The 144,179-nt window shown below is 37.7% G+C and overlaps 3 protein-coding genes and 1 pseudogene across 3 annotated transcripts; 2 read left to right on the forward strand and 2 right to left on the reverse strand.

Moving 5' to 3' along the window:
* Positions 1 to 10,863: 10,863 nt before the first annotated feature.
* Positions 10,864 to 21,189, reverse strand: LOC149818894 (Na-translocating NADH-quinone reductase subunit A). Its single transcript, XM_089985214.1, has 3 exons — positions 20,977 to 21,189; positions 11,662 to 11,762; positions 10,864 to 11,332 (listed from the first exon to the last, which is right to left on the reverse strand). The coding sequence occupies exons 1-3, from the start codon at positions 21,026 to 21,028 to the stop codon at positions 11,057 to 11,059; spliced, it is 429 nt and encodes a 142-aa protein (XP_089841340.1). The 5' UTR covers positions 21,029 to 21,189; the 3' UTR covers positions 10,864 to 11,056.
* A 25,189-nt stretch (positions 21,190 to 46,378) lies between these two features.
* On the forward strand, positions 46,379 to 57,282 carry LOC149818895 (heavy metal-associated isoprenylated plant protein 8-like; annotated as a pseudogene).
* A 4,637-nt stretch (positions 57,283 to 61,919) lies between these two features.
* On the reverse strand, positions 61,920 to 103,744 carry LOC149818896 (isopentenyl-diphosphate delta-isomerase). Its single transcript, XM_089985292.1, has 6 exons — positions 103,326 to 103,744; positions 102,157 to 102,481; positions 66,626 to 66,710; positions 63,056 to 63,142; positions 62,751 to 62,981; positions 61,920 to 62,357 (listed from the first exon to the last, which is right to left on the reverse strand). Exons 1-6 carry the CDS (start codon positions 103,487 to 103,489, stop codon positions 62,281 to 62,283), a joined length of 969 nt encoding a protein of 322 aa, XP_089841418.1. The 5' UTR covers positions 103,490 to 103,744; the 3' UTR covers positions 61,920 to 62,280.
* A 27,798-nt stretch (positions 103,745 to 131,542) lies between these two features.
* LOC149818897 (uncharacterized) lies at positions 131,543 to 142,613 on the forward strand. The gene is made up of 6 exons (XM_089986471.1): positions 131,543 to 132,235; positions 139,131 to 139,222; positions 139,302 to 139,421; positions 139,495 to 140,307; positions 140,806 to 141,022; positions 141,575 to 142,613. The coding sequence occupies exons 1-6, from the start codon at positions 131,944 to 131,946 to the stop codon at positions 142,192 to 142,194; spliced, it is 2,154 nt and encodes a 717-aa protein (XP_089842597.1). The 5' UTR covers positions 131,543 to 131,943; the 3' UTR covers positions 142,195 to 142,613.
* The last annotated feature ends 1,566 nt before the right edge of the window (positions 142,614 to 144,179 follow it).

A 144,179-nucleotide genomic window follows, 5' to 3' on the forward strand; every position in this document is an offset into this window, starting at 1 on the left:
TAAGGCAATAAAAAAACTTTCATATATGCTAATATCATGCTCATATGTATTCTAAAGTTGTCATAGTGACGAAAGAATGTTTTTATGTGTTTTAAGGTTGTCAAATCACTTTCATATTTATTCAATCATGCATATATGTGTTATAAGGTAGTTAAAAAATCTTATAGTGATGAAATCATGCTTATATGTGTTCAATCATGCATATACTAACTTAAAATCTAACAACATTCTGAAAAAAATCTGCTCTGACAGGCTTTTCGGCCATGAATGGTCCCTTCTAAGAATTAGAATTGGATGCTTATCATGGGGGTGGTCCTTTCTAAGGAGCCGTCATTGGTGGTTATTCCAACCAAATCTCTGAGTGCCAATACAAACTTTTTCCTTCCCTTGAAAGGTGGGATACCTTTTTGGAAACCAATCTCATCATTAATTGTTTCTGGTGGCCTATCATACCATCCTTTTTGAGAGGTGTGAGGGTCCAACCCTTGCCTATTACACTACCAATAGCAACCCCCCTCACCCAAGCGTTGCCTCTCCATTTTAACGGTGTGTTGCTTCTTTCTTCTCACGGTGGATCTAAAACAAAATCTAATTCATCTCACTCAGACCCGAAACACTTGTTGGATTTTGAGTCAAAAGCTGAGCTGCCCATCCCCCGCCCAAGAACGACTCTATGCCCTTTATTTCCCTTCTATAATGAGCTTCGCCTGGACCCCGGACTGCCCCAATCCTTTGACATTGGACTTGCTCACAAACCTGTTCCTACCACTAACCCGCAACGACCCACCACTCTGGACTTGATTCAGTAGGCATATCTGGGTTCGATGGCAGATCTTTCTAGTAGCCGTGTCACCGGCATCTCAGCCCGAAATGTTTACCAGACACTGGTGGAAGCTGCTACACCTACACCTACTGTTTCGATTGTGGTGGGCGCAGATTCGAAACCAAGGACAACCCTTATCTTCGATCTCTGGATCGTTCTTTGCCCTCTTGGTTCTGGCAACTTTAATCGGGAAGTCTTATGCTAATAGTCGAGGTTTGAACGCAGACCGAATCCTCTCTCCATCCAACCCTGTCTCACCTACAACAGACCAGGACCCGAATCCTCATTTTTTGGACCCTTTGCATCCTGCAATGGACCTAGACACAACCTAAACAGACCCGGAGTTGCCTCAAGCTGACCCATTTTCACCCTACCTGTGTCATGGTTTACCCACTCCAGATCTGGTCCCGGTCAGTCCGGCACCTCAATAGGACCCATCCCTCGCCCTCTTGGTTCCTGACCCGGCTAACCCAGATGAACCTGATATGATCGATAACCCAACTTTATCCTTCTACATTTTCCACCCAGACCCATTTGTTCCAGACCTGCTTTCTACTGAGATCCACTCGAGCTTTGCACCTGACCCACACCCACCTGTCCCTGTCCAGGATCTGAGCCTGTCCATGCCCTGACCTATCATGCGGTCTTGTATTGCTCCTTGTCATGATACCGACCAACCGTGGCCCTCCCCTCCATCCGAACCTCGCTCTAAACGGTGGCTCTGGATCCTGCCTTCCTTTGTTGCACCGGTATGCTCGGCTGTGCAAGGGATCCCACCCTGATGCTTGCTCGACGGACAGTGGTGGCAACATTGCTGCTTCAGAACTGAACTCACCATCGCACCTTGCCAAGTCCATCTCATTTGATTTTCCTCCTCAGAGAGCAGCAAGCTACTGTGCTACCTCAATTGCACGCCAGACTCTTGTTGCCTTCGACGATGAGTGCACCCTGAGGGAGGTGCTCAATGCAATTATGTTGAAATTGAGCTCCAAAGTCTGTGAGGAGTTGGTAATGACGATGACAGCAAAGCGCGATTCGATTCACTCGAACGAAGATATGGTATGAAGTATATCTCCACCTCAGCCCCTTGCTTCATTAATGGGTTGTCATTATTGTTATCATGCAAACTCCTTTTTGGAATGTATGTGGCCGTGAAAAGCAAGCTTTCTTGTCTAAGTAAGATCTGTCAATTGAAGTCAATTCAAGTGACAAAGATGAATAGGCAATTCATGGATGGTATTTGGAGAGATTGTGAATTTACATTCAAACCAACTAGAGGGCAATTAGGGAGAATTTTATTAGCTTGGAAAATGAGAAATTGTGCTATGGTGTATGGTGTGAGGAAGTTCTCCATATCTCTCCTAATGGATGACTCAGTGGAGAGCCAATTTTACTCACCACAGTTTATGGGTTGTGCACGGGCACACTCAAAAGGAATTTTTGGAGTATGCTCAAGCAAATTCATGACGTGGAAATACCGTTCATTATGGACAAATGGTGCATTGGTGGTGATTTTAATTTCATCTGGAAGATGTCGAACTCTAATACCAAGCAGCGGTATACTACTACTATGTGCAATTTTGCATAATTTTTAGAGGATTCTTGTCTCGCGGATGCAAGGGGTAAAGTTCACTTGGTCCAATAAAAGAACACCTACTACTATGAGAAAACTGGATTATTTTCTCATCCCTTTTACCTATGTTGCAGCGCCATCATGACATGGGTGCTTTGGCCAACCCAATTGTTATTTCAGACCACTCAATGATTTGGTTAACTTGGGGCTCAAGGTTACCTCGTACCTCAAGATCTTTTTAGTATGAAACTTTGGTGGCTTCGACAGCAAAATATCATGGACTCAATTCAGGCTTGGTGGGTCAAGGGACCTTCTTTGGAGTGGTAGCTCAAAGTCGGGATATGTGAGGTTAAAGCTAATTGATTGGAACAAGGATCCCTACCCAGCAAAATTTAAGGCCATCAAGGAATGGGAATCTCATCTATCATTGTTACAACAAAAAGAAGTTGATGGGGCTGGTGACAGTGCCTCCATTATCAAATTGAAAAAGGAAAAGCTAATTGATGACATATGCGAGTGGCAGACACGAGAGTGTATTAGATGGAGGCAACCGGCTAAGGCTCATTGGCTCAAGTCGGAGGAGGGCAACACAAAAAAATTTCATATGTATGCATCAAACAGAAGGAGGGTCAATTATATCCCATCAATTCTCATTGGAGGAACCTCCTTTCGAGTTTGAGGTCTGTACATTCTTCCCCGTGCATCCTCTTATTTTAAAGAATGGTTCTCATATGTGGTTGATGCCTTGACATGTCGGGAATGAAATTTTCAAAGTTAAATGATGTTGGTCTTAATGGCATCACTGGACATTTCTTGTTGCAAGAAATAAAATATGAAGCATGGAGTTTGCCTGATTGCAAAACCCCAAGCCTAGATGGATTCCATACTGATTTCTTTAAGGAATCGTCACTTTTTTTAAGGGGGGATCTTCTTCAAATCATGATAGAATTTTATCTTCATGTAAAATTCCCCCAGTCATTGGGTAAATCACTCCTTATTCTTATTCCTAAAGACCCATGAGCGGATTCGATGGAGTAGTTTAGACCTATTTGATTGGTGGGTTTGGGTTTCAAAATCATTTCTAAAGTGCTTGCTACAGGGCTCAAGAGTGCGGTGGATTTCCTTATTTTGGATGCTCAAAGTGATTTCATTCTCGAAAGAAGGTTGCATAATTACTTACGAGGCTTTGCACTCCATCAAATTCTCAAATAAGAAATCTTTTATCTTCAAAATTAATTTGGAAAAGGCTTTTGCTTTCTTAGATTGGCGATTTCTTTTAAATTGTATAGACCTATCGGGGCTACATGAAAAATGGCACTCATGGATTTAAGGCTTGCTTAATGTTGCTTCCATTGCGGTATCCATCAATGGGAAAAGTGGCGATCTCTTCAAACCAAAGAGGGGGTTGCAGCAAGGGGACCCACTATTCCTGTTACTTTTCACTTTGGCTTTGGAGGCTCTTTTGGTTATGATCTCTTCGGCGAAGACGAGTGGTATACTCAAAAGTTGCAAGGTTTCATAAAGTATGTCCATTTCTCATGTTCTCTTTACGGGTGACCTTTTGGTGTTTGGGGAAGCTTCGGAACATAAATTTTGGGTTCTTTGAATTATCCTACAAAGTTTTATTTATATTTCTGGTTTGCATATGAATGGGGCTAAAAGCCAAATATTGGTCTTGAATGACTCATCCGGCGAATTAGAAAACTTAGTTGCCCCTATCTTTGAATGTGATGTGGGTTCATTGCCCATGAAATATCTTGGTCTTCCTCTTCACCTTGGTGTTTCTAGAGAGCTCCATTGGTCGCAACTCAAAAATAGGGTCACCAAAAAATCCAAAATTATGCCACCCACTTGCTCTCTATGGTCGGACACATTGCCTTGATCCGATTTAATCTCACACCAATGCTCTTACATTACATGCAGAATTTTAAGATTCCAAGCAAGGTGGACAAACGATTCACTAGGTCATTTCAAAGGTTCATTTGGTCCGGCAAATCGGAGGGCACCTTTAATTCGTTCATAAGTTAGAAATTAATCTCTAAACCAACTCATTTTGGCGGCTTAGGGATTCATTGCTTGCGCAAGTTCAATGTTGCTCTTTTTAGCAAAATGGCTCTGGACAATTTGTACAAAAGTGGGTAAGCTTGCAATCATCTTTATTGAATAATATGTTCTTCAAGGCTGTCCTTCTAATTGGTTTGTATGTCAAGCTTTGAAAAAAGGTTTCGATATTTGGAAAGGATGGATGACGGTTGTACAAAGTTTTTTGTCAAGGATTTCAAGTGAAGATCGGTAACGTGAATGCCACTCTCTTAATTTTGTCAAGACTATATATTGAGATCGCATCTCGGTAGGCTTAGAGATGCATATCCTTGCCTTTATGTGCCGCCTGTAGAAGGAAGTATGCTATGATTGCAGAGGTTTGGTCTCCGTCACAAGCTTCATAGGATATCAGTCTTCATAGAAACCCATCGAACACGGTATTCGCTCAATGGACAACCCTTACCACTCTAGTTATTCTTTGAATATTGACAATTGGATGATGCAGCACTCTATGGATGCTCTCTAGTGAAGGAATCTTCAACCCTCGATCATTATACATCTTCTTACTAGGTCCAGCTGCACCTTGTCTCCCTCGAAAGGCTTTATGGAGGAATGGTCTACCTTTTCGCGCCTCTGTCATGGGCGTGGCTGATCCTTCTTGGCAGGGTTAACACTGACTCAAGGCTCAAGTTGCATGGTGTACATTTTGCTATCATGTGTACTCTTTGTAGATAATCAGAGGAATCTGTTTTCTTTAGAGATTTGTTGTGGCTTGCATGGGAGGACCTTAACCTGTCTTGGGATCACTTCAGCTTCCTTCCTTAGAGATGTTGTTGTTGCTCCTCAACAACTTGATGGTCGTGGCAGCAAATGGAAGTTCGTTTGAAGGGTGTGGGTATACTCCGCTTGGAACCTCATTTGGCATGAAAGGAACCATCGACGGTTTCGTCACCTGCAGAGCTAGGCAAAAGTGGCCAGGAATGGCCATTGGCTGGATTGGGAATAGAAGTGCCATGCTCTGATCTTCCGTGCTGCCCTCCACCGATATAGAGCTGCCCCCCTTTATGTTCTGTTCTCCTGTCACTCTGTTGTAGCTTGGCTGTTAGCTGTTGTGCTTTAGAGTATTCCTCATCACTCCTGATAATTGCGGATTCTAATACAATAAAATTTTACTTAAAAAAAAAAACTTGCGGTCGTACACACTTGATTTACAGATATTTAAGCTCCAAAAGCAAAATCCAGCATTTGGATCATGCTTAACATGTTTTCTTTTTTGTACCCATGTGTTAAAGTTGATTTAAGCCAGATGTTTCATACCATTTTTTAAACCATTCTTATATTCATGAATTTCAAGGGTTGATTTTTCTCCATACCAAAAATAGAATCTTATGGTGCATTAGATATGATACGACCTTTTGATATAGCAAATTTAACATTTGGTGGCTAGATATTGTGTACTACCGGATGATAACATGGTACAGAACCACTATATATAAAAACATTTGGTAACAGCCACATGAGGTACAAATGCTGCTTTTTTCAAATTTTTTCTTCTTTTCTTTTTTGTTGTTTTCAATGAAACTATCCTCACATGTGTGATTTACATATTTTTCTCAGTGAGAATCAGCTCTTGAACAGTTTGATTACCACGTGTAGGGAGGTTTTTACAAGGCTTCAAAAATCAATGGCCTACAATGTGTGATACTTTCCGGGGTCTCACTATTTTGAACATGTTGATTCCATCCATGATATTGGATTGGATTAAAACAACCTGCACCATAGAGATCTACATGCTTGATTTTATAAGAATTGACTCTTGCATCGTCCGATTCCAAAACATAGATTTATAAGGTTTAAAAATGGACGGTCTAAAATTTTCATAAATATTTAAGGCTTAAAATTCATTATCCAAGTGTCATTTTTTAGCAAATAGACCATGGCGAACACATTTGCAAAGTTAGATTTATGAAAAACAACTTGAAAACACCTATTCAATCGTGATAGGTTGGCCGCAGGCCAGAAAAGTGGAAGTATATATATATTAGCGATGCAAACATGGTAAATGAAATATACTAAATGGGTTTTTTAGTATTTCTACAGTTGTTTTCACGATTTTGTCTCCATAGATGTATTTAGCATGATCAATTTACTAGAAAACAACACTCAGATCACGTGTTTTCAATGACACAAATAATATTTGGAGCCTCAAAAATTTACAAAGATCTTGGGCCAATGATTTTTCAAACCTTATAAAAACCAAATCATGTGTTGGAATTGAATACTCCAAAGAGCTGATCCCTATAAAATCAGTAGGTAAATCACATTTGTATTGTCAGAATTAAAAAATAAAAAACTTAAAAACTTATTTAGCATGTTTCTTGTTATCATATTTCTTTTCACAGAGAGAGAGAGAGAGTAATGTGTTCCTTCTGCCCACTTTCTCGTTCTGCCTTGTTTTGCCCCCTCAAAAAACAACATTTTTTTGTATTTTTTCTCATCTAACACCATAGATATGATATATAGGTTTTGTTTAGTGGGAACCAGCTTTTGGATCACCGGAATCTGACCTGTATATAGGTTTTTGTGGTGATCCAAAATCAATGGCTATGAAGGTATCAGTTTTTTCTGGCTCATAAAAATATGTTTTTTTGTCAAAAAAACATGATCCAAGAGTCGATTTCTACTAAATTGAGCATGGTAAACATATCTAACAGTTCAGATCTATCATGAAACACTTCAAAACTATAGGGGAGAACGGGCCTAATATGTTCAGTTCTCAGATATATACATATATATATATATATATATAGAGAGAGAGAGAGAGATCAAGTTTTTCATTAGCCTTTTTTTTCTTAAATTTGACCGTATAAAGAGACCAGCTCTTGAATCATCTAATTGTGATGAATAAAAAAAGTTAAGGCTTGAAATTCGATGGCTCAGGATTTTTGTAAATATTCAATCATCAAAAAATCATATTTTTTGTCAAAAAAAGCTTGATGCAACAGTCTGTTTCTAGCAAATGGATCCTGCCAAATGCATCTTGTGGTCAGATTTTGCCAAAAAAGTATATCTATATCCAATTACCATGTAATAACTGAGTGGATATCTTTTGTAGCCGGTAGGGTCTGCCTAACCCCAGCTTGCTAATGTGTGTGTGGTTAAAGTTTGCTACAATCATTTGCATGTACAAACTACTCAGCAATTTTTTTTTGTAGTTTGTTTTTTTTCTTTTTAAAATTGGCCATATGAATGTGATCTACATCTTTTTTTAGTGGGAACCAGCTTTTGAATCACTGGAATCTAATCTATGTACATGTCTTTTTCACTGATGCAAACTATACAAGCACTGATTTTTTCCAACTCAAAAACATGTTTTTTGTCCAAAAAACATGAATCGATTCTCATTAAAAAAATTATGTTGAACACATCAGAGAGAGAGAGAGAGATGAATGATTTATCATTATTTTTGAGTTTTTCTAGAAATATGGTTTACATATATTTCTTAATAGAAAGCAAGTTGTAAATCATGTGATCATGACTTGCATGAAGTTATTTTAGGATCTTCAAGATCAATAGCCCACAATGTATCAAAAATTTATGACTCAAAAAATCATATTTTTAAATATAGAAAAATGATTCAAGGTATGATTCTTATCAAACAAACTATATGTTGAACACATCAGAGAGAGAGAGAGAGATGAATGATTTATCATTATTTTTGAGTTTTTCTAGAAATATGGTTTACATACATTTCTTAATAGAAAGCAAGTTGTAAATCATGTGATCATGACTTGCATGAAGTTATTTTAAGATCTTCAAGATCAATAGCCCACAATGTATCAAAATTTTATGACTCAAAAAATCATATTTTTAAATATAGAAAAATGATTCAAGGTATGATTCTTATCAAACAAACTATATTGAATACATCTATGAGGTTTAGAGTTGCGAATGGGTCAAACCTGAGTCAGACCTAGACAAAATCGCTACTAGATTTTTTGTCATATTTATCTTCCTAACTAGCTTGCATATCTAAAGAGGTCTGACTCAGAAGATGCAGCTTATAATCATAATTTCTGTGATGTGGACACAGGTGCATCCAAAGCACCTTGTCATATATATATATATATATATATATATATAGTCACCAGAATATGAGAACTAATGTGTGAACTGTGATTTTCATGGATTTTTTGTTCTTTTCTCTTGAATTTAACCAAATGGATGTGATCTACATACTCGGTTTTATAAGAACCCGCTCTTGAATCATCTGATTTTAATATATAAACGAGATTTTTTTAGGCTTTAAAATCAATGGCTCATAATCTTCATAAATATTCATGCATTCCAAATCGCATTTTTTATTGAAAACACATGATCCAATGGTTAACTACTAGCAAATTCACCATGCCAAGCACAATTACATTGTTGGATTTGCAAAAAAGGTGTTGGAAATGCCCATATTTGTAGTTCTCATATTCTAGTTCTCATATTCTAGTGACTATATATGTGTGTAACAGTGGATGAGGAAGGGGTCGTCGTGTGCCGCATGTATTAAAAAAGTCCCTGCACGTGCATCCGATGTAACTAAGTTGTTGGACATTACTATATCTCTCTCTAGGGGGGAGGACCCTCCAACTAAAAGAAGGGCCAAATCTATAACCAATAATGATAACACAGCATTACTTCTCTAACAATTGAGTTTCTTATTGATCCAACTTTACATATTGGATTTTTTTTCATTTATTTAGTAAGCTACATATTTTAGATTACTATTTTTGAGATTTAGATGTGTTTTTTATTGTGCTAAATATTAATGGCCCACGGTACTTTGCATTGTGAGCCATTGATTTTTTACAATTTGAAAAACATGTCTAAATGTTGTAAAATCTTTTGAGTAAAACATATTTCTTAAACAAGTATATAAAATTTGATAGATAAAACACTCAAACATTGAAGAAAGCACTCTGATCATCATTAATTGTAGATTTTTTACCATCCTTTGGTTGGACGGTTCCTCTCCCCTCCGTGTGTGTGTAATGAAAGTACATAGTTATTGATCTAAAAAACATTGGTTATAGATGTGTTCAACACGGTTTGTTTGTTAAAGATCTAATGATAGGTCATATTTTTTCAATGTAAAAGTATTTTTTTTAAGTGTAAAATTTTAACACAATGTAAGAAACTGAATTTTCAAGCCCTTAAAAGACCTGCTTAAAAATTGACTATAGACTTGGTGGGCTCCGTAAGGGCTTGGGTGTGGATGACCCCACCCAGAGTTTAGCTCGCAGGGAGGCAGGCCCATCAAGTGACCCAGTTTTGGTGAGGGTTCTTTGTCATCAAAAAAGAAAAAGACTAGTGACATCACACACACATCCTTTGAGCTGTTCACCTAGCGGGTACTCTCTCTCTCTCTCTCTCTCTCTCTCTCTCTCTCTCTCTCTCTCTCTCTCTCTCTCTCTCTCTCTCTCTCAAACCTACATGTGATGAGCATTCTTATGAAAAAACTTTAAAATACACTTTTAACTAAAAGCCACGTTTGTTTTTCGTTTTTTAATGTCGCTTCCTACTTGGTTCCATTGCTTCTTGCTCTTTTCCTCTTCTGATTCATTAACGCTTCATACTTCATTAATCAAGGCATATTTTAAATGCTCACTTCCCACACCCACTTGTTGTTCTGATAACTATGGACAAGGCTGCTAGAATTATCCCCCCTTGGAACAGAATTGTCAAAAATGTTCACTGCTCCTCCATCAATCCAAAAGCCACCTAGATCAGGGGGGGGCCAACACCAGACACACAAATCGTTCACAAACCAAGTTAGTGGTAACGTGTTTTACTGTTTTCTATATTCAACAACCCAACTACTTGTTTTGAGCCCATGCTGAAATTTCAATTTTTGCTTCAGCGCTGTACCGAGTAATAAAAGCTACATGTCAAAGGAACTGCACTGAAGTTCAAGTTATGATGCATGCATGCCTGGGTTCCTCTGTGTGTGTGTGTGTGTGTGTGTGTTTACCCATTGTTCATTGCTAAACTTCTTTAATATTTAACTATAGGTTGCACTGGCAGTGATCGTCCTAAACAAACTTTGTTGTCTGGATGAAACCCAAAACCAAGTTTTTTTCAAGTTTTTGAGTAGGTTTACGGCATTTTCCAGGTTTTACTCAAAAACCTGAGTTGGGGTGGTGTTCGAATGACGTAGCAACCAAATTTTGGAAAAACCAAGTGAAAGGTAGCATCTAATCAACATATGGCTGGACAATGATCGAGAGGTGGGCCGTGACTCGGCAAAATTTAAACCAGTGGATCAATGTCAAACAGCTGCATTTTCTATAAATTACCTCCATGGTTTCAGATATGCTCAACGAAAATGAAAAAGATACCATGTGAGGATCTGTTGGGGATCTGATGTAGCATACCATTTAGAAACAGAACTAGGGAAATGACAGTGCTAAGATTTTCAGCAGATTCGTTCAAATACATATATCCCAGTTAGGTAGCTGCTCTCACAAGCAAACTGAATATATTAAAGTTAATAAAGAGAAGTCCCAGTTTAACTTCAATAACTTAGTAATGCCACCACAAGTCAGATTGAAACCTTACTGCACCCACTTCTAGTGTGACCTCTCAAACTGAGATTCGTGGCAATGTGGGTCAAGCCAATCACGGGGTGAAACCTTCGGCATTGTTATACTTACCTTGCTGCCCACAAGCTCTCGCAGGTTTTCGACTTTATTTTCCCGTCCGACACCTGAGAACTTCTTGTCTGCCTCCTTCAGTTTATACTTCAGTCGCTGTTTCCGTCCAGTAGCATTCAACTCTTGCTGCTTGGCATGAGGACGGGCCCCGTGGGGTCCCAAGTAGATCTTTTCCTCTTCCTTCACTGTCTCCTGAAAATGGTAGATCAAAATCCATTTACATCCTTTAGCAAAGTACTAAAAGACAAATCAATGATCTATTACATAAGACCAGAATTCCTCATAAGTTGAGCAGTGAACACTTGGGTGTATGCATTTAGAAAGTAGGTGAACTTTAAGCTTTTAAAGAAAAAAAAAGAACTTTATGGACAATCATAAAGACTCAGGATCGTTTGATCTGACCTAACACCTAAATCTTAACAGCATATCATTTGAGCCTCCAAAATTTCCAAAGAGATCTAGCCTATCACACTATAGTCCCGCTTGTAGCAGATGTTATCAGCCCAGAGAAATATTCTCACCTTGGACGATGAATGCTGCAGGTTACTTAATGCTGGCACATCCAGCTTTACAACATCTGCCTGTCCCCCTGTCAAGCTTGGGATCACGAATCCATCAGCATCTGAAAAGCACAGTGCACTATTTCAAAACACATAATCTTGAACCCTTAATGTTTGAACTTCAGAGATAATTTGCAAATAAAGATCCAGAATATCATACTTAACATGTCAAAATAACAAAAAAAGGATCACCGTGTACATAAATAGTTCTCACAAGTAGGCTAGTAAACGAACCAAGCATCTATTGGCTCGGCAAGGCTTGGCTCAGCTCACACACACACACACACACACAAGTTAATCATCTGAAAAACAATATTACAAGCACCATAGGATGCTTTATATCCTACCAGCAATCAAGCTGAGATGAATAGCTCATTCATTAACAAAATCCCTATCCACGCATTCAGATATTTTTCAAAGATTGTGGGTATTAAAGATAAACATCAGCAAGGTACATGGGATGGTCTAATCACATAGGATGCCTAGTCCCAGGTACTTTTAGTTAAGAAGTAAGCACATACACTATTTTGGCTTAACTAGTATCTGGAGTGATTCATCAGATGAACAGGCCAGGCTGCAATCTAAGCTTGTTTACAAGGACCATAATTATGGATGCATGTATACCATGAGCTATGTAACATAGGTGCTTCTGTACCCTTACCCATGAATCATCCGTGTTAACACTGTTGGGTGTGGGAGCGGCACACCCAATACGGTTGGTTACCGGTCAACAACTGTTGGATGCACTCAACCCCGCACCTGACCATTTTGGTATAATTTTTTAATTTGTCAACTTTGACTGTAAATTTGAAAAACAAACTTAAAAACCTAAAGAAACTTGAGTGTGTGCATGTGTGTATAGAATACAAATTTGCTACAGTCGTTAGCACATGCAATCTAATAGAACACACCACTTCTTTCACAAACTTTCCATTGTGTTTGTAAATTTAGCCTTACAAATGTGATCTGTATAGTTTCTTTTAGTAGAAAACAGGTTTTAAATCGTTTTTTTGCAAAACGTAAGTTGGTTTTTCAAGGGCTTTAGAAATCAATGGCCCACAATGTACCAAAATATCATGACTCAAAATCTTATTTTTAAATCGAAAAAATGATGCATAGTACAATTCCTAGCAAACAAACTATGCTAAACACGATTTAGTGGATATAACTTGCACATGTGATTTTCCAACTAGATTGTATACAAAGTAGTAGTAGCAATATATATATATAGAGAGAGAGAGAGAGGATAGCATTTGCTACGCATGTGAGTAAGAAACCCCCTTAGTTGGAACCAAGGTTGCCAGACTAGAAATCGAAAGCGAGAAGAGAGGCATTTGAAAATTTATAGGAAGCAAGAAGCGAGGTATCAATTTGAAAGGGAAACAAGAATAAAAAAGGAAGCAATATGAGAACTGAATAGTAATCGATCAAGAAGCAAATAAAAATGACTTCTTATTTTTCATGATTCCTTAGTGTAAGAACTAAATTTTTGTTAAAATCTAACAATGATAGTTACCAATTTAGAGAAAGAAAGCACACGGAAAGTGAGTGAAAGCATGAGAGGAAGCACATGCAAAAAATGAAAAGAAACGTGAAAAAACATATAAGAAGCATGTAGGGAAGCATAAGAGAAGCGCGAGAGAATCGAAATTCTCATAAAGTTTCGGAAGCAATGAGTATCACGCTTCCGAAGCCAGTTGCTAAGTGCGCTTCCCACCTGCCTAAGAAGCTTCCGGTAACTATGGTTGGAACTCATATGGGAAGGTTGTTTTCACCAAATTTAACCTTATGGATGTGTTCAGCATCAGAGTTACCGGAAGTTTCTTAGATAGGTGAGAAGCTCGCTTCCTGAAAACTCGCTACGGAAGCACGATACTCTTTACTTCCGAAACTTGATGAGAACCTCAATCCCCCCCACACTTCATTTGTTCTTCTTATATGTTCTCTTACTCAACTTTTCATGTTTTTTATGTGTTTTCTCTCACTCTTCTTACTAACTTCCATGTACTTTCTCTAAATTGGTAGAAATCATTTTTAGATTTTGTTAAAAATGAAATTCTTACACTAAAAATCATTAAATTTAATATTAGTCATTTTTATTTTAGTTTTTATTTGTGTTTCATTTTGATTCTCATTCAATTCTTATATTTCTTTTTGTTATTCCTCGCTTCCCGCTTCTTATACATTTTAAAATGCATCGCTTTTCGCTTTTGCTTCCCATATCGTTTCTCGCATCCTAGTCTAGCAACCTTGTTCAGCATGGTCAATATAGTAGGAATCAACACTTGGATTATGGTTTTTAGACCTACAAATATTTTTTTTGAGGTTTGAAACTTTGGTAAATTGCAGGCTGTAAAATTTTTAACCCTAATAAAATCTTACATATATGTCAGAAAAACATGATCCAAAGATCAGTTTCTACTAAACTTAAGGGTCCGATGTGCAACAAAACTGAAAAAATAAAAATATTACAATTTTTACCCACGAGGGTAGCAAACAAACTATGCTAAACACATCGATGAGTTCAGATTGAGTGGATATAACTTGCACCTATGATTTTCCAACTAGATTGTATACACAGTAGTAGTAGCAAGAGCTATGATTTGAAAACTTCATCACTACTGTGAGACAATCTTAGAGAGTCTTCACCAAGAACAGTGGGCTTAAAGGGGGGTTTTTTTATTTATAACCGAAGAAACCATGCCTGACACAAAGAACTAGACGCGCTGGCTTGTGCCAGCAGCGTAAAACTCCAAGGCAAGGAACCCCGCCCCGGGGACTATGCTGAGCGTTGGCTTGAGCAGAAGGGAGACACCCATGGGAATCAAACCTTGACCACTCATCTAATGGCCAAGGCCCCACCCCACTACGCCAACACCGCTTGGTGTGTGCTTAAAAGGGTCTTTGACTAAGTCATCAAAAAGGATCCTTTAATAAGCTTATAAGCACTGGTTTTCAAACAAATAAGCATCTAAGTACTATACTTGATGGAAAAAAACTACCCATGGTAATTAAGGGTGGCAAAATCTGACATGACCCGCCAACCCGCTTCTTAGCCGGGTTCGGGTTTGGCTTAAACGGGTTCGTGTCGTAAACGGGTCAACCCGCCTAACCCGTTTATTAAACGGGTCGGGTTCGTGTTAGGGATATGCCAACCCGGCTGACCCGTTTAATAAACGGGTTAGGCAGGTGGGTCAACCCGTTTACCCAAACCTGACCCGCCAACCCGTTTACCTGACCCCGACCCGCCCACCAACCCGTTTACACGTTTACCCAAACCCGCCTGCCAACCCGTTTACACATTTAGCCGCCAACCCGCCCACTAACCCGCTAACCCGTTTACCCGACCCGACCCGTTTATTAAACGGGTCGGGTTCATGTTGAGGTATGCTGACCCGCCAACCCGTCGACCCACCAACCCGACCCGATTGCCACCCCTGATGGTAATACATAGCTCCAGAAAACAAAGCAGAATTGCCTGGAGATCAGCAGCATACACAGCCAGATAATTGCAGTACATGAATAGTCAAATAACATTCTAAGAAACTGCAATCTCCAATTTGCAGCATGCTGTTCTAGAGCAAGCTCTAGTTTACAAGTGGATGGTCTACTTGTCTGTGCAACACATCTTTGTTTCATGCATTTGCAAGTGAAAACTACAGTTGAAAACAAGCAAGAATGGAAGGTGAAAAATCATCACTGCCAAGTACATTCAAACGCAAGAGTAAGTCATCAACAACCTATTGGGCAAGTATCCTATATCAATCCCCAAAAATCCAAACCAAGTCTTTCCAGTTCTATTAAAATCGAATCCACAGCATGATCTAAACAATTTTTAGTAGCACAAATCCAGAATATTTATGTGCATATGATTGTGTTTTAATAATGTATGAGGAAGTAAAAATGGTCCAACCGTGCCTCAAACATTCATAACTCACTCAAACCAGCAGGCTGTGGTGAAATATCTGCAAAGCAAGTAGCTTATTAAGACTGGCCATGTGAATGTTTACCTGATTATGTATATCATCTGTCCGTACACCCAGGCCTGTCCATGTTGGTTGATGACCCAAGATAATCACGCCATTCAAAAAAATACTTTGAAATGGTTCCATCACCAACTCTTAATGCATACTAGCAAAGGCCTTTCTCAACTTCCCTCCTATAGCATCTTATTATACTAGATCATAGGATTTGAGTCCGAAATTCGTTCTTAGATCCATCCACTCAAACTCTAGAACCAAGACATACTACGAAACTTCACTCTCACAGTCTCACTGACCCATGTAAGATACGCATCAATTAACTTGCTTTCTTCCTTTTTTTTCTATTTTCAATTTCCAGCAAGACTACCAACATCATGGGAAGCATTATCGAGTCTTAAATCCATGGGGCCATACAAAATGTCAGCCAAGACCTGTCATCTATTATAGTTATGATGCTTTCCATTAATCTATTATTTTCCACTCAGACACTTTTGAAAACACAAGTTTCAATGGTCATCTACAACTTTCTTATCATTCCATGGTAGACTTTGATATTTTTTAGCTAGCAAGAACTGAGCGGCTAAACTTTCCCTATTCCTGTAACTCCTTTTCATTTATAAGGCTGAGTTACCATTGGAGAGGTTCATTTGATATCTAAAAACTGCTCAGCGACAGTTGACAAGCAAGTGGTGTTGAGGTGAACCACAAAATGTTTGGCTAATGCTGGATCTAAATGTCGGTCAGGTAAGCGTCTTGTAGTAAGAGGAATCATTATAAAGTTATAAACCATGTAGATCATCCCCGTGGAGGTGCTAAAGGGAGGGCCTCTATTGGTAGGAAAAAACCGCAATTCCTTGGGGTTATCCTGTGCTTGGAAGGAGTAATCAAATATGCAACAATTGATTGGTTATCCAGCCCCAATCGAACTGGTCAGTTGCCAACAATGACTAACTGATAAACTTTATCAACTTCTTGCGCTTTCCATAGAACAAGCAAAACATTTGCATAATATCAACCTTTATGCATCCTCCTTTTCCATCGTCCACCTAGTAGGACTGATCCAAAGTACTATTATTATGTGGCACCCTTCCATGCATTTCAACTTTTGTTTCCTAAATTCAAACTCAAGGATGCACTGCATGGGCATCTGCATATAATATTCCATCATTAACTTGATCAAATGTCACCTTAATCCATTACCCGTTTAATCTGTGACAACTCAAAATTTCATGGGGTTGAAAAGCAAGCCCATAAGGCACTAGTAAGATCTTTCTAAAAATTGAGACCGATGACTACTCCAATGATCTTAGTAGTAACAGGATGACAGGGTCTAGTAAAAGGTACTTTCATCGTTGAAATTACAATTGCATTCTACTACGTCTTTGCAGTTTGTAATAACTTTGTAATGTCTCACAGAAGTGAGAAGGAGAAAACAATTGGTAATATTTGCACTTGTGTCTAGGTACTAGGCTGGATGTTCTTATCTTTTAAGAGAACAATGCTTATTAAAGTTCAAATAATTGTATTGCTTCATTCCAACAGTGCTAAAAGTGTCAAGATAAACAGAACAAGAACACATTTAAAGCAATGACCACCTACTAAGAGCTCAATTAAGAAAAAAAGAGATTTATTAACCAGTAGCTCCATTTCTAGCAGATAGATGGGATGATAATAATGTCATATGCATACCAAGAGTGACAGATACTTTGAATCATTGGTATTAAGTCAATAGTCATATATACCAATGTCATATTTTGAAAATATCATGATAATATCAGCAAATTTGAGGTCAGCCCACAATAAATCGTGATATTTTCAATATATAACAAATACTCAAAATGTGGTGATATATCGCAATATCACGATATTTTTGGGGAAAAAAACTCATTATTTTATATTTTAAGCTTACATTTATATTTGTTTGTTCCTTTTATATTTTAAAACCTTTTAAAACTTGTTTTTTTATATTTATGCAAGGAAAATAATGCAAGGCTATTATTTTGTTATATTTTTTATTATTGTTTATATTTTTCAATTTGTTAAAATCTCAAGATTTTCGTGAGGAAAAACAACTTTTGAAAATATCTTCAAGAAAATACCTTGAATGCTATGGATGACTGTGATCTATACTTTCAATGAAATGAGCACATTTTAAATGTTTACTGACTTTTTAGGTATGAATTATCATTATGCTTTGCAAACTGTAATCTTGTAATCACTTTACACATTCCAAGTTTGAGAAGCTTGTATGTTAAACAAAAAAAAGGACCACTAGTAAATAACAAATTATGCATGTAAACTATCAACATTACAAACTTTAGTATATAGATATGCTTCTATCATAAAGAACACATTTTCTTGAAGTTAGATGATCTAGGCACATGACCTACACCCATGTCTGAAGGTTCTGGTCCTAATATAGTTATGGTCATACATGATGTTCAAGTAATGTGATACTAAATCTCTCAATAACTTCAGCCCATTTAAGGGATTTGGAACATAGCAATACACAATAATTTACATGATAACATGTGATTTGAAATCATTCAATAACTATAGGACAGAAAACTTTGCTGTTGAGACCCTTACAAACACAACCTCGCACTTGTCTGGGAGGCAACTAACATAAGGAATATTGTTGCACCAGTATGCATGTATGATATTTTAGGACCTTCAGAAATGTCCAGTGTCTACAGTTGATTAAGATCACTTTTCCCATTGAAGATTAAGTTAGCTGAAACTAGATAAAACTTTATGCGCAATGGAGGGTTCCAAAAATTTTCGCTCAGCACGAAGTTTCTAGGTTGACTAGTGAGTCTGCCAATGGAGACTTGCTGAGCAACCATGTCTGTATATATAAGACTATCCCACATCGGTTATCAGTTCCCCTAAACACAGGCGGAAGCATACTAGACAATTTATTTAGTAATTTTATCTAATACCATGTTTAATGTTATCAACATTTTGATGCTAGTGGATGATTGATTTTGTTTTCACATTCAAACAGCATTATCATGAAACTATAATAAATAAACCAAACACGAAAAGAATGAGAAAGGAAATTTTGTTACTAAGGCACAGATTCGTTTACATGCAGATGCATTTGCTCTGTCAATCACATCAACATTATTCCCCTCACTGAGCCATACAAACGCTCTCAGTTGTCTTTTTTTGGAATTCAATATTTTCCAAACAAAAAAAAAACAGTGTATTATATTGAATCTATGTCACATGGGTCCGAGTACGGGTGCGGGTACGGAGGGTACGACATGGCAATTTCAAAAAATCAAGTATGGGGACACGGCTATATATATGTGTATATATATATATATATAGAGAGAGAGAGAGAGAAAGTGAGTTTGGGTCTGGGTCTGGATTATATAAGGATCCACTATATTAGGATCCATATATAACATATCTTATAAAAGGGGGAAGGGCCCTTCCCCTTTTTTGCTCTCTCTCTCTTTCTCGACCTTTCCCCTCTCTCTCGGATTGTTGCAGGAAGAAGAAGATGATGATGAGTCTCTCTCTCTCTCTCTCTCTCTCTCTCTCTCTCTCTCTCTCTCTCTCTCTCTCTCTCTCTCTCTCTCTCTCTCTCTCTCAGGTCAGCACCCCAAAAAAACAAAAAAAAAAATAGTGTTTCGGTCGGGTTGGGATTGGACCTAACCCGGTGCAGGATTGAACCTGACCCGGCGCGTACCCACACCACGTCCGGTAACCGTACCTGTGTCCTGCCGTGTCAACACAGGTACGGCAGGTGCAATGCAGTGTCGGTGTGACATAGTATCCAATTAAACTGCAAAAATAAATGACCATAGAAGTTCCACATAAACTTGAAACAGTGCATATTAAACGCCACAAACTATATATGTATGACATTCTAAAGGAACCCAAAGTGCATATTTGGCTTGTCTACTTGAAAACTTATTCCATGGAATCCAAGTATTCTTTTATTTCATGGCATCCACATTCCACAATAACCATGAATGGTCACTCTCAATTTTCTCAACTTTCATATGCTACAGATGTTCCATCTACTAAAACTAAAAGAAGAAAAGAAAAACACAATTTGAAGCAATGAGCTTATGGTTATTCAAATTAAACACCAAAATCTAAGTCAAAAACCAACAATGTCCAGCGTATATATCATTGCAAAAATGAATACGAACTCCAAATTGATATCTAAACAATTAGTCATTCTCAAACAACTCGTCAACCAGGGTCCTAGAGAACAACTTCAAAAAGAAACATTAAATGTTAAAAATCCTAAAGAACATATATAACTATGCATTATTTGTCAATGTGATAGATCTCCAAACTCAAAATTCCCCCATATAAATGCACATTTCATTTGAAGCAACCCTTAATCTCTAAACGCTCTTCAAGAACATCACATCCTTAAGCCAAAACTTTCACAACTTATAACACTTGCATGCAAAATTATAAGCAATCATTGAAGGCCCAAAACCCATCAATCCCATGCATGTATTGTTTCAAAAGGACACAAAATTGAAAACCAGCATCAAAGAATCGTTCCATTCACCATATCACTCCTATACAGTCATAAAGCTTCAATTGTAAAATTTAACCTTAGCCACAATCTCAGAGCACAAAGCATTCTAAAAGTGTATTCAAAAGTCTATCCGCTTCCATATTTTACTTTTGCATTTCTAAATCCTTCCAAACAAACTTCCAAATTCAACAAGGAAAAAGACTGAATCCAGAAACTGCTCTTTTAAAATAAAGTTGTTCTAAAATAAACAGAAAACCGTAAATTTTCAAATCATACCAACATTCATTTGTTCTAATTTCTAAACCCCAAAACACCACAGCATGAAAAGCGCTCGGTACTAAATCTCATAAACACCCAAAACCAAGCACACCAACAAAGGGAAAAATGCACATTCCCGATATAAGTGAACCTCAAAGCAAGACCATGATAAAAAGTAGAACCCCAAAACCCTAATTATCAAGAACCCCCACCAATACCCTTTCATCCAATATCTAAAATCCATCGATACAATCAATCGCATAAAAACCACAACAAACAGGAAACCACCGATCCCATTCACACCCGTTCCATCAAAAAAACAAAAAGGTCGCAAATGGAACCCTAACCATTAAAATCCTACAACCCCAAAGCCAAACCATCCGAAAAAGGAAAAAAGAGAAGAAAGAAAAAAATACCCAGAAAAAGGCTAACATTCACTCACATTCCTGGAACGAAACTAATCCAGGGAGAGATTCCATCAACAATAAAACCTAGAGAGAAAAAAATATGGTGGTAAGTTACCCCATTCGTCGTCATCGATGGGAGAAGATGGACGGACCCGAGATGGCTCCATGTGGGGGAGATGCAGATGCTCATGGATTTCCGCGGAGACGGGGCTTGTGCCCGGCACGTACGAGTCACACGTGTGATCCTTCCCCCACTCCGTTTCTCTGGTTTAGGGTTGAGAGAGAGAGAGAGAGAGAGGCTGTCTGAAATGCAGGAATCACGAAAGAGGGAGCGAGGCGGAGGGTTATGCCTTTTATTATTATGATAACAAAGGAAGCAATTTACAAAAAGACATCTCACTTATGAACCTACGGTTCAACCCCTTACCTATGGGTACGGTATGCGGGTAGGGATGCACACGAGCCGAGCTTGGCACGCCCAAGCAAATATGTGGATTCGGCTCGAGCTCGGCCCAAGCCTAAACCACTGGTCCCAGGTCAGTGTTTGAAGGATGCACAGGGGCTGGGCTTGACATGTACAAGATGCACATGCACGTCCTGAGACTGAACCAAGCCCAGCTTAACCGGGCTGAGCTCGAGTCAGTGTTTTACACTGAGCACAATGGATCAAGCTGATTTGATTCGGTCCAGGCACAAAGAGATAATACCCACCAGTGCTTCGTTGAGCCACCACTACGTTTCTTTTACTTCTTCCTTTTCTCTTTGTTCTTCATCTTCATCCTCCACCCCAAGCCAGAAACTTTTAATCCACCTTACCCAACAAGAAAGGAGAAGAGAGAGAGAAAAGGAAAAAGTGGAAGAGAGAAGGTAGCTTAACCAAGCCTTATCAGGTCCATCGAGCCCTATCGAACTCAGTAGACTGAACAATCTTGGCTCGTTTGCTCAATTCAAGCTAGTACACGCTCCGCTTATTTATGGTCCGAGTCAAGCTCGGGCCGACTCAGCTCATTGTGCATCCTGAGGTGTGGGTTTTGGAACAGTTGCCATGTGAGTGTCAGACACGACATTTTTAAAAGAGTGTGTGTTATGGATCGACTTGGATTTGTTCCCCATTCTTTTTCTATTTTAATCGATCAAATCCATTTAGTTATAGATTGACCTGGACTTGTTGCTTTAGTTTTGATTGTTTGAGATCAGATCTATCTTGGATCAAACTGTATTTGCTTTGGTTTGTATTGGATCAGATGCACACTGGACCCAATCTGCCCCTGGACGATTAAGGGAGGCTTAGCCCTATAATAAAGGTATCTTGGATGTTGTTGTAAAACTCTCCTCTCTGAGATCATGTGATGCGGAGTCGACGACGAAGCCGATCCACAATCCGAGATCCCAATAGATCTTCACGTGCGGAAGCTTAATGTTTTAACAATTGAGTCTGAATAAAGCTCAAACGATATGTGATTAGAGGTAGGCGCACTCTGTTTCGACAGTTGGTGCAAACATAAAAAAGATGTGCAACAAGCACACCTTTCTAATGAATCTAAGAACACAAAAATGGAATCTGTGTTGTCCAACTTATGAACAATTCACTGGACCAAACAGATTGGTCGTTGGTTGTCCAACCGATATACAATCGATCGACTTTGAAAGTATTTTTAAACCCTCTAACGATGGAGTTTGGGAAAACTTTAAACAGGTAAGTTATGCAAAAATTTGTTATCTTTCCAAAAAAACCAAAAATTGTAATTTTTGGATTAATATACTAAAAGTTATGTTCAAAATATGTTATATATTTTTTGTTCCAAACAATACGAGATGATGAGCAGGAATTTAAGCACACAGAAAGCACATAACTTTTGAGACAACAAACGTTTGATTCATCAAATCCTTCAAACTTTAAAGTTGTTAATCTAGATATTATCTTTTCAGACTATCAAACATATCAACAAACAAAGAAGTATTGAGAAAACTATGACTCAAATACTAAACTCTGTCAGGAATTACTTTTATCAACATAGAAACTAGGTCATAGTTAACAGGATAAACTTGCCACAATTTTTAGACACCTCACAAGACAAATTTTGTCAAAATGCTCACATAAAAGATGTAGGGTCAGACCTTAGCTTTCCAACAAGCTAAAGTTCACAATTTTTTGTTAAGCCGTTTGGGACAACAGAGCAAATTACCAAAAACTGCCACAGAACTTGTCCACACGAATCCGACTAAACAACAATAATTGAATCTCATAAATAAAAATCTCAGACTTAGCAAGAGGAACTTCAACAAGTAACTTAACAAGTGAAGAATTTCAATTTCAATACAAACACCACATCAACAGCTTGCTAAACAAATCAAACATAGTTCTGAACAACAAGTTTCCAGCAAAATATCGACAAATAGTCATACAATAGCAGAAATGCTAGAAGCAAGTTTGCAGAAAAATGTATCTGTTTGTAGCCAACAAAAACCCAATCTTCAGCAGCAACACAGGTTGTCCATAGTCAGCTTGAGTGTGAAATTGATGACTCCAATGTTCAAGCAAACACTCAAACAGCAGTACACTTCAGCCTATACTCACACACAATAGCACCAAAACACAAGGCCTTCTTCCTTGTTGAACCAGCAGCCACCACGTCTAGTACATTCTCATTCTTTCCCAAAAATTTTATTTCTCAAAACCAAAAGCAACCTCGCCCATGGTTGACCTCCCCTCTTGGGTTCTTAAACCCTAAAGAAGTTCATCATAATGGAGGGGAGACCTACCCAAGGTTGCCGCCCCCCAGGCCAATGAAATGACTTATTTTGAAATAACCATTAAGCATACTTCAACGGCCATAAGACTTTCAAAGTCAAGGCTGAGATTTCAAATGAGGTCTATAGCTATCTTCCAAAAGTGGCGCCACATAGGGTCTAAAGTGGTTTGGATCTTGGGCAAGATCCAAACAACTCTATGAACTGGACCCAGATCAAAATGCATTAAAATTTCATTAAGGCAAAAAAAGAAAACTACCATGCAACCTTGTACACCCTCTAGTGCCAAAAAAAAGATCCTATAAGACACTAAAACTATCCAAATCCATAGAATCTGAATCCTAAAAAAATAATAAAAATAAAAATAATAAAAATAAAATAAAAATAAAAAGAAAATTCTAATACAATTCCAAGCTTGCCAAAATGGAATCAAAACATCAAAATAAAAATATCGATGGACACGGGTTACTCTGAGGATCTAATTGGACCAAAAAAGTCTTGAATGGGATTGGATCGTCTCGGGTAACATTGTCCTAATCTGGTATAGAGAGTTGGATTAGGATCCGACTTGTCTTCAATGCTCTGATCATCTGGATGCTCTGCATCATCCCCTCCTAGGTCGAAAGGCTTTGTACTTGGAGCCTTGTCCTTCGTATGTGAAGCTCCATAATCCTTACAAAAAACCAAAATAAAATCAACGCAGAATTTATCCCTATGAATAAGAAATGAATTATGTAATGCAGACAACTTCATGTAAGAATGAAAATAATAATCTATACAATGCAAATCAACATTCCTTGCAAAATGTAATTCAAAAAAATTTGATTGCAGCACAAAATTTTCAAGAACATGATACTTAATAAATTTTCCTTGCATCAGAGCTCTAATGATTGCAACAAAATTCGGATCAGCAGCAGACAAAAATTGTCTATGTATCATGCTATTTAAAATATCAAATTTTGTACAAAGATTTTGGCAATCACAAGACAATTCACTTTTAAAACAAGCAACACAGTATAACAATAGTGCAAACTTACTATCAGAATTTATCAATGATACAAAAGCAAGATTATCAACAAAACCCTGATTGTCCCAAAAAAAAATTGGGGTTTTCATATTTGCCATTTTTAATGTATTCGACTCACATTCAAGACAAAAATGAGTCTCAGAATTTTTGAACAACTCAACAAGAGAAATTTCATTTTGAACTTCTAAATTTTTAATTCCTAAAAGCTCTTTGTGTAACGCCCCAACTTTTTATAGTAAAAATTTTAGAGTAAATTTTTTTTTTTTTTTGAAATAGCGGAAGTGCGAAAAACACAAGTCGGGTGCATTACAGGGTAAAACAGAGAGTACTAAACATACCATTCATTAATTGAAACATTAATGTCATGAATTACATCCCATAACATAAATGTAAATCTACTAATCAGAGTTCAAACAATAAATACTGAATAAATGAGATCTCTTGGCTTTCCAAAATGACACCCCGATGCTCCAATTAGTTGCTACCTGAAAGACATTTAAAGCAGAAGGGTCAGACTCCCTTGTCTGCGTAAGAAGCATTATATTTATATGTGGTGCTTAGTGACCTGTGTACAAATATGTGCAAGTACTGCAAATATAACTAGCATGGAAGTTTATAATATTCTAAGAATATGATTATGCTTTCTAATTCATTATACAATGCAAAGGATGACTGAACTAGATATATATTTAACCACATTAGTACTAGCTGTAGATTCCACAAGTTTTACTAAAGTCAACTCAACAGAATATAATTCTTCAGAGATAAGTTTCTGGTCAACTTAAATTATTTAATGCTTATCTTACTCTTACCCTGTGGGTACGCACAGGCATAGACCTCGTAGCAGACCGAGACCATACGAGGGTCTATTATTTAATAACACGTGTGACTAGCCGTACGGATATCCAAAGGGGACGGTCAGTGACCGAGAGAGAACTCCTCAGTGGCTAGAATAAAAATTAGGATGCACCATGTACTTCTGCATAAGACTTGGATCTACCACCTAGGACATTCTGGTAGTCCTGGTCCCCTAACTTCGTGGACTGGGGACCGGGTGAGACGCCTAGCTCTCACAAGAACAAGAATGTCCACGAAGCTTGTACCACCTACCATCTCCAAGGTAGACCATGGGTCCAGTAACATACACCATCTTTCAGGTGTACCCAGAGCCCTGGGAAACCAGTAACATATACCATCTTTCAGGTATACCCAGAATCCCACATATTTAATTTATATATGTATAAATTTTCATTCTTGTTTGTTTGGATCCAGTAACATACATCTTATTTCAGATGTACCCAGAACCATGGGAAACCAGTAACATATACCATCTTTCAGGTATACCCAGGATCCCATATTTAATGTGTATTTATTCTTATATGCAAGTCTTTGCACCACAGGGGACTTTCAAAACCCCAATTCATACTCAGGATGGTCTTAGTATATGCACATTACCCATCGAATGCCTCAAAGGCACCAACCACAATTTCTCATAATTCTGGTTCAACTTTGTGTCGAGTACTTAAACATTCGGCATTTTCAGTTTTGTTTATGAGCTCGAGTGTACGTTCCGTACACCCACTGGATATGCCGCAACATGGCATTATCCAACTTTATCATGTGTGTTTTATGTATTGGACATAATCCTAAAGTCCATATGTGAATCACATATTTAGTTTACCATCGAAACTATTTTTTTCATAGATATTTCAGTTGCATTTCACCTAAAAAGTCTTTAGAAAACTTTTCTAAAAGAACCCTTCATGAAAATCATTTTAGAAAAACTCTTTACTCAATTTTTCATGTTTATTAGTCGACCAATAAGCTCACCGGTTGACCAACCTTTTTGGCTTCAAATCTTCTAAGAAAAATGTTATTTTTTTGTAAAATTAGTCGACCGAAGAATTTATCAGTCGACCGGACAGAATGTCTGTTTTCTGGAAAAGTTTAGCAGCAGTCGACTGAAGGGTTTATCAGTCGACTGATCATAAAATTAGTCGACCGAAAGTTTTATCAGTCGACCGGACAGAATGTCTGTTTTCTGGAAAAATTTAGCATCAATCGACTGAAGGGTTTATCAGTCGACTTAACAGAATATCAATTTTCTGAAAATTTTAGCATTAGTCGACTGAAAGGTTTTATTAGTCGACTGATCAGAATATCTGTTTTCTGGAAAAATTTTAGCATCAGTCGACTGATCAGAATGTCTATTTTCTGGAAAAAATTTAGCATCAGTCGACTGAGGGTTTTATCAGTCGACTGATCAGAATGCCTGTTTTCTGGAAAAATTTTAGCATCAGTCGACTGAAGGTTTCATCAGTCGACTGAACAGAATGTCTATTTTCTGGAAAAATTTTAGCATCAGTCGACTGAACAGAATGTCTGTTTTCTGGAAATTTTTTCAGCAGTCGACTGAAGGTTTTTATCAGTCGACTGAACATATTATCAGTCGACTAACTATTGTCTCAGTCGACTAATTTTGTCATTTTTCTGTAACTTTTAAAAAGGGCGTTTCTTTTTTATTTTTCAAACATTTTGATCATTCTAAATAGACTGTTTTGCCACCCCTTTCATCCTCAATGTATGGAATCTTTCAACTATAAATATGAGTGCATTCCACACTCAAAAACATCGAATCCAATCGAATTACCCAATAGGAATGATATATCTTTATTTTACCATGATGTGAAATAACAATCACATATACATAACTTCAGACTTGATTAAAACCATTCAATCTACAAAGTAGAAAAGGTGTATTGAACAAGAAAATACAACCAAACAATAATTTCATGAATAATAATCCAAGATACTTAAGGTTCCATGCCATTTGCCTACTTTATTTTTTTGTTTCGATCTTGAATCTGTCATGGCTAACACCCACACCAAAAATATATGCATTTTCCTACATAGATTCGAACTGTAGGTTTTGATATGAGTACTACATATTACCAGGCACACACATAGGAACAAAATGCCCTTACAAAGAACACCACAGTGCCCCAATGTTGGCCAAGGGTGAGAACCATTGGCTGAACCACTACATATTGACCTATTGGCGAGTAGGTGTTTCAACTCATGCCACCTGGGTCTCAAGGCCCTAAATATACCTACATATAGGTGGTGCTTGTCGCGTAAACTCCATGTTATTGCAACATAGATGTGCAACAAGGCATCAAGCACTTACATATAAATAGCAATGCTCTTTACCTCTTGTTGGAGCGTCAAGCGAATGAAGCAACGCTTCTTCCTTCGTTGGAGTAGCACACTACGTTTGCCAATGGAAGTCCAGTCGTGCAGCAATAGAAAACTCCACCACCAACTATGGAGGTCTGATCACCCAAGAGAGGGAGAGAGAGAGAGAGAAGGAGAGATATAGAAAATCGTGTTTCACGATTTCTAAAAGAAAAACTTTTTGATTTGTCTCCTCTTTCTTAAGTGGAGTTTCAAAACTCAACCCTAAAAAAATCTCCTCCAAATCCCACGATTTTTTTTGGGATAGCATCTCTTCCGATTTTGCCCTTTACTCCATGTGTCATTTTTTTCAACTTCCACTCTCTTTTTTCCTTATTGTGGTACCCCTCATCCCCCGATGCATGGGATTCCCCTCTATTTTTGGTAAGGTGAGAGGAGTTGCTCACGTTTTTGGTGGAGAAAGACCAAAAAGGTAGGGTTTAATTTGAGCCCACGTTTTTACCTTTTTCACCAAGGTAGAAAACATCACTTTCTTGTGACAAAAAAAAATTGTGCACAGGGGGTTTTGAATTGAGGTTGCAATTCTACAACCCTGTGCGTCCTACCATAACTCCACTTCACCACTTATTGTTTACTTTTGCGAAAATATTCTTTTTATGTCATATTGGGACGTTTTTCCTTGTTGATGGATTTCTTCCATTTTCAAGTGGTTTTTTCACTCGTTGGTTTTAAACTTGCACTCGCTTACTTTAAATGTGCTTCGGATCTCACGCTATCATCCTGAAACCATCGGGTTTCCTTACTTGGACTCGTGAACCGGGTCGGATCATCGGATCTCGCCAAGATCCGGATCCAAAACCACTTGTGAGAGTTTGTTATCGGTTTCGTTCTACAAACCACAAGTCATAAAAATTGTACTGTCTAACTTAAAATCTTACTATTTCACATAACGGATCCCTTTTATTCATTTAGAATTTCATAAATTTCACGGGTTTTACACTTTGTCACACATCTCGATTGAGTTTTCAGTACTAGAATCGGACCTTTCAATTCTCACATCTTTCACGAAGATGAGTTTTGCATCTTCAGAAAATACTTCTTCTTCGAACATGTTTTTTAAAATAGGCTCATTCAGGAGTTTCATTGCGAGAATATCATACGTAGGATCACTCACGTTCATAGATTTCTCATGTGTCTCTAACTCAAAGATGAAAGGTTTTAATAGACTCTTCTATTTCTACATCTTCGATATCATCAAAGATCGTATCCATGCGAGGTTCGAGGTTCGAGGTTCGGGTTCACAGACTTGACTTCTTTAAAGAGATCCTCCTAATCTACCTCATCGAATATGGGATTTCCAATGATTTCACAAAAGGGATCCTCTAGGGGGTCTTTCGTGAAGATACCCAATGCAAGGTCCACCACTTCACATTGGGGTTTCTCTTCTGGTTCTTCAAAAGTTTTAATCTAAAGATCATAGATAGGATCAAACTCTAGATCAAATCTTAAATCTTCTTCTTTCTGAGGCCCCTCGATGAATAGAGCTTTGCCACGACATGCAGTGGACTTATAACCAGGTTTTCCACAAGTATAGCACTAGATGGGGACATTAAAACTAATGAGTCTCGCTTGGGATCCTATCAGTGCATTCTGACTCGCAACCCTAGGTTGGGTAGTAGCATTGAGGTGACAGTAGGGTGGGATAGTCTTAGCATTAGGAACCATGGGGGACCACATCGCTTTAGAGTAGCTATGGGGTAGGAACTCTGCTTTAAGCTTTTGTTTCATGTGAACCCATTGGACAATAGGATCCTTACCCTGACGAAAATGATATTGTTTGAGCCGTTTTCACCAAGAGACAACTTGATCCTTCAACCTAAGACCAACTAACCCTACCTTCTTGTGTACAGAAATATCCAGAGACTTTAGACTGATTTTGACTTTCTACAGCCATTCTAAAAAGTCGTTAGAGTCAGATGTCACCTTAAATTATGGGATTTCAAATTTGTTTCCTATTTTCCAGTTAGATTCCCCAAGCTTATCATGTGCTCTACTCGATCGTGTTTGCATAGAAATATCATGTTCATTAATGGGACCGAACTGGTTAGCTCTTTCTCTATTCCTAGTGAATTCTTCCATTCTCTAACTTAGGTCCTCTAATTTCCTATTACTTTCTTAGACTTATCGCTGCAAGTCATGGTTTTCAGATCTAAGATCTCGACTTTCATTTTCTGGGTTACATTCATTCCGACCTCTACCTCCCATTCGCCTAGACATGGCGAAAACTACTAAAAAAAATCTAAAGATAGCTAAAAAAAAACTCTGGAACCATATTGAATTGAGAAACCCGACAACCTCACTCTGATACTAAAATGATGCGGAGTCGGCGATGAAGCCGATCCACAATCTGAGATCCCAATGGATCTCCATGTGCGAAAGCTTAATATTTTAACAGTTGAGTCCAAATAGAGCTTAAATGATCTACGATTAGAGGTAAGGGCACTCTATTTCGATAGTTGGTTCAAACACAAAAAAGATGCACAACAAGCGCACCTTTTGAACGAATCTAAGAACATAAAAATCGGATTTGTGTTGTTCAACTTATGAATAGTTCTCTGGACCAGACAGACTGGTCGCTGGTTGTTTAATCGATATACAGTCGGTCAACTTTAGAATGGTTTTTGGACCTTTTGACAATAGAGTTTGGGAAAAATTCAAATAGGTACGTTATGAAAAAATTTATTATCTTTCCAACAAACCAAGATTTATAATTTTTGGATTAATATACTGAAAGTTATGTTCAAAATACGTTGATGTATTTTCTGTTCCAAACTATATGAGATGATAAGCAAGAATTTAGGCATGCAGAAAACGCGTAACTTTTGAGACAACAAACATTCAATTCATTAAATCCTCAAAACTTAAAATTTGTTAATCCAGATATTATCTTTTCATAACATCAAACAGATCAACAAACAAAGAAGTATTGAGAAAACTATGACTTGAATACTAAACTCTATTATGAATTACTTTTATCAACACAGAAACCAGTTAACACGATAAACTTGCCAGTACTTTTAGATGCCTCACAAAGCAGATTTAGTCAAAATGCTCAACATGAAAGATATAGGGCCGGACGTTAAATTTTCAACAAACTAAAGTTCATAATTTTGTGTTCAGTCATTTGGGAGAACAAAGCAAATTACCAAACACTTCAAGAGAGCTTGTCCACACAAATCTGACTAAACAACAATAACTGAATCTCAGAAACGAAAATCTCAGACTTAGCAAGAGGAACTTTAATAAGTAACTTAACAAGTGAAGAATTTCAATTTCAACACAAACACCACATCAACGGCTTGTTAAACAAATCAAACACAATTCTAAATAGCAAGTTTCTAGCATAATATCGATAAGCAGTCATACAATAGCAGAAATGCTAGAAGCAAGTTTACAGAAAAATGTATCTATTTGCAGCCAACAAAAACCCTATCTTCAGTAGCAACATAGGTTGTCCACAGTCAGCTTGAGCAGCGAAAATCGATGACCCCAACGTTCAGGGAAAACACTCAAACAACTCTAAGCTTCAGCCTATGCTCACGCACAGCAACACCAAAACAACACTAAGTTTCCTTGTCGAACCAGCAGCCACAACGTCTAGTACATTCTCATTCTTTTCCAAAAATTTTCTTTCTGAAAACCAAAAGCAACCTCTCCCCTAGTTGACCTCCCCTCTTGGGTTCTTAAACCCTAAAGAAGCTCATCATAACGGAGGGGAGGCCTTCCCAAGGTTGACACCCCCCAAGGCCAATGAAATGGCTTATTTTGAATTAGCCATTAATTATACTTCAACAACCATAAGACTTTTAAAGTCAAGGCTGAGATTTCAAATGAGGTCTATAGTTGTCCTTCAAAAAGTGGCACCACATAGGGTCTAAAGTGGTTTGGATCTTGAGCAAGATCCAAACAACTCTATGAACTGGACCCAGATAAAAATGCATAAGAATTTCATTAAATCAAAAAAAGAAAACTACCCTAGAATCTTGTACACCCTCTAGTGCCACAAAAAAGATCCTACATAACACTAGAACTATATGGATCCGTAGAATCTGACACCAAAAAAAATAAAAATAAAAATAAAAATAAAAAATAAAAATAAAAATAAGAAGAAATGTCTAATATGATTTCTAGCTTGCCAAAATGGAATCAAAACATCAAAATATCGATGGACATGGGTTACTCCGAAGATCCAATTGGACCAGAAAAGTCCTGAATGGGATTGGATCATCTTAGGTAACGTTGTCCTGATCGGGTCTGAAGAGTTGGATTAGGATCCAACTTGTCTTCATTGCTCTGATCATCTGGATGCTCTACATCATCATGTTTTCTCATTTCTTCTATTTTCATATTTTTTTAGGGTACAATCATCGAGATTGAGGATCTTCTTTGGATTGAACCCACCACCTCTTATCATCAAAAACATGTTTCTCCCTTCGATCGTGGCATCTGTGATTTTTTAGGATTCATGAGTGTAAAACCTGAGATTTTGATGATTAAAATAAAAAAATGATGAATTATTCGTACAATTATGACTATAATTGTGAATTCTTGATTTCAAATAATTATGAACTTTCATCTCAAGCAATGAAGAATATTTCAAGAATAATTGAAAAGGCTAAAGTATGAAAACTAAATGAGTTAGAGCGGTTTTAGATCTTAGACTTTGGTTATGGATCTAAAATAAACATTTGGATCCAATATAGATCTGAGGTGTTATTTGAATTGGATCTGATTTTAAACATTAATTGGATCCAATGGTTATAGATTAGACCCTCATAAGGGACATCCTATGTGGATCCCATTTGGATCCAAGAGTCCATATGAATTAAAATATTATCTAGTTTTAATTCAAATAAAGAAATAAATAAAAGCGATAATTAAAATTTTTAATTAGAACATTTAATTAAATTACTAATTAAGAGATTAAAGAGGGCGGAACATCTCACACCTCTTGAATAAATAATATTAAGTAGAATTGTTAAGGGTTAGTTGTTGAATAGTCAAACCTGATAATCCAAATTAAATAAATTCTATGAAAAATCAAATAACTAGAGAGGAAGGAGTCTAGAAGATACCATTTTTTCTATAAAGGACCCCTTTCCCCCCTCCACACAATTTTGGAGGGGAGAGTTTTTTCTCAACTAGGTTAGAGATTGTGGAGAGGGTTATATATACCCCCTCTCACACGCCCCTCTTATTTTTTTTTAGAAACTCTCTCTCTCTCTCTCTCTCTCTCTCTCTCTCTCTCTCTCTCTCTCTCTCTCTCTCTCTCTCTCTCTCTCTCTCTCTCTTCTTCTTCTTCTTCTTCTTTTCCCTTTTATTTTTCTTCTTCCTCTCCTCCTAAAAATGTGTAGGAGGGCTGGAGTATTGTGTGTAGCCATTAAACTTGCACAAACTTCGGTGGTTGTAGTGGTGTAGAGATCAGATTACCCAATTTCTTCTTTGTATTAAGGATCTATTAATTTTTCATGTAATATTTATGTAGTATATGTTTTTTATGTACATTAAGCATGCATATATGAATTATATTTATTTTCAGTAGTATATTTACATGTCTGGATTTGTTATACATATTTTTCTTTATGAAGAAAGTGTTATTTGGAGTTGAAGAAGGTGAATCATGAGTTTTTTATAAAAATAATTTTGAAAAGCATGTCTAAATAGGGTTTCTTTGTTGGTTCATGTTAGATTCAGTAATAATTTGATTATTGTTGGTGATATTAATAAGTTAACCCATATTGTATCTGATTAAATCTAAAATATTGAGATTTCAATGATTTTATGGTCTCAAGAAGATTTTTAACAAAAACATTTTTTGAGAAACCTAAGTTTGAGATGTCTGATAAATTATTCCTGACCAGTTTCAGAAATAAATCAATATCTCATCGAATATCAGTTTAAAAATCTAAATAAAAATACTAGGTTAATTAACCCATCTAGGCCTTGATTTTTACTTGAATTGGATTTGTATTGAGGAAGAAACATTCATTTTAACATCGCTCCAATTTTTAGCTTTGGTTACAGGACTATTTTGACCTAACTCTGACGAAAGGGATAAACGCCTAAGTAAAATCACTCAAAATATTTTATAACAGTTTTGGGTGAAGTCTAACATTAAATAAGAGATTGTGTAAAAAGGGTTTTATCAAAAACATTTTATATAAATTTTAAAAAAATCTTATAGTTTATATATTCTAGATTGAAACTCTATCAGAATAAGGTTCTGTAAAAGATTTTTAATTATTTTTTTATTCATTGTTTTTTAAATCAGTTTATTGGGTTGTATTCTTGATAGGTACAGGCAGTCACATTAAAAATATAGTGATTTTATATGTGATATGTTATTTCTGGCAGATTTTGTAAAAGTGGGTTATCAGAGATCTGAATTTTCTTGATGACTTGTGCTTGAGATTATTTAGTAATGTGTTTGGATCTTATGAATTCATTATTTTTCTTATATATACTGCATATTATTAGTGTGAATAGAGCCTATTGTCATGATATCGGAGAATCAATTTGGTTTTATGCCTGGAAGATCAACTATGGAAGCTATACATCTTCTTAGACAACTTATTGAAAGATATAGAGAGAGGAACAAAGATTTGCATATGGTTTTTATTGATTTAGAGAAGGCATACGATAGAGTACCTAGGGACGTTCTCTGGTGGACAATGATGAAGAAAGGTGTTTCTCTCAAGTACATTAGTATAATTAAACATATGTATGAAGGAGTAGTAACCAATGTCCGCACTTGTGGAGGGGTGACAACCAATTTTCCGATAACGGTTGGGTTACATCAAGGATCTGCTTTAAGCCCTTTCCTATTTGCGATAGTGATGGATGAGCTTACGAGATCAATTCAAGAAAATGTACCGTGGTGTATGTTGTTTGCTGATGATATTGTTTTGATTGATGAGTCTAGAGCTGGGGTTAATGCTAAGTTAGAATTATGGAGACAGACATTGGAAGCTAGAGGTTTTAAGTTGAGTAAGAGTAAGACTGAATATATGGAATGTCGGTTTAGTAAGCAACGAAGTAGTGATGGGAGTGTAGTGAAGCTTGGTGAGCAAGATATACCGGTGAATGATTATTTCAAATATTTGGGATCCATCATTCAAAAGTATGGAGAAATTGATGGAGATGTAAATCATAGGATAAAGGTTGGGTGGATGAAATGGAAAAGTGCTACTGGAGTGTTGTGCGATCGTAGAATGCCATTGAGGTTGAAGGGAAAGTTTTATAGGACGACTATTAGACCCCCTTTACTATATGGTACGGAATGTTGGGCTGCCAAGAGACATCATATTCAAAAAATGAGTGTAGCTGAGATGCGGATGCTTAGATGGATGTGTGGAAATACAATAAAAGATAAGATTCGGAACGAAGAGATACGTAAGAAGGTAGGTGTTGCACCCATTGAAAATAAGATGCGAGAGAATCGTTTACGGTGGTTTGGACATATTCGGCGAAGGCCTAATGATGCTCCAGTTAGAAGGTTGGAGAAATGGGAAAATATATTAGTTAAAAGAGGTCGGGGTAGGCCTAGGAAGACTTGGATGGAGATGATAGGAAAGGATATGAATGCTTTGAACCTCTCCGAGGACATGGCGTTGGATAGAAATGATTGGAGGAAAAGGATTCATGTGGAAGACCCAAAATGAATTTCTTTTTTGGTTCATATCGCTGACCCCAATTGTTTTGGGATGAAGGCGTAGTTGTTGTTGTTGTTTGTTGTTGTAGAGCCTATTGAATTATAAACAATGGGCTAAACATTTAAAATGATCTGAGTTTGAATTTATGCACGTTGTAATTGAAAGATATTATAAAATCTTAGTTGTCTTGTAAATTAGCTATTTTTGTTGATTCCAAAAGAGAGTACTTTTATTTATATGATTATGTTCAACATGTTTAGCTTGTTTAATACCTGAATTCATGCTTGACTTAATAAAGATTTAATGGTTTGTGTTTAAGAGATCGATTTTTCGGGCTCTTTCTTGGAATTTGATTCTTCTAAATGCATATGTTGCTAAGATATGATTTTTTTCAAGTTATATACAACATGAACTAAATCGAGTTATCTGTATTTATATTGATTAAGTATGACTATAATTGAACATAATTAAAAATATATAAGTCTTTCGGATTTAGGCTAATGAGGATCTAGATCAGGAAAATCGACTTATATATTTTTTGTTATAGGTTAGTTGTAGTAGATTCATTGATTTAATATGTTATCATGGATATTTTAATTAAGTCTGATATGATTTGAGTACTGTAAAATCAAGATATTAATTGGAGTCATGTCGATTTGCTTGGTGAGAGTTTATGGGAGCTCTTATCAGGAAGGTCGGGTTTATGACTTTAATTATGTTTTGATGTTTTCTTTAAACTTTTCACAAATTTAGTTTTGAATTATATCAGATCTGATATAAATATTTATGATAGAGATAGAGGTGAGTTTGATCGCAATTGATAAGTTATGATTGTGGTATAAAGATGCCTTGTTTCTATGAAATAGGCTCCAATACAAATTGTATTTGAGATTTATGAGTAAATTCATTTATAACAACTTAAATGCATTTATTTGCATGATAAATTGATCATGAGCATGATTATATTTATAAAGTATGTGAAAAGCTGAATATGGACATATTGATTGCATTGTGAATTGGCAACATGTTTTAGTGGTGCAGTTTTGGGTTAATCTAGCCACTAAAACTAAATAATTTGATAGTGATTTTGGAACTATGGTTCTCAGATTGATGCATATTTATGATAATGATGTATACTTATTTTTAATTATTAAAATTATGTGATACTCATGAATAAATTATTGAATAGCATGTTGTCATAATTCATTGCTTATGAGAATGCATGTTATGCTTTGAGATACAGTAGTTGTGAAATGCATGTAGAATGATAAAAATCCTATAAGGTTGCATGGGCACTTGAGTGCTCGATAAAATGATAATTTATGGTTCCAAGGAAGGAGCGATGAAATGACAATACACTAGCCTAAATGGTAGATGCATTTACCTATGTTCTAATTAGTAAGATAACCCTAAGCTAGATTTTCGAGTATACCTTTACCGAGGTATGCTGAACTGGAATGGTTGGTGGTCTACCTTAGAGAGGGTAGGCGGTATAAAACTCTTGCTTTTTCTTTCATATTATCTTGTGATGGGAAATGCCTTAGTGGTCTTGCAACCCATAGAATTTAGGAAGATTAGGACTGTCTCTTATATCCTAGGTGCTCACATCCCTGGGACTTCAGAAGAAGTGAGTGATCATGATCATTGTGTGGCATGAAGCCATGCCCCTAGGTAGATTCACTCTGAACACGCCACTACTTCTCACGGGCTGACTCTGCTCTTGTGAGAACAACTCAGTCAGCTACTCGAAAAATTAAAATACATAGCATAATAAACACCTAAGTAGTCTAGTTTATTTCGTAGTGGTCCTACGCATACTCGATAAGCTTTTGGTAATCAAGTGCAACATAAAATACTTGCTCACTTTACTTTTTTGCACTTTTATTTATGTTCATATGATTATGTGGATTCATGCATATTATTGAATGTTTTGATTTCATAATGTAGTTATGTATACTTAAAATTGTTACATTATGCTTGTGTACATTTGTAGAATCATGAATGCATAAAGTCTATTGTTAAATCATTTATCTGCCTTTTAAATGTTGAATGTTATACTTTATTGATGATGCATACTATGCAAGCTTTATATATTGTATTGTGTGTTAGCTATGTGAATCTTACTGAAACTCTTCAAAGTCTCGTGCTTTTAAAATAACATATTTTTCAGGTAATATGTGATTTGTAGAGCAAGTGCGGGATGTTGGAGTAGGCTGTGAGGGTTGATATTTTTAAGATCCCAAGGGCTACTTGTCCTATTTGAATTTGATATTTATTGACTATTTATTTGTCTATTTTTGAACAATACCTTGAATGGTTTAATATTTAATGAGACTATTTCATATTTCAATTAATTTCTCTTTTGGGTTTTTAAAATAAAATGTGCCCGAGAGGTTTAACCAAAAAATTAACTTAGTAAATTGATTTCAAATCAATATTTTTTGTTGTGTTTGTTCACATAAATAATAACTTAATGATTTTATCATTTGGACGCTTTTTTCTCAAACTTTGTTCTAAGGAGCTATTAAACAATGGTGCATGCACAAAGTGACTTCTTAGAGCTTATTTCGGCTAAGGCAGTGCCAATGATGAAATACTTAAATTAATAATTTCCTTAAAGTAATGATTCAATCAGTTTTGTTAATGGTAGTTTCATACTGGATCTGGTACTAGGAGGCTAAGACACGCTCGCGCTTGTGCTCAGTCGGGCCATTTAGTACTTGGTAGGTTAGAACGTATTCGTTGGTGAGATCGTTATATTATTACATATTAGAAAAGAAAAAGGAAATCAATAACATGTTAACTTTAAAAAAAATCCTAGTATTTTTTCTTTGAAATCTGTCGAGCCGTTACAATGAGTGCATCAACGAGGGCCCAAGCCCTTCATGATTTTCAAGAAAACTTGTAGGGCATTGATCCCAAGATCGACATCCTAATATTGGTATAAGAGTCGAACGTTCCATTCATCAGTAGCACCCATCAATTGATTGACATCATCATTGGTTGCACCTTCTTCAGATTGTGACTTGTTCCTAGTGTCTCTTTCGTAGCAGAGGAGATCCACCGCCAGCCGAGCCACCATCATCGATCTCTTTCTAATGGGGCAGCCTATGTTGCCACCATCTGATCCCCATTGTTACTCTCTCTCCCTCATTTCCTTTCACGTGAGGGCAGCATAGGCCCTCTCCCACGATCGTTGGTCTCTCTCTCACATGCACGTCAATCCACACAGGCCATTGTGATCAATCAAAACCACATATCCTCAATCCTAGCATAGGCCCTCTCCTTGACCTACAACATGCCCCCAATCGATCTTCGCACATAGGTCGATTGATCTATACTGCGCAGGCCACCGCAATGCCAGATATGCAGTGCTCATGCACTGACCATCATCGACCTCTCTTGGTCGAACCAAAACTCACCCTGATCCTCTGCGATGATTAGAATACCCATCTCCTCTAGATGGCGTGTTGTAGGCAGGGACCTTACTGCACGCAGGCCACCCACGGCATTAGGGCCTTTGGAGACCGCATTTTCTACACGACTGTTTTGGGGTAAGTAGCATGCCTGACCCTCTATCTCTAGTGGTGATTTCCCTTGCAGCACTGCCAACACTAGCGTTGTTGTCGTGCACCATAGGCCAAGAACACACTAGCAAGTCATTAGCTCGATCAGCCCACAACACACAGTTGTTGGCATGGAGATGGCAACACCACACGAGGGTAACACCCCTTGTGCCATCGACGTCGACTGTGTCGAGCCCTTCTTGGGTGCCTACCGAGACCACATGCCTCCGATATTGGACTTTCTTGGATGTTTGAAAATAAATGAAATAAAATACTGATGTTGATTTCGAAGTCTACATAAGTTGTCCAACCATGATTGCCATTCTGTGGATCCCATATTTTGAAAAGAGCAAAATAAGATTTTTTGAAAGATTTTTTTTTTAAATGGATCTTAAAACCTTATCATAATTTAAGTCTATGGGGTTCATTCTTTAAATTGTGTGTCTTTTCTTTTCTATTAGGGATCAGCCACACCAAGAGCTCAAAATCTTTGACATGGCTTCAACTTTTGCGAGTACAAGTACAAGTATGTAGATCTTTAAAAAAATGCAAGCTTGGTGGCATAAGCCACCAAGACTAAAAAAAAAACGGTAGAAACAAACACAATATATCAAGGTGTTGATAATTAAATTTAAATGTAGGAGGATGGGACTTACTTGGATTCTTCTTTAAAATATAGAGACATTGTTACAAGCTCCAACTATCTTTTTCTTTGCGGGAAGGTAAAGACGAAACATGTTTCCTTAATCCTCGTAGCTCGGATTGCTCCACCGTTGATTACAATATGCAAAACAAAATAATAATCATATATAAGCAACTAATCCAAATATCAAATAGGATTGAAGTAAGCAGATTAGGGATCTGGGAAAAATACCTTTTTCAAACTCGTAGGTTTGTTTGCCATTTAAGCACGCATTCTTTCTACAACACCTTCGTAGATAGGAGCATTCGTCAATGGCTTCTAGACAATATGTTGGCAATGTTGAATATACATATTTGTGCAGAGTCAGCACGTAGGTGTAGAATTTTCAAATGCCTCAGGGTATAGGGGTAGGTCCCTATTTATACATTTGAATGCACTCATTTAGAAGAGTTCTTCTCATGTAAGGATTCGTCCAAGAAGAGTTCTCCTGTCCTAGGAAACGTACCAGGATGGTTGGAAGGAGATAAGGATAAGCTTGAACTTATCCGCATATGTTTGGTACATCGAACATCGATCTGGTTGTGTGGTCCCTCTATTGGGTGATACTCGTGTTCTGCCATCCACAACAAATGGCTAAATTGCTCTGCCGTCTATCACTGGATGACTAAATTGGTTTTGTCGTCTAGTGGCAGGGTGTTTGATTCTCATACCTGCACACCTGAGAAAAATATTAGAGATTAGGCATCATAAAAAGTTTGGCGTATACAGATGCGCCGCTTTGTCATTAATCGATGTGATTCAGTTTATGACAAAGAAGTAAACACTCAAAGCTCGAAACACTAGGTCGTTGGGACCGGATGTGGTCTTACCGAACGAGGTTGGGCTAGTGTTCGAAGGAAAACTGGATTACCCAGATCGTGATAGGTCTCACCGAATGAGGTCAGTGCCAGCATCCAAAAGCAAGGGTTGGACTATTGGATTCGTTAAGGGTTTCACTGAGCGAGGTTGGTTCAGTCCGAGGACAACTAGATTGCCAAAACTATTTAGTGGTCTTGCTTAACGAGGTTGGTGCTAGTGTCAAAAAGTGAATCAGGTTTTTGAGACCATTTGCAGTCTCGTCGAATGAGGTTGGGCTAGTTTAAGAAATACTTTATTTAAAAATGTTGGGCGTCAACCAGAGATAGCACATGAGAAATGTAACTTCCTTTCATACTTTTTAGGTCCATTTTAATTTCTGTTTTTTTTCATGGTTTTCTATTAAGTATTTATGGGGGCGAGCGCTAGGAGTCCTATATCTCTTATAGGTTCATGGATAGGGTGAAGTTGCCCCAGTAAGATGATAAATCTAAACATGAGATTTCTTGCCCCTAGTGAAGAGATTTCTATGTATTTCTCAGACTCAGGATCCTTATGGCTAGACTCTTTTGTACATGTAATGATATGCAGTGATAATTAGGCATGCGTAATATGAGTAGCCTATAATAGCCATGAATAACTGATCGTTTAGGGTCAGACATTCCTGCTTTTTTTTTTAAATTAGAACCATCCAAACAAGTTCATTCTTCCATTTGTGGTTCTTACACTTTAGACTTTTTTTCTCTCAGGTTGGTATAAGGTAGCAACACTCAGCTTTACCATAATTTTTCTCCTTTAATTCTGTTTTGGTTTCAAGCGACTAGTTATAGGAATGTGGGATTAAGTCTCAAGCATTTTTGCTAGGTCCAAAGGTTCTCACTAAGGCTTGAACTTTGAAAGCTTAGAGTTTGGGTGAGAATACACTCAAATACGGATTCTGCCCCTAGGTAAGTCCCTTTCTATTCTCGACTTTTATCTTGCCAGGGGTTTATTCTTTTTTTCATCCCTAGAACTGAGATCTGGCAATCATGGGTTTGGTGACTACGCAATCCAGAAGGGATGCCTCTATCTATCCAGCCTTTGTCTTCAAGAACACCTGACTGAAATTTGTCTCCTTGTCATATGTTTCAGAGGTAAGTATTCGCTTTCTCTTAGCACACATTTTTTTTCAATCATTGCTCCAAAGGCCGTTTTATGATCGGAGCCTGCCACTATGCCATGGTCCTAGGGGTAACTATTAGTTTAAATGCACTGCTCTTTTTTGTGCATGCTTTTTTAATGTTTTCTTATTAATATAGAAGGAAAGGCCTCTTTGGAAACCGACCTATGAGCATATTGATATCGAAAGTATTTACCACCTTATTCCTTTTCTAGAGAGTTGGTCACCTAGGTGAGCTTCCAAAGGCTTTACATTTATGCATTAATAATAATCTTGTGCCCCTATAATTTATCTTTATGAACTCATAGGCTGAAATTATTGAATAAAAGTGTCTTGTGGGTGTCACTTTCTATCTTACCCTAAGAATTGAATGCCTTATGTGCTAGACTCTTGGGTGCAAGAACCTACTTGAGGGAAGGACTGTTGTGAAGATAGTTGGACTCGTCTTGGGAGAAGGTCCTAACCTTTAATGATTAATGCAATGATATGCTTAGCTTCATAATGGAGTTTTATCCTCTTTCTAGTACTATGGGACTCATGGTGAACTAGATTGTCAAGACCATTGTGGGTCTTACCGAACGAGGTCAGATCAGTTTGAGGATGATTGGGGCGTCAAGATTGTTTGTGGTCTCGCCGAATGAGGCTGAGCCAGTGTTCGCAACAACTGGGACATAAAGACCATTATGGGTCCTTCCAAACGTGGCCAGGCCAATGTCCAAAGGTATATCGGGCTTTCAAGACCATTTGGGTCTCATCGAACAAGGTTGAGCCAGTTTGGAATTAGATGTTTGGTTGTTAGAGGTTCCTTCTTGTCTGAGAGGTTTGAACTTTGGATGAACACCCTATCTTTGGTTCTAGATAGGTTCGGACTCTTTCAATATGCCCCACATGATTTTTTTTATATAAAAAATGCATCATTAAGAATGTTTTGAAAACAAAAGCTTCCTTAGCCTCGTCAACAGAAATAGTATACTCCTGCAACGAGGGGGATAACTTGGACCTTAGAAGAAAATCTTTTTTTTTTTTAGATTTTTTAAAAACTATTTACAAAGTCCAAGTTTTGGAGACTTATCTGGGTCATGGGATGGTGATTCATGTTCAAGATCCTTCCTCCTCCAAACCATTGTAATTTTGCCTTATCCTGTTGGAGTCTTATTTTGAGCCTGTTAACCCTTTTCATATGGAGAGATGAGGGAGTCTAGGTTGCCTTAAAGTTTTTTTTGTCTCAGGCTGAGTTCTTGTGGGGAAAGAATCCATCCCATGTTTTCTGATGTGGCCAAATTTTTAAAGTAATCCTTCGAGACCCACATGAACTTTTCTCTTTTGGCTTTCTTTTTTAGCCCTTTGTGTCCGAGACTTTGGGTTCTCCTTCTTGGTATAACTCTGGATTTGTCCAAAGTTGACATGAAAGAATCCTATTAGCTAGTATTTGAATTGGCTCTTTTAATTGGCCAAGTTTCCTTTTAGCCTAACTTTAGTGATTTGATAGACTTGATATGATCTAAGTGGTTTAAGATTAGGCTAGATTCAATTTTTTATTTTTTATTTTTTTTTTTTGGGGGGGGGGGGGGGATAAAGATAAGAATAGGGCATTTTTTCTCCAAATGCCGCACAATTTTTAACTCAAAAGGCGGCTAACAACAAAAAGTACTAACGATAATTTATGTAATTAAAGTGTTGATGACACATCATGGAGTGCTAACGACAATTCATTATTTTTGTACCCACGTGATGACATATCAAAAAACTGCTAACGACAATCCATGTGTCATCAACATGTCATTAGCAAGAGGCCAAAACATACCTGACATGTTAAGTTCTTTTAGCCATAACTTCTTACTCAGATATCATTTTGATGTGATTTTTAATGTGTTAGAAAGCTAACATCATCTAATTTAATTATCTTTTAAGTTCAAAAACCAAATTATATCGTTTTAATAGTTAAAAATGTACTTAAATTAAGCTTTACCTAAAAAATATTATTTTTACTAAACACGTCACCTTGTTTTTGTCATAACTTTATACTTCAATGTTGTATTTGACCTGATTTTTGGCTTTTTGAAAAGCTAAGATCCTATTGTTCAATCCATCATTTAGATAGAAATATTGAAAATGTCATTTTGGATGTTGAAAATAAAGTTGAATTTAGAATAACTTTAAAATGGCCAAAGATACTAATAATTGTTAATATTCATGCTATAAAAGGGGTTGTTGATGAGAGAGATCCCTCTGAAGAAAAAATAAAGGGAAATCACATGCGATCTCCATTGCTGGGATTAATTGGATCCTGCTCACCATCGTTGGAGGGTCTGCGCTCATCAAAAAGCTGCGACCGGCTGAGGAGTCGAACATCTCAAAGTCACCGATTCAGGTTCACTTACCGGCTGTTTGCAGTTTGACATTGCCGCTACAGGTATGCCATCACTCTTCTCTTGCGGCGACCCTAACAAAAACCGCATGGGAAACCATTTTTCCAAACATGAGAAATGCATTTTCCTTGGGGGTGGGAAATGTTTTTTCAATTGTATGGAAAACACGTTTTCCATAAATTTTTTGGTGTTCCCACGTTTGGAAAACGGCAGTGTTTTTCATTTCGGAAACCGTTTCCCGGAAACGTGTTTCCCATCCTCTTATAACATTTATGGTAACCCTGGCTCTGCCACACTCATCAAAAGCATGAACCAAATTGTAAAACATGAAGCTCAGCCGATTCCGCTGGTTTATCAGCCCCACGTGTGCTGGCCACCAAAAAAGAGTTGAGAATCAAATTGTTCTTTCTCTTTCATTCAGGTAATGGTAATACCATATATATACCCACGGGCCTAACAGACATGCCACGGGCCTGGTTTTCCAAACGGGCCATTCCGAACCGGGCTTTTGATCTGGCCCAATCCATTAGCTGGCCGGGCCTGGTTGGATTGGGTTGGCCGGTTGCCCACCCCTATCCACCACAGACTCAGAAGTACAAATCGGGGTCACAGCTAGAGGTGAAAATTGGTTCACATACAGGCCAATAGAGAATCCTATCCAAATTCGAAATAATCCGATGGAGAAAATCCATCCTCAACAAAAAAAAAATGGGATTCTGATCGAAAGTCCGGCCAAGCCCGATCCATTTGCACCGCTAAAAGGTCACAGGTCAATGACGAGGGCTTAACCGTCATTCTGACAAAAACTGTAATTTCCGAAAACGTCCTTTGTTGCGTCCAATCTAAATGACCGGATTACACCAACATCCTTTGTTGCGTCCAATGTCCGAAAACGATGGTCTTATTAACCACGTCCTCCGAGCTTACCTGCTGGTAAAATCGGTCATTTCTTGGCTTCCGAAGGGCAAAATGATAACACTTCGAGGACGAAGACTTTTAGGGTGTTTTGGTCATTTGCACTTTTTTGCGAGAGAGGTAGGTCAGGATGACGTAACTCGAGTCAAAGATAGAGGCCACGGTGGTAATTAATAGGTTAACGGCATGGAAATTACTGCGCTGTAATTTCGTCTTCCTTCTTCGTTTATCTCTCTCTCTCTCGCGCCCGCGCGCTACAATATAAAAAGGAAGGCTTCGTTTTCTCGAGGGGACGAACGTCGACGAGGAAACGCAGAGAAGCTCTCTCTTTCAAATGGGTGAAGTACGTTAGAGACTTTTCCTAGTTATTATTTTTTTCTTTTGAAATAAAATGGATATGGATATGAATATGCTCTCTCTCTCTCTCTCTCTCTCTCTCTCTCTCTCTCTCTCTCTGGTTTGGAAGTGATGGTGTACCGAGTTTGAGATGATCATTTGGAAAAGAACAGAGTTTTGTTAGGTTGTTTCGTTTTTTTTTAATCTTTTTCCTTTTGGTTTTACACCTTCCATTTTGAGCGAAAACTGAACATCGGATTTAGAAGTTTTCTTCTTCTTTTTGTTGTTGGTTTTGCAAGGAAAGTATTAGTGAACGAAGCAGTGCCTTGGTTCTCCGGTTTCTTTCATTTTTTTGTCTAAAAATATGTAATTTTAGTGTTTCAGCATTTTCTTTTTATTTTTTCCTTTGAATGCTTTTCTTGTTTTGGAGCAAAGGTTTCCATGCGAGTTACTTTGTGAATTCTACTTTCTACAAAAAATCAGGTGGCAATTATTTTCGTGGATTTTATCCTTTTTAGTGATTATACTGTGTGTGTGTGTGTGTGGCGTTGTTAGTTCTTTTTTTTGTTTTTCGAGAAGTTTCCTCTTCTGAATTCTTTCGATCCCCATTCAGAATTAATGTCGCTATTTCTTTTTTTCTTTAGTTTTACAATATTCACAAGAGTTCCCCCACTCTTCACTAGTGGTACTCAAACCAAATTTCTCCTTTTTGGTTTAATAATTAAAAAACTTCCTTTTTTTCATCATTCACTCATTCTTGCGTCTCTCTCTCTCTCTCTCTCTCTCTCTCTCTCTCTCTCTCTCGTTTCAGCTCTTCACATTTAGCAAAATGCTACTTATAGGAGGGGAAAAAATAAGATCTTTCAGTTTCCCGAAATCTGGCCCCCAAATTTCCTGATTTTAGAAACCCAAATTCCCGTAATTTATAATATTGACACACTAATCTAATGAGACAACCCATCTTTTTTTGTTATTTTTTTGGATGTCTAATGTAGGAGGAGGAGCAGAAGAAAGAGGAAGGGAAGGAGGAGGGGGGAGAAGGTGAGAAAAAGGAGGAAGGGGAAGGAGGTGAAGAGAAGAAGGATGGAGGGGGAGAAGGGGAGAAGAAGAAAGAGGGTGATGCAGAGAAGGAGGAGGTGAAGAAGGAGGAAGAAGAGGACCCAGAGATTGTGTTGAAGGTGGAAATGCACTGTGAAGGGTGTGCCAGGAAGGTCCAACGTTCCCTTAGAGGGTTCCCAGGTCATCTCTCTCTCTCTCTCTCTCTCTCTCTCTCTCTCTCTCTCTCTCTCTCTCTCTCTCTCTCTCTCTCTCGAAATCCAATATTAAATGCCACCCACTACTCCCTGCTCTGGTTTAATGCTGGACTATCTGCTCTAAGCACTAAATTCATGTCTCCATTGGTGGTCATTTATGAAAACTTACCAACTCTGCGTTGTGTGCAAAGCAACGTTAAGATTCTGTTCTGACCTTATCGTGATATTTAAGGTAGTTTTCTTGATTCATTGCCATCCGTATCCAGTATCCATCCTAGGAAATAAATAAATTTTCTTAATGACTTTTTGTTAGTTATAAATTCATTTGGTGTGCCGTTACATTACATGCTCATAGTGTGGTAGTTTCATAGCCATCAATTCACAGTGTGGTAGTTCCATGATATTTTTAATCGCTTTGGGAGCTTTGAATCAAGGCGTTTTGCGGGCTTCCCCAAATGATCTCGTGCCCTCTGCCGTTTGGGAGCAGTCGTGTGGCCAAAACACTACATTTGGAATGGACATGTCTTTTGCAACCTCATTCTCAACACCACATTTGGCAATACATGAAAGTGGTACTTCCATCTCGATGCAAGGCTCCCAAACAGAGCCTACATGTAAAGTTTTTTTTTTTTAATTTATAACCTCATCAAACTACACCGGGCACAATGACCAGGTTGCACCATAGTGACAAATATCGCTAGATTTATGAAAATCTTGCGATAATATCGCGACAAATTGCCTGAAAGTTTAAAACAGCCATTTCTCGAGAGATTTTCAAAATATCGCGAGATTTATGAAAAAACATAAATACCATGATTTAAACTCAATATTTACGTTTTAAACGCCTATTTATCGTGAAAATTTTGTGTATTTTTATTTTTAAATAATTTTTATCAATATTTTCTTATAAAAAAATAATTTATATATTTTTAAATTTATTTTTTTATTGCTGAGATTTTGCCCAAAAAAATGCAAGATTTATGATTTTTTTTTTCAATTTCTCGCGAGTTTTTGAAAAATGAGAAATTGCCGATAAAAACGTTTGTCACTATGGGTTGCACTAGCTCAGCTGACCATACCCCTACGGTTATCTTGTCCGCAGAGTAGAACTTTGAGGCTAGGATCCCCTCCCCCGGAACCTATGTTGGGCGTCATAGTGATATTTCGAAAATATCACGAAAAAAACAAACAAACTATATTATGTTATTATTTTAAACTTCAAAATCTTGTGATATTTTATATAAAACCTAAATATAGCGTTTTCATCATGATATTTGCGTTTTTATAACAATATTTAAAAAAAAATCATGCTTTAAATTCATTTAAAATGCATTGAACAACATTATTTTCAAGTGAATAAATTCTGAATAAACTATCTTTTAATTCATCTCTCTCATTTAATAATAATAAAACTTCCCCTCATCCACCAAAAACATAAAACCAGTTTCTCAACAAGGCAACTTTGAACAGTGTTGACAATAGAAAACGGTTTCATAAAATATATCTTCAAAATTAAAAGCTTTAAATGCGTTGAGAATAGGAATCCTAAAGTCCAATATGTAGATTAAACCCATATTTTGAATTTTTAAATGATTTTGTTTAGAAGTTTCAATTTTAGGCGAGACCTTAATTAAACCCATATCATTTTCTAATTTTTTTTTATTTTCGCCCCATATTTATTAAATATTAATTACTTTGTTTTAGCTGATATTTTCTCAGAAAAAAAAACTCGAGATAAATAAAAAATTCAAAATCTCACGACAAGAGCTTAAACCAATATCATTTTCTAAAAATTTTATTTTCGCCCCATATTTATTAAAATATTAATTTATTTATTTTAGCTGATATTTTCTCAGAAAAACTCGAGATAAATAAAAAATTTCAAAAATCTCACGACAACAATCTTGACAATAATGTACTGTTTTAAGCTTCACTATGTTGGGCGTCAGCATGCATGGATGGTTGACAATGGAACCTTGTCCGCCTGTCTAACAGTCTAAGACCCCACCCCCACTTGGCCAACCCCGTAGGGGTCCCTAAATGTTTTCCGCCCTTCTTGATGGTTACCTCCATACTGTTCATACTATATATATTGCCTGGCTCCATCTATGAATAGTAGTCTTTGTGTTCCAGCTCATTTGGTTTGTCATGGGAAAAGTGACCCATTTCATGTCTTTGTGTCACCTTTTGGGCGTACTCTATTGCTGGGCGTTAGCTTGCATAGATTGTTTTCTATGGAATATTGCCTATGTGCGTGTAATAAGATGAACTCCTGTCCTGGTTAATATGTGCAAATGATGTATTGTTAGTTACGGGTAATATGTGTGGCAGGTGTGGAGCAGGTGCACACAGATAGCAAGTCCCACAAGGTGGTTGTGAAGGGGAAGACTTTAGACCCGGTGAAGGTCTGTGAGAGGATTCAGAAGAAGAGTGGGAGAAGGGCTGATATCATCTCCCCATTACCCAAGCCCCCAGAGGAGGAGGAGAAGGAGAAACCCAAGCCAGAGGAGAAAAAAGAAGAGGTAGGTCTGCCTTTTCTCACTCTCGTTATAGTCACAATTGAGAGAGAGATGTCTCTGATGCACTTGATACATATCATGGATCAGGAAAAACTCTACTGCGTCCAACACGGATGTTGTAGGGTCCATAATATCTATCTGGGAAAGAATTCATTACTTGAATGGAGATCCAGTCATAAGGACAAAGTGCCATGTATCTTCTCAATCCTCACCATAAATGCACAGACTAAAATATCCATCGTTAGGAAGCCCTAACCGGTGGGTATCCTCAAATTCTCCAGCAAGACCATCACCGTCAATGGTGATCGTCTTCCAACACTGGATTGCCGGAAAGTCTCATTTGATCAGTTTCCGGCATATCCTTCATAATTTACTGCTCACCTGCCTATATAATCTATTGACTAAAATACTTATCGTCGAAAACCTAGGGTGATTTTCTGACACAATTCCATCATCATCACTTCCACCACCTCATGGTTTCTACTGGCCATAACATGTGCCCATATTGGTTGCTGCAATGGGATGTTGAGCCAAAGCAAAGGTGGGAGAGAAGGAGATATCCACGATGGCTGAATGAATGCCTGGAGGGAAAACATAGAAGTCATGTGGCTAGACCACCACTGCCAGTGGTTTTGTGGGGGATGTCAATATTGACCTTTGGATATGGAAACCAATGGTCCAGATTTGTTCTTTTTTCACTTTTGATTTTGCCAAGGCATAGTTCTAACCTTGAAGATACGTAGTTTTAGCCTTGAGCATAGTTTAACTTTTAGATCTAAGTATTGAATAAAGAGAATAAAAACAACAATTTTTTTTAAGAAAAGAGACACATATTGAAGGAGGAACAGGTATTTTTGTGTTTCTTCCCTGATTTTCATGTTTTGAAGAAAGATCAGGTGCATTGTGATTTTACAAGAAATGTGCCGCTCCCATTTTTTATGGATTCACCATATATTGATGATCAGCACTCTGCACATGGAAAAGACATTTTTAGTTTCCCTATTCTGAAGTTAGATTTCTGTTCCTTACGTGATCATGACCATGCTCTCTCTCTCTCTCTCTCTCTCTCTCTCTCTCTCTCTCTCTCTACACACACACACAGAATTGGTGGTCCGTAATGACATGAGATGGACTATCTGTTTGATGGTGAATTGTGATTGTGGTTGGCAGCCTGTCATTGATACGGTCGTCTTAACGGTTCGCATGCACTGCGACTCATGTGCACATGTGGTCCAGAGGCGTATACAGAAGATGAAAGGTCTCTCTCTCTCTCTCTCTCTCTCTCTCTCTCTCTCTCTCTCTCTCTCTAGGTAACTAAGGTTCTGTGTAGGGAGGGATACCAGAATCGTCGACATCCGCAGATTCGATGGCAACATCCTCGCGCGGACGTAGTAGGAAATCTGCGGATTTTAACGCTGACGCCCCTCCCATCTCTACTCCTCGTCCCAGATCGGCAACACCAAACAGCCGGTACCGAGGGGGATTCGGTGAATCCCCCTGGTCGCTTCCAACTCGGGCTCCCAAGTAGAGCCTAAAATAAAAAGAAAAGTAGCGCATGTGTCTGTATGTCTGTGTGATTGTGATGGACGCATTCCAAAGCTAACAAGAAGAAACATAAAGTAGATCTCCGTATCACCGTATGTCTCTTTAGGCACAATTTTTTGTTTATCGTGATATGTTCAGAAACTAACAAAATCATCAAAGCAGTCATATTGAAAAAAATGTAGCATGTTTTGATATTAACATTTATTATTTTCACATAATTGTTTTGTACTCCATAATTTTAAGATCTATATGATCTGCCTTTTCCGATAATTTTCCAAACACATTAATTTATCATGAACTTTTCCTCATTCAGAAAATCTCGATTTCTATATTAGTTTCTTTTCGATAGGTAATTTCTATATTAGTTTTTATTCAACGAGAGGGAGGTGGAGATGGGAGTTTGTTTTGAGGTTAAGAACAACGAAATGGGTGTCGGTCTGTGTTGATGCATTATAAGCACAAAGAAGAATATAAAGAACAAAGAATAGATGACAAAGAAGGATATCAAGGACAAAGAATAGAAGACGACGAATAATATAAAGAAGAAAGAAGAGGTGATAAAACCAGAGAAAGATACACGAGACTGAGGACATAGGGGTTGAGTATGAGCGTCTTTAGCATCTGGGATGTGGCATTATGATGACATGGTGACTACAAAAGACAAGTCGTACCACGTACCTGTCCTTCATCATGCGCCCCTGTGCTCGGCTGTACACACACACACACTCTCTCTCTCTCTCTCTACCTACATGCCTGCCGGATTCAATCTCATCACCGGCCGTAACATGCACATGCACGCAAAAGTTTACATGGTTCTCTGTTATTTCTTACATCCGTACGTGGATTCGTCTCCAGTCACCCTTGTATTTGACATCTTTTTTAATTCAACTGGAGGTACATTTTAATCCTAATTTTTAATAGGACTTTATATATATATATATATAATCGCCAAATATTTGCTTCTAATGAATAATGAAGGTAAAACACCAATGAGCTAAAAATCATAAGTGCAGGTTGCAATCTAATCACATAAAAATGATGTTTTGGGTTATGAAATTTTGGATCATTGTGGGCGGTTGATTTTTAAAGTCTTTTTAAAAACCTAATTACTTGTCATAATCACATGATCCATATATGTAGATCACACCCATAACATTTGATTTACCAAAAAAAATGGATTTTTTTTAAGAAAAAGTGATCTTTACTCATTAGTTTGGTACCTTTATTAGTAGCCAATACAGAGAGAGAGGAGGAGAGTCACAAGAATATAAGAACAGAAAATATGAGAACTGTGAAGGTAAGAAACTCTTGTGGAAATATGATTTTTACAATTCTCATATTCTAGTTTCAAAATAAGAGTCACTAGACAACTAGACACGAGTAAATATTGTCTGCGAATAAAGTACTCAGGATTAAAAATTACTTACAATTTTTTTTTTATAAATCAAATGTTACGGCTACATGATTTGTTTCCTAGAAAACTTGTTTTGAATATGCTACGGATGTCATCAACCAATTAAATATTAATACTATCAAATTTTACCTTTTCCTTAAAAAGCTAGTTATTATGACAAGTAATTAAGTTTTTAAAGGAGTTAAAAAATCAAGAGCTCACACTGTGCCAAAATTTTATAACTCAAAAAATCACATTTTTATATAAAAAAAGTCTGAACTAAAGCTTGATTATTATCATACAGACCATGCTGAATACATCAACATGGTTAGATTCAATTGATACAACTTGCACCTATGATTTCTAGTACATAAGTTTCTTACCTTCATCTGCAGCAAATATTTTTTCTATATATATAATAATAATAAAAACATGTTAAATGAGTTTTTAGATTTTTCGGTATTTTTTTGAAAAATTTGCCCCATTGATGCATTCAACATCATCAATTTACTAGGCACAAATTTTGAGCCTTAAAATTTATGAAAACATATGAAAAAATGATATTCAGAAATAAATGTTTTAAGATCAGCTTCCTATAAAAAACAAGCACGAAGACCATATCTTCACACTCAAAATGTAAAAATAAAATAAAAAAACTAGTAAACCAACTTAGCATATATATATATATATATATATATATATATATATATATATATATATATATATATATATATATATAGAGAGAGAGAGAGAGAGAGAGGTGGTAGCTGCTAACCACCTTAGCACCGCACCACAAGCAAAAGTGTGCCCCCTCATTATTTTTTTCTAACGAAAAGGCCTTTAATGGCAGTTGCAACTTTAGCATGCACAATCTGACAGTCACATGCGGTGCGCTGTTTGATGCACTGAAAAGGTTGTTAGCGCTTACCACTTTCTCTCTCTACATATCTATATATAGATATATAAATATATATAGAAAAATTAGTTCCTCCTAACTGTTGATACGGTGTGGACAATGTTGATTTTCATGTTTCTTTTTACAAATTTTTTTGAATGTGTGAAAGAAAAGACTTACCCGGATTCATTAAAATCTCTTTTAAATTTGTGGGGACCTTATATATGAGCCTCGATTGTCCTTCACTTGACGGGAAGGTAGCATTCAGGCAAGTTCTTCGATCTTTGTAGCTCTAATTTAATCATTGAGACACTCGAATATGCAATAAAGATCAAAGTGTATTAGAGAGGACTTACTCAGATTCATTAAAATCTTTTTTAAAATTGTGAGGACGCTTTATACGAACCTCGATTGTCTTTCGCCTGACAGGAAGGTAGGATCCAGGCAAGTTCTTCGATCTTTTCAGCCCGAATTACACCATAGACGGTCGAATATGAAGTGAAGATCAAAGTGTATTAAAGAGGAAAATTCTTTAAAATAATAAAAATTAAAATGAATGAACGAATGATGGAAAAATCATCTTTTTCAAACTCTAGGGTCTCTTAAGCTTTTAGGTCCTTTTTTGGTCCAAACAACACTCTTACGTAGAAACAAATACGATTGCAGCAGCTTTGGCAGCACCTCAGCCTAGGTAAGATGACTATAGAAAGGAGGGTATGGAAGACTAAGCTCGTATTCTCCAAGGTCAGGGCTCAAATATTGAAATTTCAAATGACCAAACTATAAGAGCGAACCCCTATTATAAAGTTTTCGAACATAATTCGGATCATCAGACTCTCAGATCTGGATTCATGCCAAATGGGTTCAGGTCTATTCTCAAATGAGGATAAGACTCATTCAAAACAGTAGTCTACCACTTTTGAGAGACGCGTATGAAGGTAGGATGGTTAGAGATAAGATATGGATAAGCCAAATGGTTTATCTTTACATTTAGAGTACCAAACGACATTACAAATGGGGACATGATGACACTATATTGTGTCATCCCTAAAATGGGAGGACAGGGGAGACGACAAAACTGTTTTGCCATCCAGCAAGGGATGACAAAGCAATTCTGCCATTCAGCAGGGCTAGCACAGACAAGAGGGGGGAGAACAGATTGGGACAGGTTGGGATGGCAGAACGGTTATCATCCAGGACACCTGGGACAGGTAGGATGACAACATTTTTGTCATCCAAGATACTTGAGACAGGTGGGACTGCAAAACTGTTTTGCCATCCAGAACATTGGGACATGATTGGACAACAGGCAGGACCTACCATCCACAACACCTGAGATAGGTGGGACAACAAAACTATTCAGATAGGTGGGATGGCAAAACTATTATGCTATCCAGGACACCTGGGATAGGTGGGATAGTAGAAATGTTTTGTTGTCCAAGACACTTAGGACAGGTGGGATGACAAAACACTTCTGCCATCTAGGACACATGGGATAGGTGAGACGGCAAAATTCTTCTGTCGTCTAGGACACTTGAGACATGCAAGACCTACCGTCCAGGACACCTGGGATAGGTGGGATGGCAAAACTATTCTGCCTTCCAGGATGCCTGCAGGGATAGGTGGGAGGGTAGAATTGTTCCATTGTCCAGGATGCCTGGGACTAGTGGGATGACACAACTGTGCAGGACACCTGGGACATGTGGGATGGTAGAACTTTTCCGCAGTCCAGGATACCTGGGACAGGTGGGATAACAAAATTGTTTTGCTATTCAGGACACCTGGAATAGGTGGGATGGTAGAATTGTTTCATCATTTAGGACACATGAGACAAGTGGGATGACAAAACTTTTGCCATCTAGGACACATGGGATAAGTGAGATGGCAGAACTCTTCTGCCATCCAGGACACCTGGGATAGGTGGGATGGCATAATTGTTCTGCCATTTCAGACGCCTGGGATAGAGAGAGTGGGATGACACATCTTGTACCCTCCTATACCCGAAACAGGCTAGGATGTCCCGTCTCATCGCAGGATAGCCTGTTCCCGAAGACAATGGCTTGTCATGGGAGGAAATGATGGCATGTCTTGGGGGACAATGGCCTAGACAGGGAGGATGGCACATAGGATGAGACCTGGGGTCTGAACGAAACCTTAGGAGTGCAGTCCCAAGATAGAAAAAAGAGGCTTTCTCTGGTTTTGAGCATTGTGGAAAATTTTGGTGTTTAATGTTTCTCACCTTGTTTGTTAATTCTAACCACACAAATGTGTTTAGCATAATATATTTGCTAAAAATAGATTGTTGGATCACACCTTTTTTGAGGAAAAATATAATTTTATGAGCTTTAAAATTTATAAAAAATCTGAGTCATTGAATTTTGAATCCTTACAAAATCATGCTCATGTCATAAATAGATGATTCATAAACTTTTTTATAATAAACTAACCATGTAGATCACATCTATAAGGTTATAAAGTTAGATTTGAAAAAAGTGTCAAAATAAAAAGTTAAGATGTCAACCAAGCAGTAAGTATATATATATATACGAAAATTGGTAGTTGTTCACTCGTTAGGTGCTCAAACGAAGGTCACTCACGTTGAGCGTCCATCGCAACATGACGGATGCTCAACATCTTTTCTGCACAAAAAAAAATTTACTGGTGCTAAAGTCTAAGCAGACGCTTTTAAACTTTTACTGATGCTAAAAGTCTAAGCACAAAAAAGACGTTGAGCATTCATCGGGCTCCACGATGGATGCTTAGCATGAGTGACCTTAGTTTGAGCACCTCAAGAGTAGGGTCGAGTCGGCGGGTTGGTGGGTCAGAATACCTCAACACGAACATGACCCATTTATTAAACGAGTCGGATGTGGCAAACACGAACACGACCCATTTATTAAATGGGTAACTCGACATGACACGGTTAATCCGTTTAATAAACGGGTCGGGTCGACACAACACAATTACATGACATGTCGACCCGTTTATTAAACGGGTCGACCCGATAACATAGACATGATAACCGCACAGACGCACACCACCACTGGAGATGAGAGGTCTCAGGCTCTCGGCTGCGGCTGGGTAGGAAGGAGTTTGGTGGGTGACTAAAGTGTAAAGTTAGGAGTTAGGGTTAGATAAGTTAATATATATATAAACGGCACGTTGATGGGTTCGTGAACGGGTTGACCCGCCCGCCTAACCCGTTTGTCAAACGGGTTGGCGGGTTGGCATACCCCTAACATGAACACGACCCGTTTAATAAACGGGTTAGGTGGGTCGACCCATTTACGACACGAACCCATTTAAGCCAAACCCTAACCCGGCTAAGAAGTGGGTTTGGGGGTCGGGTCAGATTTTGCCACCCCTACTCAAGAGTGAGCAGCACTCTCTCTCTCTCTCTCTATATATATATATATATATATATATATAGAGAGAGAGAGAGAGGGGAAAAGTACAATCCGCTATGATCATTCCCATGTCTTTTGTGCTCACGTGATGCTACATATTTCTTTTGTTAGCATCGTAGTATCTAATTTAAGCTACCTAGTTTTTCACACTTTGTTGAATCTTTTGTGTATGAAGCCCTACGAAAATTATTTGCATGGTTTTATCTAATAAAAAACGTATTTTGGTGAAAATCAAGAGTATGCAGTGCACCAAAACTTTTTGGTTGAAAAAATGCATGTTTGCATGTTGAAACCACTCAATAGATGTGTCATTATCAGGAAACTATGGACTGATCACGCTAATATTTCTTGTTAGAGAGTATGGTAAACCTTATAGATATGTGCAAAAGAGAGAGAGAGAGAGACTTTAAAATAGATTCAGCATTTATGAAGTAATCTTGCATGCAATGTAATAAAAAAAGCAGTATGATAATATGCATTTCAAGCATTATCCCCTCGTTATACCTTAAGGTGCTACTGCAGGTGTGGAGTCTGTAGAGACAGATTTGAAGAATGACAAAGTGATTGTAAAAGGGGTTGTGGATTCAGCTAAGCTAGTGGAATACATATATAAGCAAACGGGCAAGCAGGCATCGATCGTGCTGCCACCACCGCCTCCACCACAAGAGGAGAAAAAGGAAGAGAAGAAAGAAGAAGGGAAGAAGGAAGAAAAGAGTGAGGAGGGTGAAAAGAAGGAAGGCGTAGAAGGGAAAGATGCAGAAGACGATACGAAAGACGAGGTAAATAAAAGTGAGTATTGCCCACCTAGATATTATGTGGAGTATGCATATCCACCGCATATATTCAGTGATGAGAACCCTGATGCTTGCTCTGTAATGTAATTTTGCCGATACTGTGCTGAATTTTATTGTTCATTGTTGTTATCTGATATGTATTTTTGGGTAAGAGGGCCTCCTGTATCTATTGGAGTCTAATCAAGTTCCCCTGCAATAAAAGCTCATATAAGAGCAGGAATGCTATCTTGTCTCAGATTCTCACTTTGCAAATGTGCAACACTAAAAAAGTGGCTGTGTGTGGCGCATGAGATGGAGGTGTGGTAAGGTGTTACTGCAGGTGTGGAGTCTGTCGCATGAGATGGAGGTGTGGTTAGGTGATCGGACTGAGTAAAAATCATACAAAACACAAAAAATTGTGAACGCGTGCAGTGATTTTTTGTGGTGTGTGGCACGCTCTCGATCACTGGATCAGTTCCGCATGAGATGGACGGCCACAACCATAGTAACAGAACGTTTAGAATGGCAAATATCAGCAGCTAAATTCTCACGACTGCATTGAAGTTTAACCCCATACAAATTGGTTGCATCTTTAGGTGTCAGGACCAAATTATAATCCCTGGCCCAGCTTATTAGCTGATTTGTTACTTAGTGCCACACCACATGTGGAGGCATTCACATTGGACAATTGCAATGTGCTGCTGCACCTGATTACCCTCCATCTGCTGTTGGGCCTACTCTGACGGGTTGTACAACATCAAATGGAGGGTGATCTGGTACAGCTGCACATTGCATTTGTGCAATGCGATTGCACCTGATCGCAATTCTCACATGTGGGATAGCTGACACTCATGGCAACTAAACCTGCTTGACCCTTTAAATGACTACACAGAGCTGAAGTGTGGTTCTGGCCATATTTGAAACAAAAGTTGGTGAGATTATCATCATTTCGGCTCTTTTACTGTTCTCAATTCCATGGCAGAGGGTACTTTGTTAGGTGGGTGCTCACAGAGGACAATGGTGGTAACTCGAAAGTTAGATGGGAGTTGGGTAGTTTTGCATTATATGTGTAGGCCACGGGGATGCAGGCCATTAATCGTTTCGGAAGTATTCCTGGTTACCTTTTGCCTGCATTTCACGTGGCCTCTTCTTGCTTTTTCTCTTTTTTTTCAAAAGTTTTCTTTGTTATCTAGGGTGAATATCGGACGGTAAAAATTTCAACCAGAAAAAGTTGCATCCAATTCACTCCCTTTCTCTACCTTCATGCAATTACCAATTTGATCACAATTTGCTCTTATAGGCTCTGTGTGAGCCGGTGCTAGACAAGAGAAGAGATGAGAGGAGAGACGAGCGAAGAAAAAAAGGGTGATGAGACTCCAGTTGTCAACTGTATCTAGATGTAATTGAAAGGCCCATCTCCTCTGTGATTACCCTTTTCATCTACCAAGTCATAGTTTCCAAACATATTAAGCTAATGGAAGGACTGTTTTTAGGAGAGGCCTTCAGATTTCAGAGATTCCTATGCTGCAGAATAGAGAAAGACAACGACTTTGCGGCAGTCTTGCAAGGATGTGTTTCCTTGATTGTGATGGGATCTAGAAAGACAAACCACCTGAGTGGTTTCCAGATCTTTATGTGATGGAACATTTTTTTCTTGTTTTTTTAGGTGAGATAGGTAACATCCATCTCCCTCTCATCTACTAATTAAATGGAGCCTTAACCATCTATCCTCTCCAATTCACTTTCCAATTACGCTGGAAAATTTAACAAACTAACTCCACGTGTTCTGAATCAATGTTGACAGAATCGGTTTATGAACAGAATCACTTTTCAAAACGATTCAGAGAATTGGCCAATTGAAGATAGATTGAATAATTTTTAACTGGCCTTTTTTAACTTTTTATTGTTTCAAAAATTATAAAATTCAAATTAAAAAAAATATGAAAATTTTATGAAAATACAGAAAACAAAATAAATTATAACTTGTAGGGTCCAACTAGATTATAAAATATGCATTTAATACCTAAACAATTAAATAGCCAAAAAATATTATAATTATCATAAAGCCCAATTAAATAAAGAAAACCAATGAAGCTGATTCTTCATAAACTCGCTAAAAGATCAATTTGATTCAATTATGACAAAATTGATCCGAACACACCCTTGGGCATCTCAATTCTCCACACTAGGTGGAATTCCTGTTCTCCCAAATTGACTCCTATCTCAATTTCGTGGTTCATCAATTGCATTTATGCCCCCAACTAGGGGTGTCATGGATATGATATGACCCAATCCTGACCCGTACAGGATCCTATAGGATCAGGGTTTGGTTACAAAGAAAGGGGGCCGATTAACTGTCTGGTGGTCAGACCCATGAGGTTCTCCATAACCAATAAACACGCACCCGATGACTTTTGGTGAAAGTTTGGCATTTCCTTGAAAGAGTACAAGACACTTGCATCCAAAAACTCAATCTTTTAAAATCCGGAGATATTTGAAATATTTTTAAGGGAAGAGGAGGGCATTTTATTTATTAAGTAAATAGCAGTAAGAGCGACTTTGGCCCAACAATTCTTAGGAACATTTTTTGAAATGAGTAAAGTTTTACTTTTCTCAATTAAATGTTTATGTTTCCTCTCCGTGACTCATACTGTAATTGCGATCATAGTAACAAATATCTGCTATATTTTGAAAATATTATGATTTTATCTTGATATTTTCAAAGCGAATATATTACTAAAAAAACACAATATTTACAAAATATATGCCTAAAAGTATCATGATTTTATTATGATATCATTGGTTATTAACACTATATTAATGCTTTTATATATTCTTAATGTTTTTATTCTGTTTATACATATATTTGTAGTTTTTAATTTAAATATATCATTATTTTCCCAATAAAAACATTTTCTTTAAATATCACGAGATTATAACTATGGTTGGAAAAAACCTGAATCCTACATTTGTGACTATGGTTGGGATAAGGCTTGATCATGATGATGACTCATCCTGACCAAATGTAGTTTTTTTGCATTTTTGGATATGAATTTGACTCTACTTCATCAAATCAAGTTCAGATCCAAAAACACACACGGAGTTGCACTTGAAATTCAGATTTGGATTTGGGTCCACATGATCCAACCTATTTGCACAATACTTAACTTCCATGCTTATTGTGCTCACATTGTTTTGGTGGACTGATAATTGCAACCACAAAAATAAAGGCAATGTATTCCAGAATATGATAGTTGACGCTGAGAATTCCCCAACTTCTCTCCTATGGTACTCCAACAGTGGGCTCCCAAACAGGGCCTAATTGCAGGCAAAAGGATACCAGGATGTGCACCCATAGGTATCAGGATATGATGGCTAGATAAATTAAGGCTTCATAATACATGTGCTGATTTTAGTTACAATTCAACATTAGGCATAGCCGGCACCAGGTGATAGGGCTCTAGGAGGCAGCAACGCACAAACCCCACTAAACCGGTACCGAAGTGGCCAATTGGTTGGTACATGTAGAGTGCCAAGTCGTCTCATTGGCAGAATTTATACTTAGAATTCCCCAAACCTAGAAGCTGCTGAGAATGATGAGAGCACCAGAGATTTCGTCAGAATTGGTCTGGCTGACCGGAGGCTCACTCACAGCTATATGGAGAGTCTATGTGCATGCACCGGAGTGGACAAGCCACTCAACTGTGTTGCAGCGTTTTGGTCAGGTGAAGATTGCTCAGTTGGTCTGAAGACATCCCTAGGGATCAGGCAAGGTTCAGACTGCCGGCAGAATATCCAGCATCTGATCAGAAGCTGGCCTGAAACTTGAAATGGGTCTGTCAGCTCTTGCGCAAGCTTCCAAAGGTTCCTGATATGCACCTACTAGTTGCTGTTGCAATCAACGCTGACCAGGACCCACCTATTAGCATTCTTGGCTGGAATTCCAGCCTGAGAGCTCTGAAACTAATCTGGAGTGAAGGCCTCAGGAGGAACTGATCTCTAATTGGAGTGACCACCACCAGCAGTTAATAGCGGTGGACTGCTGGCTGATAGGCTGCCAGTCTTCTTGCCGGAATTTCAAAAATTGAGAGACTGGAGACGGATAAAGAGATGGAATTCAGAGAGGGTATAGGATTCAATTCAATTTCCAAGACGGGTATAATTGGCGCTAGTTTGGGCCTTCATATGTTGAAACTTGGATCGGTCTTTGGACCTTTACCCACCCTTATTGATACAAACCAACCAATCCCTTAACACAAAACAAACCCAATCCAGATCCTGACCCAACCCACTGAGAACACTCTAGAACTCCTAAAGGGAAGATCCTGGCCCATCAATCCAGATCCTGACCCAACCATTTTCTCATGCTATTGATCTCACGTTCGCAATAGCATGAGAAAATGGTTCTCCTGACAATCATTCTCTCCCAAACTGGAGAGAATTATTGGTCGTAGTGTTCGTGAAAATCCACATTAGCACAGCAACAACCAGCAGGCTTGCAAGCAATGGAGTATGACATGCATACCTGTAACATGAATTGCATTGCATACTCATCTTTTGCAGCCCACGCAAGCGACTGAAAAGGAAAGCCTGCTGAAACCCATACTGTGTGATGTGCACGTAGGTGGAGTTCAAAGACGTCTCAGCCAAGACACACCAGGCTATATTTCATGAAAAAAAAAAGTATTGCAATTATGTCCACCAAACTACAGACAACAGTGACAAAAATCCATCATCCATATGAATTTAGTAAGAGAGCATCTAAATTATATAATGATTGGTACGAAACAAAAAAAAACGATGCTACTCATGTTACCTTCTGAATCATAACTATGCAGATATCATTTATCTGTATTCTGCACCTAGGACCTGTCAATTTTCAGAGATCTGCGTTGGTCTACCAGGTGCCACTGCATCTAAACCTCAAGACACATTACATTGCCCCATCAAAGTTCAGTAGTAGTTCCTTGGAAACCCTCAATCGAAACCCCCTGGTAAAGGGCTGGCCACCAATTTAATATATGTTAAAGTGCATATGTAGGTTAATAATGATGCACCGGCATCAAATCAGGAAAAACTAAAAACTAAATGCATAAGGCCATGATTTTATATATCGATATCGATGAATTTGTCAAAACAAATGGCAACAATAAAAGGGCCCGCCAAATCTCCAACCGCACATCCTGCAATAATAACAGCTACTGTTATAATATGCCACATAAATCTCAATAAAAAATTATTAACAGGGTAGCATTGTTTTTACTGAAGATGCAGACATTACAGCAAAAAATAAATAAGCATTGACTGATAAAATTGTAAGCTTGAATTTCTTAATGAAGATCAGGCTTTTCACAAGAACCTCATATTTTCTTATAGTAGAAATGCCAGATCCTGCCAAATAGATTATGCTTTACATTTCATGTTATAGAGTTCCAGGATTTTGGTGGTTAAGATAGGCATTTACTAGGAAAAAAAAAGAACATTTCCCTCTTCTCAGATACAAAATAGAACAAATTCAAGTTTTCCCATTTCAAAATAATGATTACAATTATCAGATTTAGCATGGAAGTGCTTACCAATCCACTGTCCCGTTGAAGGGGAGATGGTAGCACCCAATCCTGCTCCAATGGATGCAAACACTAATGATGCACTACACCTGGCAGTTGCGGCAAAAATCTTCTTTCGAAGAATCTGGATTTGGTTTGATCTAACAACAGCATCTGTATTTTTAGCCACCACAGAGATACATCGATATATCTCCATTCCAACCTGTACTAACCATGATGCAGCAACTCCAAGAAAATGTCCTGGAAAAACCACAATAAGAATGAAACAAGCATGAAACCACAAAAAATAAAATAGAAGTTTATGAAAAACTGACCTCTCACTGTCGATCTAGAGACACTATAAAAGAAGACTAAAGTTGGCATGCCCCTTACAGCCTTGCGTTTGGCTGACTTTGGTAGATCTGTAGCATGATGAACTTTCAGTATTTACCTTTTTTCAGGACTACCAGTTCAAGCCAGCAGATAGAAAAGGATGCAACAGTTCAACATGAAACTCACTGGATGTTAAATGCATAACACGGTACAACAAACCTATATACAACAAATAGAAACTTGAAACTGAATCACATATAGAAGCTCTCAATAATGGTATGATGCCTTTGAGACCCTCAATATAAATCCAACCACCGGATGTAACAACTTACAATGTTCTGTCTTCATGAAAAGAGTTAATATCCTACAGAAGTGACCTTCCCCAGTTGTCATTTGCGAATGATTCAAAGTCATTGTTGCAGAATATATCACAAATACGACCAACAAGAACCTAGTTATTCATCCAGAGCACAAAGACATCAATTTTGGCAGTTTACATAATCATAAAAAGAATCGGCTCCCTAAAAGGGCATTTTCATGTGTTTCTCATGCTTTCATGGGAAGTGACCTGTCATATAACTATAGTGAAACACTACATCACGACTAGCAATACAATGCACAGCAAATCTATTTCGGTGAAAAACAAAAACATTTTCAAACCTGATGTTGTGCTCATAATGAAAACACTATTTATTTGTTACTTCAAAGTTTATCTTGTGGTTTATGTAATTTTTGTTCTACTGTGTCCAGGTTTATGAAATTTCAAAAATGACAGGCCTGTAATTTACATACTAAGGGACATTTCTGGAACTCAACTTAGAACCCTTAATGTATATAATATGAAAGCTGCCCAAGAAGGACTAGTGTCACTCTTATTGCTGCCTTCCCTATTCTCTTTTTTTCTCTTTTCCCTTTCTAATATATTTTCTCATTGATTCATGGGCATCAAGCAGCAATCTTCAGGAAGGAGCTTGATTGACCCTTCTTTTGTTAAAACCATAGGCTTTCTTGCTCTTTCTCATCCTTTTCTTGGTTTCACCTCCCTTCTTCTTTTCTCTATCTATTAACTCCTCTCCTAAATCCTTCCTTGTTCCACCCTTTTTAATATATATCAGTTATACACATTTTTCAGACCCAAAACAGATCTGCACCAGGTCTGTTCTCTCATGTGTTTAATTATTAGTACGGACATCAGCACCGTCCTGCCAATCAATCTCTCAGCCAAACCTGTACAAGTTTTGGTTCTGATCTAAAAGGACCAAAACAGATTGATTTTTGCTTAGGTATGTTTTCTTATGCATCTGCTACGTGCTAAAGTCACAACCATGACTGATGACCTCACCACAGCCACTTCCATCTATCTGAATCATATTTTATTTAGATCTGATTCAGAAACTAATCCAATGCCACCCCAGTATCTTGTCAGTGAAGGAAGTGACAAAAGGAAGAACTCATGGACAACAGTTAGTAGCCTGATTGCTGTTACTCGATCCCAGTGTATTCTTCTTCAAGTTCCATGTGGTTGCTCTACACAAAAAATCATGGGATCATTTGCATAAAATGCATTTGCAAGTGTACTACTCTTATCCGTCTGAATTCAAATTTGTAGAACTTAAAGCATGATGGATAGTTTGTAGAGGATCTTTTGTGCAGGGCCACAGTTGCTTGGGATCAGCTTGCAACTATTGAACATGTCTTGGCGGATTCAAACCTAGTTGTCATCGTGCTAAATGGTCTAGGTAACATATATTATGGCATAGTAGCTTCCATCATGTCATAGGAACCCGTCTCCTGCTTCGATGCTCTACAGCCTTTGCTTCAAGTATGAGACCATGTTAACACATCCAAAAAAATATTGGAGACTCCCATGAAGTCTTAAATAAATCCACCTTTTCGTCAAACAAGTGTCGTCATGGTTTCAATAATAGAGCAAGAGCATGTGGTAGGGTCTATGTCTCAGGTCACACTGGTATTACAAATTCTTTAGGTGGATATGAACTCCTATCTACTACAAATCTTAATATAAAATATGGACTGCCTTATTGACCAGATTGAAAAATGAAGGGGCATAATTTTGCAAATTGCCAATATTATCCTAATGATAGCATCAACAATTCTATGCTGAAAAGCAGATCTATGACACAACCTAAAGATGCTAGATCAACCAATGTTTTTGGTAATAACATATTTGATTGTGCGCCTTGATGCATTTTTCAAAATCTCAATAAAAAAACAATAGGAGATGGCTTGTTGTATGCTGATTTGATGCAACAAATCATGAAAAAGAGATAAAGGTAAACTCTCACAACTAAAATGCCATCTAAAATTTGGTAAAATAGTAATTAAAGATCAAAACATGTTTCCAATATTTCATGCAAGCCCAGCTCATGTCAAAACTACATCCAGTGTCTTAGTTTACTTGACACCCTTTTGTTTTCAAAATTAAACATAAGTTTTACTGTCTCTCAATTAGTTCATGAGTAAAATGTTCACGTTATCTTTGCTTCCTCTTTTGTTATTGTAATGATCCTAGCATGAATCAATGTTCACTAGAAGAGAAAGATGAGGGAATCTTTATATCTTCAAAGAGGTTCCTTCTCTCAGTGTCGTTATTTTCCACTATTAATTTTCATGTATGATATAGTGCTTCAAATAAAAGTTCAGGAATTTTATGGCATTAACACCAGGGGAGTTGTCATTGAAAAGGTCTTTCATCTTTAAGTCAAAAAAGCTAATTCTAGATTTGATGCATGTGAAAATTTCAAGTCTTTATTGATTAAATGTAAAAAAGCTTCTTTTCCTTTTTCAATTAGCTTTGTTCAGATGTTCAGGGTTGTATCTTGTGACTTACTTTCTCTTTCTTATTATTACTTAATTTAGATGGATAATTTTAGTCAATATACACGGATCTTCTTTTGTAAGTATGAGGTATACTCTTATTTTTTGACACAAATTAAAACAGGGAACAAGATCCAATAAAGTGCTTGGTCAGCATTCCCTTTAATAATGCACTTTAATTTCAGGTTTGACATATATTCATAGAACCATACAGACTGCCTCATACTTTCCAATCCTCGTTGAAGGATGACCTTAAAGTCCATGATTTTCACAATGAAAGGGGACATTTGGCAAGGCAATCCAAAGTTCCAAACACCCTTGCCCATAATTTCAGTGAGCATACACTAAATCTTCAAAAGTTCACTTGAGTGCACCATGTCCACAGGAACTTGCCAACTGAACCAAGAAAAATTATATCCTACTTGTTTCAAAATGGCAACGACATTCCCCATGCAACAAATGAAATCTTTAAATCAGATGCACATACAGGACAATGAAACAAAAAGATGGAAAGTATAAGATAATTCATGGTAGGGTAAAGATTGAAGACTAAAAGATAAAGATCAAACAACAAAACTATGGCATCATGCATGTAATCCTAATATAACTGTATAAATTGTGTAGAATGAGCACCAATGTGTGAAACTTATTGTTTTTCATGTGTTTCTTATGTTGCAATTGATATAATGTTTGCAACAAGATCAATAAACATATATAAATAATAATAGGATCACCTTTAAGAAGCTTCCATGCCATCCTCTGTGAAATGTAATGAACAGAAAGTCTTTCGAGCACTCGTCTAGTGGTCACCACCGCAGACTGAGAAATAGAAACTTCACTGTTTTACCTTCTTGAAAATAATGGACCGTGATAGCATTAACATTTAAAAAAAGAATGCATGCCTTTGATTTCTTTGCAAAAAGTGAAACCTAGAAACAACCTATATTCTCCAGCAAAAGATATTAGTAATATGAGATTGCAAGTAAACAATTAATAAGAACAACAGAGTTAATTGGTGAATACGTTAGATTATTTCTAGGAGCAGTTTCTGGTGCTACAAAAAGATGGAAAACTCCACTGCATATTCAGTCTAGAACTCAAAACTATATGTAAAATACACAGTAAAGTGCATAGCACCACGTACATGTACTGTATGTTGTTCAAATCATTAGAGTGAGTCAGCACCAATTGCAAAAACTCAATGGTGAGCTATTGAAACATCTGATCATATACATGATCAAGAGCTTAATAGTACGACCTTCTAACCAAGGCGGCTCTATGTTTGACGTCCTATGTATTGTTTCCCGGACACCCTAAATAGAATTTTCAAAGGGATTAATCCAACGCAAGGTTGTAAGTATCATATTCTTACCTGTATCGGTCGGGCCCAAATTAAGACAGTATCATATTGTATAGTAACGTAAAATATAGTAAAATTTTAATAAAAAATTTCCAATATTTTCAAAAAAATCAAGAAAAATAAAAAAAAAGAAGAAAAAATTCAAAAAAAACATATCACATGAAACAATGATGAATTGCACAAAATACAACCATAAAATCACCTATGAAACATTTATATCTCTATGAGCTGCATAAGACATCATCAAACATCAACTAATATAGAATCATAGATACTATTGCATGCATATCGCACATGAACAATACAAAATATTAAATATCTTGCAATTAAGACCAAGTTTTTTTAAAGCCACAAGACTCATACTTTCATATTACATAAACAAAAACAAAATAATCAAATTTATGAATAATTAATAACCAAGTTTTTTAAATCATATTATATAAAACCTCAATAATCATAATCATCATCATTATCTTCTTCTCCTTCTTTTCTTCCTTCTTCGACATCCACATCGTCTCGAAGATACGTGAAGTTTTCATCATCTACCTCCTGTGTTCCTTCCACGTTAATCCACTAAATGTTCTCTTCATTCAAAAAAGTCTCTGCTTCTTCTTCAACCCAAGCATTCATCAAAATGTTTCAAACGGATAGGATCGAATTGCTCTTTGTGCCTCCTTGATGATAACTTTTCAATTTGCCTAAAAAGATAACATAAAAAAATTAAAATTAGTTGGGTTTTGAATGATATAATTTTTTTTTAAATAAACACATAAAAATGACAAATAAACTTTATAATTTTATATACCTCTGCCCCAATCGTAAGTTGTAGCGAACGTATATGAGGTCATTGAGCCTTTTATGCCTCAATCTATTTCTTCTTTTTATGTGGATTTGCTCAAACACGCTCTAGTTTCTCTCGCATTCTCTTGCACTACACGTTTGACTAAGAATGTGAATGGCAAAAGCTTTCAAATTTGAAATATCATTTTCAAACCTAACCCACCACATGTCTGAAAAAACAAAAAATGAAAAATCAATAAGACAATAACAGATACAATCATATAAAACATCATAACTAAATAACAATATGAAATTAAAATTGAAATAGGCGAAATAAATTACCTAAACGCATCGTGGCATGGTTTCGCACCGATGCAGGTCTCCCATATCATACAATGCATTATCAAAAGTTGTTATTTCTTTATGAATTTGATCTTGAATGTTATTCTCAGGGTTAACCTTTCGATGCAATCCAAAAGTTCCTTGTTGACTTTCCTGTCTATTTTAAACATAGGGGAGTATCTAAATGCATGATTTAAATAATATGTTATAGCATGAAAACGATGAAGTTGCCCAGTCCACCTATGATCAACGACGTTCCATACAGGTATGTACAATTTTTTCTTTCCCTTCAAATTATCTCTAATGGCTTCTTTTGCCCTCAATGGCTTCATAGATATAACACCTAGCTGGTTTTTCTTCACTGTCAACCAATCAAAGCACATTCACCAAAAGTATAGTTATTCTCAACTTCACACATGAATCTCAGAATTTATTTCTGAATACAATATCTACAATTTCTCTAGGCTTTCTTTTTTGTTCATGAGGATATGCATTTCACTCACCTAATGAAAATATTTTTTTATTGCATCTTTATTCTTTAGTAGACTTTGCATTATCAAAAAATTTCTAACAAATCTAATAACTGCACTACGAATCAACTCAACACCACCAGTGTACTTTCTCATTGGGCTCAAAACTCATGCATGATTGTAAATAAATTTAGTAACTTTTTGGCAGCATTCAACTGTTTGCTTTATCTCATCCATGTTGTCAATGTCCTCAAGCATGAGGTCTATGCAATAGAAAGCACACGGGGTCCAAAAGATTGTTGTCAATTATTTACCAATTGTCATATAACTTGTTGCATTATCGATAATAAATTGCATAATATTTTGAGGTTAAACCTCTTCTACAACCTAATAAAAAACTCTGAGCTGTCACATGGGTGCGGGTGCGGGTGCGGGTGCGGGGATGCGGCACTTCCAAAAAATCCGGGTGCGGGGGTGCGACAGGAGCAAAAATGTAAAAAAAAAAATTTATATATATATATATATATATATATATATATATATATATATATATATAATTTTGAAGTTTAACATTTAACAGTTAACATTGTCATAATATGATTCATCATGCATGCATTATATCAACCTAAATATCAAATTATCAATCAAATAAGTAAAGCAATTACATAAATCGACCTAAATATCAATCAAATAAGTAAAGTATAAAAGAACTAAATTACATACCAAAGTATATCCTGATGAAGTAATGAATGTTAATAATTTTCTTCTTCATCATCAAATGCATCATTAGAAGGAATATTGGGCTCAGCTAAATCCATGTTTGTTATGTTGAAATCATGTTCTCCCTCGAAGTCACACTCTTCTGGGTTTACATCCCAAAATTTGGATGTTCTTTGTCTGCGTTATAAACCCAATTTGAAAATGATAAATACAATACAAGTATATTTAAATGAAAACTAAGAAATAATCAAATAACTAAGAGAGCAAATTAGTACCTGTATTCATCATTGCTTCGCGAAAGTAATTGAAGATTTGAATGAACATATACTAAATCCTCTGCACGCTTGCTGGTGAGTTTGTTTCTCTTCATGTTGTGGATTTGAGAATATGTGCTCCAATTTCTTTCACAACAAGATGAACTAGCAGGTTACGATAGCAATCTTAATGCAAGACATTAGAGAAGAGGTGTTTCTGATCCAAATGTTGACCACCATGTGATAGGATCTATATTATCTTCTTCTCTCGCAAATAATGTCAGATGAAAATTTTTCAAACTCTTGTGTAACTTGATGTAGAAGATATGCTTCTGGAAAAAGTCTTGTCATACACATATTGCTATGTCTTGATAGCTCTAGGTCTAAATTTGGAGGGACACGACCAATACCACCAGCCCGCCACTTATTTGCATAATATTTTGGATTAAGATAATGTGTCATGCAATGCAAATGAGTGTTGATCTTATCCCATCTTCTGACTAAAATTAAATGAATATGATTAAAAAAATCTGAATCATCCAATGCAGGATTTTTTTCTTCATGCTTGAAAACTATAGCTTGTATTTTTTCAATCATATTATCCCACATTTCATAAACTCTGTGAAGCATGGGCTCATCTTTATCAACTTCTCTTAACATTTCCCAAATAAGTTGCGTAAATTGAAGGAAGTATATCACTCTGTCTCAAAACTTATCATCAAGAATGAATTTTTTAATTTCTTGAGCCTTGATATCATCATCAGCACGATAGAATGTCCAATTTTCATCAGTCACCATGTTAATCAAAACATTCTTCACTCTTTTAATCATCTTCATCATCATAATGATGGACGCAAAACGTGTTTCAGCGACCTTCAACAATTTCAAATCAGAATGCCTATTAAATATAACATTAGCATGATGGTGGTTAACAACAAAATTCCTAATGCTTTTGACATTTCTTTCTAAATCTTCAATCCATGAACATAAAGCATAAGCTTGTGAATTTTCTTCTTCTTTGGGGTTGCAAATGCTCTTTAGGGCTAGATTTAAGCTGTGTGCTAAACAAGGAGTCCAAAAAATATGAGGGTACTCACTCTCCAAACTCAACGCTGCACTTTTACAAACTGGAGCGTTGTCTGTAATGATCTGTACCACTTTCTGATCACCCACTTCTTTTATCACTTCTATAAACAATCCCTTCAAATACTCTGCATTTTTATATTCTCCAGATGCATCAATTGCTTTCAAGAATATTGGGCCACTAAGCGAACAAGAAATGAAATTGATTAATGGACGTCTTTGAATATCTGTCCATCCATCAGACACAATAGAAACTCCATTTTGCTCCCATGAATATTTTTTAATCTCTAGCAACCTCTCAACATTTGCCCTCTCTTCTGCAAGAAGTGTGGTTAGTATTTTTTCTGAACTTAGAGGCACATAACCACTCAAATTACAATTTGCCAAGGATGTTACTAAATCCTTTCAATAAGGATTTCTAGCCGCATTAAATGGGAGTGAACCAGAATAAAAATACCTCCCAACTTTTCTATCTAATTCTTCTCTTCCATATGTATCGAATGTTGCTTGTATCGTTCCTCTACCTCCTACATTGACTTTTCTTTTTTTTTTCAGCATCTTCTTGGTGGCTTGCAAATGGCACACTGACTGCAGAAGAATCGGCCATTGCCTTTCTCTTCTCATATTCTTCTTGTATTTTCTTGTATTGTCTTCGTATTGCCTCATCAACTTTTCTGCAAGCTGAAATGCTATGTCCTGGTATCTTCAACAAATGAGTCTTCACTCTTGTGTAAGACCCAACAAAATCTCTTTCGCAGAGCTTGCATCGAAATCTCTTGTTTTCACCTCTTCCTTCTCCAGTTTTTGCAAGTTTATCTACATGTACTCATAGTGGCCCCACATCATCAATCACACTGCAACTATCAGCAAAACTCACATGTTGGGATGAGAATGACGCAAGTCCTTTCCCTTTATCCGTCATTTTTATCCTGAAAACACACAAAAAAATACATTAAAATTTTCAAATCAATTATACTCGACCCCCTCCCCCTGTCGAAAACACAGGGAGAAGGAGGGGCTCAGCCCCTCCCCTGCCGAAAACAGAGGGAGCAGGGGGGCTCAGCCCCTACCCTGCCGACCCAACAAGAGAGCGAGAGGGGGCGGGTGGGGGGCTCGGCCCCTCCCCTGCCAAAAACAGGGAGGGACTCAGTCCCTTCCCTACTAAAAACAGAGGGAGCAGGGGGTGCTCAGCCCCTCCCCTGTCGACCCAACAAGAGAGCGAGAGGGGGGGCTCGGTCCCTCCCCTGCCGAAAATAGAGGGAGCAGGGGGGGCTCAGCCCCTCCTCTGTCGACCCAACAAGAGACCGAGGGGGGGGGGGGGGCTTGGTCCCTTCCCTGTCGACCCAATAAGAGAGCGAGAAGGGAAGGGGGTGCTCGGCCCCTCCCCTGCCGACCCAAGAAGAGAGTGAGAGAGGGTACATACCTGCGAAAGGAGAGGAGGAGCCTGGGAGGTGGAGCTGGGGCGTCGATAGGAGAGAGCTCGAGCTTAGAAGGAGAGGAGAGATTAGGGCAAAAAAATTGCCCTAATCCTCCTTTTCATCGGAGATTTTTTTTTTAACGCCAAAACAGTGGACAAAAATGATCCTGAGTCTGTTGACCGCACCCAGGGTCGTGTTGACTGCACCCGGTGCCGCACCCGCGTCGCATCGCGTCTACACGGGTGTGGCACCTGTTTGCCAAGTCCCTGTGACTTAGACTCTGAGCAATATATTTGTTGTCTTGAGCGTATCAAACAGATCAATTGACTTCAAAAACATAGTTCCTTTGAGGCAAAAGACAAGAAAATTTATCAAGGTCCTTGACTTTCTATCTATCCACCCATCAACCATGATGATACACTCTGTTTCTCTCCATGATTGCCTCATCTCATCTCATCACAATATGTATTAGCTTCTTTTACATTAATATCTAAAACTTTTCCTCTCAAAGCATTTTATATCTAGGCCCGATATAGGCTATAACATCTGTCATGGCCTAAAAATGAAAGAAATTTGTTGTATTAAATGGAGTGCAAGCATCATAGAACCATCTTTCAACTGTGACATTCGCCTGCTCGACTAAATGTTGAAGAGTAATAGCAGTAGCAATGTTTGGTTGCGCCCCATGGCAATCCTAGGAGGGAAAAAGCTTCTAATAAAGCCCTTAACTCTACCTCTTCTTAAAAAACTCTCTCATCTTCTTCTTTTTGTGTCCGCAGTGGCACTACTACGGGCACCATCCACACCTTTCTCATTCACTGCAGAACTTCCTAATTTTGATCTTATGCTAGGAGTTGTAGAATCAGAAGTAGGGAGCTCATCTTCATCATACATGTCCTATAAGGGACCCATTTCTGCCTCATTCATCTCTTTCTTGTTTTTTTTTCAATCAGACCATCAAGTAATTATTGGCATTGGCATTTCACGACATCCAACAATTTTTTTAATGTGCATGCAACAACATTAAGATGTGTCCTGGCTAAATGATGTTTCAACTGAGAGATACCACCTAAAAAAATATTTTGGCAATAGTTGCACTTGATTTTTAATCGATTTTCACTCATTACTTGAGTGCCCCATTGTCATGTTGGATCCGCTGATGCTATGTCACAGGGACTCTCCAACTAGGTGCCGCACCCAGTGCAATCAACTTACCCAGGGTCATTTATGTCCAACTTTTGGACTTTATATATATATAATTTTTTATATTTTTGCCGCATCCCCGCACCCACACCCATGTGACATAGCTCTGATGCCATCTTCCCCAAAAAAAACTCAATAAGAAGCAAAGAATAGGAATTTTTTACCTTAATTCACTTCCTTGAGTGAAAAAATTATGAAAATGCACTATTGAGAGAATCGTAAAAGCCCTCTCCCTAGAGTACACAAATCAGCACCCAAATCGCTCTCACGGCTCCTAGGGTGCATGAGTTCCCTTCTAATGACCTCTAGATAAATGGAGAAGTTAGTCCTCAAAAGGTATTTAAAACCCAAAATAAAAAAAAGCAACTTTCGGACTTTTTAAAGTGCGTTGATATTGTATCGTACGATACAGGTCGATACAGGAGTGTATTGTATGATACACCCAATACAGGTACGATACACACTCGTATTGCGATATGAGTGTGTATCGTATTGGAAAACTCAAAAGTAATGATACATGTCATACCGCATCATACAATATGGTACAATACTTTCAACATTGTTCCAATGTTCTCATTCACTGACGAATATTAGTCAAGTAGGTCAAACAGGAGTTATATGATTGTATGTCAGTTTTGATCTTACAGCATAACCATATTACTATGTCACTACAATATCTACGGCTCCCTAGTTTTATTGGACACGCGTATGAATGCAAACATGCAGGTACTAAGGGAAGTTTGAAGTCTAGCAGACCTACCTAAAGGCATCAAGCCCATCAAATGTAGTGGATTCAAAATAAAGAGGGAAGCTAAATGTAAAGTAGCATAATCTAGCTTTAAAGCAAAGGGTTGTGTTCAAATTGCAAAAAAAAAAATCAATGACAAATATGCTTAAGTCCCATTAGCTATAGAAAAAGAGAAATACAACCTATATTATTTAATGCACAAAATGGATGTTTAAACCAATGTTGTAAGTATCATACCATTTCATACGATACATATCGCTACTATGGGGTGTTTTGATACGTATCTCGATACGAGTGTTGTGTATCGTACGATACACCCCCGTATCTTACGATCCAGGGCATATCTTAAGATATAATATAAATGCAGTTTAAATATACTTATTTCAATTTTTTTCAAAAACATATAAGGCCCTTTGGGGCTAGTTCATATTCATCCCTAAAGAGCTTAAGAGTGATTTAGAGAGATTTTTTTCCAAAAAAAAAAGATGATGTTGACGATACTCAATGATTGACGTTATCTAATTCATTTTTGTTTGAAATTTTAAAAAATTAGTTATGTAAAATTTTAAGCATTAAAAAACATTGTTTTTTTTTGTTTATTTAAACACACTTTATTATGAATCTTGTGACTTATTAGCTTAAATTCATTATTTAATATGCATATTATTTCATAGTTTGCATTTTTCTTGTGAGATTGCCATTTATAGCATATTATCTTGATTATTTAATGTTCAATGTCTTATGCATGTCATTCATAGAACATAATTGTTTTGATATGTAATATTATAGTTTTATCTTATGCAATTCATCATTGTTTGATGATGTCTTATGAATCTCATAGAGAGAAATGCTTTATATGTGATTTTATGGTTGTATTTTGTGAAATTCATCATTGTTTCATGTGTTATGTTTTTTTTAGATTTTTTTCAAGTTTTTTCTGATTTTTCTTGATTTTTTTGAAAGTTTTGGAAGATTTTTATTAAAACTTTACAATTTTTTTACGATACGTATCTAACTTTGGGCCCGATCAATACGGGTCATGATACGATAGTTACAACCTTGTTTTAAACAATATTCATTAACAGGATTGTTAAAAAAAAGGCATCTATAAGTTGGGGATCAAACTTAAATAGGAACATATGATATGTGTTGAGACTAAGAGGTTTTTAGTTAAAAGTTTTTCTAAACTAGAGGTTATTTGAATTTTAATATTTAATGAGGGACTTGAGTGTAATTTCTTTCTTTGGACTCTCTCTATTTAATATAGAGATTAGCCTTAATCCAAAGGTAACGAGTTCTCTTTTCTATACAACTCTCTCTCTCTCTCTCTCTCTCTCTCTCTCTCTCTCTCTCTCTCTCTCTCTCTCTCTCTCGGTTTCTGTATTTGTTTTCAGGTCGTCTACATGATATCAGAGCAGTAGATCTCGGGAGCGTGATCGATCTACACCAACGAAGAAAAAAAAAACAAATAAAACTGAAAGAGGTGGAAACAGGTGCGCTGCTCTCTTTTTTCTCTGATGACAGATCTGTGACACGATGATTGTGTGTCATTAAGATCTGGATATGACAAGTTTTTTTTTGTTGCTCGAAAAAAAAAAAACGAAAGTTTCTAGCTGTCGTGATTTATATGGGAGCAGCTGCCGTGATTTCTATGCTTCTGCGTGCGCATGTTATCGTGGGTCGTGAATCTGGGTGTCGAGTTCTCCTTAAAATATATTTGGGTGTTTGATTTCAGACGTGATTCCCTGTTGTGTCGTGAATTTTTTTTTTCAGCCGTAACATGCTGTCATTGGTCATGAATCTGGGTGTCGAGTTCCTCTCAGATCTTATTTGGTTGTTCATTTTCAAAACATGAATATCAGCAGTCGTGATTCCTGCTGTGTCATGAGATTTTTTTTCAGTCGTAGCATGAGTGCTGTGAAAACATAATGTTAATATCAATTTTTTGTTCGTGGAAGCAGCAGGCTGTGTCGTGATTTTTTTTTTTCGTAACATGAGTGATGCGAAAACAGAATGTTAATATCAATTTTTGTTCGTGGAAGCAGCAGGCGTGATTCCATTCCCTGCTGTGTGGAAACATATGTTGTTTGTGGGAAGCTTTTAATTAGTACTGCTGCTGGTCGTAGTATTGGCTGATGTGTGATTGTACCACACACTATTGTCTGGGTCACTTGTCGCCTGTCAAGATTTCATTTCTGGTGTGGCAGCCTATGTAGTCGTGGACTTGCCTGACGTGTGGTTATAACACACGCTGTTCACCTGAGTAAGTCTGATTTTTTTTAAGCTGAAATAGGATTCAATATTCAGTATGGGTGAATCTTCGAAATGTGATTCCAAAATTGAACATATTGGGGAGTATAAGGTTTTTGCAAATCCCTTCTCGTATGGTTCCTCTGTAAGGTTGAATGAAACTAACTATGTCAGGTGGTCCAGAACTTTTATGATGTCAGTATCTGGACATCGTAGAAAACATATTTTGTTGGAAGATGAACCTAATGAAAAGGTTGGAAAATACGTTACTTGGGACGAAGATAATGACATAGTTATGTCGTGGATCATAAATAGTGTTGAACCTCATATTGCAGATGGTTTAATTTACTATCATACAGCCAAACAAATGTGGGATAATCTTCGAAATACGTACTCACAAGAGACTAATGCGAGTCGTATCCTGCAAGTCAAACAGGAGATATATAATTTGCAGCAGGGAGATCAGACTTTGGCCCAGTACTATGCCTCTGTCAAAGCTGTGTTTGAAAGACTCAATGCTCACAGGCCTCTTTGTTGCTCGAAGCAAAAGGATCATCAAGAACAAACTATGGTTGCTCGGTTTCTTACAGGTCTCTCTTCAGAATTTTTTGTTGCAAAAGTCCAAATGTTGACTGGATCAGATGTACCTACTCTTGTTGATGCATACAATCGTCTGAGTAGACTTGCGATCTCTCTTCCACAATCTCAGCCTGTGACTCAGTCATCTGCTCTTGTTGTCTCGTCTGGTTATGGGCGTGGAAATATTCAGAATATCAGAGGACGAGGTCGTGGACGAGGTATGGGAGGCAGAGGAAAGCTTCAATATACATTCTGTGGAAAATCTGGACATTTAGAAGATCGTTGTTGGGATAAGCATAGTCGGCCAACCTCTTCTTCATCAAAGTCATATGCTCCTAAAGCAAATGTTACTACTCTCGAGGCAACAAATGTACAGGATAATATCTATGCAAGTGACAGTAGTATCACCCTCAGTCGTGCTGAATATGATGAGCTGATAGCTCTTCGGCCCTTGAGTTCAACCCCTCCTGTAGCTGGTATTGCCTACTCAACAGGAAATCATCTTCATCCGACTGACAGTAAGTGGATTATTGACTCTGGTGCATCCAGACACTTGTGTGAAAATTCACTTGTTTTTTCAGATCTAAAGGATATTACTGTTCATCGAGGAGTCTCATTAGCCGATGGGAGTTCCTCCCCGGTTGTTAGTCAGGGAAATATTTTTATAGCCTCCTCCTTACAGTTGAAAAATGTTCTTCATGCTCCAAACTTCAGTCAATGTCTACTCTCTGTTAGTTGCCTTACAAAAGAACAAAACTGTAGAGTAATATTTGATCTGATGGGTTGTCATTTTCAGGATTTGCTGACGGGGAAGAAGATTGGTGGAGGCTATGAAGAAAATGGAGTCTACTACCTACATCATCTAGTGGGTAATGTTCATGCTGCAGTGGAACACTCATTCAGTCATGTTCAGTGGCATCGTCGTCTTGGTCATCCTTCATTGTCAAAGTTTCATTCTGTCCTTCCTCAAATTCCTTTCACTACATCATTTCAGTGTGAAGCATGTCAGTTGGGCAAGCATCATCGAAGTTCGTTCCCTTCGAGTCAGAGTCAGTCTAGTAATAAAGTTTTTGAACTTCTTCATGCAGATGTACGGGGTTCTAGTAAGATTCCTACTAGGACTCAGTGTCGATATTATCTTGTTATTGTTGATGGTTTCTCTAAGTTGTCATGGGTGTTTTTAATAAAAAAACGATCTGAAGTTCCAAGTATTATCAAATCCTTAATTCTTGAAATAAAAACTCAGTTTAAATCTATTGTCAAGATTGTTTGCACTGATAATGCTCTTGAGTTTAAATCAAAAGTTCTGTTACAATTTTACCAAGATCATGGCATCCAACCCCAAACTTCATGTGCCTATTCATCTCAACAAAATGGGGTGGTTGAGCGAAAACATCGGCACCTACTTGATGTTGCCCGGACCATTACGATTCAATCCAATGTTTCTGCGTTATACTGGGGTGATGCGATTATCACTGCTTGTTATCTGATCAACCGCATGCCTTCATCTTCTGTGGGTGATCAAATTCCATTACATATCCTAAAACCTATTGCCCCACTCTTCTCTTTCTCGCCAAAAATATTTGGATGTGTTTGTTTTGTACACAAACTTGGACCTGATCGTGATAAATTAGCTGCTCAAGCTACAAAATACATATTTATAGGTTATCCCAAAAATCAAAAGGGATATCGATGTTATGATCCTATTTCTCACCGAGAGTATGTCAGTGCGGATGTATCTTTCTTGGAATCCACTCCATATTACTCTAGTACTGGTTCCCCACTGCAGGTTGATCCAACTGAGTCTTTTCCATTAACTATACCTCCTTTTCCTTTGGAATTTGTGCCCTCATTACCGAACCAAACTTCATCCTCTTCAATATTTAATAATCCTCCATTGGTATATGTGCGTAGAGCTCCACCTCCGCAAGTGCCTTCATCTTCTTCTTTCCCTGAGGTAAGTTCTACTGACAATAGTGATCTTCATGATGATGATAAATAAGAGGCCTATTGCTCTACGCAAGGGGACACGACAATGTACCTTATATCTCATATCTCATTTTGTCTCCGATGCCAGAATTGGAAATCAGATGAAAACGTTTATTTCAACCTTATCTGCTGAAACTATTCCTCTGAACTATCAACAGGCAGAGCTTGATAACCGCTGGAAGCTGGCTATGCAAGAAGAAATGGATGCTTTAGTATCTCAGCATACATGGGATCTAGTTGATTCCCCAGCAGATGCTGACATTGTTGGATGTAAATGGGTATATACAATAAAGTACAAATCTGATGGTTCTATTGAAAGGTACAAGGCCAGATTAGTAGCAAAAGGGTATACTCAGACATATGGTATTGATTTCTTTGAAACCTTTTCTCCTGTTGCACGGATGGGTACCATTTGTCTTGTTCTCACAGTAGTTGTTCAGCATGGTTGGAGCTTGTGCTAATTAGATGTGAAAAATGCATTTCTATATGGGGATCTATCTGAGACCGTTTACATGCAACAACCTCCAGGATTCGAGGTTGAGGGGGAGTGTCAGAAGGTGTGTAGATTGAGAAAGGTGATTTATGGCTTGAAACAAAGTCTTCGTGCATGGTTTCAGAAGTTGTTTGAAGTGATGTCACGCTTTGGCTTTAATAGGTCAGCGGCAGATCATACACTGTTTATCAAGAAAACTAACTCAGGCATAGTTGTTATGGTGGTATATGTGGATGACATCATTCTTACAGGAGACAATGTGAAAGATATTGAAGCCACAAAGGATCATCTTCAAAAACACTTTGTTACAAAAGACCTTGGTTCACTTAGATATTTCCTGGGTATAGAAGTTGCTAGGAGCCGTGAAGGGATGGTTTTGTCTCAACGGAAGTATGTTCTTGACTTATTAAAGGAAGCGGGAATGTTGGGAGCTAAACCAACAAATATTCCCATGGACCATAAAGTTCAATTGTTTGAAGAAGGGTCAAAACCGATTGATAGCAAAAGATATCGCTCCCTAGTAGGGAAGCTACTGTATGTAACTGTGACCAGGCCGGATATTGCTTTAGCAGTAAGCAAAGTTAGCCAATTTATGGACAAACCAACTGAGATACACTGGAATGCAGCTATAATGATTCTCAGATATCTAAAATCTTCTCCTGAAAAGGGGTTATTGTTCAGGAAAGGTGGAACTCTGGAGATAGTGGCCTATTCTAATGCTGACTATGCAGGATCTGTAGTGAATAGAAAATCTACCACAGAATTCTGTGTGTTTCTGGGAGACAACTTGATTTCTTGGAGAAGTAAGAAACAAAATGTGGTTTCTAGGTCGAGTGCAGAATCAGAATATCGGGCTATGGCCCAAACAGTTGCTGAATTGATGTGGGTTCGTATTGTTCTTCATGATCTTCAGGTGATGACCATGATGTGTGATAACAAGGCTGCCACATATATAGCGAACAATCCTATCTTTCATGAGAGAACAAAGCACATTGAGGTTGATTGCCACTATGTAAGAGATATGGTGCAAGTTGGTCATATCACTACAAAATATCTAAAGTCGGAAGACCAAGTTGCAGATATGTTTATAAAGCCTCTTGCTAGACCAAATTTCTCAAAATGTTGTGACAACCTGAGCATGATTGATATCTATGCTCCAGCTTGAGGGGGAGTGTTGAGACTAAGAGGTTTTTAGTTAAAAGTTTTCTAAACTAGAGGTTATTTGAATTTTAATATTTAATGAGGGACTTGAGTGTAATTTCTTTCTTTGGACTCTCTCTATTTAATATAGAGATTAGCCCTAATCCAAAGGTAACAAGTTCTCTTTTCTATACAGCCGTCTCTCTCTCTCTCTCTCTCTGTGTGTGTATTTGTTTTCAGGTCATCTACAATATGAAAGTTAAACAAGCCAATATATAGAAGCCACAATTATGCGGTTTGAGTGACAATGGAATCTAGTTTTTAGGAAAGAAATTACAAGTATTTTTTCAGAAAAGGTGTGTGAGAGAGCCCCTATATTCCTTTTCTTAAACATCGATGATACCTTTCCATCAGAAGTAAAATCATTTTATTGGAATGATTAAGCTTAAATATTGATGATATCTTATTCATCGGAATAACATAGGAGCTTTATCATCTATTGAGTCATCGATATGTTTCTCATAACAGACATGAGACAAGCTACCCATATCTTATGATTTCAAATTCTTATAAAAAACAAGATTATCAGACTGGTTAAACCTCTTACATAAACAAAACAATTAAATGTACCTCTTACATACACAAAAAACTAGATTTTATCTCAAACAAACAGATTGATGATTGCTGCATGGATGGTCATTAGGCTAATCTAGCATGACCCATTTTACCAAAACCCAATAGGTCAACCTAATTTTGCATAACTCAATTATGTTAGCTGACCTCCTTTTCTTTCATTTAGCAAATGAAGCATAAGAAAGTTTATACCATCAGTGAATCACACGTTCTTTCCTTTTTACTCCACTTTCTCAAAATAAGTTTTAACAAAATGAAAGCCCATTTAAATACTACTTCATTAGGATAATCAATTGAAGGCAAAACCTAGCCCAAGCAGAACCCTATTCAATAGCCAACTCCAAGTGAAACTTTTGGTCACCTAGTTAACCACATTATCTAGAATGATTAACCCTTTCAACAAACTTACCAAATCAACCTAATTTGACATTACAATGGCTCCATTCCCTTCATTCTATGATTAAGTACCAGAAAGCACATCCTGTTACATGTTGCACTGTCATCATATAAACCATGAGTAAAGGAGCACCTTTAGAGCTTCTAAAGTCTAAAGGGCACATTGAAGCAACTCGTTCAAGAGACAAGAAACATCATAATTCCTGAAGTACTCTCTAGTCTTTAATTTTCAGATTCATATTTATTATGTGCTTATGTTGAAGCAATGATCCTCCTTCATTACTTTGGAAGTTTCATAATATATATATATATATATATATATATATATATATATATATGCATTGATTAATCATGTCTCTTTTCGGTCCACCCACATGATTCACACTTGCCACACCTCCCCGTGGATGAGGATGGATTTGTCACTGATTTATCCCCACATTTCCTCTAAGAAAAAGATGTACACTGAAATACATAATGTCGTGAATGCTCTTCCAGGGGCTGACTGTTGATACACAGTCCAATCTTCATTATTATTTTCTTTACAATTCCTTTTGAGGTTCTCTTCATTCACAAAGTGACCACCATATAAGCATTAGTCATGATAGAGTGCACCAGGTGCACCTACACTCATCTGGCTAGAAATCACGGATGTAGGCAGCATCTGCTCAATCTGACCCATAGATGTGTTCAGCTAGTTTGTTTGCTAGGGACTGCACCTTGGAGTGTCTTTTCTTATACCCAAAAACAAGATTTGTTCAAGTCATAAAATTTTGGTCTATTTATGGACTATTGATTTCTAAAGCTCCTGATAAACCTAGGTGTATGTCACAGTCACATAATCCAAAGCTTTCTTTCTACTAAACAATGCATGTAGATCGTATTTATAGGGTTTTTTTTACAAAAGAAAATAAATATGAAAAGTTATAGCCTCTTATTGATGTGTGTAGATGTAAGATCTATAAATTTTAAGTAAATTTCTGAATAAAAATAAGAGGTATTTTTATGTCATTTCATCGTATTGACTTGGAATGCGAAACAAAGGAATTTTGCAGAGCCAACTATACCTAAGACGTATATATCCTCAGGAATATACGCTCAAACACTCAGGGAGCCATATCACACTCATTTGACAAAATGAGATAATTTCACAGAGTCAATCCGCTTCGTCTCGTTGAGACGAAGAGAATGGCGTACTCACTTTTTTTCACGAAAATTATCAACGAAACCCCAAAAATGTGAGGGCCCCACATAAATATTGTTGAGAGAGGTTTGGTTATGTTATCGAAGAAGTTGTTTAGAATTATTTTATTCACAAGCCTGTTTTATTAATTTTAAAAGAAGAGAATGACTTGAAATTAATTTTTATTATTTTGGCTAATCTCTATTTGAGTAAGAGATTAGACCTAACGAAGAACATAATGATTCCTTCTCTCTTCTCTCCATCTCTCGTGTCTTCTCCAACATGGTATCAAAGCAGCGTCCGGTCTTGGGCACCTGAGATCTCATCAGATCGTCATCCACCCTCGCCTTCCCTCCAGTAACATCTCATCGGATCGTCAAGAGAAGATCAGCATCTTATTGTCCCTCTGTTGATCAGCGTTTTGTTCCTCTCAGTGAAGATCAAATCTGAAGACAGATCTGCGGTCTGACCTAGTCACGACTATGAAGATCGCACTAGCTGTCATCACTCAGATCTGGTAGGTGTATTGAAGACCCAGTGGTCTTGGGTGCCAGATCTCGCTGTATACATGGTGAAGACCTGAAATTAAAACAAAAGGGGGAGAAATCAGATTGTATTCAGATCTGATATTTTCTATCGAAATCAGATCGTATTCAGATCTGATATTTTTTGTCGTAGTTGAAGTCATCTGCTGTTAGATTTTATTCAGATCTGAATTTTTTTTGTCGTAGATTTCCAGTCGTGGTTGAAGTCGTCAGCTGCTATCTAGACGTTATCAGATTGAGCAGTGTGGAAGCATCGTAGACTTCCAAAGTACTGATCACAAGCTTGAAACCCATGGAGAATATAAAGCGTTTGCCAACACTTTCTTTTATGGGTCGTCCGTAAAATTGAATGAAACATTATGCAAGATGGTCTAGTACCTTTACGATGTCAGTCTCTGGACATCGTAGAAAACATATTTTGTTAGAATCTGAACCAAAAGAAACGACAGGAAAGTATGCCACCTAGAAAGAGGATAATGATATTGTTATGTCATGGATTATGAATAGTATAGAGCCTCATATTGAAGATGGGTTGACTTATTATACGACAGCAAAACAGATGTGGAATAATCTTCGTGATACGTACTCACAGAAAACTAATGTGAGCCGTATCCTTCAAATTGAGCAGGAGATATATAAATTGCAGCAAGGAGATCAGCCCTTGGCTCAGTATTATGCATCAGTTAAGGCTTGCGTTTGAGAAACTTAATGCTCATAGACCTCTACATTGTTCTAAACAAAAGGAGCATCAAGAACTAGATTTCTCACAAGGTTGTCATCCGAATACTCAGTGGCCAAGGTTCAAATGCTGACCAGGTCCGATGTTCCTACTCTTATTCATGCATACAATCGCTTGAGTAGGCTTGCTATCTCTCTCCCATAGTCCCAACCTGAATCTCAAGCTTTTGCTCTAGTTGCCCCTTCAGGTTATGGACGAAACATCTTGATGAACACGAGAAGAAGAGGTTGTGGTCGAGGCATGGGAGGTAGAGGTAAACTTCAGTGCACTTATTGTGGGAAGTTTGGGCACTTGGAAGACCGATGTTGGGATAAACATGGTCGGCCTCCTGTTCCACCACCTAAGTCGAATGTTCCTAAGGCTCATGTTATACAATATGAGACAGAAAACGGTCGATCCCCCTACTGACTCCATCACTCTTAGCCATGCTGAATATGAGGAACTAGTATCACATCAACTGTCTAGCTCAAGCTCTCCGTCAGCTATAGCTGGTGTTGCTTGTTCAGCAGGTGATAGCTCGTCGCATCAAGGTAGTAGATGAATTATTGATTCAGGAGCCTCTAGACATCTATGTAGAAATTTTCAAAAATTTTCAGAATTAAAGACTATTCCTGCACATCGTAATGTTGTATTGGCTGATGGGAGTTCCTCTCCAGTTGTAGGCCAAGGAAATGTCCTTATATCTCCTTCCCTAAGACTACAAATGTGCTTCACGTTCCTATTTTTTCCCAAAATTTATTGTCGGTCAGTCGAATTACTAAGGAACTAAACTGTAGGGTGATTTTTTATCCTATGCGTTGTTATTTTCAGGACTTGCTAACGGGGAAGAAGATTGGTGGAGGCTATGAGAAAAGTGGTGTCTACTATCTACATCAGCCAGTGGGATCCATTCATTCAGTAGTTGATTCCTCCTCCAATCCTCTTCAGTGGCATCGCCGACTCGGGCATCCCTCATTGTCAAAGCTTCATAGAGTTATTCCTCAGATTCTGTCTACAGTGCCTTTTCAGTGTGAAGCATGTCAATTGGGCAAGCATCACAGGAGTTATTTTCAATCTAATCAGAGTCAGTCAAGTCATAGAATGTTTGAACTTGTTCATGCTGATGTATGGGGACCCAGTAGACTTCCTAGAAAGTCCTAGTGTCGTTATTATTTTGTTATTGTCGATGACTTTTCCAAGTTACCCTAGGTGTTTCTAATAAAAGATTTATTAAAGATCTGAAGTCTCAAATATTCTAAAATCTTTGATTATTGAAATAAAAACTCAATTTGATTTTTTTGTCAAGATCGTTCGTACTGATAATGCTCTTGAGTTCAAAACCAAGGAATTGTTGCAATTTTATCGAGATTGTGAAATCCAAATCCAAACCTCCTGTGCTCATACTTCTCAACAAAATGGGGTAGCTGAGAGAAAACATAGACATCTACTGGATGTAGCTCGTACCCTAAATGATACAAGCCAATGTTCATGCATCATATTAGGGTGATGCGATTGTTATTCGTGTTATTTGACTAACCGCATGCCTTCAGCCTCATTGGATGAACAAATTCCATTTCAAATCCTATATCCAAGTGCCCCACTTTTCCTTGTTCCTCCTAAAGTTTTCGTGTATTTTTTTTGTTTACAAACTTGGACCTAACCGTGTGCAAACTAAGAAAGGCGATATATGGTCTCAAACAAAGCACTCGTGTGTGGTTTCATAAGTTGTTTGACGTTATGTCAGTCTTCGGCTTCAATAGGTTAGCATTGAATCATTCATTATTTATCAAGAAAACTGGGTCTGGTATTGTAGTTATGGTGGTATATGTGGATGATATCATTCTTACAGGAAGCAGCGTGAAAGATATTTCAGAGACGAAGGCTCACCTTCAAAAACATTTTGTTACAAAAGATCTTGGCCCACTTAGATAATTTTTGGGCATAGAAGTGGCCAGAAGTCATGAAAGACTAGTTTTGTCTCAACGAAAATATGTTCTTGATTTACTAGAGGAGACAAGAATGTTGGGAGCCAAACCAGCAAACATTCCTATGGATCATAAAATTCATATGTATGATGAAAATTCTGAACTTGTTGATAGCAAGAGTTATCGCTCTTTAGTTGAAAATTTGTTATATGTGACTATGACTAGACCTGATATTGCTTTAGTTGTAAGCAAGGTAAGTCAGTTTATGGACAAATCAACAGAAATCCACTGGCAGGCAGCCTTAATGATCCTTAGATACTAGAAAGCGTCTCCTGGCAAAGGACTCTGGTTTAAGCAGACTTCCTTTTTGGATGTAGTTGCTTATTCTGATGCTAATTATGCAGGATCTGTTGAAGATAGAAAATCTACAACAGGATTTTGTGTATCTCTGAGAGGAAACTTGATTACATGGAGAAGTAAGATATAGACAGTTATTGTCAAGTTGAGTGTTGAATCAGAATATAGGGCAATTGCTCAAACAGACGTTGAGCTGATGTGGGTCCGATCTGTGCTGACCGACCTTCAAGTGAAGGTTTCATCTCCTATGTTGATGATGTGTGATAACAAAGCAGCCACATATATAGCAAATAATCCAGTGTTTCATGAAAGAACAAAGCACATTGAGGTTGACTGCCACTACATAAGAGATATGGTGCAAGCTGGGCATATTTCTACAAGTCGTGTATCCTCTGAAAATCAAGTTGCAGATATCTTCACCAAGGCTCTTGCAATCTCAAATTTCTCACAGTGTTGCAGCAAGCTCAGCATGATTGATAACTATGCTCCAGCTTGAGGGAGAGTGTTGAGAGTGGTTTGGTTATGTTATTAAAGAAGTTGTTTAGAATTATTTTATTCATAAGCTTGTTTTATTAATTTTGAAAGAAGAGAAGGACTTGGATGTAATTTTTATTATTTTGGCTAATCTCTGTTTAAGTAAGAGATTAGACCTAATGAAGAACATAATGATTCATTCTCTTCTCTCCATCTCTCATGTCTTCTCCAACAAATATCCCACACAAAATATCTTGTAAGCACCACATAAATATCTAATGAAAATATCTAGGTGGGCCCCACAAGGGACATACCCATCTTTATCTAGAAGGTAGGGGAAAATGGGAAGAAAGGGGCATACTTATCATTTGGGGTGGGGCCCCCACCCAAAGGCCTATAAATAAAACCCCCCACCCCTACTTTTAGAAATAGTCCCTCTCTCTCTCTCCTCTCTCTCTTGTTTTTCCTCTCCTCTCTCTCCTCTCTCCCATTTCTCTCTCTTGGTTCTAGCCTAGACCAAGCCCACTAGAGGTGAGCTTAGACCTTCCTGACGTTGGCTTGAACCCACTTAGGTCAAGCCTACTTAACCTACCAGGTTAGCTTTTCTATCTCTTCTTTTGTTTTTTGTTTTAGCCTGGGTCAAGCCCACTTGACCTATACCAAGCTCACTTAAGGTGAGCTTCGACCCACCTAACCTAGACTAAACCTAGTTGAATCAAGACCCCTTAGCCTCCTCTATCTTTGTCTTGACCAGGTCTAATCCATTTGACCTATACTAACCCACTTAAGGCAAGTTTGAATCCATTTAGACCTAAACTAGGTCTGATCCGTTTTTAACCTATACCTCTCTGTTTCGTCGCGTCGACGAGTTCTACATGAGATGCTCTCGGTTGTAACCGTACCGAACATAAGAACGTACCAACCACGACCTAGGAGCGCCTCTACGCTGCGTTGAGCCATCTCTACCAGATTTTGTGTAGGTTTGCATGTTGGTCTCTCTGTTTCAAATTATTTTGTTGGAATAACTGTCAAGTACGGTGAGATTTTTCTTATCGTACACATTTCTAAAACAATATCTAGTCTTAGTCCTTGGTTCATGCCCTCTAGAGCAGTGTTGTTAGAGGCGAACGCCTTAGTACCTGAAGTGTACGCCTCAAAGGCGAAACGCAAGCTCAAGGAACCGAGGCACTGTAGGGAGGCGTTTGCAGGCTTGAAGCGCACGCTTCACATGGGTGAAGTGCACGCCTCGCGTCGAGGCACGCTTCACTTCTAAGGCATACGCATCATGTAAAGCAAAAAAAAAAACATATCAAACACGTGTCGGACACGCATCCGAGGTCGTTCTGCGGTGGCAGACCCGGATTGGATCCAGGCCTGGCCCGGACCCGCCCCGGGTTCTCGAATAATCGAGCCTGCGTCTTTAAAAGACGCAGGTTGAGAGAACCCTCACCATTCTCTCTCTCTCTCCTCCCTTCCGTCTCTCCGACTCCCGTCTCCTCCCCTTTCTCCGCAGCCGCCGGCGATCATGCCGACGACCTTCACCCGCAGCATCACTCACCGGAGCTCCGGTGAGCCACCCCTGTGCTAACAAGCCCCGTCGCTCCCTTCTCTCTGTGTTCGCCGGCATCCACCTCAGCGACCACCCGTGGCCGGTGGCAGGAAGACGTCGGCGACAACGTCATCATCCCCCTTCCTTTTCTTCTCTTTATCTCCCCCCCCCCCCCCCCCGTGTTCTCTCTGCTAGCGTCGACACCCTCCCGTCAGGCACCCTAACCCCCCTTGCCCCTTTAATGGGTATTCCTGTTGTCACCAACCACCCCCGATCTCCCTTTCCCCTTCTCTACTTCCGTTGGTGACCGGCGACAACATCGTCGGCCTTCTTCTTATACTGTCGTTTATTAGTTCCTATTTAAAATTTTCATTATTTTATTAATATTATATATTTTATTATTTTGATCATGAAGCTTACGCTTCAACACCTCGCTTCATAACAGGCTCAACGCCTCGCTTTGCCTTATCGCATTTAACAACCTTGCTCTAGAGTACTGCAAGCTTACTTTGGTGTTCACGTGCGTGCCCTTGTGACTATCTCTCGATATTTATGGTGAATTATGTGTCATAGGGTCCTAGTCCTTGGTTTACGCCTCTAGGTCACCGCAAGATTGCGTCGGTGTTCACGCGCGTATCCTTACGACGACTTCCCTATTTACTATATATATACATTGCTTTGTGCATTTTTACTTAGCTCGATGGGTGATTTCATTCACCAGAACCTGCTAAAGGATTTTACTTAGCCCTATGCATAGTTTTATTCATCGGGCCCTGCTTATGCACTTTACTTAGCCCGATGCGTGATTTCATTCACTGGGCCCTGCTTTACACACTTTACTTTGTCATCGTGATGTTATGTTCACAGGCTTCTACTTTTAATAAATATAATTGTGTTATAATAAGCATACAAATGGTGACCGATCTCTATCGCCCAAAAGCTATTCAAAAGTCTTGTCATGTTCAAAATATTGTTTGGCAAAGAAACCCCTATTGGAAAGGTTTCGGATTTGTGCAAAACTGCATTTACGTAAACATCTAAGTCACCATCATAAGGCCTAACTAAGGCTTAGGTTTCCAATAAACCATAAGAGATGCAACGTATGCATAACAGTGCACATCTATCCAAAAATGAAAGTAGCGATTTTCCCGTTAAACAGGAAAGATGCTGCCAAAATTTATAACAAGATGCTCTCCGCTGTTAAAATTTCTGGCAGAATACTCACCTAAGCCAGTGTGGATGGCACGATGATGCCCTTGTTGTTAAAACCCTTCTTGAATGACTTGTTCTATTTTCGCCTTCATGGGCATCACACTCATAAGGGCCGTTGTGCCAAAGTAGTTGTGCTTTGTTAGACCAGTGCTCGTTGCGGCTAAATATGTCAAGCAGTCGATTAAAAGTGATCATTGATTATGCATGCCTCTGTAAAATACTGTACAAAAATAATACTCGTAAGTGTCATTGTGTCAGAGTTTGTTATCCACCTGCAAGGGGTGAAGCGCCCGTGAAGGCTGTAGACGCCAAGAGCAATGTTTGCATGCATATAAACAAAACATAACGATAGTCCCTGTCTACACGGGAACCGGTCCGTGCTTCAAAAAAGTGATTGGGTTGGGTTCATATTCCCTTTGTGCATAATGCACTGAATTGCCTAAGTGGCACTCGACGTTCTAATAAGAAAGATTATGTTGTCGAACTCCTTTAAGACTTACGTTCATCGAGGCAGACAATGATGGTACCACCTCGAGTGACATACTATATCTGATGAACCAAAGAGTTTGGGTGGTCTCTAAGTCACTCGGAGGTTAGGAGGTCGGGTTATCCCTAAGATCTAGGGATTTAACCACGCTACTGCAGTTGTTCCCTTGCGACTTACAGTGTACAGTTGCGCTTAGAGTCTGTTTTGCTTTTGTTGAGTCTGATGTAAGCTGCCCGGTTCAGGTGAATCAATACCCCGAAGGGGCAGCCCGTATACTTGAACTGTAATAGCCTGCGGGCAAAATTGTGAATGAAGTAAATGTGTTGAGCTTTCTTTTGTTCACCCTCATTGTGATTGCTTATTGTGATTGCAATTTCTCTCCCTCTATTCTCTCTTGCTCTCTTGCACTCTGATTACAAGCTTCCGCGACCGGCAAGCGAGCTGACGAGTAGGCTTGCGGCTGTAAGGAAGGACCGTCGCGCCGCGCTGGCCCATTGAAGGAAATAGGCCCGTGACAAGTGGTACCAGAGCCCGTTCTCGTGCTGGGGAAGGGACTCCGGAGTCGGTGTCGACAGACACGCCGACAGACTGCGATTTGTGAGCAAGACATCGTGGCGCCTTATCAACACTTGCACAACACCAAAGGCAAGGCAGTTGCCGAAGCTGAGGAGATGGGTTCACCTCGGGGCCAAGAAGAGTTGGTTGCAACTGTTAACAAGCTGGTGAAAGATGTGACTTCGCATGATTAAGCGATTTCACGCGCATGTGAATCATTCAATGGATTGAATGATGTGGTGGCGAGCCTGCAAGAGCAGGTGAACTTACTAATGGGGCAGGTCACTTCGTTGACGACTACAGTGACCGATCTTGAGTTGAGGAACCGTACGTTGCAGCGGACGGTGACCCTGAATGGCGGAAATGGTGAGAGACCATCAAGGATTGATGTACCTAGACCCACAAAATTCAATGGTTCTCGCGACAGCAAGGCCATTGAGAACTTCTTGTTCCAAGTAAAAGACTACTTGGATATCCAGAATGTGACCCTCGAAGATCTGAGGATCAAGGCTGCAGCGGCCTTACTTGATGGTGATGCTATCGCTTGGTGGAGGCGGAAGCACAATGACATGGAGAGGGGTCAATGTGTGATAGACACCTTTGACGACTTCAAAGTAGAGTTGCGCAACTACTTCATGCCAAAAAATGCATAGAGACAGGCTTACCGGATGGTTCGTGAGCTCAAACATACTGGTTCGTTGCAAGACTATGTCAGAACGTTCCAGAAGCTTATGCTGAAGATACCTAACATGCCAGAAGACGACATGCTCAACTGGTTCATTGTGGGACTTCAACCATGGGCACAGTCTGAACTGGAAAGGAGCAACCCCCGTATTTTGGAAGATGCATATGTGGCGGCTGAGCTCTTAGTTGACACTCAGCGCAAGCCTTTCACCCCATCAACCAAAGTTGGGAAGAAGCCTGACCATGGAGGCAAGAAGGATGAGCAGCGTAACGATAAAGGTGAGGCGTCGACACGCCATCAATCCGAAAAGAAACAGAACTACACAAAGCATAACAACAACAACAAGGGTGCGGTTGTGACATGTTGGTTCTGTGGTGATAGACATATCGCCCGGCAATGCCCAAAGCGCCTTGTAAAAGACGATGGGCAAGTCAATGCTGCACAGGAAGAATGCAACGATACTGAATGCAACGACACTGAGACCATGCAACCGAGGATGGGCGTCATGCGATCGATCAACGCAGCCAGAAGTTGTGCAGCTAAAAACATGCAGGTCAGTAAGGAACTCATGTACGCTGAAGTTATTATGAATGGAAAGTCTACTTCAGCAATGATAGACTCCGGGGCCACACACAACTTTGTCTTGCGGGAAGAGGCAGAGCGGTTGGGCTTGAAGCATGGGCCAAAGCAGAGGACCATTAAAACGGTAAACTCTGAGGCCAAGCCCATCCTTGGTGAAGCAAGGGATGTGGCTATTCATGTGGGAAGTTGGGTCGGTAAAGTCAACTTCTCTGTAGTGCCCCTGGACGATTTCAAGATGATTTTGGGTATGGAGTTTCTGCGAAGCCAGAATGTTATGATGTTGCCAAAATTCAACACGCTGACGATTATAGAGTCAGACCTGTCCCACATAGTGCAGTGCCTTACGCAGAAAGGCAAGTCTTCAGTGTTGTCTGCAATGCAACTAAAGAAGGGTGTCAAGCATGGGAAGCAGACATTCTTAGTGGCAGTGCGCGCAGAGGAAGGGAAGGTGGAAGCAGCAGTGCCACTGACCCTATCCCCACTATTGAAGGAGTTTCGGGAGGTGATGCCCCCGGAATTGCCAAAGCGTCTTCCGCCAAGACGCGAGGTCGACCACAAGATTGAGTTGACCCCGGGAGCGAAGCCTCCTGCAATGGTTCCATACCGCATGGGGCCAGCTGAGCTGAAGGAACTGCGCAGGCAGTTAGACGAGATGTTGGACGCAGGCATTGTTCGTCCATCAAAAGCACCATTTGGTGCCCCGGTCCTTTTCCAGATGAAACATGATGGCTCTAAACGGTTATGTGTGGATTACCGTGCCTTGAACAAGGTCACGGTGAAGAACAAGTACCCATTGCCATTGATAGCAGACTTGTTCGATCAGCTAGGCAGTGCCCGTATCTTTTCCAAGCTAGATCTGCGATCGGGTTACTGGCAGGTGAGGATTGCCGAAGGTGATGAGCCGAAAACAACTTGCGTCACCCGCTATGGTGCTTACGAATTTCTAGTAATGACATTCGGGTTGACAAATGCTCCAGCCACTTTCACGACTTTAATGAACCAGATCTTCTACCCTTACTTAGACAAGTTTGTGGTAGTCTACCTAGATGATATCGTGATCTACAGCAGCAACATGGAGGAACATGTCGGGCACCTGCGAACAGTGTTTCAGGTGCTGAAGGATAATGATCTACCTTTTGGGTGCCGAGTTCGTCGTCAAGACGGACAATGTGGCCACGAGCTATTTTCAGACGCAAAAAAAGTTAATGCCCAAGCAAGCTCGATGGCAGATGTTTTTGGCTGAGTTCGACTTTGCCTTAGAGTACAAGGTTGGAAAAACCAATGTTGTGGCGGATGCCCTGAGCCGTAGGGCTGAATTAGCTGATGCGCGCGCAGAGCCTTCTGAAGTGCATTTGAAGGGCGCATTGCTGAGCCGCATCCGCGAGGGTACACAGCAGGATCCGACCGCACAACACCTTGTTTCTCTGGCGCAGGCAGGGAAGACTCGGCGATTTTGGCTACAGGATGGCCTCCTCGTAACAAAAGGGGGACGCATCTTTGTACCACGGTGGGGAAGCCTTCGCCGAGAGCTACTCAAGGAGTGCCATGATACATTATGGGTCGGCCATCCTGGTCAGGAGCGGACCTTAGCACTCCTTGAGCGCGGCTACTATTGGCCGCAGATGAGAGACGACATTGAGGAGTATGTGCGGACATGCCTCATCTGCCAGCAAGATAAGGGGACAAACCAGAAGGCTGCTGGTCTCCTTGAGCCTCTACCAATTCCAGAACGTCCTTGGGATAGCATCTCCATGGACTTTATTGTTAGTCTGCCAAAGGTAGAGGGCCTCAGTTCTATTTTGGTTGTGGTGGATCGTTTCTCAAAGTATGCCACATTCATCCTAGCTTCTAAGGAGTGCCCTGCAGAGAAGACTGCAGAGTTGTTCGTAAAGCATGTGGTGAAGCACTGGGGCATACCAAAGAGCATTGTGAGTGATCGTGATGCTCGCTTCACGGGCAAGTTCTGGCGTGAAGTATTTCGGCTACTTGGCTCTGAGTTGCTGTTTTCAACTAGCTTTCATCCGCAGACACATGGGCAGACAGAGCGTATCAACGGGATCCTGGAGCAGTACCTTAGGCACTTTGTTAGTGCCAATCAGAAAAATTGGGTGAAGCTCCTTGATGTGGCACAGTTTTGTTATAATCTGCAGAAGAGCGAGTCTTCAGGCCACAGTCCGTTCGAGATAGCCACGGGGCAGCAGCAACTGACCCCGCACACTCTTGCCACACAGGAAAAGGGAAGGCCATCATTCGCCTATCAGTTTGTTCGCGACTGGCACGAGCAAAATGAGTTAGCGAAGGCATTCTTACACAAAGCGGCAAAGAGAATGAAGAAGTGGGCGGACAAACACCGTCGGCCCGCAGGGTTCCAAGTTGGGGACCAAGTGTTGGTGAAGTTATATCCTGGGCGCACAGGCATCTTCCGCGGGCGGCACCGCGGACTACTCAGAAAGTATGAGGAACCCTTCACCATCACAAAGAAGGTGGGCAAGCTGGCATACAAGCTGGAGTTGCCCCCAGACTTCAAGGTGCACTCGGTGCTCCACGTGTGCAACCTCAAGCAGTTCCATCCAGATAATGGAGACCCGGAACGCAATGTGCCGCAACGCGCTCCCATCATGCAGAGGGCCCTGGCAGCACAACGGGCCGAGAAGCACCTCAGTCAGATCCTTCGCCACAAGGTCAACTATTTGAGGCAAGCGAAGAAATACTTGGTGCAGTGGGAGGAAACAGCGGAACCAACATGGAAGCCTGCATTTCGAATGAACAGCCGCTACCCGGCTGAAGTCAGGGCTTACCACAAAATAGATGGCGTCGAGGACAGCGCATGATTTGAAGGGGGGAGCATGTTCCCTTGCGACTTACAGTGTACAGTTGCGCTTAGAGTCTGTTTTGCTTTTGTTGAGTCTGATGTAAGTTGCCCGGTTCAGGTGAATCAATACCCCGAAGGGGCAGCCCGTATACTTGAACTGTAATAGCCTGCGGGCAAAATTGTGAATGAAGTAAATGCGTTGAGCTTTCTTTTGTTCACCCTCGTTGTGATTGCTTCTTGTGATTGCAATTTCTCTCCCTCTATTCTCTCTTGCTCACTTGCACTCTGATTACAAGCTTCCGCGACCGGCAAGCGAGCTGACGAGTAGGCTTGCGGCGATAAGGAAGGATCGTCGTGCCGCGCTGGCCCATTGAAGGAAATAGGCCTGTGACAGCAGTAGTAGGATGCATCAAAATCAGGCTTAGTGGGATTTACTCCGACATATAACAGTCGCCCCACTACGGAAAGGGTCACTCAGTCTTCTGGCATACAAAAATACATAGCATAATAAATACCCAAATGGCTTAGTTTGACGCCAAAATTAAGTTCTCCTGCGTACCAAGGAATGAACTTGTAATTATCGAAATAATGCATTAGTTATAGGTACACCGACGAATAAATGTACATTATTGCTACTCATGCATCACCTTATGTAAGGTACTGATATTAGTACAATATTGGACTGATCAAACGAAAAGCCCAAATTGTATCTACATGGCTAAGCTAGGCTCAAGGAGCTCCTGCTTCAGTCTATGGAATAGCCATATGCTAAGTCGTGGAGACTTAAGCTACGATGTTTTCAATTGCAACCCTGAAGTGGCTTTTATGTCTTTAACATATTATACTTGTTAGAATTGAAACGCTTTTCTACCAGACCAAAAATGGTTCTAACCTAGTTTTATGGGGGATATAGGTACTAAACCCAAAGGTATGATATGTGAAACAGGGCTATCACGGGCTAAACTTCAAAGGCTCGTGCGGTGTTGAGTGAACCTTGACCCAACAAGCCTTAGCGAGTTCGAAAAGCGAACGCAGCAGATCTTTTCGAAAGTAACAAGTGGGCAAGCAGTATTGCATGCAAACACACAATTACAATGAGGTAACAATCACATAGAGCGGAGAGAGAGAGTAGAGAGAGAAAAAGAGAATAGAGGGGAAGAGAGGAACATTGAACAATAATCAATTTATTGAACACGGGGATGTACAATAGTGTCACGCACCACAATCTCATTAAGGAAAATGCAAAATTACAAGTATGTAACTATATACAAACATTATAAGGTCGAAAGGCCGTTGTGAGCCATGCAAGGCTTTCGATAGGCTATTACAAGGCAAAAACTGTGCAAAAAGTTTGGGCCTAACATTCTCCCCACCTAAGTGGTCGACGTCCTCGGTGACAAGGCTCATGCTTCATACTCGTCCACTGTTGAGGGAAACTGGTGGACGTTCTTCGCTTTCTCCCAACTGGCTTCTTCTTTTAGCAATCCTTTCCACTTGACTAAATACTCTTTGATCTATCCTTGACAATTGCACAGATGATCCATAAGGTATTCTACTTCTTTGGCGTCAATTGTGAGGAGAGGTGTTGGCGCTCGCATCGACTAGTCGCGGTTGTTGTCTTCTTCATCGGCATATAATGACTTTAGGTTACTAACGTGGAAGACTGGATGTATTTGAAAGTGCAAAGAAACTTTGAGCTTGTAGGCGAGGTTGCCTACTTGCTTGATGATAGAAAAGGGGCATTTGTATTTGCGGACGAGGCCCTGATGAAGACCCCGAAATATCCTGGTGCTCTCGAGGTACAACTTGACCAATACTAGGTCTTCGACTTTGAACTCTGCAAGGCGGCATTTCTAATATGCCCACTTCTTCATCTTCTTGGCCAACTCTCTTTGATCCTGCCAGTCACTCAGGCTGGACGATGGGCAAGTGGCGCCTTGCCCTTATAGTCCGTCGCGATGGTGTGCGGCGTCTGGGGTTGTCTCCCCGTTGCCAACTCAAAAGGATTATAACCAGTTGATTCACACTTCTGTAGGTTATGAGATAAATGAGCGATGTCCAGAAGGTCTACCTAGTCTTTCTGATTTGAGCCTACAAAGTGTCGCAGATATTCTTCAAGGAGTGTGTTGGTTCTCTCCGTTTGGCCATTCGTCTGGGGGTGAAGCACGTTGAAAAGTGCAACTCCGTCCCCAACAATCAAAACACTTCCTGCCAGAACTTCCCTGTAAAGCGCGGGTCGTGATCGTTGACGATGTTCTCAAGAATCCCCCAGTTGGTCACAACGTGCTACACGAACAATCTTGTAACTCGCTCAGTTGTACCTGTAGGCGGCATCGACATGAAAATGGCATACTTTAAAAACCAATCGACCACCATAAATATCAAACTGCAGTGGTTCACCTTCGGTAATCTCAAAATGAAGTCCATGGAGATGCTCTCCCACGGACGGCTTGGAATAGGAAGAGGTTTGAGTAGTCATGTGGGCTTCTAATTACTTGGCTTATTCTGCTGGTAGATCAGGAAGGTGCGAAGGTAACCTTCAATATCTTCCCACATAAAAGGCCAATAGTAGGTCTGCTCTACTAAGGCGAGAGTCAGATGTTGCCCTGGGTGCCCAGAGTACCAGGTATTGACACTCCTTTATCACCAATCTCCGCAATGATCTCCATCGCTGTACAAAAACGTGACCGCCCTTAGTGACCAGGAGTCATCATGCATACATAATCTCCTAGTTTTCCCTTGCTGAACTAGGGTCACCAGGTGTTGAGCTGATGGATCGGACTGGATGCATTCTTGAATGCGGTCGAAGAGGTCCCTTTGAGGCTGAGTAGATGAAGCTTCTTCCTTTTGTAAGACTACCAACTCAGCCTTTCTGCTTAGTGTGTTGGCTACGACATTGATCTTTTCAGGCTTATACTCTAAGACCATGTCAAACTCTGCTAGGAATTGTTGTCATCTAGCCTACATAGGGCTAAACTTCCTCTGCGTTTGAAAGTAAATAGTGGCTATATTGTTCGTCTTGACAACAAACTAAGATCCCAAAAGGTAGTGACACCAAACCCGCAAGCAATGCACGACTGCAATCATTTCTTTCTCATGCACGCAATATCGTCACTCCACATCCTTCAGTTTGCGACTCTCAAAAGCGATGGGGTGCCCTTCCTGCATGAGCACTCCACCGATTGCAAAATCTGAAGAGTCTGTGTGGACCTCAAATGTCGTTGTGTGGTCGAGTAGCCTCAATACTGGATCACTAGTAGCAACCCTCTTCAGCTCTTCGAAGGTTGTCTGGCATGTATTCGACCAATCCCAACTTCGATCCTTCCGAAGCAACTCTGTGAGATGAGCATAGGCTAGAGAATACCCCTCAATGAACTGACGGTAGTAATTCACGAGCCCCAAGAATAACTGCAGTAATTCGCGAGCCCCAAGAATAATTGCAGCTCTGACAGAGAAGAGGGTGGCTTCCACTCAACAATGGCTTGGACCTTCCAATAACATAGCCCAGAAACTCGACTTTCGCTTGCCCGAATAGGCACTTCTCCCATTTCACATATAAGTCATTGTCCTTCAACAACTGAAACACAATGCACAAGTGACGTGCATGATCTTCCATATTCTTGTTGTAGACAATGATGTCATCCAAGTAAACAACTACAAACTGGTCCAAATACGCGTAGAAGATTTTGTTCATGAGAGTCGAGAAGATTGCAGGGACATTCGTTAAACAGAACGGCATAACCAAGAACTCGTATGCTTCATATCTCGTCATGCAAGTAGTCTTGGGTTCATCTCCTTCTACGATCCTGACCTGCCAATATCTCAATCGCAGGTCTAGCTTCGAAAACGCTCAGACATTGGTCAATTGATCGAACAGGTCAGCGATCAACGGAAGAGGATACTTGTTTTTTACCGTCACCTTGTTCAGCGCCCGATAGTCCACAAACAACCGTTAGGACATGTCATGTTTCTTCCAAAAAAGCATAGGTGCATCAAACGGTGTCTTTGAGGAACGAATGACGTCGGAGGCTAGCATATTATCTAACTGTCTTCGCAGCTCTTTCACCTCTGGTGGAGCCATGCGGTATGGGGCCATAACAAGGGGCTTCGCGCCCAACAAAAGTTCAATCTCATGATCTACCTCCCGCAATCTCTTCAAGAGATCGAGAGGCATTACCTCCTTAAACTCCTCCAATATGAGGACCAATTCAGATCAGGTGTCTTCTTCCTTCATAGGTTCTGCTTCTCGGAGGGCCACTAGGAAGGTCTCATATCCCTGCTTGATGCCCTTCTTCAACTAAATCGCAGAGATCATCTATATCTGTGAAGTGCCAATAAGACGAGCAGGGACCATACAAGGGTATCGCTTATCCATAATAGACATCACATTGAAGTGAGGTGTGACAAAGGCTTTGTTCGCCCACAAGAACTCCATGACAAGGATTACCTTGAAATCATTGAGTGGGGCTACCTTGAAACTGGTTGTGCCCAACCAATCCCCCATCTTGAGAGTCACATTCTTCGCCTCGCCAAGGATTGGCTTCGCTTTCGAGTTTACCGCTTTCGTACGACTCACCTTCTTTGTGGACTTTAAGCTCAACCGCTTTGCCTCTTCTTGGGAGATGAAGTTGTGGGTGGCACTTGAATCGACCATGGCCCGAGTGGCCACTGGTTCACGATGACATCCGCGTACATGAGCGCCTTGCTAGACGAAGGCACGCCAACACTCGATTCCTTGAGCGTCGATACTCTTTGTAGAGCGCCAATCCTTGGTTGGTCCTCTGGTGGGTCTTCTGTCTTAACTGCGTTCAGAGCCCTATCATCATTCCTATTATTCTCATGGTAGTTCCTATTTATGTCATACCATCCCCGATAATTGTTCTGATTTCGGTTTCGATTGTCTTGATGATTCTGTCCTTGGGCATTCTGTTTGTCTTCCCGATTACCATTTTTTTTCTTGCCCCCAGAAGTTATCTTTTTCAGTTGTCTACCCTTAAACTCAGGTTTTCATTGAAATTATAAAAGTACTTTTACCACTGCTAAGGTGCTAACAAGATCCCGAGGTTTCTGCTTCCGCAACTCTTGCTTTGCCCAAGGTTGTAGTATCATTATGAAATAGAGGAGGCGATATGTCTCCCCATGTCTGTAATCTCCAACATAAGGGTTGAATAGGTCTTAATGTAGTCATGGATCGATCCAGATCTTCTTGTACACCAGATAATTGGCATCCATCAGAAGGAAATGACTTCTCAACTCTCTTTTGAAGTCATCCCATGTATCAATGACGCAGAGTCATATATTTATGTCGTTGTGTCTTCTTCGCCACAAGACAATGGCGTCATCAGCCAACCGCATTGTGGCGCTCGAATCTTGACCGCTTGATCCTCGATATAACTTGCTTTGAGGAGTTCCTCCATCTGCCATAGAAAATTTTCTAATTGGCGTCATGAGCACCAGTGAACTTCTTAGGCTCGAAAACCTTCAGACGGGTGATCGACGTCTCGATTGCACCATTATCGTCGATCGCTGACCGACATTCCAGAGCTAGGATTCTGCGCTACAAAGCCTGGTTCTTCTGTTTCATCCTAAACCCTCGATCCCTCATGGTGTCAAATTCGGCAACGATCGAGTCTACTCTATCTTCAAGCAACGCAACCCTTCCTTGGAGGTCTTTATTTGCAGTTTTGAGCTCATCATCGAGCTTTCGATAGCTAACAGAAGCTTCAAACACTATAGCCTTCATCTCCTGCATATCCTACAAGAGTCTTTCCACCAATCTCTCTAACTTGGTGAATTCTGCCGAAGGAGTTTCCCAAGCTTCTTCGATGGCAGACATCTCAATCCCCTTTCCTTTTTTGCTCTTTGGCTTCGATGGTATCACCAGACCATAATCTCCAGAAGCCATGATCAACGATTGTCGCTTGGTCGAGCGAGACTCGATGGACTAAACTTCAAAGGCCTGTGAGGCGTTGAGAAAACCTTGACCCAACAAGCCTTAGCAAGTTATAAAAGCGAATGTAGTGGATTTTTTCGAAAGCAACAAGTGCACAGGCAGTATTGCATGCAAACACACAATTATAACGAGGCAACAATCACATAAAGCAAAGAGAGAGTAGAGAGAGGAGAAAATAGAGAAAGAGAGAGGAACGTTTAACAACAATCAATTCATTGAATGCGGGAATGTGCAATAGTGTCACGCACCACAATCTCATTAAGGGAAATGCAAAATTACAGGAATGTAACTCTATACAAACATTACAAGGCTGAAAGGTCATTGTGAGCCACGCAGGGCTTTCGATAGGCTATTACAAGGCAAAAACTGCGCAAAAAGTTTGGGCCTAACAGGGCAGCATTAAGATCCAGGGTTTCTCCAGACTTTGTTGAACATTTCGTTTACAAACCCAGTGACTAGTACTGCTAAGCAGTATTGTTTGTAATAAATAACTCATTTTGGTTTGCTTAAATGAAATATTTTTGGTGGACAATGAGCGATTGACCACATACCTGTGACTTACCTGGTATCTTTTCAAACTGACAACTAACTATTGTTTATTTTTGCTGCTAAGGTCTTTTCTGAATTCCTCTGCAAATAAATAAATAAATAAATCCATGAAATTTGGACAAAGTTTTGTTTTGAAAATCTGAGGCGTTACAATAGATGTACCTAGTGCACCCTATAATTACTCATTACTCATATAGACATACATGCATACATCAAAGATGCATGCATGCATGCACACACAGATACCCAAGCTCATGCATGCACACAAACATGATGATGTTGATGGCAAGGAATGAGAGATCATGACAGAGAAATTACAATGACAAAATAAAAATTTCAGATAGTTAAACTCATACATAATTTAATTATTACTGGTAAACAAGTCTATATATTTCATCTAATACTTGTCACAAATATACAACAAAATCTTTATTTTCTTAAATGAAACTTAAGGATCAATAAAATGTAAAGCCAAAAGTTTCATGAGCTTGCATTTAAGACATGGATCAATTGACAAACCTTTTGCCCCCATTTCCTACATAGACTAGCTAAAGAAGAAAAGGTAACTGAAGTGTCATAAAATGTTACATCCCATGCCTATTTGTACACTTGGAAGTTGGAAACTGTGAGAACATGCACAGAATGAAAGAAGGAACAGAAAAAGAACCACACACACAACAAAGAATGAAGTTAAATGGAGCAGCTTCTGCATCCATAATGAAACTATTGTTGTGTATTTCTGATGGCTATGACAGCTACCAAAATCAAATACTTGATACAATAACACATATGTGCACAAGCACAGAGAATGATTCAGTTATCACCTCACGAAAGATTTGTTTCACCGACTTCTTCAAGGGAATAACCAGGTCGATATGTTCATCTTCTGTGTCCGACAGAAAATCCTCATCTTCTTCCAAATGTGAGCGAGGTTCCAAAAGAGGAAGGAAAAACATCAAAAGAGATCTTATGGTTGTCATTGCAAGAGCCTTCAGGCCAAAAGCTGAAAATAGAGGCTTAAGCTCTATAGGATATTCCTTTGTTCTGTAATGAATTGCTTCATTGTAGAATATGCTTTCAGAACCCTTGTGAAGATTGGAAATGTAATCTTCACCCCACGTAGCAGCAGCATCACAATAGGCAATATCACTGAAAGTAGGTAAGACAAGTTGGTCAACAATTGGGGATGTTTATGCAGGGGCACTAAAGTTACACATTTGTTGTAGGATAAAGATTATGCATGTTTGAATAGGCTGCCTTCCTGGTTCATGAGCAACTTCATGCATTGTACACCCAAAGTTTTTCCTTTAAGAAATTAAATCCTTGCACACTTAAATATTTAAAGAACGTGAAAAAAAAAATCAGTTTAACATAATGCTTTCACAACATTTCAATTAGGATAAGTTCTGTAGGCCATGAAATCTGTGAATTCTTCGGAGTAGTTGTAATTATCATATCAAATAAGATAAGTACCTGGCCGATCGTCAATTATTTGCTTTACCTCTGCAAAGATTAACATAATGCAGACAGGAGAACAAGATTGCGCAGCCAAACACGAAACTATACGATCAAGCAAATGCCAACGTTACTTAAGAACTAGTATAGAGCTCGTTGCTTCATAATTCCATGAACGTAATAAAAAAAGATAAAAGAAAACCCTAGAATAACAACAAGCAGGAAGTTCAATATCTTCCATTAAATCATGTTCATTCAAAATATAATCAAGATGTTCAAAACCTTAACCAAGAATCACAACATACAAAAAACAAAAAGAAGAAAACGGAAAAGAAAGCACAAGAACAGATCAACCCTATTGTTAACTTATAAAGTTGACAAAAATTAACGCTAATGAAACAAAATATCCAACGACTACAAGCACAATCCTCTCATAACAAATCAAGATAAAGGAAAATAATCACCGACGTGTCCCTCATAACCTACTCAAAACCCAAATAAGCAGCAAAAAATCATTCAAAAGGGGCATAAAATCTACCTAAACAGGAATCTAGAAGCGAAAGGCCTAGAGGCGGCCACGGATGCAGCAGCGGCAGAGGCAGCAACAGCAGACGAGAAAAATTTCGAGGAAAGGAGGAGAGAAGGGTTAGAGAGGGTCGGGTTCTTCGTCAGGAGATCGAACAGGTGCGAGATTCCAGCCATTTTTCCGTCCGATTATCGTGAGAAAAAGGGAACGGAGCGACGCAGACACTCAGAGAGCGCAATGCTCCCTCAACATCACTCAGATCGGAGCAAAAAAGAGAAGAATCGAGATCCCTTCACCTCCTGCTTACCTGCGGATCTAGGGTTTCCGAGGGGAAACAACTCACCAGAAAACGTACGGACGAAAGGGGGCGTCGCTCCGTATTTTCCGGTGGTGAGGAGGGGGTCGGAAAGGAAAGCAGGAGCTTTTCGTGCGAGTTTGAGCTGAAAACAGTGAGGCGTTTTAGAGGAGCCCGTGGGAAATGACCAAAATAGCCCTCTTTCTTTATCTATCAAATGGATCCGGAGCTGTTAGCGGGTTGAGCCCATTCGGATCCATGCATTTCCAACACTTTTTTTTTTTTTGCAAATCCGACCAAGCAGATGTGTTCAGCATGATGAATTTGCCAAGAATTGACTGCTAGATTGTGTATTTTCAATTTAAAAAACATGATTTTTGATGTCTAAATATTTATAAAGATTTTGAGCCGCTAATTTTAAAGCTTTAAAAAAAACTTACCTATGCATCATAATATGATGATTCAAGAGTTGGTCCCTATACAACTAAACATATAGATCACATCTTTACGGTTAGATTTAAGAGAAAAAAACAAAACACCCATGAAAATCAATAACTCATATTTCCAGTTCTGATATTCTAGTGACCTACAAAATATATATTCTTCTGACTGTGGACCGTGAATATTTCATCAAAATTGAGTTTGAAATTTAAATTGAATTTGGATGTAATACCTACGATTCTTTAAGGTATTTCTAATGAATAAAATAGTATTAATTATGAATTTTATGAGAAAAAAAGTATGAAAAAAATATAAATTAGCCTAAGATGAATTATAAGAAATATCTTATAAAAAATTAAAGTTGATTTGAGTTGTGAGTTTCGCATTAAAAATCAAATATATGAAAAAGATGAAATTTAATAAAATAATTGATAAATTTTGTCAAAATAAAGTTGAATGTAATTTTAAATGAAATTAAGATAATTTGATATGTATGTAATGTAATTTCAATAAATTTGAATTTAGTTTTATGAGTTTGAAATCCAATTAAAAAAATAAAATAAAATGCTCAAAACGACAATAGGTCTTGCCGACCATAGTAGAAATCGTTTTTGAAGTTCATTTTTAAGAAAATAACATTTTTAGCAAAGAATTTAAATAAACTTGACAAATTGGTGTTTAAAATAATTTCATATAAATTTAAATTAATTTAGTTTAGATTTAGAGACATTTTATTTAAACTTAAATTATAGTTTTGAAATAATTGAAATCCAAAATAATAAATAAAGTTAGGTAAATAATTTTAAAAAATTGAAAATTTTAGTTTAACTAAATTTTATTAAATGGTAGAGGTTCATAGGTGAGTCCTATCCTATGTGGCACCTCTCTGTTAATTTAAACAAAAGAAAAAAATGAAATTTAAAGTTTTAAATACAAGGGTTTTTAAAAGTTACCAAAAAATAAGATTTTAACTAAAAGTCAAAACTTACCTATTTACTAAAGTTAGCCTCCCAAGAAGGGGGGGGGCATCCCATCCTAGATTTTTCTAGGATGGGAAGGCTGAAAAAATTAAGAAAAAAGAAAGTGAAAATGAAAAAAAAAGGAAAGAAATAAATAAAGAAAGAAAAAAAACAAAAAAACAAGCAAGCAAGTTTGACAAATTGTAATATGGAAATGTTGAGACCCCATAGGGGTGTCGACCAGCCCATAGACCCTACTCATATAAGGTATGTTATAGATTATATATGTGATATACATTAATCAAAGTCTATAAAAAAATATAATAAAAAAAAATAAAACTTGACCTAGTCAAACTTGCTTACCAAGCAAGCAAGTTTGACAACCTTTGCAGTATGGAAAAGTTGGAAACCCTCTAAGGGGGGGTGTCGACCAGTCCATATGATGTAGTATATATTAAATATAGTACTTAATATAATATAAACCTAAGTTACAAGCTAGAAAAAAATATATAAGACAAATAAAAAAAAGGAAATTTAGGAAATTAGAAGATAGGAAATATAAAGGGGTTAGATCAAGGGCTGAGATTAATTCCAACCTCTTAATTTAGTCCCCACAACTATAAAAAGGGAGGAGGGGCTCACATGCCCCCTATTTGTTCCCTTTTTGGAATTCCCTTGTTCTCTCTCAAATTCCCTTCTTTCCTCCCCTTTCTTCTTTTCCTTCTTTCTTCTTCTTTCTCTTTCACTTTTTCTTGTGGTTTTCCTCTTGTGCAACCAAGAGGTAAACCTACGTATGTGGGTGAAGTGAGTAAAACGTCTCGACACGGCCACCATACGAAGCAGACGACCAGTTCACTTATGCACTTTGTTTTCCCAACCAAAAGAGGTGTTTTCGCATGAAAGCTAGGGGGGTTCTATCCTCTACATGTAAATCAGAACTCGTAGGCATGAGTTGTTATAATTTTTAATAAGAACAAACCTTGTACCGAACCCCCCATGCATGGGATTGGTGTTGGGTTTGTCAAAAATTTAATAGAGAGGGCTTTCAAAAGAAAACCTCTCTCAAAAATCATTTTTGTTAAAATCAGGTTTTTGAGTTTGATTTAACCTATTGTTAAAAGAAAAGAGTTTTTATAAAATCTAAATTGATGTAATTAAGGAGAGTTGATTTGGATTTCCCTAAGAAGAAATCGGTTCCACCCCCTAAATGGTTAAACTACTGAAATTAAAAACCGAACAAAATTAGGTAAGGCTTGTTATAGATTTTGTCAGAAACAAAAATCATACATTCTTGGAATTCATGTAATGTTTATTTATTTATTGCAAATTTTTTAGTTAAAAATTGAAGTTAATATTCATGTAAATGTACTATGGTGATTAGCATATTTTTCATCATTTTATCATGAAAAAAATATGCATTGCTATGTGCATTATTGCAAAAATACTGAAACTATTTATGAGAAAATAGGGTTCAGAGAGACCGATCAATTTTCTAGCCCTAAAGCTGCGAAAATGAGATTCATCTATGGTAGCATCAACTGATCTTCAGCAGATTACAAATTCCTTTTTCCACCAAGGTCATCAATGGGGAAGAACAACTAGTACACCTCTAGTTTTCTCCTTTTCTTGTGAAAAAGTTTTAGTCAACAAAGATGCCTTCCATGATTTTTTCAGCTACCTTAAGAACTTAGCCCAGTTGAGTTAATGCGAGGAAGGTGTTTCCAAGAGCACCTCTCACATGGCCAATGGGGTTGCAATGTTTGAAATGAGCTTTTACCATATTTTACAATAGTAAAAAATGCCATAATGGTGTACACATTTTTCTCAAAATGCCTTTCATAAATTTTCAAAGACTCTTAAACTCTTACATGGTTTTTCTGGAGCCTTCATAAACATGCTTTTCACCTTTTGACTTGATCAACAAAAATCAAACGAGGTCCATATTGGTCCAGCCATAAGGGCATCAATATGGATCCGTTTGTGAAGGATTGGATCTTTTACAAGATCAAATTCTTGCAAATAGATCTCAAACTTTTGAGAGATTTTAGAGCAAAAATAAAATTGCCAAAAAAAAATCTACCCGGATAACCCCATACACCCTTTAGTGCCCTAAAATAATCCTAACGGACACCAGAACTATCTAGATATATAAGATCTGATACCTAAAAAAATAAAATAAAAAGAAAGAGAAAATAAAAATAGAAAAAAATACATAAATGTTTCCAATATTCACAAAATGGAATCACAACAAAAAAAAGTTTTTGAGAAGATAAAACAAGAATTCGCAAAAAATAAGATATGCAAAATGATAGATTTACTCCTAAGATCCATTTGGAATTGGATCTTCTAGGATATCTCATTCCAGATTGGGTCTGTAGAGTTGGATTTGCATCCAACTCTTCTTCAATGCATTGGTGATCCAAATGCTCTGCGTCAAAAAACTTGTACCTTGTTTACCGTTGTTGACCATTGACCTAGTTCTTGACCTAACTGAGCCTACCTCTGCCCCATACAATTGAACCTAGGTCGAGGCTTGCATCAAGTGGTATCAAAACAATTTTTCTTGCATGCTTCGATGATGAATAAAAAATTCAACAACAAAGTTGCCAAAAAGAATGATACCAAACACAATGTGGTTGGAAATTGCATAGTTATAAACACCCCAAATTTTCCAAGTTCATTTCTGGACACCCCCTTTCACATATGCCAACGCCTTTAGCATAGTGTATGAGTCTGACCCCTAGGACCATTCCAGTTTAGGTGTCATTTCACCCTATTTTATCAAAAAATTACTATTTTACCCCTAGGTAACCCTAGATCCTTGTTAGTTAGACCTAGCCAAGCTCATTTTAAGCTTAGAAGAGTTAGAATATCAGTCATTTTTATCTCTCCTGAGCTCGCAATGAGTGAACTCTATTCATTTCAGCTAAATTTGGTTCATTTCATGTGAAACGAGCTCATTTCTAGCTCAAGTTTTATCCAATTATCCTAGAATTAGCCAATCTCAATAGATCATATTCCCCTGTGTTTAACTTTAGCTCATCAGGAGTTTAAGTGGTTCAGCTTCAGTTCAAATTCATTTTCCCACATTCTTGAAGTCCATTTTTGCTTAATTCAGCTCATTTCAGCTAGAATTGAGCTAACCCTAGTCAACCTAGCTAGGATTTAGTTTGTTTAAGCTATGAATTTAAATCACATTAGTTTAGTTGATTGTCATTTCAGCTCAAACCCATACTCTCATTGCTTATTTCACTCTATAGTGAATTTCTCACCATTTCACTTAGAATCGTGTCTGTTTTCGATCATCTAGTTTGAGAGTCTAGTTGAGCTAGTGACTTTTTAGTTCATCTGAGTTCAGAACTGGAGAACCCTATTTAAACCAGTTTAAACCTCGTTTTCTAAGTGTCACTCTTCACCCTACAGGGCAAAATCATTTATAATCTTGGTCATTTCTATAATTTTTTTTAAGTCATGATAATTCCAAGTCTGGGCTCGGATCAATTCTTTTATCTGATATTTTATCTATATTCGAGATCTAATCCATACCTGATCAAATCCAATACTGGATTTGATGTCCAATATCCAGTCTCTATTCTGGACCTGGATCTTTTTATCCAATCTGTTTTGCTATATATCCAGAGTCAAATTTATTTTCTAAACCTGAATTATTTCATCAGATATCCATGGTCCAATCATTTATTATTCATGATTCATTCTTCAATTCTTATTCAATATCCAGGATCTATTTCCACCATATCATCTTGATTCGAAATTTGCTTCTACAAGCTCATCATTGATCCAGGATCTGGCTTACCCCTTTTACTATCCAGGATCCATTTTAAATGTCTTATCTTTGATTCAGGATCCATCCGTCATTTCAGGCATGGATCAGACTCATTGTCTGAGAACCAAATCCATTTGTTATTTGAAACTTTGAATCCAGATCCGAATTCAAAACTTTCATCCAATTTCAAACCTGGGTTCAAAATTGATCTTTACATTTTAATCTAAACCCAGTGTTTTACATTTGATATTTTGAAATGCCTTTTTTTTAGAAATAATGTGGACCAGATCTGAATCTCGATTGGATTTTGATTTGGATTTTAATTAGGCTCAAATTTCAAAATGGATCTTAGATCCAATCCATATCAAAAATATCCACCTATGTGGCATCAACTTCTTGATTATTCTCCCCATTTGATTTTCCTATTCTTGTTATTTCAGAAATCTAGTTGATTTAGGACTTTGATTTTTGTTTTTTATCTTTTGTTTTAAACCTTTTATCATTTGTTTTAAAATCAAATGTGGACCCCACTCAAATGGTGCCACATTTGGATTTCTTTGTTTAGAGTTTCAATTAGATTGAAAAAGAAAAAGTCAAAAAGATAAATCAAATGGGGACTCTTTTGAGAAAATTGACCCCTCCAATTTTCCTAATTATTTGCTAATTAACCTCAAATATGGGACCCACTAGGGAGTCCCTATCTCTTCCAAATTTCCTCCATAAAAAGGCCCAAGGGAGGGGACGTCCAACCATGCAAGTTGAGCCTCTCTCCTTCTTCTAGATCTCTCCCTTTCTTTTCCTCCTCCTTCCATAGTTGCCACCCCTCCTTTCTTCTTCTTTCTTCTTTGTTTCTTTTCGGTTGCAGCGAAGGAAGAACCGCAGGTAACTCCTCTTCCTCTCTTTTATTTTATTGTTTTTTATTATTGTTGATGTGTTTTCTTTTTCTCTTCATAGCCATGAGAAGGCTGGAACTCAATTTCTCATAAACTGAGTCTCACCTTCCAATCAGCTACAGCAAAGTAAAATCCATGCTTCCATTAATTTTTTTCTTTTATTATTTATGTGCATCATAGATCTAGATTTGCGTTATTTGCATCCATACAACATCAAGATCATTAATGTCTTGTTTCTTTTCTTTCATTTTATGCATATTTAGATTAGGTTTTATCTTTAATAGTCTGTGCTTTAAAATCTTGGCTCTGGCCTTCATGTTAGCATCATTATTTTATGTACCTATTTTTATCATTTCAAGCTGAATTTTTTATGAGATATACATTCACATGCTTAGGTAAATCTAGCCAAGTTTCATGATTTTTTGGCATCTTTTGAACCATTTTCAAAAGTAAAAGTTGAAACCTGTTTTCTACACCGTCTGGCCGCTATCCACATCCTGGGTCAACTTGTCGGAGTCATATCTCCCTAATCGAAGATGATTTTTTAGATCCGTAAAAATTGACTTCTTTATCTACATGTCTAGTTTATCCTTGTTAAATTTGGTAATTTTTTATGTTTTTTTGCTATTTTATTTTAGCCCAAAACCAGAACCTGCTTTATTGCAATATCAAGACGTTGTTCATAATCAGGGTAATATTGTCGAAGTCATATATCCCTAACTGAAGATGATTTTTCAGATATGTAAAAAGATATTTCTTTATATACATGTCTAGTTTGACTCTGTTAAATTTGGTAATTTTTCAAGTCTGTTTGCTATTTTATTTTGACTCAAAACCATAACAGGTACGACAATGAAGTCGTACACGATACTTCAAGTACAAGGTTTTGATGATGAACAAGTGAATCAACTGTATTTCAGCTAAGGCAATGAAGAAAGATAACAAGAATTGAAGAATTCGATGAAGACTAGTGTGCAAATATAAAATTCATTAAATGTCTTAGATTCTTATAAGAGCCTTACTTAGAGTGCATATTTTGATTGCATTTCACCTAAAAAATCTTTAGAAAAACTTTTCTAAAAGAACCCTTTTATGAAAATCATTTTAGAAAACTCTTTACTTAATTTTTCATGTTTATTAGTCGACCAATAGACTCACCAGTCGACCAACTTTATCGCGCCAAAATTTTTAAGCAAAACATCATTTTTGTAAAATTAGTCGACTGAAGGTTTTATCAGTCGACCGAATAGAATCTCTGTTTTCTGGAAAATTTAGCAGCAGTCGACCAAAGGTTTTATCAGTCGACCAGACAAAATGTTTGTTTTCTGAAAAATTTAACAGCAGTCGACCGAAGGTTTTATCAGTCAACTGGACGGAATGTGTGTTTTCAGAAAAATTTAGCAGCAGTCGACTGAAAGATTTCTCAGTCTACTGATGATATTATCAGTCGACTAACTTTTTCTTTAGTTGACTAAGTTTCAAAACTTTAGATTTTAAAACGACTATTTTAAACACATTTTTCCTGAAACTTCTAAAAGGGGTGTCTTTTCATTTTTTAAATGCTTTGATCATTCAAAATTGACTGTTTTGACACCCTTTCATACCCTCAACGTATGAGATGTTTCAATTATAAATATGAGTGCATTTCACACTCAAAAACATCGAATCATATCGAATTACATTGAATTACAAAGATCGAATTCTTTGCTTTTCACTCCTACTTATTCAAGTATTTGTTTTCTCACTCACTTGATATTTTCACTCCAGTTTTCCACTCAAATTCTTTTGAGAGACAGTGAATTCATGAGTTGAGTATTTCAACAACCTCAAAAGCCAATTGCATTCCATTTGCATTCATAAGAAGGGCTCGTAGGTTGATTGTAAGTTGCTTACTTATATTTTTCTGTAAAAGGAAAGGACTTCTTGGTTTAAAGGAGTTGTTTGCTTTCAGTAAGTTTGTTACTGAAAGTGAGACCGAATTTGGTTTGTATGTTCTTGTGTTTACACAAGGTTGATAGTGGAAATCTCAAGTGGGTTTTGCTTGGGGACTGGATGTAGGTTTGAAAGACCGAACCAGGATAAATTCTTGTGTTCTTTGTGTGATTGCTTTGCGAATTTCAAAATCCGTCATAATTTTAAAGACGATATTTAAAAGCACTATTAACCCCCTCTAGTGCTCGTTGCCTCGATCCTACTGCACTTTTATTTGGTATCAGAGCGGGTTTGCTATTTTTTGATCTTACCATCATCTAGCATGACAACAACATATTCTCAGCACAAAGAAGGATGCTCCTCTGTTCGTCCTCCTCTCTTTGACAGAACAAACTATGGATATTGAAAAGTAAGAATGACAATATTCCTACAATCCATGGATCTCGAAATTTGAAGAGTTATTTCAGAAAAGTATCAAATGCCATCAACTGATTTCAGCCAATGGTTCGATGAAGAAAAGAAGATTGTTTCACTTAATGCCAAAGCTATGAATGTGTTGTATTATGCTGTTGACAAGGTAGAATTCAATCACATCTCTCAATGTTCTACAACAAATAAAATTTGACATACTCTTCTCGTTACTCATGAAGGTACGTCAAAGGTAAATAAATCTCTTGCTTTCAAGGCCACTTCTGACTCTGAAGATTCAAAAGAAGATGAAGATATTGCCCTAATCACAAGGCAATTCAAAAGATTTATCAAAAAAAGAAGATTTAAAAGAAAGGTAAAGAAAATTGATTCTTCCAATCCTAATGAAGTCAAGTGCTTTAACTGCAAAAAAGCTGGACACATCAAGAAAGATTGTCCTCTTCTCAAAATCAAGCCCAAGGACCAATTCAAGAAGAAAAAGGCATTTCAAGCATGTTGGGATGATAGTGACTCATCTTCCGATGAAGAATCTAATGAAGAAGTTGCCAACATATGCTTTGTAGCACAAGAAGACTCGGTAAGTCAATTTGAGTATGATGATTTATTAGAAGCATTTAATGATTTATATGCTAAATTTAAGATTCTAAGTTCTAAAAACAAAGAGTTAAAAATTAAAAATTCAACTCTTGACTCTCAAAACAAAATGTTATTTCAAGATATAGAAGATCTCAAGAAGGGAAACTCTTGTCAAGCATTTGAGATAAAAGAAATTGAAATTAGAACCAATCTCTTACAAGAAGAAATAACAAGTCTAAAAGAAAAATCAAATGATCTTCTTTCTATAGTGACCAAATTCACTAATGGACAAGAGAATCTAGAAAGACTTCTTGGTTCTCAAAGATGCTCGGTTAACAAAACCGGTTTGAGATATAGCTTGTTTGATACTCAAAATAGACCAAACTATGTGGTGAAGAATCAAAGACAAAATTCTCAAAGAACTCAATTTTCTAGTTATAATAGAAATGCATCTAATCATGGTACTTATAAAACTTATAAGTCTAGACATGATTACTCTAGAAATGCTAAATCATTTTATAGAAAGAATATTTATTCTCAAAGGAAACCAAAATCCAAATGGATATGGGTTCCTAAGACTAACTCTCATGGACCCAAAAATAGAAAGGGGTCAAATGCTTTGTCTTCTAACTTTGTTGTAGGTACACAAAATAAGAAGCAAATGGATCTTGGACAGCGGTTGTTCCAAACATATGACTGGAAGGTCAGAGTTATTTTTCACCCTCCAAAGTAAGAATGGAGAAACCGTCACCTTTGGTGACAATAACAAGGGAAAAGTAATCGGTATTGGTAACATTGGTAATCCAAAATTTTCCTTGATAGAAAATATTCTTTTAGTAGAAGGTTTAATGCATAATTTATTATCTATTAGTCAATTATGTGATAAAGGTTTTCTCATTTCTTTTGAACATGATTTATGCTTAATTTCTGATTTTCAATCGAAAAGGATCATTTTTAAAGGTAAAAGAAGGAATAATGTATATGAACTTTATCTAGATGAGTTGTCCATTTTTAATAAAAATGTCTTATTGTTTCAAATAAAATTAATTGGTTATGGCATAAGAGACTTGGACATGTTAGCTTTAAATTAATTTCTAAGTTATCCAAGAATGATCTTGTTAGAGGCCTACCTATAATACCATATAAGAAGGATCACTTATGTGATACTTGCCAAATGGGTAAACAAATCAAGAGTTTTTTCAAAGTAAAAGATATAGTTTCAACAAAACGTCCTATTGAACTTTTGCATTTAGATCTATTTAGACCATCTAGAATTCAAAGTTTGAATGGTAGCAAGTATGCTTTTGTTATAGTAGATGATTATTCTCGATTTACTTGCGTGATTTTTCTAAAAAGCAAAAATGATGCTTTTTCTGAAATTTCTAAACTTTATAGAAGAATTACAAATGAAAAATCTACATCTATTATTACAATTCATAGTGATCATGGTGGTGAATTTGAAAATGAATCTTTTCTAAAGTTTTGTGATTTACATGGTATATCTCACAACTTTGCTTTTCCTAGCGCAGCTCCACAAAATGGAGTTGTTGAAAGAAAGAATAGAACTTTACAAGAATGTGCTAGAACCATGTTTCAAGATAAAAATTTACCAAAATACTTTTGGGCTGAAGCAATAAATATAGCATGTTATGTTTTAAACCGTGTTCTTATTCGACCAATCTTACATAAAACATGTTTTGAATTGTATTATGATCATATACCAAAGATCTCATATTTCAATTTTTTTTTTAGTAAATGCTTCTTGTTAAATACCAAAGATAATCTTGATAAGTTTGATTCAAAATCAGACGAAACAATATTTCTTGGATATTCTTCTAGAAGCAAAGCTTATCGTGTTTTTAATAAAAGAACATCTTGCATTGAAGAATCTTTACATGTTGCATTTGATGAGAATTGTGAGCAAGTTATACCTCTAAGCGAAGGAAAAGAAGTCATACTTCAAGGAAAACCTTTGATAGAAAGCACTTTTCAAGAAAATATTCCTCTTCCAATGGTTTGGAAAGAAGTTCCTAATCATCCACATGAGCAAATTATTGGAGAAATAAAGAGTGGTGTCCAAACTACAAAGCAATTAGAAAAATATATTGCAAATATTATTTTCATATCTAAAATAGAACCAAAGAATATCAATGAGGCTTGTGATGATGAATTTTGGCTCTTGGCCATATCTGAAGAACTTAACCAATTTACCAGGAATGATGTATGAGATCTAGTTGATAGACCAAAGGATCATCCGGTAATTGGAACAAGATGGGTCTTCCGAAATAAGCTGAACGAAAATGGTGAAGTCATTCGAAACAAAGCAAGACTAGTAGCACAAGGCTATAATCAAGAAGAAGGCATAGATTTTGATGAAACCTATGCACTAGTGACTCGATTGGAGTCAATTCGAATGATGCTTGCTTTTGCTGGTTACATGAATTTTAAGTTATATCAAATTGATGTTAAGAGTGCATTCTTAAATGGACACATCAATGAAGAAGTTTATGTAGAGCAACCTCCAGGCTTTGTACCAGAAATATCCAGAAAAAGTCTATAAATTAAAACGAGTTTTGTACAAACTCAAACAAGTACCAAGAGCGTGGTATGAAAGACTATGAAATTTTCTAGAACAATCTGGTTTTTCCGTTGGTTGGGGTAGACTCCACTTTATTTATTAAAAATCTTAATTCAGATATTCTTATTGTGCAAATTTATGTTGATGACATAATATTTGGTTCTACTAATGATTCTCTTTGTAAAGAATTTGCTAAAGCTATGCAGGAAGAATTTGAAATGAGCTTGATGGGCGAACTAAACTACTTCCTTGGACTTCAAATAAAGCAAACTGAAGAAAGAATCTTCATCAACCAGGCTAAGTATACAAAAGAACTTCTTAAGAGATTTGGGATGAACTCATCAAAATCAAGAAGAAATCCTATGAGCACAACTACTTCTCTTGACAAAGATGAAAATGGTAAAAATGTAGATACTAAGCTCTATAGAGGTATGATCGGATCTCTATTATACTTAACTACTAGTCGACCTGATATAATGTTCTGTGTTTATATGCGTGCTAGATTTTAAGCTATTTCGAAGGAATCTCACTTAACTGCAGTAAAACAAATTCTTCGATACTTGAAAGATACTTCAGATTTTGGTTTGTTTTACTCGGAATAATTTTCCTTCGATTTAGTTTCATATAGTGATGCAGATTTTACAGGAAGCAAATCTTATCGCAAGAGTACTAGCAGAACTTGTCATTTCTTAGGACATTTCTTAGTCTTTTGGTTTAGTAAAAAGCAAAATTCAGTGTTACTCTCAACAACTGAAGCAAAATATATAGCGGCTAGTTTAGCATGTTCACAAGTACTATGGATGAAATAAACCTTAAAAGATTTTGGTTTGAATTACTCCACAACAACTATTTATTTTGATAACACTAGTGCTATAAATCTTTCAAAAAGTCCTGTTCAACACTCAAGAACTAAACATATTGAAGTTAGACATCATTTTTTACGAGATCATGTTTTAAAAGGACATATTTCGTTAAATTTTATACCCACTAATGAACAACATGTTGATATCTTCACTAAACCACTTAAAAATGAAGATTTTATGAGAATTAGGAGAGAACTGGGCATTTGCTCATTTTTAGATTTATAAATTTGTTTTTAAAAAAAATTGCTTTGAAAATCTCAAAATCGCATATTTTTAGTCGATCGATAAAATTCTAGTCGACTGGTTTTTTTTTAAATTTTAACTAAAGGGACCCGATACCCCTTGGATTTTTTTTAAAGGGGCAATCATTTTTACGCCCATATTTTTTTAAGTTTTTTTTGGGACCCGATACCTCTTCATTTTTTTGTTTAAAAATCACACTGTTTCATTTTTAACGCCCGTGTGTTTTCCCCTTTTTATAAACAAAACCCTCTCTCTCTCTCCTCTGTCTCTTCCAAAAACCCTAGGAGTGTCGGACGAACTCCCTCTCGTCGGAATCCTCTTGCCGTGATAGGAGATGACGCTTGTAACAAAATCTTCTCACCTGCCGTCATCCACCGCGTCACCTCTTGTTCGTCAAACCCTTTATCGTCTCTTCCCTCTTGCCTAAAATCCGTGGAAACTCGACATCCCTTTTCGGTGGACTGTTCCTGCCGATTGATCTGGCCACTAACAAAGATCGTGATCGGTGAAGGCCTATTATCCATCAAATCCTCTCCAGCGTATTAATAGAGCACCGTCCGCATCACACGAAGGCTTCTCCAATTTTTCTTCTGCAGATAGCTATTGTCCTCCACAAACCCTAGGAGATTTTAATCTCTTGTCAAAACCTTCTTGTCGCGACAAAAGTGATTCTGCAGCATTGGCTATCCTCTATAATGCCGGACGACATTTTCCTCCCACCGGACATCATTGGAAAGCCGACATCAACAACGATTCTCTTTGACAAGTGAATCTATTTCGTTTTTAACAACCATGCCTCGTCAAAAAACAGCATCTGCACAAGGTTCCCCTCCATCTACACCACAAACACGTCATGAATTTTCTCTTAGACTACTCAAAAATCCACTTTTATATGATACCTTTGGATCGATTTCTGCACTTCTTATTTTACCAAGTCGAAATGTTCTGTTTCATCTCTTTTCTCGCTACAAAATCAGAGAATTATTCACAAGCATTTCACGCCTTTTTGACACTGGTGCAGACCCCCTTCATTATCCTTTACTGATCCATTTGTTTTATACTAATTTACAAATTGATCATGAAACTAGATTTATTTTCTCTCTAATTCGTGATGTTGAATTTGAGTTTGATTCTAAACTTCTTGGACAAATCCTAGATATTCCACCTTCAGAAACTCTTTTCAATACTATTGAACTTAATGATGAAAGATTTTTTGAACAAATTCTTCTTCTCGGTGCACCTCATTGTCATTTTTTCAAGAATCAATCTTCAAACTCGCGCTCGCATTGCTGGATGAATTCTTGCCCATAGTGTTCTACCTAAAACTGGATCTTTTGATTACTATTCCACAGATCTCTCTACGGCTCTTTACGTCTTGTTTGGAAATATTTCGGTAAATTAGGCCAATGTGTATTTTACTACTTTGTGGAAACAAAAACCCTTTCTTCCGTATGAATGTCTTCTTACCCATATTTTCAGATATTTCAAAGTACCCCTAACCAATGAAAAATATATTGAACAAAAGGAGTTCTTTGATCAAACTATTTTTAAACGAATGAAAATCAAATATCTACCTCCTTTAAATTTTAATCAAACTGAACCCTTTGAACCATCACCCTCTGAACCATCACCATCTCCTGTGACACCTTCATTTCAAGCAAAATGAAAGAAAATATCTACTAGTCAAGACAATGATGAAATTTTGCAACGAATTGAAGCTTTGGAGCTACATCAACACACTTTTCGTGAAGATGTAACTCAACAACTTTTGTCAATTCAGAAGAATATTGTTGAACTCAAGGAGATGATCAAGAAACACTTCTCTTGAACTTTGTTACTGAACTTTGATACTTTTTGGGTTGTAATATTTTGAACTTGTTTTTGCATTTTGCTAATGCTATGTCTACACTTACTCTTTTTTATTATGACAAAGGAGAAGAAAAAAGACACATGGATGGAAATTGCGGGAGAAAAAGACACATGGAATTTGCATGAGAAATAGACAAACATGGCAATTGCATCATGTGAAAGCATTGAAAATTGCCTTCATGAAAAAGTTTTAGAAATGCATGAAGTAATGATAGAAATGCAAAACAATCCATATGTGATATATATATATGCTTTGATTGTGCTAACTTCTTATGTTTTGCAGCATATTGATAGGAGAAGTAAAATCTCCATCTATGCATCTAAATGCTCCATCTTTGACTAGTTTGTCATCATAAAAAAAGGGAAGATTGTTATGACAATGAAACCGTACATGATACTTCAAGTACAAGGTTTTGATGATGAACAAGTGAATCAACTATATTTCAACTAACACAATGAAGAAAGATGACAAGAATTGAAGAATTCGATAAAGAATTTCTAAAGACTAGTGTGCAAATGTAAAATTCATTAAATGTCTTAGATTCTTGTAAGAGTCTTACTTAGAGTGCATATTTTGATTGCATTTCACCTAAAAAGTCTTTAGAAAAACTTTTCTAAAAGAACCCTTCATGAAAATCATTTTAGAAAACTCTTTACTTAATTTTTCATGTTTATTAGTCGACGAATAGACTCACCAGTCGATCAACTTTCTCGCACCAAATTTTCTAAGCAAAACATCATTTTTGTAAAATTAGTCAACCAAAGGTTTTATCAGTCGACCGGACAAAATGTCTGTTTTCTGAAAAATTTAGCAGTAGTTGACCAAAGGTTTTATCAGTCGACCAGACAGAATGTGTGTTTTCAGTAACTTTTTCTTTAGTCGACTAAGTTTCAAAACTTCAGATTTTCAAACGGCTATTTCAAACATATTAGTCGACCGATGATAACTGTTAGACTGCTTACAGTTGACTAACTACTGTTCCAGTCGACTAATTTTGTCATTTTTCCTGAAACTTCTAAAAGGCGTGTCTTTTAATTTTTCAAATGTTTTAATCGTTCAAAATGAACTATTTTGACACCCTTTCATACCCTCAATGTATGAAATATTTCAATTATAAATATGAGTGCATTCCACACTCAAAAACATTGAATCATATTGAATTACATTGAATTACAAAGGTTGAATTCTTTGCTTTTCACTCATACTCATTCAAGTATTTGTTTTCTCACTCACTTTATATTTTCACTCCAGTTTTTCACTCAAATTCTTTTGAGAGACAGTGAATTTGTGAGTTGAGTATTTCAACAACCTCAAAAGCCAATTGCATTCATAAGAAGGGCTCCTATGTTGATTGTAAGTTGCTTACTTATATTTTTTTGTAAAAGGAAATGACTTCTTAGTTTAAAGGAGTTGTTTGCTTTCAGTAGGTTTGTTACTGAAAGTGGGACTGAATTCAGTCTGTATGTTCTTGTGTTTACACAAGGTTGATAGTGAAAATCTCAAAAGGATTTTGCTTGGGGACTGGATATAGGTCTGGAACACCGAACACGATAAATTCTTGTGTTCTTTGTGTGATTGCTTTGCGAATTTCAAAATCTGTCATAATTCCAAAGACGATATTTAAAAGCACTATTCACCCTCCCTCTAGTGCTCGTTGCCTCGATCCTACTGCACTTTCAGATTTGCGTTATTTGCATCTATACAACATCAAGATCATTGATTTCTTGTTTCTTTTATTTTCCTTTTATGCATATTTAGATTAGGTTTTATTTTTAATAGCTCGTGCTTTAAAATCTTGGGTCTGGCCTTCATGTTAGCATCATTATTTTATGTACCTATTTTTATCATTTCGAGCTGAATTTTTTATGAGATATACATTCACATGCTTACGTGAATCTGGCCAAGTTTCATGATTTTTTGGCATCTTTTGAACCATTTTCAAAAATAAAATTTGAAACCTATTTTTTGCATCGTCTGGTCGCTATCCACATCCTGGGTCAACTTGCCAGAGTCATATCTCCCGAATCAAAGATGATTTTTTAGATCCGTAAAAAATTACTTCTTTATCTGCATGTCTAGTTTATCCTTGTTAAATTTGGTAATTTTTTATGTTTGTTTGCTATTTTATTTTATCCCAAAACCAGAACCTACTTCATTGCAATGTCAGGACGTTGTTCATAATCAAGGTCATATTGTTGAAGTCATATCTCCCTAACTGAAGATGATTTTTCAGATCTGTAAAAAAAGATTTTTTTATATATATGTCTAGTTTGACCTTGTTAAATTTGGTAAATTTTCAAGTCTATTTGCTATTTTATTTTGACCCAAGACCATAACAGATACAAAATATTCCATTCTGCAACCCATTTCCACTTTTTAATTTAATATGTTTTTCTTGAGCATATATTAAATTTATTTTTTGATTGCATGCTGTCTTTAGGGTTGTTAGAAGTCTTTAAGTCAATTTTCAGGATTTTAAGATATTGTTTAATATTTTATTCTGCTGTTTTCCAAGAACCAGATTTCTGTAGAATCTAGTTCTGCAGAAATAAGGATAGATTCATTATTTTCTTATTTATATTTTTAATTTTATGAACTATTTTTATGATTTTAAATTTTGATCATATTCCTAATCATGTCAGGATGCTCTCTATCTGATTTGGTGTCGATTTGAGTTTATTTGATGTTTGGATTAAGGATACTTCAAAAATCATTTCTAAAACCCTGGTTTTCAATACTGTTTTTATAATTATTCTAAATTCTTAGGGGTATTTTGGTCTTTTTGCCCTCAATTATGAAATATGTTTAGTTTTATAGTTTATTAAATCATGCATTGTTATTTAGATTGTTTAAAGATTTTGTTTTATGAATGTATGGGAAAAGCTTATTTCAAAAAAATATCCCTCAATTTCTAGATATTATTGGATAAATCTCGAAAAGCCTACATATTTCTGCTAACATGTTTGCTGATTTTGCAGAAAAGTTTAAGATTTTATTTCTTATTTTCTTATTTTATTTTATTATGCAATTTTTTAATGTAAATTGTAATCAAATACCAAAATAGTGGAAATTTTCTTTATTTATGCATACCTTAGGATTGCATAAGCATATAGTTTACTTTTTATTATCAATTGCTATTATTTGTCATGCATATGCACTTTTCAAATTCCACTTATGGTGAAACACAAATGTCACATGTACCTTCTTTTAAGAAGTTAATAAACTTACTGAAATTCGTATTTGTGGTCATATTCAGAATATGAATAAAATTCAAGTTTTATTAATCTCCTTTAAGTTATAAAAGCCTAGACACTTAGGTTATTTTTTTAAATTATTGCATATTTTTAAAGATTTCAAGATATTTTTTAAAACCCTTCTTTTAGAATTTAATGAAATATATTTAAAACATACTCGTGGCCATAGTCTTGAATATGTGGCAAATTTATTTCAATTGAATTCTATAAGGCACAAAACCCCACTTTTCATCAAAAGAATTTTATAAAACAAAAGAGATTTATCAATGATTTTTCTCAAATCTTTCAAAAAGGTATTTCAAAAATCGCATCCATGCATCATTTAGACTTAGGTTGCATCATGCATGGGCTCACAAGGCTACATGCCCAATCATTTGATTTTTTTCAAAAATTCAATCTCAAAATATTTTTCTTTCAAAGTATTTCAAAAAAAATTAGTGATGCATCATGTTTTCAATAAACTTTTTCAAAACCAAATCATATGTGTGTTTGATTCTTTTTGCATTTTAGGAATTAGAATAATCTCTTAGGCATTTGAACAAAACAAGGCATATCATTCAATCCTTGGCTCAATTACTCCTAGTTAAGGCGCCAAGAACGGTTGATCCTCGTATCGACAGGCGAGTCCCCTCTCTCAAGTTTTCCTATATTTTCAAAATGGAGGCGAGTTTTCTAAAACTTTTTCAAAAGGTCAGTTAAAGTGCAAAAGTAAAATTTTTCATGATAACAATAGCCATATTCATAAATGACCTTTAAAACATCGTAAATCTACTTTAGCAAATCTAAGTGAGTATCCAAGATGCCCGACAATAGCTCAGACCCACTTCTCATGGTGGAGATGTTCTCGAGAAGCATGTCAAAATTTTGACATGTGAATCAAATCAGTTGTGGCAGCACATCGACAAAACCAATGAGAGTGATATTGTAGTTGTCCTCAAGGTCAACAAACCTCCTGAATGATTGTTGGAGGAGGTCCCAATGAATGAAGAGACTGGAAAGCTCCTATCATTCCTTCTCTCTCTTTTCAACAACCCCCAACTCATCTTTAAATCCATGTACTGACTCAAGGGTCATTGCAAGGCCTTGATATTGGTGGAGCAAGGGAACAAACAACAGAGCCAATCCTATGCGCTTTTAACCTTAAATGTCCTGCTAAGGTGGATGAGAAGCATGGTTCTATTACCATAAGAGCCACACATTTCTGTCCCCAAATAGATGGAATCGCTGGTGTGGTGCTGGACCCAAAGCTCGCAATGGATGAAGGCCCTTGCGATGACCAAAACGTAGGAAGTAGGGGCGCCAACTCTCTCATGTGCAAGAGAGCTTTTCCCTCTGAGCATCACGATGAAAAGGCTCTGCATGTGGGCCAGACCATTGGCACTGCAGAAAATGGCTAATGGTGTTGATCCCTCGGGTGGTTATGGTTTGGGTGCAAGTGCTTGGCTGTCTTTGATAATAATAATAATAATCCAGCTTGCTCATGACAATCTGCCTTCCTTTAATGATAGTGCATCATCTATGTTGGCCCTTGGACTGAATTCAATAGTCTTTGGTGTTGGCACGCCATCGAGTGAACTCAGAGTGGGGCACCAAATAGGCATAATCTTGCTAAGACCCTTGAAGAGACTACCACTCAGCGGTTCGATGGCCTTGGCACCAGGTGTCAGCAGTACTATAAGGTTGGTGCCCACTTTGGAACATGGCGTGTGGTGCTTAAGATCGGACCAACAGATGACCTTGGTGAAAACCAGCTTTTTGCTGGCTAGAAAATGGTTCAGATTATATTACTAGCGTTTAGCCCTATATTGGCTACTGCCCCCAAGAAATGCAGTATGGTCTGCAGGTGTTGTCAACCCTACTGTTGCCAATGTTGTTGCTGCAACAACTTGAGACCAGCCAGAGCATTGGTATCACCAAGACACAGATATTGCTGACATGGTACATCCAGACGCTTCTCCATATATTCATGACAGACATGAATATCTGTTTGATGTAATTGTAGACTTGGAGATGACTGACACGCCACCTTTTGTCAGAAACATGAGTGACTCTTGATGGAAAAAGATTTGAATAATTACTTGAAGGGCCTATTGAAACTGAGAGCTTCAAGAGAGGCAATCCTTTTGTGGCCGAGTCTGTTGTCAAAAGTGAGCCACATGAGGAAAGGGAAGTGCCATATATGCATATCCTCTTGTAATGGGGGTTGTGGCAAACCAGCTTGTATGCATTTGTATCATCCTACTTATATTTTGTTATTGAAGATATGCATACCCGATTGCGCAAAATGAGCCTTCCCTTGCTCGTTATGTGCAGCTCCCCCAAAAGAGTCGATATGTTAAAGGCCTTGAGTTGCTCAAAGCTGCCCTTGCCATGGCTGGGTACATTGGTAAGGTGGTTGTTGGGATGAATGTTGCGCAGTGAAAGCATGATGGGTCTAGGAAGATCTTGGGAGGAACTTTAGAGGACCTTGTAGACATCTAATTCCGGACCAAGATATTTTGTCTCCATAGAGCTTGTTTAATTTGTTTTTTAGCCTTAAAAACTACATCTTCAAGGTTTTTGACCAAAAGAAAAGTTGAGAAAGAGATTCTCAATTTTTTCAAACAAGCCATAAATCAGGTCGTTTCGACACAGAGATAAAAAGTTATATCCAAAACTAGTTTCAGACTTATAGCAATAATTTATTTATCATTATTACCTTTTGAATTGTCATTTTTACCCTTTGAATTGTCATTATTATATCCCTTTTCAAAACAACACTTTTCGGTTATGATGTCATGTGTCATTGCATCTCATATTTGTCGTTATAACTTTCAAAATCCCGATCATTATATTTTGTTATTGAAGATATAACAACAAATCATTTGTTGTTAGTAGAGTTATAACGACAAGTCATTTCTCGTTATACCTTGCCCAATTGTCATTAAAATATTTTTGAAACTTCTCATATTTTGGATGTGAGCAGTGTAAAAACTGCACGTCCTAGCCCGTCCTTGTACATTTTTGACAACCCAAGTTTTCCCTCTCACTTAATGACCTTCCTAAAACCAAGTTCATATCCTCTAATCTCCTCTTCAAGATCAAATCCCAATCTTCTATTTAAATCTTTTTAACCGTAGCCCTAGATCTACCTTCGAATCATAGATATATAAGAAACATATCCAAATCTTATAAATAAGGGAGTGTTCTCCCTATTTCAGAGCGGATCTGAAATAAAAAACTTGAGCAACCTTACCTTGCAGAAATCCTTTCACGGTCTAGCCTAGCTTAGCTAGCCTACCTAGCCTATCTAGCATAGCCTAGGGTCTAGATCACCCAACGTACTCCCTTTTAAAGCTTGAACCAAGCCGAAGTGTTGTCTGTGCTCCTCTGCACTCAACCGCCGTAGAGAGGGCTACCTAAGCCTGTGGTAAGTTTGGTTACATTTTGCTATTATTTTAATTATTTTACATATTTTTATAAGCTTAGATTTATCTAATATTCATATATTTGTCATTTCTTGTTTTTCTTAAGTTTTGGTGGTTTTTATCATCAAACTCACCTTTTCTAGGTTTTCTTGTTTGAGGTACACTCCCTCATCACAATGCAACCCCATCAACATTGATTCAACATCCCTGCTCAGGTTGATTCCTGCTCAATAGAGGAAGAAAAGTGCAAGATCTTAAAGAACGATTTTTATCTTCTTCTAATATTTAGATTTGAATCTTGGATCTATTTTTTAAATAATTTTCGACAAAAAAATTGTGTTTTTAATTTTTAAAGACTCAGGATCCATAAAATGGCGATCGTGATGGGACACATTCACTTGATCTGATAATCAAAGTTGTCGAGCTAGCATTGCAAGGTTGGTTGTAACTCCCAAAAATTTCTAACTTAAAAAATTTAAGAAAATTAAAACTTTTGTTATAATTGATCCTTTTGAAATCAAATCAGTAGCACAATGAAAATCATTTAATTATAGCAAACCTTAGGCGGATTATAGGCGAAATACACCATAAGAAGGATTGGATCTTAATCTTAATAGATCTAGGTCCAAACCCATACACATTGATTCAAATGGAAAATTCAGAATCTATAAATGATTCATTTCAACCAAAACTTCAACCCATATATAATTAAATTGAAATTATTCAACATCAATGGTTGGCATATCAAAATAAGTTCAAGAACGAAACGAGATAGAGTCTGATTGCATGACTCTGCCGCACCATCCCACCATCGCACCCAACACTACTTAATACCTAAAAAGGTTAGAATAGTAATCTGTCTGACTCATACAGTCTGGTTGGTATAATAACATCATACAATTGTAAAGAACTAAGACATATAAGATACATGACTCCTACATCCAATTATATAATCATGGTACACATCAATCAGGCATTCATAAACACATGTCATAATGCTTACCTTTTTGAACCATGATATCACAAGTGGTTTACCAAAGATATTATAATGTTAATGCCATTATTCCAAACATGCAAATGACCAACTAAGGGTTTGTATTATGAGGTCATGTTTTCCAAATCATTGTGTGAACATCAGGTCTTCATTTTAATATTTATAATCCTTGTAGAGCCATTAGTTGAATCAGACTGAGATCACTCGGGTGTTGAGTCCTGGTATGAAAAAACAACCAAGATGGGGGGTGAATCCCTCCTAGGAGGTAGCCTTTTTGGTAATTTGACAAGCATCACATCTGCAAACTCATGCTCCCCAAATTTCAATAATGCCCTAACGCAAAGCTTTGTGAGTGCTTTGATCCCAAAATCTGTTTTGAAAGCACTTATCACTGTCTGAGTGGAAGATTTTTTGGTGAAGCAAGCTACGTAGGATTGGGTATAAAAGCTTATCGTCTTTCACAAAGATAAATAATGAAGAATCTAAAGGAATACAAAAATAAGGACACACAATTTATCAAACTTCAACCAACTCTGGCCTACATCCTCTTAGCAACAAGTTCAATCCACTAAACCACTAGCTTAACATTGCTAGTTACCAATACAATCGTTTCACATCACTTGTAAAACAACAACTAAGCTTTTCCAACTCACCATTGCCCAATCCTAGAACTACCAATACAAGGAATGGTTGAAATAGATCAATCTTAACATAATACAAAATCTAAACACAATGAAGAACAAGGGAGAGTGAAACCCAATACAAAAGCTTTCAAAGATTTCAATACAATAGAGAAAAATCGAAGAGATCATTGTTGGAGAACTTTAAAATGATTGAGAGCTTGAATCTTGATGGGATTGAAAATAAATGTGAATTTTAATAGTTCTAATATCATCCTCAATCATCATTTTATAGATGGGGGTGAAATAGATCCATTGGAGAGTTATTGGGGATGAAGAAAAACTTTTACAATGGCTATATAACTATTAAAATTCATCTATTATACCCTGAAGTCGACTCTGAATTTTTCAAGGGTCAACTCTTTTTTCCCGAGGGTCGACTCTTTAAATCAAAGTTCAACTCTTTCATAACTTCAGCTTCCATAGGAGTCAACTCTTCATTCTTGAGGGTTAACTCTTTTTCTCCAAGGGTTGACTCCTTTTCCCTGATGGTCAGCTTTTTATTTTTGAGGGTTGACTCTTCAGTGCACAGTCAATATGTATGCATTCGGTTGCTAAGGGTCAACTCTTTTATGTATAGTCAATTTGTTTACATGTAGTTACTTGAGGGTTGACTCTTTGATGCACAATAAAAAAATATGCATTCGGTTGTCTGAGGGTTGATTCTTCCTTGATCGAGGGTCAAGTCTTTCTTCTTTGAGACTTGATATTCATGCTCCTTCATGGGTCAACTCTTTGGCTTAAGAGTCAACTCTTCTGTGCCCTTTTTGAGATTTTAAAAGTTGACTATGAAGTTTTTCAGGGGTTGACTCTTGCTCCTCAAGGGTTAACTCTTCTTCATTACAAGTATCTATATATTTTCAAAAGTCTTCATTGAAATTGAGTGATCTTTTAGCACTTTTGAGGGATTTTTACAACTAAAATTTGATTCTTAAAAACAATATACGATTAAATTCCTGCACATTTGAGGTTCAAGAATTAGTCCTTGGAATTGAAATCAGTCTAGGAGCTCAACAATCTCCTCTTTCTTTATGATGACAAAACTTTTCCATTCATAATACAAAAAAGATATGCACATTCAAATCAAATTCAAATGCTTCATAGATAGATATAACATTACAAAATTTAAATTCTATTTTGCATTATCTACTGACATTTTCCTCTTGTTTTCACAATTATCGAAAAGAATACCATCCAATCATGTAACACAATGTAAACTTGACATTGGAAAGTCAAAAGAAAATACCATTCATTCATAGATTTTGCCAAAAGAGTTTATAAAAACATAAAGTCACGAAATACATGTCATTAAGAACTTGGTCAGTCAAAAAGTGACGTGTTAAGATATTGCAAAAAAAAGATCTTAATCTAGACATGACAGATATGACACTCTAGGGAGGAGGGGTCCTCTGATTCCTCAATTCCTAGAACTGGTGATTGATATGTACTAGGTTGTTCTTGATTTCAAGCTTGAATTCTTTTATTTGAGTCTCTAAAACAATGATATGATTTCGTTGTTTAACTATTAGTTGCCACATTTCAGATTGATCAGTCTTGTTTTCAGCCAGATCAATTCTCGTAGCTCGTATCTCTTTTAGTGTGTGAGATCTAAACTGTGATCTCCACCAATCCACTTACTCCCCCTCAGTCTGTGTTGGTCTTCTTTTTTATCTAGATGTTGATGGTTCAGATATAGATACAGGAGTGTAGGGTGTGTATGAAGCATGAACCTCATCATCTGATTTAGAAGGTGTGTTCTCCCCCTCAGCAGATGTTTGTTTCCTTTTTGGAATCCATATATTACCTTCCCAGATATATCCCATTCTGTGCAGGGTTCCTTTATAGAGTCACTTCATAATGTTCCAAGATCCTTGGCTTTTTCTCTTGCTAGAGTCACTTCATAATGTTCCAAGATCTTTATAATCATTGATCTATAAGGTAAGGGGTCCTCTGTGTTTGAATGCACTTATCATGTGTTGAAGAATGAACTTGGGCATATTCAAACGACAACATCTAATGATGCAATCCAAGAACATCAACTAAACATTGGATACTCCTTCAAGTTTACCACTAATAGGAAGAAGAGTAGTAACAATAATATAGTGAATTAATCGATAATCCAATATAAACTTAGTGGCTACAAAGGTTTCAGTACTTAATGCAGATGGGTTTTCAGTAATGAATCTCAGTACTTCACTTCCACTTCAATCAAACTTATCTAAACTGTCTAATCCCCGAATTGATATATGCAGGACATTGCTCAAAGTATTTTTGCTCACCACAATCTCTTTTCCTTTTACAAATACGGAGAATCCATTGTTGGATACCTTCATATTCGCATAGAAATGTTTAGTTAAAATGGGGTATGTGGGATTTTTGATGGTTAGAAACTCTATCCACCCTATTACTTCAAAATTCTCTCTCAATGGAAGAGAAAATTTGTTCATAAAATTAAAATCGACCATTTTGCTATCCAACACCCTTCTCTGACTAAATTTTAGGCCTTTACAGAGAGGTATCTATAGTCATAATTCAATGGAGTGGCTGATGTTTTATGAACTCTCTTTGATCGGATTTCATGTTCCCAAGTGGAAGGAGAAGCCATCTATTTCTTTTCTTCTAGACTTTTCTTTCGCATCCTCAAGATTTCTTCAAGGACCTTGCTAGGTTGATGTGACCAAACTGATGCACATATCAAAAGGAAGATTATCCACTTACAATAGTGGATGAAGCATCGTGATGGTTCATGGTCGACTGTGCCCTAGATGCTGGTTGGGTGAGAGAAAAAAGGAACAAAATGATGGTGTAGGGTGGGCTTTTGCCCTAAATAGGTCATAGAGGGGTCGACACTTGAATTAGAGGAGTCGACACTCGTGAGAGACTTGAATTCAAAGCAAAATGAGGGGTCGAATCTCGAAATGAAAAGGTCGACACCTGAAATGAAAAAGGGTCAACACTCAAAATAGAGGAGTCGACTCTTAGTGCTATGTTAATCAAAAGACAAGTGAGATGTTGACTCTTGAAATGAAATGGTTGACAACTAAAAAAAAAAGGGTTAACACTTGAAATAAAAGAGTCAACTCTTAGTGCTTAAAAGCAGTCCTGAGAGAAAACATTGTGAGATTCTAATGGAAAGTCAACTCTTCTTTGTGAAAGAGTCAACTTAAGCACACTTGAGTCACAAAAATTGTGAAAATTCAAGATAAAACTTAATGGATTAAGATGATGATATGAAATTCTTTCAATATCCTAACAAAATACTCTTTTGGGCTCACTTGATTATTCTTTATTTGATTCAATATACAATCTGGTTTATGGTTTGGTATATTTAAATTTATGAGGCCCTAGATCCATGGGTGAGTTTCCGCAATTGTATAAAAAAATCACTATTTTTATGAGGGTCAGTTGAGGTTGTTACAATCGCTCTATAGAGTAGGAATCAGGATTCCACACAATTCATTGTGGGTTCTCACGGTCACAGGTCACCTTAGTGAAAGTTTGCATACTCTTCAAATTTTTGGAGTAATTAAAATACATGAAATAATAAACCCCTGAAATGATTATTGAGTGAGAGTTAAAGTACTAGGAGTGTACCCCCCAAGAAAGGAAAAGAATAATAATATAATAATGAATTAAAATATTTACAAGTACATCAGTGTCTTATGTTGTGTATGTTTATGTATTTCATGCATATTTTTTTTTATTACATGTATAGGTGGTAAATATCGGCATACTTAGTTCTGTATTTGTCTATGATATATATTTCTAACATGGGTGGTTGCAAATATTCTCACTTGTGGGTAAGATTCATAAATTATGAATGCTAGTGTGCCTATTGCGTAATATGTAATCATGATCACTGTTGTGATTGTTTGTATGAAATTATCATATTATAAATGGTTTGAATTTTGGATTATCATAGAAAGATGTATGAAATATTTTTAGAACATAAATGTTTTGAATTTATTATATTTTTTCTATGCTTATGCTGTGTGATGTTTTCTATTGGGGCCGGTGTTAATGCCCCTACTTTTAACATTTTAAGATAGTAAGAAAGCTGACAGGTGATGGTGGGAGGCTCAATGTGGTGCTAAGAGAGTCACATTTTTTTTAGGTTTCTGAAAGGACTTGATTTATTTTTATTAGGTATGATTTGAATATTTTATTAAACTTGTAAACTTTGATTAAATGAAACTAGTACATTGAGTTATTTTAATTCAATTAATGGTTTGATTAGGTTAAATTATAGTCTTATGCGTGCGAGTTGGGAAGTGTAACATGCTCAAGGCTTGAACCACATTTAAAAGAGTTTTTGTTGTATTTCTAGACAATCATGTAAAAGAAATTTAAAAAAAAAATCCTAAATTTTTGATTTTAAAAATTTAGTGTCACATTTCTAGCTTGAATATTTATGAAAGTTGTAAATAGATGATTTTCAAACTTTATAAAAACCATCAAATTGAATAGCCCAACAGTTCATTTCTATAAAATCAACCATGTATAATGCATCTATATGGTCAGATTTTAGAAAAAACATGAAACTAAAGAGTAATGGATCGGTGTTAAACCTATTTGGTGCTAAATCGGATGCTAAATAGTTTTTTGGGCTTTTTTTATTTTATTTTAAAATTCTAACATATGTGATATATGTATTTGATTTTATAGGAATCAGCTCTTTAAGGTGTTTGATTCCAACACATGGGTGGTTTTTATAAAGTTGGAAAAATCAACGGTCCAAAATCTTTATAAATTTTTGAGGCTCCAAACATCATTTTTTTCATCTAAAACACATGATCCAGGTGTCGATTCTTAATAAATCGACCACACATTTATGAGGGCCAGAACCGCATAAAAAGTACCGGAGAAGCCCGAAAACCCATTCAGCACGCCGTTTAGCACAAAAATGGGTTGAGCACGGGACCATTTTCCTGAAACTAAAACCCTTCGCTCGCGGTAGGCATGGTTGTAGGCAGCTGCCCCGGCTAAAGAGAGAATTAGAGTAAAGAATAGATAAATAATAAGCGTAACCTGTGGAGAGAGAGAGCAGAACCGGGGATGGAGAGAGGATAAGAGCTCTCCGTGGGCTGCTCTGGTTCGAAGTTTTCCTCTGCTTCCATGGTCTCTCTAGGGCCAAAGCTCCGTTCCTTCTCTATCCATGGCGGCCCTGGACTCCTGCTCCATCTTTCCCACCCTTGTTGACCCGGTTCCCTCATCTACAGGGAGGCCTCACCATCTGATCTTGAGCTAAAAGGAGGACCACCAGCCTCGCCAAAACCTAGTTCTTTCTCCGCCCGCATCAGAAGCCAGGGTTTCTCTGAGGATCTGACTCCATCCAGCAAGTATTCCCGCTCCCCACATGAAAATCTCTGCCAAATCAATGGAGGTTCTGGTATTCCCTTGATTTCGGTTCTGGATTTATCTTCGGGGAATAGATGGGCCGTCGATTTATCGAATGGAAGGAGCAATTCGTCTCTCAGGAGCGGGGGAGCCGGGTCGTCCATTACATCGTGAAGGATTCCTCCGGGGATTCGTTCTTGGCTATCGTGGGCACCGAGCGGAGCCTTCGGCACATGGTCTATGTGGTATCCGATGAGTTCTTACAGCTTTCTGGACTGGAAAGGTCCAGCAGCTCTTGCTTCAAGTGGAGATCGAGGAGGGAAGTCGTTGATTGGTTGACAAGCTTGTTGGGGAAGCAGCAGCCCTCATCGTCAGGGCAACTCTCGAGTAAATCTTCTCCTTCCATTTGCTCCTTTCCTGTACCCTTCTTCAATTTGGTATTATGACTGTGTGTTTTGGTTTCGGTATTTAGTCTTTTTTGTGTTTAGGCCAATACTTGTAAGAACTATGCTGTATGTGTGATGTGTCCAACTTGTTAAAACATCAAAAGTTGGCGGACTGTTCTCCCTGCATTTCTTGTTAGATGGTCTGCTAGAAAGGGTAATGAGTTCATGTAGATGATGGATTACTCTCCCTCGTTTTCTTTGGTTGGTGAATAGTGTCCTGACTAGAAAAGATGATGGTGCATTTTAGATGGTGTGAAGAGTTTTCCTTCTTGTGAAACTTGATTCTCATGTGATTCCATATTTGTTGTACGATTTGTGAAGCTGGTTGTTGCCCTGTGATTTGGTATTGGTAATTGATGGTACTACAATGAAGAGATGCCATCACCCATGTTTTTTTTTAATCTTTGTGGGAATACACTGAGGTACTTTTCATGTTCAAACGTGTTTCAATCCAAAACATGGTTTTTAGTATATAAGCGATGATATACATATTGAGAGGTTCATATTAAGGCAAAAGCACATGCAACTATGTTTTTTTTTTCTTGAATGAAATAAAGAATTTTACTAAAGCAACCAAGAAAATAAGTAAGGTGACAAGGTGCCATGACAGTGCAAACAAAGTTCTTACCCAGAGGCATTAGGAGGAACCAATTTCCCAATTCTATGATGCCCAATCCAAGTGAGGTCCGAATCAGGTTATTTATGTAAAGCACAAGCTAGAATGTCCTGAATACTTGAATAAATAAAATCTGGCTTAGAGTGCTTCCTTTGGAATAGCGTATCGTTTGTCTCAAACCATGGGAACTGCCAACTGGATAGAAGCCACCATCTCCAGATCATTCTCCATTTTATATTTGTACTGTGTATGGGAGGTCACACCAGAAGCTTTCTGGTACAATTCTTTAGGTGCAGGTCAATTGTCATATCAGGCCAACGCTTCCTGGAAAGCTTCTGCACAAATGGACAGTACCAGAATAAATGAACTGTATTTTCCTCCTGAGAATGACAAAGGTAACAACAGCTTGCCTTTTGATAAGAGCGATAACACAATGCTGGGGAGAAGTCCCCAGAACTATCATAGTTCCATATAAGTGAATCATCCATTTCATTAAGGTTCTAGCCCTTCAATGTGTTCAGTATTTTCAGCCACTCCACAATCTCATCATCCTTTGTGATTTCTTTTGAATTCAACGTACCATCCTGCATTCTGATCCCAGCATTCTTTAATGAGCAACCTTTATGAAACATGTTAGGGAAGGACTCAGCCAACATTTTTGAACCACATCATTTGTTTTGCCAGAAAAGTACTGTATCAGGCCTTCCTATCTTTAAAATCAGTCATCAAGGAAGTCAGGGAAAACTGAGTCCTGTTCATTCCATAGAGCTGAACTGATTTCCATTTGTTGACTATAGCCCAATTCCATGGTTCTGATTGCACAAACCAACCCCACCCAAGGCTTATTATCATGGCCCACCACCAGCTATGATAAAGCTTTGTCAAGTGTTCCCAACCTTCAAATCCCTAACCCTCCAAATGGATGGTTAGGAGATAAAACTTGTTAGGACTTAGGACCTACCAGTTACTTTATAGGGTTCCAAACCCCCCGAGTTGAACTTGAAACTCATAGGGGGAAGGTTGTTTTAACCAAATCTGACCCCATGGATGTGTTCAGCTTGGTCAAAATAGTAGAAATTGAACCTTGGATCGTACTTTTCAGCGTAAAAGTATAATCTTTTGAGGGTTGAAAATTCAGTACATTGTAAACATTTGATTTTTCAACCCATTGTAAATATTTGATTTTTCAACCCCTGAAAAATCCGATGTACAAAGTGAGGAAAACATGATCCAAGGGTCAGTTCTACTAAACCAAACATGTAGATCATATCTGGAAGGTCATATGTGCCAAAAAATAAAAAATAAAATAATTAATTTTTTTGAGTTTTTTAGTAGGGGATTTGGATCCCACAAGGGTAGAAAACATTTCCCTCCCTCCCTCTCTCTCTCTCTATATATATATATACATATGTGTGTGTATTAGGTTAATATTTGTTGCTATTGAAGGCATGGGGCTATTGAGTATAAATCACCTTCTTTTCATATATTTTAGATTGTTTCGTAGATCATGCCTTATGGATGTGATCTACAAGGTTTTTTTGGTAGAAAATGAGTTTTGAATTATGTGATTGTGACATGCAAGCATGTTTTCTAAGGGTTTCCAAAATCAATGGCTCACAATACACTAAAATTTCATGACCCTAAAAATCATATTTTCAGATTGAAATTGCACTATCCAAGTTTTGTTTTTTAGCAAACCAACCATGCTGATCACATCTATGTTGTCAGATTGAGTCAATAAAGCTCGAATCGATGATTTCTAGCTTAATACTTTTGTGCCTTCAATAGCACCATATATATATATATATATATATATATATATATATATATATATATATATATATATATATATATATATATATATATATATATATATATATATATATATAGCTGCTGCTTGCTGCCTACCACCTATATGTCACATAGACACAGCAACCAAGCAGCCGTACCCGTGTCGACACGGCCTGAATGGGTACTAGTACCAGATGCAACATGGATACGTGCTGGTCTAGATTGGGTCGGGTCCAACCTCGACCTAACCTTTTTTTTTTGCCCTTGATGAAAGGCCGGGAGGAAGAAGAAAAAGAAAAAGGAAGAGAAGGAAAAAGAAAAAAAAAAGAAACATGAAGAAAAGGAAGAAGAAGATGAAAGAGAAAGAGGAAGAGGAGGAGAAGGAGAAGGAGAAGGAAGAAGAGGACGAAAGAGGAAGAGGAGGAGAAGAAAGAAGACAAGAGAGGAAGAGGAAGAGAGGGAGAGTGGGGGGAGAGTACCTCTTCTTCTTCTTCATGCCACAATCCGAGAGAGAGAGAGAGAGAGAGAGAGAGAGAGAGAGAGAGAGAGGGCTCACCTTCCCCTTTTATTTCCCTTTTTATGAGAGATATAAGAAAGAGAGAGCGAGAGGAAAGAGTTTGGGTTTGGATCGTATGTGGATCTAGACCCAAACTCTTTCCTCTCTTATAGAAAGAGAGAAAATAGTTTGGGTCTGGATCATATTTGGATCCAAACCCAAACTCTTTCCTCTCTCTTACAGAGAGAGAGGAAAGAGTTTGAGTCTGGATCATATGTGGATCCAGACCCGAACTATTTCTTCTCTTATATATATAGCCATGTCCTCGTACCCGTTTTTTTAAATTGTCGTGTCATACCCTTCGTACCCGTACCTGTACCCATACCCATGTTACATAGCCTACCACTTTTTTGAGCCTACCACTAGTAAATAGGTGTTTTCGGGTTTTTTTGTTGCAAATCTAATCCTGCAGATGTGTTCGACATGATCGATTTGATTAAAATGACACTTAGATAATGCTTTTTCGATAAAAAGCATGACTTTTTTAAGCATTGAATATTTTTTAAAATTGTAGACCATCTAAATCTTGGACAAACTTACTTGAGTGTCGGAATTGAACGATCCAAGAGTCGATTTCTATAAAAGTCAAGCATGTAGATCACATCTGTATAGTCGAATTCTATGTCACACAAACTCTTCTAACAAGGCACCACACCCGCATCACGCACCCAGGCGGGTGCGACACTTGGACACAACTTCCTTTGTGTTAGGTGAAGTCAACCACACTGAGGTCCATTTCTATCCAAAAGTAGATTCAGTTAACCCTAATCAAGTCCATTTTTATCTATATTATATATATAAATACATAAATGCACACAAATACACGTAGTGTTAACTTAAAACTATTAAAAATTATATATGTATATCCTCCCCGCACCCAAGTTTTTTTAAAGTGCCGCATCGCCGCATCCGCACCTGCACCTGCACCTATGTGACATAGGTCAGATTTTATAAAAAATAGAAAAACCCTTTCAAAGCCTGGTAGGCTGGCGCTAGGCAGCTTTTATATATATATATATATCATGCAGATGTGTGTACTATATCAGTGAGTTTAATTTTGCCTCATGCATTTTAAAGTAGATCGGACCATACAGATGGGCTTAGCATTGTTATTTAGTATAAATCATAATTTTTAATCTAACAATTTGGATGTCGAAATTACATTTTGGTGCAATTTGAGCCATTCATTTTTATCTTTATTAAAAATAGTAGGACAACCTGTCCAAGGGATGACAACCAATTTTCCTATAACGGTTGGGTTACATCAAGGATCTTCTTTAAGCCCTTTCCTATTTGCTATAGTGATGGATGAGCTTACGAGATCAATTCAAGAAAATGTGCCGTGGTGTATGTTGTTTGCTGATGATATTGTTTTGATTGATGAGTCTAGAGCTGAGGTTAATGCTAAGTTAGAATTATGGAGACAGACATTGGAAGCAAGATGTTTTAAGTTGAGTAAGAGTAAGACAGAATACATGGAATGTCGGTTTAGTAAGCAACGAAGTAGTGATGGGAGTGTAGTGAAGCTTGGTGAGCAAGAAATACCAGTGGATGATTGTTTCTAATATTTGGGATCTATCATTCAAAAGTATGGAGAAATTGATGGAGATGCAAATCATAGGATAAATGTTGGGTGGATGAAATGGAAAAGTGCAACTGGAGTATTGTGCGATCGTAGAATGCCATTGCGGTTGAAGGAAAAGTTTTATAGGACGACTATTAGGCCCGCTTTACTATATGGTACGGAATGTTGGGCTGCCAAGAGACATCATATTCAAACAATGAGTGTAGCTGAGATGTGTATGCTGAGATGGATGTGTGGAAATACAATAAAAGATAAGATTCGGAACGAGGAGATACATAAGAAGGTAGGCGTTGCACCCATTGAAAATAAGATGAGAGAGAATCGTTTACGGTGGTTTGGACATATTCGGCGAAGGCCTAATGATGCTCCAGTTAGAAGGATGGAGAAATGGGAAAATATATTAGTTAAAAGAGGTTGGGGTAGGCCTAGGAAGACATGGATGAAGGTGATAGGAAAGGATATGAATGCTTTGAACCTCACCGAGGACATGGCATTGGATAAAAATGATTGGAGGAGAAGGATTCATGTGGAAGACCCAAAATGATTTTCTTTTTTGGTTCATATCACCGACCCCAATTGTTTTGGGATGAAGGCGTAGTTGTTGTTGTAGCCTGTCCAAGGGATGGGTGCAAATAAAAAAAATCTGATATATATCTATAATAAGAAAAATCATCAATCATCAGTATCTTTAATTCCTAACATTAGGACAGTTATTAGGCTAAGTTTGGTTTTGGATTCAGGCTGACATGGACATGATCAACCTAACCAGAATGTATGGATCGACAAATCATGATTGGACCAACCTATGTCTTAGTATCTGGACTTCTGCCATGTCTGCACCTCACCAGATGAAGTCAAATAGGTTTTTCTCTTTTTTTTCTTTAATTTATGCTTTTGACATCCTAAGAATGTCTGGAAGTAGCTGTAACACCCAGATAGAAACATTCAGCACTAAGACGTGAACAATCTGTTACAAATTCACAGATAACTATATGACATTCTGTTGAAACCGGTGGACTTTTTTCCATTTTCCGAGGAGGCTATGAGGGTAAGAAAACTATCAGAAATTATTCTTATCACATGTAGAACAGGCTGGTTTAACCTAGCTCCAGTGCTAGACCTGGTTAGAACATAGACCATAAAGACTCAAGCCAAATAGAGCCTACTAAGCCTGGAAAAAGCCTTTTGGTTTGCGGGATCTAACCCAAACCGTTAGGGGTATCTGGGTCATTAAGGGAAATATATGTTGATTTTAGTATTATGATTGATATAGGACCATTCCCACAATGCAAACTTGGAAGTAGCACTGTGGATGGTGGCACAATCTAAACTTACTTCTTATTTGCATTTGGGAGGATATAACCTTTCTTATGTATAAGTTTGAGATCAAATACTAATGTTATGTCCAATTCTATAAAAAGGTATCTTATATTGAACCTTACTGTTTGATATATTGAGAGACCTTGCCATAACATATAGCTTTCTAAAAGGAGCTAAATAAAAGATAGAAAAAAAATGTAATAATATTTTGCCTTAAATAAAAAACAAAAGCACAAAATTACTAAGAAAAAAAGAATTACAACAATAATTTGAAATGAATGCTATAATAAATGAAACTAGCTCAGAAACGTGAAGTGATCCATGATAAATAACTACCATTCTTATATGATCTATAAGAAACAATTTATTAATTAAATGAACAATAAAATAAGAATCATATCAATAGAAACCATCACTCATAACATGACAGTCCCAATTGCAGTGTGCTCATGAGTAAACAGTGAAGTCAAATCATGTTCATGTGATAGCTACATCAAGAAAAATATCAAAATGACTGACCTAATTATCAAATTAAAAAAAAGGTCATAGAGACACCCACTTCTTCATGCCAACGCTGTGTGGTTCTAACAATTTGGAATTGCTTGCGCTTGCATTTAAGTTATTTTAATTATCATTGATGAAAATCTAGTTTTTGACCAAGATTGTCTACATCCTTGCATCATTTTATTTAAATGGTTTTGAGATAGAGAAATTTCTTAAAGGTGACAAGTTTGGGCTAGTAAATTGGAGACCATCCAGCAACTTTTCATCAAGTGTACTTTAGATTGCATGTTTGTTCAGTGTCTTACACAACTTGGAGTCTTGAAAGTCTCTTTGATTGGGTTTTTATACATTTGAAATAATATTTTCAGATTATATGGTCAGACCTACATCTGTTGAATGGCTGTCATTATTTTACAAAACCGTGCCTCAGAAGTTCCTAACCTCTTTTACGATTTCCACAACAGGATCACCACTGAATGAGAGAACTCACATTTCAAATGTTGATCTATCAGCCTCTGGATTTGATGAACCTGGAAGTTGTTCATACAGTCAGAAGGTCCATTTTTTCTTTCTTTTCATGAACTTTCTGTTTTTCTTTGTTTTTTGTGTTTCTTAATATGTTAGGCCTTCATCAGGGTCATTTTGGGAGGAAGCTAAGACGAAGATCGGATATAGTTTGGCAGGGTGTTAGCCATACATGTGCTCGGCAACTGAAGCACTATCACTCTTTCTCACGCAATGGCATCATAGTGGAAGTAAGTATTTTTTTAATATATAGGCAGTTACCCTATGATGGTTTGCATTAAAAAGCTGCTCGATTTTGTGTAGGTCCATTCTTTTGTATTTGTCATGTCTAAAGATGATAGTCACTATCTTGCTTATTTGGAAGATATGTATGAAGACAAGGGGAAGAAGAAAGTTAAAGTAAGATGGTTCCACCAGCAACAGGAAGTTGCTGGCAAGGTACCGCCACCAGAACCTCACCCAAAGGAAGTGTTTATTACTCCATACTTTCAAGTCATCAGTGCAGAGTGTGTTGATGGTGTTGCATCTGTGTTGACTCCCGAACACTATAAGAAATGCTTGGGTGCTAACTTATTGAATTTTTCAGCACACACTCATCTTTGTTTCAGGCAGTTTTCTAGTAATGGTGTGACACCTTTCAATGTCAGCAAGCTAAAGGGCTATGCTGAACAAAAGATCCTTACATGTATAGATCAAAATGTAACTTCTGAGAATGAGTTAGCATGCAAAAGCCTAAATGTGAAGGAAGAGAAAGAGTTTGACCATGGTAGTGCTATAAAGGGGTGTCATAAAGGCAAATCTTGCAAAGGATATAAAGGATTTTTCACACACCAATTTGATGTTGGAATATCAGGTGGTTTGACCCAGATGATATCCTGCAATCTGGCTTATCGCAGCTTGAGCTTTGTCACTCCTGTCAAACGCTCATTTGCTGTCAAATGTGTTGGAATTGATTGCTGGGTTCCATACAAGGTCAATGATAAGGTGGAGCTACTCTGTCAAGATAGCGGCATTAGAGGTTGCTGGTTCAGATGTACGGTCTTACAAGTGACCCGTAAGCAGTTGAAGGTCCGCTATGATGATGTACAGGACGATGGTGAATGTGGCAATTTAGAGGTAAATGTTGCAACTCTGAAATGTTATATTAATTGGAAATTAGGTCATGAGAAATCCATCAATCTTTGAGATATAATACTAGTCATATGCCATTGAACTTCGTAGGATGCTTATTACAAGTTAAGATTTAGGATAAAAGGTTAATTTTGTGATTTGAGGACTAGTCTTGCTTATAAAGTTTATGTCCAATTCCAGTGCAGCACCTTTAACATCTGTCACATTGCGTAAGTGGGTGGACATTGCATTGCACTTGGCCCATGCCCAAAGGACCCAGGACTGGGCCCTTTCTGACCTACAATATGACCAGGCTTTGAGTCTGGGTTTAACTTTAGACCTATTTTGGGCCCTTATTACTTGAATACATTCTCTTGTATATTAGTGAAGTATAATGTGTGTACATACTCTTGTATATTATTGAAGTATAATATGTGTGTGTATCTGTATGTGTGGTAGAATCATTTATATAAAGGTTTTAACCTTTTCTTCCCATCCATGTAGGAATGGATCCCTGCCTTCAGACTTGCCGCTCCTGACAAATTGGGAATGAGATTCTCAGGACGCCTTACATTTCGACCTTGCCCTCCAACAGATAGTTCATCGCAGTCTGATTTTGTGATAGGTATGCCAGTTGATGCATGGTGGAATGATGGATGGTGGGAAGGAGTGGTGACTTCCATTGACAGTTGTGGGGCTGGTGTGCAGGTTTACTTCCCGGGTATGTTCTCCATCTGGATGGCACCCTATCCATGCCTAGAACATGCTAGTTTTTATTGTATAGAGATGTTTTTTTCTGGTAGTTTCCGTGAACGCAATTAAAATTTTAATCACGTTTCACAATAACAAAACAAATCTTCATGCCTAATGTCTTTTGTGATCATCGGCCTGAAGCATTTAGTTGGTTGAATTTTTCTTTCATGGAGTCCTTATGAAAAATGGATGTTATATTGTTGGGGCCACTTGGTGTTGCATGATTCTGAGGCCCACTTTCAACTTGCCAATGCATCTTAAGTTGATTTAATCTTATGTCTTTGTATCTACATCCTTTTATTGTGCCTAAAACAACAAAACTCTTGATTTCATGCATGTGCTGAAAGGCTTTTTGTTTACCTCAAGACTCATAAAACAAGGAATTGTTCAATGTCTGCCTTGCTTTCGGTTTTGCTGCTCAGATGCAGCATGTCTTTTAGTAATCCAGGATGTTCTCCTTGTTATTTCATCTTTATTTGATGAAAAGCTCCTGAAAATGTAAGCATGGGTTTCACTGTAGGTGAAGATGATTTCTCAGTTTTCCAGAGGGAGAACCTTAGAACTTCCAAGGATTGGATAGGCAATCAATGGGTTGATGTCAAGGCAAAACTGGATATATTATCCATCATATCTGCTATCAGCCCAGGCAAAATTTTTTCTGCATGCTCGGAGGCTGAAGGAAAGAGAGCTGATTCTGGGGGCTCCAGATTGTTGTTGGATAGAGAAGCTTCAACTCAGTCGCCTGAGCTGGCATTCTTTGCGGGTGCAAGCAGGAATGCAAATGCCAAATTAGGCATTGACTGTTCACACGCAGCCAGTGTAAGGGAAGGCAATTTCCTGCAGGAAGATTTAAGCAGGCTTCTAGCACCTGATCAAAGGTTGAAAGTCCATGATGAGGCATGCACTTTGGCTGGACAGATAGAATATGGAAGATACAAAGAAGATACTGCATGCGACAATAATGGTAGTGGCAGCGGTGGCAATGGTGATCGTGATGATAGCAATGATGATGATGGTGATGATGATGATGATAATAATAATGATAACAATGATAACGATGATGTCGATGAAGACAGGAATATGAGGTTGAAAGAAAAGAAGATCAAGCGAACTGATGGTGACGTTGCTGGTGGTAGTTAATCGTAGTTCGTAAGGTCAGTCAATAATTTTGGATTTGTGTAAATAGGGCGAGTTGGGAACCAAATTCTTCTTCTTCTTCTTCTTCTTTTGATAACCGGGGAACCACACTCATTTGCAAGCTCATTAGTGTTAAAACCTCAGGTCCCCTTTGCCTACCAGGAAATACACCCAGCTTTAGCATTGTAGCAAGGGACATTCCCTCGTGGGTTTCGATCTCATGATGTCCCATCAGCTTTCAGGTTGTTGACTTAGTTTAGGGGTTTATATTGTGTACAGTTTAGCTGCAACTTGTTAGAGATGTCAATGGATGGATGGCGTGTCTGTCCACCACTGTATTGTGTAAATTAGCTCATCTTATGTTCAAAGAATTCGGTGGTTCTAAGTATGATGTCAATGAGTTATGATTTTCTTGTGTGTGTGTTTCTGAGATCCTATGAGCTGTCGAGCGTTCTCAGCTTTATTTTCTTTAGCTCTCTCTCTATCTCAAGCCAATTAATACTCTTCAATTTCAAAATCAGATCGGAGGTAAATTATTTTGTGACCGCTGTTGAGTTTGAAAAATAAGCCTGAACAATAGCGCCCCCTCACGCTTAAAATTGTTCATGGTCTCCTTGAAATGATTTCTTGAAAATCTTTTCAACTCTACCTTCCTTTTATTAAATAACAAGAGTGCTCCTAAATTCTGTTCAACTGGTAGTAGGAAAATTGAATCTCGTTCAGTCCGATAATTTCCTATGGATGCGTTTGAAAGCCCCGAGAAGGCCGTCCAGCTCAAATCCAAAAAACTCAGATTAGAAAAACATGCCCCAAGCGAAGCTTTAGGGCTTTGCTCGTTGGAGCTAAAGAATTTCCCACAATGGATCCGACATTTTTACTAACTTTTTGGGGATTTTTGGTCCGCTCAATGCAAAACCGGTGGGGACCTTTCACTGTAGTTGATTTTACCATGGGACCCATGTAAATGCTATCCCTGTGTGTGTGTGTGTGCGCGCGCGCTATCGTGCAAGAATCTCTTTTAATTACAAGCTGAGCCACAAGCAGCTCAGATTGTTTCCTATCCCTAAGCTGGTTGGTGGTGCGTTTGTCAACCCATAAGGTACAATAAATGGAAAATTAAGGATGAAAAAATAACATTATCACGATCAAGCTTTATGATATCTTTATGCTAGTTACCTCAACGTTGGCATAAATCACTTATTGCTTCTCACTAGTTTTTCTGTTGAAGCAACCTTCTCAACTATTTGTCACTTAACATCCTACTTAATGGAGATCTGTCTATGGATTTTATCGTACTTTTTTCTTTTAGATTGTAGTGATTTGACAATAAGCAAGAAGCCAATGCAATTTCATGCATATTTTTTGGAATATTTGACAGCTAATCCATGAGTTTTGAACAAGAACTATTAGTCAATGATAGTATAGCTTCAGAAGTCCAATAACTATTAGCATCTTTTAGATTGTGTAGTTAGAAAGAACTTAACTTTGAGTAGGGCTTAAGATATGTCGGAATCCTTCGATAATAACCCTAATCGTATAAGCACTTTCTTTATACATTTACAAAAGGAAACACTTTCAGACTTCTTTTCTCTGTCATATTATTTTTTATTTAGAGTGGAGAAACCATTACTATGGTTTGGGCATCCCGTGACGGACCGAGAGGTGCCACGTGAATTATGGATATGAGTTGGTGTTCACGGCATAAAGTTCCACAAGACTCTTCTCTGTCCATTAGGGTACCGTTTGGATGACACCCAAAACCCAATTTAAAACTGGACTTTAGTTGTAAACTGGGTTTTCAGCAAAAAAACACAGGTTTTAGTGTGTTTCGCTTACACCAAAACCTGATCTGAAAACTAGGTTTTTTGCCAAAACCTAGCTAAGTAGGGGCTGGTAAACGAGCCAAATAATCGATCCTGAGTTGTTTGGGCTCGGCTAATTAGTGGTACACCCCACTCCGAGCTCAGCTCATGAGCTTGTCACGAGCT

Source organism: Nuphar pumila, chromosome 13 (genome assembly GCF_984573655.1).
Source record: "Nuphar pumila chromosome 13, dmNupPumi1.hap1.1, whole genome shotgun sequence".
In the NCBI taxonomy this organism is placed as follows: Eukaryota; Viridiplantae; Streptophyta; class Magnoliopsida; order Nymphaeales; family Nymphaeaceae; genus Nuphar; species Nuphar pumila.

Excerpts from the sequence above, each read along its gene's own strand:
- LOC149818894 (XM_089985214.1), bottom strand. The coding sequence starts at position 21,028 with ATGGAGCCATCTCGGGTCCGTCCATCTTCTCCCATCGATGACGACGAA. Across the intron at positions 11,763-20,976 it reads CATCGATGACGACGAATGGG|ATGCTGATGGATTCGTGATC; the intron begins GTAACTTACCAC and ends TGTGCTTTTCAG. Across the intron at positions 11,333-11,661 it reads TGCAGCATTCATCGTCCAAG|GAGACAGTGAAGGAAGAGGA; the intron begins GTGAGAATATTT and ends TACCATTTTCAG.
- LOC149818896 (XM_089985292.1), bottom strand. The coding sequence starts at position 103,489 with ATGGCTGGAATCTCGCACCTGTTCGATCTCCTGACGAAGAACCCGACC. Across the intron at positions 66,711-102,156 it reads TGAAACAAATCTTTCGTGAG|TCTGCGGTGGTGACCACTAG; the intron begins GTGATAACTGAA and ends TCTATTTCTCAG. Across the intron at positions 62,358-62,750 it reads TTCAACGGGACAGTGGATTG|GATGTGCGGTTGGAGATTTG; the intron begins GTAAGCACTTCC and ends TTATTATTGCAG.
- LOC149818897 (XM_089986471.1), top strand. The coding sequence starts at position 131,944 with ATGGGCCGTCGATTTATCGAATGGAAGGAGCAATTCGTCTCTCAGGAG. Across the intron at positions 139,422-139,494 it reads GCAATGGCATCATAGTGGAA|GTCCATTCTTTTGTATTTGT; the intron begins GTAAGTATTTTT and ends GATTTTGTGTAG. Across the intron at positions 141,023-141,574 it reads TGTGCAGGTTTACTTCCCGG|GTGAAGATGATTTCTCAGTT; the intron begins GTATGTTCTCCA and ends GTTTCACTGTAG.